General features: G+C 43.5%; 2 protein-coding genes across 2 annotated transcripts; both read right to left on the reverse strand.

The window, feature by feature from the left end:
• Nucleotides 1–2,665: 2,665 nt before the first annotated feature.
• On the reverse strand, nucleotides 2,666–39,302 carry LOC310773489 (glutaminase kidney isoform, mitochondrial-like; the record flags this gene model as incomplete). Its single annotated transcript, XM_083633375.1, has 18 exons — nucleotides 2,666–2,813; nucleotides 2,969–3,032; nucleotides 3,216–3,292; nucleotides 6,521–6,582; nucleotides 7,114–7,206; nucleotides 8,589–8,720; nucleotides 10,273–10,449; nucleotides 13,601–13,651; nucleotides 13,981–14,047; nucleotides 16,201–16,259; nucleotides 18,443–18,475; nucleotides 22,533–22,591; nucleotides 26,333–26,496; nucleotides 27,387–27,466; nucleotides 27,597–27,726; nucleotides 32,424–32,542; nucleotides 32,801–32,897; nucleotides 39,037–39,302. The coding sequence occupies 18 exons, from the start codon at nucleotides 39,300–39,302 to the stop codon at nucleotides 2,666–2,668; spliced, it is 1,878 nt and encodes a 625-aa protein (XP_083489501.1).
• Nucleotides 39,303–54,441: 15,139 nt separating this feature from the next.
• Nucleotides 54,442–81,148, reverse strand: ftcd (formimidoyltransferase cyclodeaminase; the record flags this gene model as incomplete). The annotated part of the gene is made up of 14 exons (XM_083633431.1): nucleotides 54,442–54,544; nucleotides 55,066–55,161; nucleotides 56,905–57,043; nucleotides 58,934–58,977; nucleotides 59,430–59,591; nucleotides 61,559–61,685; nucleotides 63,381–63,442; nucleotides 64,389–64,520; nucleotides 64,932–65,069; nucleotides 66,471–66,650; nucleotides 70,055–70,143; nucleotides 73,063–73,191; nucleotides 77,301–77,484; nucleotides 81,095–81,148. 14 exons carry the CDS (start codon nucleotides 81,146–81,148, stop codon nucleotides 54,461–54,463), a joined length of 1,620 nt encoding a protein of 539 aa, XP_083489557.1. The 3' UTR covers nucleotides 54,442–54,460.
• Between the last annotated feature and the right edge of the window lie 63,031 nt (nucleotides 81,149–144,179).

Here is a 144,179-nt window from a genome sequence, read left to right on the forward strand (position 1 = left end):
AGTCATGTACTGCTCAATATTTCAACAACATTTGGATTGTGGATTGTAAGTAAATGTTGATTGCCTGGCCCAGGTGTTTTAAACTGGCAGCACAAACGCTGCAGAGAAACTGATTCACAACAACATCCAGACTTCAACACGCTAAAAACACACAATCCAACAAAACAACAACCTGGTTTTCAAGTATGAACGATATCTGCACAGAACAGTTAAAAAACAATCAGCTTGTGCATCAACCGTCTAGGCATCAACGGTTTGGATTTTAGTGTCAAGCTTTCAAATATCTCCTTTCACCTTAACGAGTGGAAACAGAATGTGTTTCAATGAGAACAATCTGAGAAATGTTCAAAGTCCAAACCATCAGAAAACACAAAGTTCATAACACATCTCTGCTGTGGGGTAAACACATTATTTCCTAAAAGTCAAAAAGGGTGAACCTGCGTTGCCCGACTCGTCCTGGTGGATCAGGGTTCTCATTCATCAAACTGTGTAGGAGCCCTACTAAGGTTTAAAGGGACAGCTCACGCTAAAATCCAAAATACATATTTTTCCTCTCACCTGCAGTGCTATTTATCCATCTCTATATGGTTTCGTGTTAGTTGCCTGAGTTTTGGAGATACAGGTATCGGCGGCAGAGTTTCTCCTTCTCTCCAATACAACGGAACTGGATGGCACTCGGCGTGTGGTGCTCGAAGTGCCAAAGAAATACATTTGTTAAACTCAACAGCAATGTCTCTTTCCAGAAATCATGACCCCGATACTCAAGATAATCCACAGACCTTGTTATGAGCAGTTTCATGGAGGAAATATTTTATCTTGACCGAACTGCACGCGCTAGCTGCTAGCTAGTTCCTACATGAGACTGCATAGGAGCAGCAGCAGCTAGTGGGAGTAGTTTGGTCAAAAGAAAATAGTGCCTACATTAAACTGCTCACAACAAAGTCTGGAAAGAGACAATGCTGTTGAGTTTTTCAAATGTATTTTTTTGGTGCTTCGAGCACTACAAGCCGAGTGCCATCCAGTTCCATTGTATTGGAGAGAAGGCAGCCAACTCTACGGTGATATCTTCAAAACTCAGGCAACTAACACAAAATAATATAGATGGATAAATAGCACTGCAGGTGAGAGGCAAAATATGTATTTTGGATTTTAGGGTGAGCTGTCCCTTTAACTAAAAAACAACTAACTTATCCAGTGACGTGTGCTGGTGCAATGTCCCTGCTCAATTGATAATCAGGCATCATGTGGTAATTGGCATTGACCATTTATGGTTGGATTGGGACGGAACCACATGTGGAATGTCCCAGTTGGACTGTGATTGATAATTGGGTAATTGACTGAAGCAGGTGTGGGCACTTGTCTCCCAAAATGTGCTTAAGCAAGGGTCAGAATTGACTTAAATTATTGGCCTAAGGTGTTTACTTTATAACCGTTGTCTAATTATTATTTTTTACATCACTACTTTAGTGTGGAATAGCTTTGCAAGACAGTAGATTCTTAAACCCAGATTGGATCAAGTAGAGAGTTACTAGTTAGTCAGTTTTAGTAGGGATTCTAGGCATATATTGATAAATGAGACCCCAGGGTCGGACAATGGTTGATTTCATTGTGTATGGCACCACCCAGGTTGCCATTTGTTATGCTAATAGGCTAGGTTAATTGTTATGCTCTCTCCCGGATTGTGACCCAGGTCCTACCTGAAGTGTCATGACCAGGGATTAACCCTGTGTTGACTGATTTGGTGGATTAACCTCATGTTGACTGACTTGCTGTGAATTGACAAAAGGGTTGAACATGGGTCAAGCAACCCTCATCCAATCCTGGTCACTGGTGTGAAAGTGGTCAATTGTCAGGAGAGCGCACACAATCTGACCTTTGGTTGACATGTTCACATTAGTTCTTTCAAAATAAAATATTAGTAAAAATAAAAATTAGATTCAACAGTAGAACACAAATTGCCATTTTGGGAGAGAAAGACGGTGCAAAAATTGTCTAAATATTACACAGCAAAAGAACAAAATTTGTAGGAAGCGTTCTTAAACAAGGTAAACAAAAACAAAAACATTTCATCTGGCATTTAAAATTTAAATACCAGCTTCTTCCTGTAGAGTTCAGTAGCATGTTTAAATTTAAAATAAATTAGTTAAAGTATATCTATTAGTTTAAGTATAGCTTGTACGAGTGTGCGATCATATCAATGGTTTCCTTCAGTGACACTACAGCTTAACTAAAATTCTACACCTGTACGTATTTACACAGTCCTACTCTTATCCTTTAATATCCTCTCACGAATATACACACTACATTAATCAGTTTATCTTAAATAGATCAATAAATATCAAGGTTTACACACACATACAGTATACACACACTGCAATGTTGGCGCCTGGCTGTCACTTCCCGCCAATGTAAAGCAGATGACAAAATACAGTGGGGGCAATAAAAATAAAAATATTTTTTTTCCCCTTCAAAATAGATAAAATAATATACAAAAACCAACAACACCTATAAAGACGTGGTAATGTTTTAAGGGGAGTGTTAAGGGATTTCTTTCACTGTATACATGGGTTTCAAACATGACGGTGATGATGAGGGTGTGTGGTGTTTGTTGTTTTACCAGGTTGTTTTAAGGAGTTTCTGTCACTGTATACCACGAAGGCTTCTTTCAGAGCAGGCCATCCAGGTTCTTCTCTGCGGTCTCCTTGTTGGAGCTGCTCTCCTGAGGGCTGTACTGGTTGTGGTAGTCTTGGAGGATGGTCAGAACGTCATGGTGGCCAAAGTGGATGGCCTCGTCCTTCGGCGTGTTGCCCCATCTGGAGGGAACAGAGAGTTCCCACAGTCAGACACTTTAGACGGGTTTCACAGTCATGGCAGAAAATCTCCCAGTTAAGTAGAAACACAAAGAGTGTGGCTGGACAAAGCCTGTCTGAAGATAGATGGAGGAAGATCATTGACTGGTGGACATTACCTGTCTTTGGGAACCGGGTTGACTTTACAGGCCTCCAGCAGGAAGCGCACCACCTCAGCATGTCCTGAAACACACAGACAGACAAGCGGCACTGGTTAAGGTCATAATACTGTTCATCTGAAAATGATACGCTGGTGGTGAAAAGCGATACATGACAGCACCTTCAAACATAGATCTTGTTTTTGTATCCTATCTGCTGCGATAGCAGAAAGTGAAGGACAGATCTAATCTTCTCTAAGTGCTTTACCTTCAGCAGCCGCCACATGCAGAGCCGTCCGTGAGTCGTAGTCCCTCTGCTCCATGTCCATAGAGGACAACGCAAACCTGGACCAAAAAAACCCACAAGCAGCAATTCAACATTTCCATTTTAGGCATATTGTTGACACTTATAGAGCAACCTACAATGAGGGCATCAGTAGAATAAGCACTGTACACAGGCGCATGCGCTGTGTAGCCTGTGTACAGCGCCTCATGGCAAACGAGGAAGTCACTTCAGTTACTCTTGGTTAGTTTGGTTAATCTTTGTTAGATCTCGGTGTGCGGATTTACTTCGAAATGACCGTTTCCACTAACTTTAGATTTCATGGCGTGGTGAGTACACGAGTCACAACATGTACATGTGAGTGTTTTTGGCGCTGTTGGAATGTGTATTTTGGGCGACTGAACGGGAGTATGCAGCTGCACCATTCACTACTATTGCAGCGCTAGCTAAGTAGCAGCGAGGGCTGTACCGCTGTTTGTAGGGAATGCACAGTGATGATAAAGGCATCCACATTATCCATTTACTGTCGGCAATATGGCAAATAGGCGAATCTCCCAAAATGTTGGCATAAATAAACATCAAATTCAAGGACTTTCCAGGGCCAATATTTGTGTCTGGTGAGGCCGGCGAACAGACCAGAGTACTTAAGAAACAACGACACGTGATTCTATGTTTCCTTTAGGGGGGTTTCGATTCGATTCTTGTACAGTAATGCATTTTTGTTCTTTTACATGAACCTTACCTTTTTATCTTTGTAATCTTTTTATTTCTCCATGCTCTTTACTTTGATCTATTTAAGGCAGTGAGTCAACCCGAGGCTCTAGAACCACATGCGGCTCCTTTATGGGTAGTTGTGGCTCTTTTAAGTCCTACTTGAAAGATACTAGACAAATAAACTCGCCTTGCCCAATTAGAGCTGGGTATTGGTTCAAATTTCAAGAATCGATTCGATTCCGATTCACAAGGTTGCGAATCGATTAATTTCGATTCAAAACAAACTGAGGTCTGAATCCTTCGTGATTCTATGTTTCCTTTAGGGGGGTTTCGATTTGATTCTTGTACAGTAATGCATTTTTGTTCTTTTACATGAACCTTACCTTTTTATCTTTGTAATCTTTTTATTTCTCCATGCTCTTTACTTTGATCTATTTAAGGCAGTGAGTCAACCCGAGGCTCTAGAACCACATGCGGCTCCTTTATGGGTAGTTGTGGCTCTTTTAAGTCCTACTTGAAAGATACTAGACGAATAAACTCGCCTTGCCCAATTAGAGCTGGGTATTGGTTCAAATTTCAAGAATCGATTCGATTCCGATTCACAAGGTTGCGAATCGATTAATTTCGATTCGATTCCGATTCGATCAATTTCAATATTGATTTGGTTAGTGATACCAAAACGTGTTTTTTGAGCTGTACCCTGAATTACATGACTGTCCAGTTATGTAACACAGGGGTTCCCAACCAGCCAAGTAGATACATGGGGAAAAAAAGTTGCAGACCTGTTGTCAATTTTAATGGTTTTAGTTACACATATATTTACCAAGCTGAAAATGAATTGAACACAGAAAACAAGACTCCTATCTGATCACAGCCTAAAACAGCAGGATAACTGAAAGATCGTCGTGGTTTTACGTTCAGAATAGAGATCCAAAGTGAAAAAAATATGAATGGTGGTTCATTTTGAAAAGTCAACAGAGTTAGGTTGGGTGGGCGCTAAAGTCGTTACTGATTTCGACAGCAGTTTGGGGCTAGAAGCATCCCAGATCCAGAGAGATCTGCAGCATGCAATAACGTAGTGTATCAGACCCAGAGAGAGATCTGCAGCATGCAGTAACATAGTGTATCAGACCCAGAGAGAGATCTGCAGCGTGCAGTAACGTAGTGTATCAGACCCAGAGAGAGATCTGCAGCATGCAGTAACGTAGTGTATCAGACCCATAGAGAGCTCTGCAGCATGCAGTAACGTAGTGTATCAGACCCATAGAGAGCTCTGCAGCATGCAGTAACGTAGTGTATCAGATCCAGAGAGAGATCTGCAGCATGCAGTAACATAGTGTATCAGACAGAGAGATCTGCAGCATGCAGTAACGTAGTGTATCAGACAGAGAGATCTGCAGCATGCAGTAACGTAGTGTATCAGACCCATAGAGAGCTCTGCAGCATGCAGTAACATAGTGTATCAGACAGAGAGATCTGCAGCATGCAGTAACGTAGTGTATCAGACAGAGAGATCTGCAGCATGCAGTAACATAGTGTATCAGACAGAGAGATCTGCAGCATGCAGTAACGTAGTGTATCAGACCCATAGAGAGATCTGCAGCATGCAGTAACGCAGTGTATCAGGCCCATAGAGAGCTCTGCAGCATGCAGTAACGTAGTGTATCAGACCAAGAGAGATCTGCAGCATGCAGTAACGTAGTGTATCAGACCCAGAGAGAGCTCTGCAGCATGCAGTAACATAGTGTATCAGACCCATAGAGAGATCTGCAGCATGCAGTAACGTAGTGTATCAGACCCAGAGAGAGATCTGCAGCATGCAGTAAAATAGAGTATCAGACCCATAGAGAGATCTGCAGCATGCAGTAACATAGTGTATCAGACAGAGAGATCTGCAGCATGCAGTAACATAGTGTATCAGATCCAGAGAGAGATCTGCAGCATGCAGTAACATAGTGTATCAGACCCAGAGAGAGATCTGCAGCATGCAGTAACATAGTGTATCAGACCCCGAGAGAGATCTGCAGCATGCAGTAACGTAGTGTATCAGACCCAGAGAGAGATCTGCAGCATGCAGTAACATAAGTGTATCAGACCCAGAGAGATCTGCAGCATGCAGTAACGTAGTGTATCAGACCAAGAGAGATCTGCAGTGTGCAGTAACATAGTGTATCAGACCAAGAGAGATCTGCAGCATGCAGTAACGTAGTGTATCAGCGTAAGAACTCTCATGGGTCTGGTGTTGAGAGTACACACAACCAGTTGCAAAAGTGACATCTCTTCCACCAGGCCATGTTGATGTTCGTGTGATGTATATTGTGTGAGACGAGAGATGTAGTTGATTGAGCGGTTTCATACAAACTAAACGTTAAGTTTCAGTTTTACGACAAACTGCAGCTTTCTTGACATGCAAAGTTATCTTTTAAATTGGCTAAATTGACATGTGGACTTCATGGCACAAGTCAAACGGGATCAAAAAAGCGTATCATCTCTCGCCGTCCATCACCACCATTCATATTTTTTTCACGGCAGGTCCGTAGCTGAAGCAGGAAGTAGGGAGGGAGATGCTGCTCTACCTCCTCAGGGCCGACACGTCTCCAGTGTATGCAGCAAACAGCAGGTTGATCACAGACTTCACCTACAACACAACATAGAAACAAAGACAAGGGAGTCCACAGGAGTCAGTCTTTGTAGTTCAGAAGTTTATGACCACTAATGCCAACAGCCTAACATATATCCATAAATTAACATTTAGAATTTCCCCAAATGCAATCAGCAACAGTAATAGTCAAGTGCAATTCGTAGCAGTTTAGCTTGCAAAAACAAAATAGGAAAATGAAAACAAGGTGCCAAAAGATGCTCATTACACACAAGTAGGGCAACACAACCAAATGGCAGTTCTCCTACAATTGTCAAGAATGAAGGCTGAATTTTTCAATTAAAAAAATGCCATAGTTGTTTGTCAGACCTCAGTTTGTTTTGAAGATTTTGTCTGGTGTTCAATATGATTTACACAGTTAGACATCTTGCCCTAGCGAACTAGGTCATATAATAATGGTGAGCTTAAACCTGTCATTTTCCACCAGATGCTGCTGTGGATTAAGATCCTGACACCCACACTTTTTAAAATTAATTTTCAAAAAGTCTTGGGGTTTTCCTCTGAACTCACCCTCTGGTCTCCTCCCTCCCTGCGGGGGTCCAGCTTCTTGGCGAAGTGTCTCAGGTTGTCGTAGTTGTGGAAGTTACACAGAGAAACCAGGTCCTGAGGTGAAGAGGAGACAATACATCAAATCAAACTTTGTAAGCTATGTTGAAAATTAAGAGGATTTCTGCTTCCTGTTCATCAACCATTTCGTACTTTAAATATTTGAAACCATCACATTAGAAATGTCACAGGGCTAATTTATTGTGTTATCGTCCTGCATTTCGGAAATTGGCATATGTGGTCGCAGCTATTGCGAATTTGCGCTTGTGTCAGGGCAGCCAAATGCTCACAGCTAGTTAATGCTAATAAACGTTTACATGTAACTGGTCCACATTGCCTTAACAAATAAATAGATACATATTAAATTCAAAGATCTTATGCAAAACGTTGCAGGTGTTGTACATTAACATCATTTTACAGCCCTCTTCGTTTTCCCCATTAGTCCAATGGAACCAAAAATGTTTGGGCAGAAAATTTCCATCACATCATTGGTCTACTGGGGTTCAACAATTAAACAAAATCCTTCTTACTACAAACCTACGCCTTGAAGCTACCAGAGCCTTTTATCAGGGTTTGTGTTGTGTATTTTTATAATTTTATTTTTTACGCAACAAAATGCATTGAACAAAACAAACCTTCTCAGAAACCCTCAGCTCTACAGACAGGACACCTCCACAGTATAAGGCAGTTAGTTGTGTGTTAAAGGAGAATTCTGTTTTTTACCACCTGGACCTTATTACAACGGCCCGTGCAACAGCTTGGAACAGAAGTCATAGGGGCACCTGCTAAGCGTGTATTACTGTACATCCTGTAGCTCATATCCTTATTATATCATAGAGACAATGAGAAAATGAATGCTGTGGATTTACTGTACCTTGCTGCAGCCAGTGTGTTCACCCTGTCTGTCTGCTGTCCGTCACATTGGTAGAGATAGAAGCTTCCGTTGCCCCCACTCCTCAGTTTGTCATCCATTATTTTACCGTTAGTCTGACTCAAATAAATACGGGCGGCCATCAAATTCAAATGCATCGTCCATATTCTCCAAATCAGATAAGTATCCACGGTGTTCACTCCACGCCAAACATGGCGGCTTGAGCGACTGCAGCTGAACTCTCAACTCTCAGCTGATGTGAGACCATCGCGTTTAGACAGTCCCAGATGTGGAAACTACAGGACAGCAGGCTGAGAGAGGTAAATAGAGCGGCTGACATCTACGTATGCCAGTATCCTATAATAAGGATATGAGCCGCTGCGTGGCAGAAAATAAGCTATTTACAGGATGTAATGCACGCTTAGCAGGTACTCCTATGTATGGCCTCTGTTCCAGGCCATTGCGCGGGCCGTTATAGCTTTATACTGAATCGTTTTCAGACATTTCTGTTCAGGCTGACTTGTAAAACATAAATCCAGCTAGAAATAAATCCAGTTAGTAGTGGTACCGTGCAGAACTGGATGCCTCTCACGCTGTTGCCCAGTTTGTCGAGAGGCGGGGACCAGCACATGATGCCCATGACGTTGGGGACGACCAGCAGGATCCCTCCGGCCACACCAGACTTAGCCGGCAGCCCCACCTGAAACAGCCAGGAGATAACTGACCTCTGCATCAATGCTGCCTGCTATCTCAAAAAATGTACAGGCTTATTTTGGCACTGCATTGTGTGACATTATAAAGCAAGTTTAGGAAGGGTTTCATTAATGTAACTTAAACGGATAGTTTGGATTATCGAAGTGGGTTATGAGGTACTTAGCAATAGTCAGTGTATTATCTGAAGTAGAATGCGCTCGGGGACCAATACCATTAATGATGGTTCTATTTCATTTAGGTGTTCCAGCGCCGGGGCTCTCACTAATGTTATTGGTTACACCTGCTTTACTTCCTGCTTTGCTTTGCTTCTGTGCCCGGCTGGCGGCTGTGCTCTGCTTCTCAGTAGTTCATACAACCTCATGTCAAATAATACAAACTATCCCTTTAAGAGCCCCAATGTTTCCTCAAACTCTGGAGGACTGAATAATACAAACTATCCCTTTAAGAGTTACAATGTTTCCTGAAACTCTGGAGGACTGAATAATACAAACTATCCCTTTAAGAGTTACAATGTTTCCTCAAACTCTGGAGGACTGAATAATACAAACTATCCCTTTAAGAGTTACAATGTTTCCTGAAACTCTGGAGGACTGAATAATACAAACTATCCCTTTAAGAGTTACAATGTTTCCTCAAACTCTGGAGGACTGAATAATACAAACTATCCCTTTAAGAGTTACAATGTTTCCTCAAACTCTGGAGGACTGAATAATACAAACTATCCCTTTAAGAGTTACAATGTTTCCTGAAACTATGGAGGACTGAATAATACAAACTATCCCTTTAAGAGTTACAATGTTTCCTCAAACTCTGGAGGACTGAATAATACAAACTATCCCTTTAAGAGTTACAATGTTTCCTCAAACTCTGGAGGACTGAATAATACAAACTATCCCTTTAAGAGTTACAATGTTTCCTGAAACTCTGGAGGACTGAATAATACAAACTATCCCTTTAAGAGTTACAATGTTTCCTCAAACTCTGGAGGACTGAATAATACAAACTATCCCTTTAAGAGTTACAATGTTTCCTGAAACTATGGAGGACTGAATAATACAAACTATCCCTTTAAGAGTTACAATGTTTCCTGAAACTATGGAGGACTGAATAATACAAACTATCCCTTTAAGAGTCCCAATGTTTCCTCAAACTAGGGAGGAATGAATCCTTCATTGCAAAAAAACAAACAAAAACAAAAAACAACATAACAGAATTATGAGTTATAACATCTGATAACAGCAATATGGGCACTTTACACTTTATCACACTGAGGGCCCTGTCTTACGCCCGGTGCAAGGGCAAGTGCAAGCGTTGTCATTGCTAGTTTCTAGCATTCAAAATCTAAATTCTTTCTCTTTTAATGATCACTGGGTCACTCACTGAAACACATCCTTTGATGTACTGACCCAGTGGTAATAAAAAGGGGGGGGGGAATTAGATTTTGAGTGCTAGAAACTAGCAATGGCAATGGTTGCCCTTGCACCAGGCGTAAGGTAGGGCCCAGAATGTTTTGAAAGAGATGTGAGGGAGAGACTGACGTGGAAGGCGAACTGTCCGGAGAAGTCGTACATGCCGCAAGAGTGCATCAAGCTCAGGGTGTTTCTCACAGACTCGGGGCTCAGGACGCGCTCTCCTGTGATTGGACAGAAGCCGCCGTTTGCCAGGGTGGCGGCCATGACGCTGGCGCTCTCACAGGTCACCTCGATGGAGCACAGCTGACAGACAGAAATGTGACGTGAAAGAAAAAACTTGTTCGAAGCTGTCAAAGACGCCATGGTTGTAGTTTTCTGTAGATTTTGGTCAGCTTTTACACTCTTCTTCACACACACAAACTGAGTGATGAAATATCTGACTTCATGTTTTGAAGTAGGGATGCACATCATATCTGTATCGGCTGATGTACATTTTTTTGATATATCGTATGGGTCCGATAAGCAAAATAACATCAATGTTAATATCGGTTATTGGTATCGGCCAAGATTTTCATATTGAGAGGAAACAATGCGGCCAATCTATGATTTATGGGCTTTTCCAAATGTTTTGGAAATAAAGAAAAACATTACTTTTTCAAATTCACTGTTAACATGTGTTTTTCACTATGTACAAAACGTGATTATCATAGAAACTTGGGCTTATGTCCCCTTTAACTCATTCTCCGCCACAGTTTTTCAGAAAAAGTCACTAGCCACCGCCAGGGTTTTTGATCATTTTCATAAATTTTCCAAGAGCCACAGAATATTTTCTTCTATGATTACGTAAAGACCGGATATCCCAAAAGAAAGAAGAGAGCCTCAACTTTCATATGGAAACTAGAACGACCGCAACGCGGACTTATGCCTCCGCCATTAGTTCATTCTTGAGTCCAAGTGGATGTTGGAGCCAAATAGGAAGAAATTGCATCAAGGCGTTTCTGTGCAGAATTGGATATTTGAGCCAAATGTGAAGAAATTTAGTCAATGTGTAACTGAGATATGGCGTTACCGAGCTTGAAAATGGCGTTTGTTAGGTCACTGTGACCTTGACCTTTGACCTTTGATAACCAAAATGGAATCAGTTCATCCTTGAGCCTAAGTGAATGTTTAAGGCGAATCTGATGAAATTCCGTCCAGGCGTTCCTCAGATATCGCGTTAACAAGCTTGAAAATGGCGTTCGAGAGGTCACAGTGACCTTGACCTTTGACCACCAAAATCAAATCAGATCATCCTTGAGCCTAAGTGAATGTTTAAGGCGAATCTGATGAAATTCCATCCAGGCGTTCCTCAGATATCGCGTTAACAAGCTTGAAAATGGCGTTCGAGAGGTCACAGTGACCTTGACCTTTGACCACCAAAATCAAATCAGATCATCCTTGAGCCTAAGTGAATGCTTAAGGCGAATCTGATGAAATTCCGTCCAGGCGTTCCTCAGATATCGCGTTAACAAGCTTGAAAATGGCGTTTGAGAGGTCACAGTGACCTTGACCTTTGACCACCAAAATCTAATCAGATCATCCTTGAGCCTAAGTGAATGTTTAAGGCGAATCTGATGAAATTCCGTCGAGGCGTTCCTCAGATATCGCGTTAACAAGCTTGAAAATGGCGTTGGAGAGGTCACAGTGACCTTGACCTTTGACCTTTGACCACCAAAATCTAATCAGATCATCCTTGAGCCTAAGTGAATGTTTAAGGCGAATCTGATGAAATTCCGTCCAGGCGTTCCTCAGATATCGCGTTAACAAGCTTGAAAATGGCGTTCGAGAGGTCACAGTGACCTTGACCTTTGGCCACCAAAATCTAATCAGATCATCCTTGAGCCTAAGTGAATGTTTAAGGCGAATCTGATGAAATTCCGTCCAGGCGTTCCTCAGATATCGCGTTAACAAGCTTGAAAATGGCGTTCGAGAGGTCACAGTGACCTTGACCTTTGACTACCAAAATCTAATCAGATCATCCTTGAGCCTAAGTGAATGTTTAAGGCGAATCTGATGAAATTCCGTCCAGGCGTTCCTCAGATATCGCGTTAACAAGCTTGAAAATGGCGTTCGAGAGGTCACAGTGACCTTGACCTTTGACCTTTGACCACCAAAATCTAATCAGATCATCCTTGAGCCTAAGTGAATGTTTAAGGCGAATCTGATGAAATTCCGTCCAGGCGTTCCTCAGATATCGCGTTAACAAGCTTGAAAATGGCGTTCGAGAGGTCATAGTGACCTTGACCTTTGACCTTTGACCACCAAAATCTAATCAGATCATCCTTGAGCCTAAGTGAATGTTTAAGGCGAATCTGATGAAATTCCGTCAAGGCGTTCCTCAGATATGGCGTTAACAAACATCTGTACGGACGGACGTACGGACGGACATCCGTACGGACGGCCGTACGGACGGACAACCCGGATCCATAATGCCTTCGGCCTGGCTTCGCCCGGCGGAGGCATAAAAAAGTTAGATTCTACCTTCATCCGTTCTTTAGTTATCGACACCTGAATGTAGGTCGTTTTCACCAAAAACAGCAGTCTCTGACCAGAAAGCGGAGGAAATGGCATTTTTGTAAATGAAGTCATCTTCACGGCTCCTGACCCGAATAAATGCCTTTGATGGCGGATACTGGCAGTGTTACACTCAACTATGAACCCCATAATGATTTTGTTTCCCCTTCCGGTCAAACTCACCCGTGGGCACAGCTTTTACCGCAACACCGGTGTGAGAAAGATTCCGCTATTGAGAGGGAAGCCCGGGTCGCGCATTTGTCTAGCGAGGGGGATGACTGGTTGTCTGTGTTGGCTACTGTATGTCAGGAGCAATCTACTGGCTGAAATTTACGCGGCGCCAAGAGTTTAGGAACTGGATTACTATTTCCTGAGGACAAGTGACTTGTGGATGTGTTGCGTACAGGTTGCATGGTGTGTGGTGAAAACAAAATCCTTCACGTTTGAGTGACAGGCTGCCCCCCCCCCCCCCGCTGTAATGGAGTCCAATCCCGTATCGATAAAAGCTGGTGGACCAGCGTTTGAGCCGTGCCATGGAGCTGTGCTATGGACCTTTTCTGATGGGAGATTGTTGCTTTTTTCTGCTTCCTGGTTTTGTTAGACGATTGTGGTCCTTCCTGTACACCTTTAGATGTGCTGTACTATTTCACAAGGTGAGTAAGAGAGCCATCTATCACATGACGGTGAAAACACTTATTGCCGTCCAGAGACGTCAATGGCGGGGAAGCGTTTTTTTTTTAATAACGTTTAGAGACGCCAGTGGCGGGGAATGAGTTAATACTTGTCAAGTTACATGAACTGTCTTTTGTGTCATAATTCCATAAAAAGCAACTTTCCCACTGCTGGATAAAACATTGTGTTAATTGCAGGAGTTCAGCAGCGTTTTCCAAGCTCCATTTACCTGGAAGTAGAAGTCGAGGATGGAGGTCATGTCCGTCCCCTCTGGAAAACACTAGAAGGACAACAACACGTTAACATGTCAACAACACTGCTCATGTCTCATGTCAAGATTGCGCAATGGCCGAGCTGCGTATGTGGGCTGCAGGGCGGGTGAGCCCGCGCAGCTGAGCCTAGAAATCGAGCGCGCGCAAGGTGCCTAGCATTGTAAATTACCTCCGATTTTCCAGTTTATTCCAGTTAATTCCCGTGGGAAAGTTTAAAACCTTGAACATTGGGAACACACAAAAACCTGATAATCTAAGACCAGCCTTAGACTGGTCTTAAACCAGCTTGGCTTGTGATTGGTCAGTTTGAACATGAATGAACCAAATACTAGCTTACCTTCTTCTCCTTCAGGTAGTAGCCGATGGCAAAGTTTCTGTCTCCAGACTCACGTTCTGACTGGAATCTGGGCAGATGAGGTTGGAGGGGTATGTTACATAGAACCCAAACACAGACTCACGTTCTGACTGGAATCTGGGCAGACGAGGATGGAGGGGTATGTTACATAGAACCCAAACACAGACTCACGTTCTGACTGGAATCTGGGCAGACGAGGATGGAGGGGTATGTTACATAGAACCCAAACACAGTTCCAGATCTGACCGGTGACATGGACTTCAACTCGCTGAGGTTTTTTCATTTATTTTATAAGAATGGACAATCCCCCTTCCTTCCTCAATATATTTTTTGTTATACATTTATGTAAATATTTATAGTATTTAAATTCAATAAAACATGCAAGTGTGTTTGACTTCAACTTGAACTAATATTTTTATTTATATTATTTTACAATGTAGTAGACAATGACTCATAGAGAAAAAAAAACATCACATGGATGCAACTGGGATGTACTGTATCATCAGTGATGTACCCTGATGATAATACACCCTCGCCCAGGTGACCCAGCCGGGGTTGATCAAGCCCCGACTTACGTCCCAGTAGCTACCCACGGTCAGCCCTCTTAGGGAAAGACAGGGCCACTCAATCCACTGCTCCGGAACTACTCTGCCGGGACCGGGAGGCTCTGGCACGTGGAGGGACTGGGCTCTGTGGGTTGCCCCCTGTTCAGGCTCCTCCTACGTCTCACCAGGTCCAGGACCTGTGCGCTGCACCAGACTCCCCCGCTCCCAACATTTCATTCCGGTATGATGTTTCTTGGGCCGTGGTGGTACTGCAGGCTCCACTTGCGGCTTGAATGGCCCTCCTAAAAGGCCTCTCGTGGATTTGTTGGGCTTCTTCCTCACGGAAGACACAGGCTGGGGTGCTAACCCATACTGCTCCCGGGTGCCGTCTACATCAAGTATTTTATAAGATATTTTATTATAAATGTTATAATGCATTATTATCATAATTAAACAAAGCATGCCTGTGTATCCTCAATTTCAACTTGTCTTTCTTGCTGTTTATAAGAGCAGACAATGTATCTTTGTAAATGATTTTATTATAATATACAGCATACTGTATTTTATTAGAAATATCCAACATCATATATTTGTAGTGAGTAGATAATCCACCTTCCTCAAGGATCTTGTTATCTATTTATTACAAATATTATTTATTAATCATTATTATTTATCAATAAAACATGCATGTGTGACCTCGAAACCACTTCTCCTCCAAGATGGCAGCATGACGGCAATGATGATCGCTCTCTTCAACTATATTATTTAACTGAGACAATGTGATGTCTGAATGCAATTAACTATACTGTATATATTATAACAACATCTATTGATCTGAAGTTATTAAACTGACGATATACTGCTTTTACAGCCATTAGATTTGTATTAGTGTGTGTTGGGTCTGTATCATACCAGTATCATCAGTGAAGTGTTACTGTACTCGCTCAGTTCTATAATAATGTACTGTAATGTAGTGTAGTGTTAATTTTGTCATCTATGTTTTTATTTAGTCTTAGTCCTGTGTCAAATGGCCTTGTTAGTTTTCATCATGTTTAGTCGACCTCATCCTGTTTTTACTTAGTCAAATGTTTTACTCAACTAAAAGTCTGAGTATTTTAGTCTTATCTTAGTCAAAGAAACCCCTAACTATTGTTTCTTTAGAATTTCCAAACTGACTGGAGTGATCTATTAATCTGTTATTATGAAATCTATTAAGGTTTGAATGTGCAATACAGACACAGATTTCGTCTCTTCTGATTGGATCTCTTCCAAATTTGTCCCTCCCTCATTTTAGTCTAGTTTTTATTTGTTGACGAAAATGTCAATAGTCGTCATAATTTTTGTCATCACAACTTTGTTTTTATTTAGTTAACGTCTAGTTTTCACCAGTGAAAATAGGTAGTCGACAAAACATTTCTGTCGTAGTTTTCATCAACTAAATTAACACTGACAGGGCAGTTTCGCAGACAAGGCTTAGATTAAGCCAGGAGTAGGCCTTTGTTTAATCCAGAACAGGCTAAATCTACGACTATTTTAAGATAAGGCTGTGCAAGTGACTTAGAGTTAAGCCAGCTCAAACAGCATTTTAGTCTGGGACTAGCCTTAAGCCTGGTCTGCGAAACCGCCCAAGTATAATGAGTAGTGTGGTTGTACTCACGTAGCATTGCTGAAGCCAACATACTCGTTTCCTGCCAGTTTGTTCATAAAGTTCATGACCTGCCAAGAAGTCAAATCAATCATCACAAAATTACATCACAAGTTGCGACCACGTACACCAATATTTCCCAACACCTTCAGACACATAGGCCCTATCGTCGTACGGCGCTATCGTTTGCGCAGCCGTCTGCGCACCTCTTATGCTATCTTCCCTGCGTCTTAAGCTATCGTCTGCCTCCACCATCCAGTTTTGCACTGGAATCTTATCACAGACACAGGTGTAAGGCGTGACCCAGGCGTGTCCGTGTGGCTCTTAGCCTATCATCTGCCTCCCGCAAGTGTCGTTTTGCGCTCTGGCGAAGATACCATCGCCATGTTCCGAGCGTAAACAGAGGTTTGGACGTTGCCCGTGCCAAAATAGGTGATCCAGCGCAATGTGTTAGAAAAAAGGGCCTTGGGTGCTCTCAATTTTAACGCCACCTAATAGCAGGTCTTAAAAAACACTATGCCAGGCGTACGCCTGAGCACAAACAGTATTCTGCGCGCAGTGCAGGAAATCCTCACTTGGATACATTACGCACGGCATGGATGTCACTCTCTCTCCAACACCTCGCGCGCACGCACTCTTCTCTCCTCAGAATGCCATGTTGATTTTCAACTATAGCCTACATTGCAGAAAAAACACACATTGATTTAAAAATGAGAATTCGTTTGTCATGGTTTTATTAGGCTACATAATTCCCAACCATACAGGTTTGTGGTGTGAGGTAACAGTAGATTGCTTTTGAGAAAGTTGTGCCAGCTAGTAGGTTATACAGTAACCTCTTTCCCTGCAATTGCACCATGCAACAATAGCTTAACCCGAGTGGACAATTCTGATATAGGCTATTGAAATAGGCTAGAATTAAAATCTCACATCCCTACCCTATTAAAGAAACAAATATTTTTAAATGTGTATGTTATAGCCTATATGAACGAAACGACTAATTACAGTAAGTGCACGCTTTGGGACATGGGCATATTCACTGCGTAACTGCGCGGTAGCCCTTTGGTGTGTTTCAAATAGATCGTTACATCAGCATCAATTTTCGTTAGTTTCTATGGTTTATCTGAATCTCTCGTTCTCTCCCCTCTCTTGCTCCCCTCTCTCTCTCTCTGTCCCTCTGCTTGCCCACGGCACTCAGCAAGAAAGAAGCTGCTGTCACAGACATAACTGTGGCTTTTAAGGGGAGTGGACTGGACATGATCTCACACGTGTGAATAATGTTTTGGGCATAAACATGCCTATATGGAGGTTTGCACGAGACACACACTTGACCTCCATGCCAAAATGTCAGCCTCCTAGGGTGAAAACTGTGGCCGCCAAAGGGTGTGTTTTTGTGGACCAACCAACCGACCTATAGAGCTGCTGGCACTGCTAAGAAAATCACACCTCCTCTTACAAAATGATTGATAGCACAAAATTATAAATACCAAATTATGGCACTCCCCCCCCCCCCCCAATTTTTTTATCCCATTTTTATCCCCCGTTAGTGCTAATTTTAATTTATTTATCCTGGTTGCTGCTCCACCCTCTGCCGATCTGGGGAGAGCCAAAACTGGCTCCATGCTTCCTCCGAGACATGGGCAGTAGCCAGCCTCTTCTTTTCACCTGACAGGGGAAGCTTCACCGGTAGGACATAGCACGTGGGAGGATCACGCTATTCCAATGAGTTCCCCTAACCAGGTGCCTAATTCCAGGTGCCCCTAACGACCAGAGGAGGCACCACATCAGCAACCAGGATATTGCATGTTTTGGTGTGGGGTTCCTATATGAAGGAAACCCCCAGGGGGCACGGGGAGAACATGCAAACTCCACACAGAAAGGCCCTTTTGACGACCCCACCCGGGCGGGGGGCACTCGAGGACATGCGGACGGGCACGCATTCCTTCAGCGCTCACAGCGTCCCAGGTGGGAATCGAACCCAGGACCTTCTAGCTGTGAGGTGACAGCGCTTACCACTGCGCCACCGTGCCCCCCTTTTTTTATTATGGCACTTTTTAAAGGTCAGTATTGTAGTATTGTTGACAGAATGGTAACACTTTCACTGAATCCTAATATTTTGAGAGAAACTATGATGATAGTAGTTTTTGTTTAGAAAATGGACTTGTTGATTTGATTGTTGATGTGATATCCAGCAACAATACAAGTTTGTAAAACATTGTTAGTGTGATCAAGGTCTTTGCTGTGCAACAATACTCACATAGTCAAACTTTTCAGCATTGCTTGCCCCTTGCTGAAACACAAAACAGAAATGACCGGTATGAAAAACGCAAGTCAGAAATCCCCTCATTAACTCAAATAGATAGTGTAATACTACCACTATCACTAAAGGTTACCCATGTAATGACATTAGCACTATATTATTGTTTTAAGCTAGGCAAACATTGCAAAGCATCTACATTAATGCTACCTAACGTGTTTAAAGTTAAATGAACAAGATTGACAAACAGCTATTATTGCTACAATAATAGTACTATTATAACTATCAGTTATGTGTCCAGTGAAATGGCCAGTGCAGTCATGACATCAAATGAATTAGAATTAGAGGTGGGAGACTAGTTGGAGATAGAAGAGGGAAAATGAAAGAGTTAATCCACTCTGGGTTTTCTTGCTTTGAAAAGAAAATTTGGCAACACTTTATGTGGATAGTCTGCCTACAGACAGTCTACAGAGTATTTGTAACATGGATAGTCTGCCTACAGACAGTCTACAGACAATTTGTAACATGGATAGTCTGCCTACACAGTCTACAGACTATTTGTAACATGGATAGTCTCCCTACAGACAGTCTACAGACTATTTGTAACATGGAGAGTCTGCCTACAGACAGTCTACAGAGTATTTGTCAAATGGATAGTCTGCCTACAGACAGTCTACAGAGTATTTGTCAAATGGATAGTCTGCCTACAGACAGTCTACAGAGTATTTGTCAAATTGATAGTCTGCCTACAGACAGTCTACAGAGTATTTGTAACATGGATAGTCTGCCTTTGTTACAGATTGTTAGTTGACATTCAACAGTTCTGTTCAACACTGTTTGCAACTGTTTGGCTAATTGCCTAATGGCTTTGTTTATAGATGTTGTTTTAACACTTTATTAGTTGAGATTCAGCAAACAGATTTGGTTTGCTTCCTGTTCCAAACACCTGCACCTAGTGTCATATGTACGTATGTTCATGAATTGTGACATAGACTCTATGGATAATCTAGAACATCTGTTAAACAGTTGGCTCAAAGTTCAAAGTATGACTAACAAATAGTTATTGAATGAAGTACTTTATTTGTATCGGTATCCCGTTAAGGTTACTGGTATTGGTACTGGTATCGTCATTTAAAAAAAATGCTACCCAGCCTTAATCACAGTACACTGACACATTGTACTCGGATGATACTCCTACTCGTATAAAGTACATTATCTGTACCGGTCTACCGGATACTCGTTTGATCACAGTATTCGGCTCTCAACCCTATAAAATAGTAAAGGTGGCTGGTGAATTTGAGATTTACTAGCTACCGTAATTATTTCCTTTTCTTCTCGGAAACATACTTTGGGTTATTCTCCTGTCTTTTTCTACATCAGGGTGGTTGTTGAGTAGAGGATGTTAGGCTAGAAGAAGCATGTTGAGGATGCTGCATGTTGTTGGTGGGTTAGGTTCGGGTAGTCAACACTACAAGTCTTATGCAGAGAACATACATCTGGTCCTCTTGCTTTAAGTCCTCAGCAGTGCACCTATGAAATGCACCAGAGGCAAATTACTCCATGTCCTCAAACAGCTCATTCTGTGTTCACACTGCTAACAATCACACCCTCCAGTTAGTTCTCCATAGACCTTTCATAAAATCCTTGTAGAAAGAGTTTTACTTGGGGGAGGGGGGGGGAGTGATATTATAGGTAGAGGGATAACAGTGAAACTATAATTAAAACAATCGTTCTTCTACATTATCTAATTGTGTTAATGTCTTGTAAATAATGCTGAAGTTGCTGAAGAATTCCTCAATTTCACCCCCTAGAACCCCCTCAAGGACCCTTGGTGGCCCCCGAACCCCATGTTGACAACCACTGCCCTATACAGTACATGTCAAGGTTTTGGATGAGGGAGGTAGATAGGAGAAGAGTTTTGTTGTTGGATATGATTTGGTCCAACACTGGTTATACTGACTATACTGTAGGTGGGGAGAATGAAACCTCTGATAGGAGCAGGCATTCTCATGTTATTTCACTAAATAAATATAATAGTGAAATTAATTACTATTCATTTTACTGAGTGTCTTTGTGATTCCCTCAAGGACTCCTGGCAATCCTCACTCACCACTTAAGCCAGGGGTGCCCAATACGTCGATCGCGATCGACCGGTCGATCGCGAAGGTAGTGTGGTCGATCGCATGGCATTGAGGGTAAGAAAACATTTTTTTTTTTTTTTTTACTGTTTTTCCACTGTTTCCACTGTTTTTCCACTGTTCCACTGTTTTCCACTGTATACTCGGTGTATATATATATAAATAAATATGTTTGGTAGATCACTTTGACTTGGTCATTTTAAAAGTAGCTCCCAAGCTGAAAAAGTGTGGGCACCCCTGACTTAAGCAATGACTGAAGTTCATTGATTGCCTGAATTGTGTAAATACAATTCCAGTGTTTGATCAGTAGATGGCGGTCTTGTGTTGTCTAACAGAGACTAAAGCAGACCCCTGGTGGTTTGAAGGTCAGGAGAAGGCATTTAAACAGGGTTACAAACAGCTTTGTTCTTTCAGGTAAATGAGCCATGATTGAAGCTGGTCGTTATCTGTGGCTGTGCTGGTCAGACTGAGTGATGCTGCTTCCAAACCAGCTAAATCCCCTTTCAGCAGGATTATCTATAATCTTAATATTCCATATACAGTAATCTGTGGAAACAAGTTATCTAGTCCACATGATGAGCGTGGAATGAGATGGACTTGAAATGACTGGAGCTGATCTCATTGAACATTTTTAAAGCAATGGTTAAAGGTAGAGAGGTTGGTGAAAATTGTAATTGTTTTTCCTCTTAGTTTAATTTGATTTAATTTAATCATTGAATGTTTCAATGCATGTCTGTCAAATGTGTTTTATGTAGTGAAAGTGTTTTATACAGTATGTGTTCTGTACTGTATGTACAACAGGTCTCTCTTGAAAAAGAGATTCCGATAAATGAATGAATATATGAATATATGAATGAATGAATGAATAAATGAATAAATAAATGAATAAATAAATAAATAAATAAATAAATAAATAAATAAATAAATACATGTAAGTGGTTGACAAAATAATAAAACCCTTTACAGTCTGAATTCTCTAGATTTTAGAGATATGAAATTATTAAATTCAGATAGGCTACATTTTGGGAATGAACTGTTCATAACTCTACTCTCACTAAAACAGGTAAAAATCTGCCATATGGGCCTTAGCTTCATTCATTCTCTGCTTTTAGTGTTTCACATGTCCAAAAGAATTCACTCAGTCATTGACTGTTTACATGCACACAATATTCCGGTTTTTGCCCAAATTCGGAAAATGACAATATTCCGACTAAATTAATAATCCACTAATATTCCCGTTTACATGCAGCCGTAGCTCGCCCTCCCCGACACGTGAGGGAGGGGGGGAGAGAGAGAGAGATGCAGGTAGGCAGAGTTTTTCTGTTGAGAATAAACAGAGCAGCGCTATTGTTACCAGCATCACTTGGTCCATTTCAGGAGCTTGCTGCTGGAAAGTTTGGGGTTGCGATATTTGCACATCCAAGTCTTTCATAAAAAGTACACTAGAAGCCTACGTTATTACCTCGCAGTCTCGCAAGCATTTTGGACTTCCGTGGGCACCACTCTTTAAATATCTCTCTCTTTAAATCGATGTTTCTCATCTCCTCCCAATCAGAAATTTTTGCTTTTCTTTTCGCATGCCAGAGAGATGATGGATTATGTTTACTGTATATCGCCTCTTCTAGTGCTTTCTAGCACTAGAAGAGGCTGACCGCAAACACGCAACATGTGTCGCAAACTGCAGTAAAACCCCTGATTGAGACGCATATTCCGAATGCGCTGTATACATGATCAAAGAATCCTCCTAAAACCCGAATAATAGTGGAATAACCCACATGTCTTAATCGGAAAATGCTAAATTCGAGAAAAGGCCAAATTCGGAAAATGCAACTGGAATATGCTGTTTACATGACCCTTATCAAATTCAGAATATTGTCATTTTCCGAATAATAGTGGAATATTGTGTGCATGTAAACGTCGTCACTGATGATCAGGTATAATGTGTAGCTTACCTTAATGAGGGAGGTACAGACGATAGCGCCGGCGTTAACCATGGGGTTGTGTGGTTTGTCTGTGGGGAGAATTAATTGGAAACACTGAAGTTATATTTCTACATTCATATGAATGGCCTGCTTTTTGGGGCCGTTGTGCAGAATGCACGGCAGGGCCCTTAGGACAAACCCACCGCTCTAACCACGCTGTAATGTAATCACTATGGGAGAGTTCTGCATTCTGGGCTCATTTCAATCTAGTATTAAACATACTTTTGGGTCATGTTGGAATAAAAACATTGCTTGTATCGATAAATATCCACCATTACTACTATAAAATGAAAAAATAATTTTGAAAAAGCCCGAAATAATACGATAAATGGAGCTCTGTTTAGAGGGGGGATTCCAGCGTCTCAGGCTCCCTAGAGAAAAACGGCACACCAAAAAATCAGCACTCCTCGGCTTTGAGAGTAAATTCCCAACTGGATTTTCTGATTTGACCATTGGTCTGTCACTTAAATTGTAGCCAACCCCTATGACACGTAATGGTGAATGTACATTTTTGATTGGTTTGAGTTATATTGACGAAAATCGCGTAATTTCCCTTCAGTCGCTTGGCTGCTCGATTTAACTTTGAGGTAACATTGACATACCACACACGAAATTGTTCGCAAACTTGTCCTCTAAAACACTGTCGAGTCAATTTTCGTTTTTCGTTTGGGGGTTTTTTGTTATTGGTGTCAGAAAGTGCAGTGCGCCATGTAAAAATCCCCCCTGCTTTTTCTTCATTAAATGAGGAAGCGCGAGACCGGAGCAGAGCAGACCCAGACCATTTTAGCACGGATTCAGGCAATGTAATGTCTTTCCGCTTTCCAGTCCGGTAGGTGGCGGTAATGCACCTCTGGCTAATATTGTGGCTAGCTCGTTCAGAGAGTTCCACAAGAGCCGTCGTCGGACATTTCACCGTCTGGTGCCTCTCTCGATCCGACTAGGAATTTATTGATTCGATTTTTCAGGAGTTGACATGTATCGTCTTTTTTGTCCTAATGTAAAGCAGCTGTGAATGTGACAGCATTCGGTTGCGGCTGCTCCTGTCCTATTCCAACAACTCAACTTGTTGAGAAGAAGAATGCAAAGAGTCGCATTTGGAAATATCAGTCCCCAAAGTCCCATCTGCAAAAAGTGTGAAAGGGAGTTCCAAACCAAACTGGGTAGCACATCCAATCTCGCCAAGCAGCTGAAAGACAGGCACCCAGACCTGTTCAAATAATTCAAGGTGGGTTACTTCTTTCAAACGGTGTAAAATAACACGTTTAACAACATATCAAACAGACCTTATCCTGTCACATTCGTTTTTGAGATAGCTGGCAATGCATTGTGTAACCAAAAAACGTTTGCGCTAACGTTAACGTAACGTGTTTTGTAATGGAATCATTATGGGACCCGGCTAATACCTGGTACAGCGTTAGCTAGCATAGTGTAACACGTGTGCATGCAATGTTTGTAATGGAAACATTATGGGACACGGCTAATAGCCGGACTTAGCCATAGTTCAACATGGCATCAAAATAAATACAAGCTTCTTTCGGGTGAAACATGTCCGTGAATTAAAACTAGCTACATAAAATTGCTTGCACTCTACATGTGTGTATGTGCAGTTGTCTTTATCATCTCTTTATTTTAGTAAATCTCACTGACGTTACTTTCCATTTAACAGTATGCGAGAGATGAAGATGAAGAGGAAGGCACAAGTCGCGGAGCCCAAAAGACCACCCAGCAGACAATTCCTGATGTTTTTGAAAAGCAGAGGAAATATGACTCGCATGAAGCAAGAAAGTGTGATAGGGCATTGGCAGAATTCCTATGCATCGATCAAATACCAATATACACCGTTGAAAAAAAAGGATTCCAGCAATTCTGTGAAATAAATTAAATTATAATATTTAATATAATAATAAAATTAAATACTTGACGGCTACATGCCACTGGTGTTGCACTGTCTGTACTCACTGCCATACAGAGTTGAATGTAAGAAGAAGTAAGCAGAAGCACATTGTTTTGTTTTAAAGTTGAAGGCTACATGCCATTTGTTCATTGAAAATAGTTGCATACTTTAATAAAGGAGAATATGTTCAAGAAATATCAGTCTGTTTTTTTTACCGTGGTACCGAAATTGGTACAACGGCCCTATGCCAGGTTTCGACCTGGCCTTGTTGTTATATGTCTTGCTTGATGCCTATATCGTGATATGAGACTAGATATGGTCTTAAATTTGGGATATTGTAATATCTGAACTCACCAGACTGTTCTAGCTATTCTATTATTTGCCTTTACCCACTTAGTCATTATATCCACATTACTGAGGATTATTTATCAAAAATCTCATTGTGTAAATATTTTGTGAAAGCGCCAATAGTCATCCCTACAATGTTGTCGCAATATAGAATATCGAGGTATGGATATTGTGTAAAAAATATTGTGATATTTGATTTTGTCTATATCGCCCAGCCTTACATGTCACATGTGGCTTTGACTTACAATTGAACATTTAGCCCACTTGTAGAAATCATCATATATCAGCGTTCAGCCTAAAAATACAGAGATATGATTTGCAATATCCACATGGCTCAGCCCTACAGTAGCAGATATGACAGCCGGGGAAGAGTTAGCCCACAAGCACAGCTGACTGAGTCACCATGTAAACACATGAAGGTATGGATGGAGGTCACTCAGGTCACCCTGTAAGATCTATTTTTAGCATCTGCTCCCTGAGGACTGATTACACACAGAGAGCAGCTCTGAGGGAGGGAGAGAATCCACTGTATCACCAGGCTGAAGTCAAGTCTGTCTTAAAGGGATAGTTGTGATTTTTTTATGTGCGGTTGTATGGGTACTACTCGCATGCAGTCAGTGTACTACACTACATGCAGTAGAATGCAGCCGGCGCCGTCCCAGTTTGGAGAAATGGAGACAGGCCTCATCAGGCAAGTAGAGCTGTCTGCCAAGTGTGAATGGGGTCACGAGCAAAATATAATAACAATAATAATAATAATAATAAAATAAAAACAACAGAAAAAGAAAAAAAAGTGTTCCATACTGCTCACCTGGCATAATCCAAGTATCCACAAGCCCTGAGATGCCAAGCTTAAACTGGGATCGCGCCGGCTGTATTCTACTGCATGTAGTACACTGACTGTATGCAAGTACCTCATACAACCCCACATCAACCCACAACAATTCACCAGTATTTCATAAATATTTTACAGTATATTGTTTAATGTCTTTATTGTTTAATGTATTTTGTTTGTTTGTTTTTCTTATTGCTCTTACTATTACCCCAGTTGTTTTATTGCAGTATTATCCCTTTTATCGCCCTATGATTTTACCTCTTTTATTTTTCTATGATTTTATTATTTCTTTTATGTTATGTAAGGTGCTATATAAATAAAAAAAATAATATATATATTATAATATTATTATAAAAAAATCCAAACTATCCCTTTAACTCTCGACCTTCCTTAGCACATCTCCTCTCCTCTCGTGTGGTCTCCTATCTCCCAGCAGACACAAACACAGGTTGGAGCCTCACTATCTCCCAGCAGACACAAACACAGGTTGGAGCCTCACTATCTCCCAGCAGACACAAACACAGGTTGGAGCCTCACTATCTCCCAGCAGACACAAACACAGGTTGGAGCCTCACTATCTCCCAGCAGACACAAACACAGGTTGGAGCCTCACCTCCTATCTCCCAGCAGACACAAACACAGGTTGGAGCCTCACTATCTCCCAGCAGACACAAACACAGGTTGGAGCCTCACCGTCCTCATTGAGGAAGAGCTTGTTGAAGCGCAGGCCACTGGGCTCCTTGGCGATGAAGCGGTGCACATACTCCGTGCCGTGGTCGTGCACGGCGATGGCGTATTTCAACGGCTTCACACACGACTGCAGGCAGAACGGAACCTTGGTGTCACCGACATTGTGTCTGACAGAGAGAGAGAGTGAGACATACAGAGAGAGAGACACACTCACACAAGTTTGTATTACTCAAATTATGAGGACCTTCTTTCTCTCCCTAACCCTTTAACTTGAAGGGACAGTTCACCCCAAAATCAAAAATGACTACCGTAGTTTTGTTGTTGTGAGCAGTTTTATCTAGGAACTATTTTCCGTCGATCAAAAGCAGCAGCTGCTTCTAGCTAGCAGCAACTAGGGGGTGTAGTTCGGTCGAAAGAAAATAGTTCCTAGATGAAACTGCTCACAACCACAAAACTAGTTATTGCCAGCTTAAGAGCTGGCTGCCCTGTTCCCCCTCTGATGCCTGCTTATCAATACAAAGTACAGCTGATCTCTGTCAGACAGACCTAATGAAAGAAAAAAAATCTATCTGTAATTTCTGTTTTTCATTTGCTCTTACTTGATCATAATGTTTCCATGGTCATTTCTGTTTGGAGGGAGTTTTATGACCCGAGGGCATTTGAAACTTGTTGAAACCTCCATCAAAAATACATGGAGAATAACAATGAGAGAATTATTTTCTTCTTTCCATACACGTTTTTTTCTTTGGCCTGACAGCAGTGCTTTTCTGTTCTATATATGCAGATATTTGTGTGTGATATTGCCTCCCTGCTATTATTATTTTCCTGTTATTAGTATACTGGACTACATTGTTTCTTCTGCCCTTCCCCTGCAGTTCCCAACAACAGGCAGTGTTCCTCTTGCCAGGCCACAAATAATTAATCAGCCATTTAACTCTCTGTTCTCCTGTGTCTCTGTACAATACCAACAAAACAGTCATGTTCCTTCCGTGTGTGTAAACGGAGCTGGCCTTGAGCTCAGCAATGCTCGCTAGGTAAATGTAGGCTGGTTTGGTACCTCTGTCCGTCCACGGTGCACAGGGACACAGCCCACAGGTCTGGGCTGAAGCGGGCCAGCTGGGGGATGTAGTCCGCCACCTGCAGCACAGCACAGCACAGCACAGCTTGCTTACATGGCACACGTTACAACATGGGATCAGAGCAAATTGAGGCTGCAAGGTTACAAACAGAAAAGTGGCTGGGTGTAAAGTGGGCGAGTAATGCTCACCTGGCCTCCTGACATCATCTTGGCGTTCTTGTAGAGCTCGTCAATGTGGGCGCGGAACGGCTTGAAGTCTGGGATGACAAACTTCTTCCTGAAGGCCTGAGTCAGCAGAACAATGTTGCTCTGGACACATCTGGACACAGAGAGAGCGAGAGAGAGACGCTACAGTCCAGTCAGCACGGAACCAGGACTGATACTTCCTGGTGGGGCTGCATGATTATGGTCAAAATGATGATGACAATTATTTTGATCAATACTGAGATCACAATTATTTAACACGATTACTCTTTGACTTTGGGAACATCATGCATTTACTCAACTAAAATAAAAATAAAAATGGAAAATAAATAATGCTGGATTTGTTTAAACGTAGGGGTTAGTTTCGTATAAAAACGACATAGCTCGTGGGAAGCTCGTGGCATGTCGCCGGTCTTCAGCTTTGCCGGTAGAGAAAGTGACGTCACTTAGGTGACAGTGTATGTAGTCTTTCTGATTTATAACTTCTAGTGCAACAGTTTGGCAACAAACTGTGACTTTCTTGACATGCAAAGTTACGTTTTAAATTGACAAAATTAGCGTTGGCACCCCGTGGCACAATTCAAACGGGATCAAAAACGTAACCTTATTCTCCGTCCACCGCCATTCATATTTTTCGCAGCGCTGGTACAGGGAGAAAGCAGGAAGTGACGTTTCACTTTGGCTCTCTATTGAAAACCACAGTCATGTTAAAGATGTGCAAGGAGATCAATTTTATTTCACCAGAGCAGAAGGCAGCAACACAAAGGACTGATGGAAAATAACAGAAGAGAAGGTAAGCCCCACTAAACTGGTAATCCAGCATTGACAGAAAGTATCATTCCAGCCACAGTAGACACGATTCTGCCTGACCAATCAGTCGTCTGCAGTGTTTTCACATCACCGTATGGCAGTGGTTCTCAAATGGGGGTCCGGGGACCCCCAGGGGTCCGTGGCACTTTGCCAGGGGGTCCGCAAAAAGTTTTCAGGAAAATAAAAATACAAACTTTTTTTGTGTGTGCAAAAGCTTCATAGTTCAACGAAAACATTGTATGCTTTAAATCTAAAATGTTTCATGTCTTACATTCTAATCTAACAACCCTATCAATTTAAAAGTCAAGCATGTTACCATGGAAACAATTAAGCTTAGCCCAAAATCACAAATCAGAATGAGGGGGTCCCCGGTATATTTTCTATCTTGTAAGGGGTCCTGGGCTGAAAAACATTTGAGAAGCTCTGCCGTATGGTACCGGGTCCACAGCGCTGGAACCTCAACAAAGCAGGGAGCAAAACTAGCACGACTCAACCCCGACTCAACCCGGGCTATCCAGGTTTTTGACCGGTGGAATGAGACAAAAAGCGAGTCGAGCTGGGCGGGGCCGCGCTGATACCAGCGGTGGAAATGGGCCATAAGCTGCAGTGATAGTTTCAGCTTCCGTTCTATTTTTCAAGCATGCAGAGCGCTGCACCCGAGCTGCCGGCGCTGAGGGAAAGAGTGCTTCTGGTGTGACCGGTTTAGCGTGGCACTCGGCTTCTGTTAAGCGCTGCTTCAGTGCTGCTTCTGAATAGCGCCTGGTGTGAACCGAGGCTAAGAGGAGCCAGACTCTCTGCTGCGCGAGTACAGCGCGAAACAGAGTCTGGCAAGCGAGCGTAATCATTTCCATCCCCAGTTGACAGCTGCCCTCCTCCCTGAGCCACAAAGCAGAGAAAACACAACACCTGAGCAGAGTGAGGTAGAAGCTATGTGTCCGTTTCTCACAAGGGAAGCAACACAACTCCTGGTCCAGGCACTGGTCATCTCTCGCCTGGACTACTGCAATGTTGTTCTGGCTGGGCTTCCTGCTGCAGCCATCCGACCGCTTCAGCTCATTCAGAACGCTGCAGCCCGTTTGGTGTTCAACCAACCAAAATTCTCTCATGTCACTCCCCTCTTCCGTGACCTTCACTGGCTTCCCATCTCGGCTCGCATCAAATTCAAGACACTGGTACTGGCCTACAGGGCAGTCCACATGTCAGCCCCTTCGTATCTGCAATCTATGGTCAAGTTCCAAACTTCTCATCGCTCCCTCCGCTCCTCCACCCGTCAAGTCAAGTCAAGTCAAGTTTATTTATATAGCCCTAATTCACAAGCATGTCTCAGAGGGCTTCACAGAAAGTATGTCTAGCTGATTCTAGCTAACACACAGTAACAAGAATATACAGAATAAAGATAACATTTGAACATTTGAAGAAAGCAGGAGAGTGGAGGAGGGAGGGAGAGGGAGGAGGGAGGAGAGGTGGGGAGAAAATAGGAAATGTGGAGGAGGAGAGAACAGAGGAGGAGAGATGAGGGTGCAGGGGAGGGAGAGCCAGGGTAGGGGTAGGGTCTAGGGTTGGGGGAGGGGAGGGAGTAGGATACGGGCCCGGATTAGGGCGAGGGTGGGGAGAAATGGGAAATGTGGAGGAGGAGAGAACAGAGAAGGAGAGGGTGCAGGGGAGGGAGAGCAGGGGGAATGTGAGAGGGAGGAGAGGGCAGAGAGGAGGAGAGAACAGAGAAGGAGAGGTGGAAGGGTACAGGGGAGGTAGAGTAGAGGTAGGGTCTAGGGTGGAGGGAGGGAGTAGGATACGGGCCCGGATTAGGGCGAGGGTGGGGAGAAAATGGGAAATGTGGAGGAGGAGAGAACAGAGAAGGAGAGGTGGGAGGGTGCAGGGGAAGGAGAGCAGGGGGAATGTGAGAGAGGGGGGAGGACAGAGAGTAGAGGTAGGGTCTAGGGTGGAGGGAGGGAGTAGGATACGGGCCCGGATTAGGGCGAGGGTGGGGAGAAAATGGGAAATGTGGAGGAGGAGAGAACAGAGAAGGAGAGGTGGGAGGGTGCAGGGGAAGGAGAGCAGGGGGAATGTGAGAGAGGGGGGAGGACAGAGAGGCAGAGAAGGAGAGGTGGGAGGGTGCAGGGGAAGGAGAGCAGGGGGAATGTGAGAGAAGGGAGAGCAGGAAGTGGCAGGGATTCAGGAAAATAGGGGAGAAGAGGAGAAGGAGCAGAGGGGGGGAGAATGAGGAGAGAGCAGGAGAAGGGAGGGGGGGGCGGTGGGATGTGGGGGAGGAAAGAGCATGGAAAGAGAGGAGAACAAGAAGGGGGAAGAAGGGAAGAAGCGGGGGAAGGGGGAAAGAGAGGGGGGGGGGAGAAGATCAGACAACTGACTACTCTAAGCATTAACCAGAGCTAACTGGGACATAGTATCTACCTAATCTACAGCCTAATCTGGCCTATCCTACCCTGCTCTAGTCTGATTTTAGCCTGAACACTAACAGTGTCCAGATCGCCTCGCTCCTCCACCGCTACGTGGGCGCAAAAGTCGCCCGTCCCGATCGCGACTCTTCTCGTCCCTGGCCCCTCAATGGTGGAATGAGCTCCCCCGTTCGGTCAGAACGGCCGAATCACTGCCAAACTTTCAGCGGAGACTAAAAGCTCACCTTTTCAGGCTACACCTAGGCCCTTCTTGAACTAACATCTAAAAAAGAAAAAAACTACTAATGCTACATGTTACTTATTCCTTCTCAAACTAATTCCTACATGGTGCTAGTCTATCAAAATATCTTAGCTGTCATTGATTGTGTTGCATAGTGGTTTTCTGTACTGTTGACAAATTGTGATATTGTAAGTTGCTTTGGACAAAAGCGTCTGCTAAATGACGTAATGTAAATTAATGTAATGTAATGTGACAGCATGCCCTCCTCCCTGAGCCACAAAGCAGAGAAAACAACACCTGAGCAGAGTGAGGTAGAAGCTATGTGACAGCTGCCCTCCTCCCTGAGCCACAAAGCAGAGAAAACACAACACCTGAGCAGAGTGAGGTAGAAGCTATGTGACAGCTGCCCTCCTCCCTGAGCCACAAAGCAGAGAAAACACAACACCTGAGCAGAGTGAGGTAGAAGCTGTGTGACAGCTGCCCTCCTCCCTGAGCCACAAAGCAGAGAAAACACAACACCTGAGCAGAGTGAGGTAGACGCTATGTGACAGCTGCCCTCCTCCCTGAGCCACAAAGCAGAGAAAACACAACACCTGAGCAGAGTGAGGTAGAAGCTATGTGACAGCTGCCCTCCTCCCTGAGCCACAAAGTAGAGAAACAGAACACCTGAGCAGAGTGAGGTAGAAGCTATGTGACAGCATGCCCTCCTCCCTGAGCCACAAAGCAGAGAAAACACAACACCTGAGCAGAGTGAGGTAGAAGCTATGTGACAGCTGCCCTCCTCCCTGAGCCACAAAGCAGAGAAAGCAGAACACCTGAGCAGAGTGAGGTAGAAGCTGTGTATACTGATGGCAGCTGAAGAGATTTTACCCATGCATCAAACCCTCTGTAATCCCTGCAGCCTGGCTCCCTGTGGAGACGACACCTGCTCACCTGCCTCCTCTCCCAGGCCCTCCTCTCCCAGGCCCAGCTCCACAAATCAGCCAGAGGGAGGGAGAGCGCTGGATCAGGGCCAGCAGCTGCAGCTCTGATGGTGTCTGCCTATTACAAGCGATATTTTTGTGGAAAGTCGCCTCCGCTCTGTTACGCTGCGTGCCTTTTCGTGTCTGCTTTATTTAAATTGTGAGCTTCGCGGAGCGAAACCGAGCGCTGCTGGTGTGAATGGCCAGGCTCCTGCTCCAGCTGAATTTACGTGCGGCCACGCTTATGGATCCAGTGTGTTTGCGCCGTTTCATGGAAATTTTTTCTTTTTATGTGTGATTTGGTTTACGGTATTTTGTTGGATGTTGTTTGTGTGGATGCAGCTTTCATGCTGCAGAGATGCTTGGAGTCAATGGGAGGCAGGTTAAATAAAGGTTGAATGCCTACTTCTTGAAGAGGTCTCTGTCCAGAGCTCCGTCTGAAGTGGTCTTCAACGTCACCTTCAGCATCTCCATACATTCCTTCAGCCGGGGGTCTCCAGTGAGAAGCCCTGTGGCTTTAAGGGCCTGAGGAGAGAGGAGATGAGGGGGGGAGAGGAGAGGAGGAGAGGAGAGGAGGAGGGGGAGGAGGAGATGAGAGGAGGGGGGGAGAGGAGAGGAGAGGAGGAGAGGAGGAGGGGGAGGAGGAGAGGGGGGCGGGTTGTAAAGATAACAGAGCCTTTTTCCCCGCTAGACCAGAGTGAGAGTAACACCAGGCAAAACTGCGCGGGTACAGCGCGAGAGTCTGGCAAGCGAGACTAGTTAGAAAGTGAGAGATTCACTCACTGTGGTGAACTTGTGAGCTGGGATCTTCTCCTGGCCTTCTGCGATGGTGTAGAAGAGCAGGTCCTCCAGACTGGGCAGGACGCCTGCCTTCCTTTTCCTGCAGCACACACACACACACACACACACACACACACACACAACACAAAGACAGCAACATGAGAGGAGTCAATTAAGCCCGTGGCACCCCAATCAAACATTCTACAACAAACACACATGTTTGTTTGGTGTGTCATGGCTGTCTGTCCTTATTTGGTCATTTGTTCAACCCTTGTTTGTCTGTGTTTAGCACCATGGCACCCCAATCAAACATGATTGGATAATGTTTGATTGGTGTGCCATGGGCTTGCAAAAATATCAGGCAGGATCTCGATCCACGATCTGCACGATTCTTTTTCATGTTGGTTAAAGACTATTTTGCAAGTTACTGAACAGTAACTAGGGCTGAATGATATTGGCCAAAAATCATATCTCGGTATTTTTCAGCTGAATGACGATACATATCTCTGTATTTTCTACAAAGTGGGCTACATGTTCAGTTGTAAGTCAAAGCCACGTGTGAGATGTCACCAGCACTTTTATTAAAACAAACGTGTGATCAAAATAAAATGCAAAGACAACCATGCTTTGCTTTCCTGTGACTATTGGTGCTTTCACAAAATATAATTTGACGCAATGAGATTTTGTGATAAATAATCCGCAGTAATGTGGATATAAAATACTAAGTGGGCAAAGGCAACTAATAGAACCGCTAGAACAGTCTGGTAAGTTCAGAAAATGACATCACTTTACTGTAATGCAGCCTTTAAAGGATATGTCATATCACAGTATTACCATATCCAAAAGCTAAGGCGATATCTAGTCTCATATCACGAACAATACCAATATATGGCTATATAAGCCCGGGCCTAGAGTCACTCATAACACAGATCTGATCTGAGGCCAGCTGTAATGGGGACATGGGGAGACTGCAGCGGAAGCATTTTGACTGCAAGGAGAAGCGGTGAGTAGTATGTTAGTATTTGTTACAGTGTACTGAAAACACGACCTACTGTTCACTGGCCTTATTAAAGCATGTTAACAGGTGGAATATATTTTAAAGTACAAAATAATACCGTTATTAATGTGGAGAAACACTATAAATAACTACAGTATACTACTGGAGTGAAACATAGCAGAACACTTGTCTGCACCATGCTCTCATTGGTTTGCAGTACTTATACCAAGGTATTGATCACAATATTGTTCACAATATTGGCAATAAGTACTAAGAAAGTATTATTGTGTACTTTTCCGCAGGTTAATACACTGGAATAAGGCCACTGACTGTAGACTAGATGCATTTTTTGTTGGAATACCAGTCAGGATTGTGTTTCTCAAGGGGATTATGGTGTATATAAGCAGAGGATGCACTTTAGCTTTACACAGGGAATTGAACCCCTAACCCTGGCAGTGTTAGTGCCTTGCTCTACCTTTTGAGTTACACAGGGACTTGATAGTGCCTAGCTAGCCCCTAAGAAGAATTCAGCCTTGTGATTTACTTTCCCAGGTTTGCATTGTTGAAATCAAGGGACACTGGGTCAAGACAGCAGCAGCACATTTAGATACTGTAAAAACATATACTGGTATATACAATTCATAATGAATAAATAAATAAATAAATACCGGTAATACAGATTGAGAAAAGTGTTTGTTTTTGTGTGTGAGGTGGCACTGTCGGTGCAACCTCACACACAGTCAAAGACGCATCAAAGACGGTGAGTTTCAGCCTGACTGGTATTCTCTGCTAACCTGACGCTGCCAGATCGATGAGTTTGCTTCAAATATCTGTTTCACAAACAACATCCATCTGGATTCGGCCAAGCTACATTGCTGAAGAGGGCGGTCACTTTTTTCAAGCTACTAGGCAGGTGATTGGATGGACCGTCTGTCTGTCACCGTCTGGGCTTGCCAGCGCCAACCAATCAGATCGACTTCCCTTCATGACGTAGCAGCGCCTGATCAGCTAGGACTACAATTGCTAATAGTTAGCATGGAGGTCGCAGATTTTTTGCTGTTTTTGTAAGGTGAATATTGGGTGCAACCATTGACTATTCAATTTGCCAAAAGAAAGAAGAATTACTGCAGATGTCTGACTGAGGATGAAGTGCAGGTAGGCCATTTTGCACGTTAAATGTAACTGATTGGATTAACTGATGTTACGCTAACGATAGCAACATTTGGAGGTTGGGGTGCTACGTCTGATGATTGATGATTAATGTTAACGTTAACAGCGATTCATTCATAACACATATCGTTGTTCGTTTCTTCAGGGAACTGATGACACGATATGACACCGAGTGGCACGCACCCTGGACGGCTAACGTCATGGAGACGCAACGCTCTCTAGCCTTTATGATCATGGCAACAACCAAATGCTTTGATACAATATAATGATTTAACGCTACTATTTAACTGGTGAATTTTAGCATATGTGTCAGTGGAATGGTAGATATTTACGCATGACTGGAGAATGTTATTTGCTTACTTTTGTAATAATAAACTAAACGGAGAAATGACGGCCGTGTGTGGTGTTGTTGTTACATAATCTGCTGGTCTTGAGGCACGATTGGGTCAAATGATAAGACGATGTAAATGCATAAAGATGTTGTCAGATGAATCTGCGAAAGGGAGCTGCCTGGAGCCCAGAGGACGTCAACAGAGAAGAGGAAAAACACCCTGGTTATACCATGCAGCATGTATTTGGATATATAATCTCTAACTTTAAGAATGGTTCCTTGTTGATATACCGTATTCCTAGTATTGGCTCCCATGACGTTTGTTTACCCCCTATCTAAAGTACAAGTGCAAAATCTTAAGCTACCGGTATGTTCTATCGATAAACCAATTTCTCGAATAACAGCTCCAAAATATCAGACATATAGGACTACTATATGCTAGAGCTATATTCACACTTCACAGTATAATTTATGCAAGCGGGGGAAAATATCAGATAAACTGATTGTTGTATTGTATCCTGAGATCTTTAATCTCGCCTGTATAACATAATATGTCACTCGGACACCAACGTGAGTTAACGTGGTTTATTAAACAGCAGCCAACATTCCAATCATAGCAGAATACACTTCAGCTAGCAGTAAAGGGACAATACATCACACTGATCTTTGCAGTTCTGTGTTGATTAGCTAATAATTCAGTGGCATTTTGATTAACGTTATGATTTATTTCGATTTGGAACAAAAATTATGGTTTAACAGATTGCATGTTTACTGGGCTGTGGTGAGAGTGAGAAGGGCTTTGTGTTTGTGTGACTTGCGTGAATGGCTAGCCGTTAGCCATTACAGCCTTACAGCTAATAAGTTATCCCAGCCTAGCGGTCTGAAGGCTATCTCCCCAAATTCTACAACAATGTCTTGTTTACTAACGTTCATAGTTGATAACATTACAGCAATACAGTTACGGTTTCGTACTCACTGTAAGATCAAGTGTTTAACGTTTATGTTAGCTTATTGTTTTGAATAGAATGTTTGACTAGCACACTGGAGCTAGCCTCGGTAGCCGCCGCCATGTTGAATAGTGAAAGAACTACAAACGCAGAGGCGCCTCTCGGTGGCGTCACACCCGGTCTCGCCACAGCCCGCCCCTAGCTCACGCTGATTGGTGCGCCTGTGTGGCGGCCGGTTTGAATGCATCTCTGAGGCCAGGGCCAGACTGAGGTGGATTGTGAATTTGTGGAACAATGCCGCCCCCGTCTGGTGGAGTCAGGCTAATTCTCTGCAGCAGCATGTCCAAATCCTGTAAAGTTAGTAGTGTGTTAGGAGGAAGACAGGCTGGTTAACATCACAGAAGCCTGGCCTGGCCTGGATTTAAGGGGAGATCCACTGCATTTTTCCTAGTTGGAAGTCAGGATTTCCGACTCTCTTACGTCACTGCCTTAACAGCCTTAACGGTGGGTTAAAAATAATTGTCATGAGATGTGGATTAGCCTCACTGTGTCCTCATAAAACCTATGGCTTTCTCACTGTGTGGTGCTTCTCTGACCTCATTAACACAGAGCCGATGCCTGCTAGTGAGGAAGTGTGTGTGTGTGTCTCTGTGTGTGTGTGTGTGTGTGTGTGTGTGTGTGTGTGTGTGTGTGTGTGTGTGTGGTGATGGAGGGATGGGAAGTGGAGAGGCGGGACTGAAGCTGGCAGGAAGTGAGGTCATTTCAAGGGTTTGAAGAGCGGCTGACAGCTCCACTACTACCACGACCACAAGACGGAATTAAAAAGGTATCAAATAAATTAAATATTATACTTACAAATGCAAAGCAAGCAGATCAACAACAGGGAGAGAGTGTGCAAAGGGAATAATACTGAATTAGTAACAGTTCACACTCGACAACATTAAACAGAGACTATGTTTACATGGACGTCACTGCAATATTCTGATATTAACCTGATTAAGACAATACTCTGAATAAGAGAGTGTCATGTAAACTGCATTTTCTGCTGACCTTAACCCAAATAAGGTCATAGTTGGAATAAGCAATAGTTGAATTAAGATGTGGATTGTGGAGTATTTCCATCGTGGTCGCATTATCGAAGTGCATTGTAGACACCTTCATTGCACTATGACGGCCTATCGTAGTTTTCACAGCATTCTGTACGGCAGTCAAACTGCTTGACGATGCATGCTCTAGCTCCCAGTGGGTTTTGCACAATAGGCTTGTGACAATTTTCTTCTTATAAGTTCTTTGGGGCAGAATCAGATGATGTGAAAATATACAAACATAAATTATATTAGAACATTTTCAGAGAACACCAATGGTTACAGGTAGGAAATCTGACTGGAGGGTGCTTTAAACAGGCTTGGAGGATGCTCTCCTTGAGACAATAATGACTTAGTCATTATTATAGGCTATAGTCATTAAATGACTATAGCCATTAAATGACTATAGCCACCACAGGGACAATCTGACCTATTTCATAAGTTGCAACAGCATAATTTTATCAGCCTGTCATATCGGCAGAAATGTCATATCGGGCCAATACCGATATGACATTTTAAAGCCTTTATCGGCCGATACCGATGACGTGCTGCTACCACCATGCATCCCCACAGGCAAGCTCATCTTCTGCCTCACCAGGTTGAACATGTGCTGGGAGTAATTGGCCGACTGATGATGCGAGGCCCAGGCTGCTGGTCACCATCATCAGGCAGGTGGAAAAGTCCAAGCGTCCATGATGGGACAGTCAGCCCACAGTATTCAAACACGTTTAATAAAGGCTATGTTGTACGTCGTTTTGTAAGGAAACACACATTCAATATCTCTGCTTACGAGAGAGAGTGAGTGAGAGAGAGAGAGAGTGAGAGAGAGAGTGTGAGTGAGAGAGAGAGAGAGAGAGAGAGAGTGAGAGTGAGAGAGGCAGTGTGTGTGTGAGAGAGAGGGGGGGTGGAGTGAGAGATAGATAGATAGAAAGAGACAGCTATTTGGTAGTATACAGTATGTAGCATTACTTGACCCCTTGCTAGCCGGGGTATGCAGTGCACTGCCGCTGTGTGTGGGCGCATTGTCACTGGTGGTGAATCGTGGCTTTAATGGCTATCTTTCTCTTCCACTGCGTCTAGCTAGCTACAGACAGGTTAAAATGGCATAACGTACACACAGCTATTTAGCTAGCTGATGTTAGTCAGATTAGCTATATCAACCCATAAACCTAGGAGCTAGTTATAGCGGCTAGCCCTGAGAAGGTTCTCTCGTATGGAGCACAACACACAAAACCCCATTCTGAAAGTCCATCAGTTAAACTTGGCCTTGCTTATCGGTACAATAGCCTACTTGGTAGAACATGGTTTGAGACCTTTTGTGAATCGTTAGGAGCCACTCTAAATTTCGGCACACATCCTGATCCAACAATAAGACTTTTAGTATTGGTTCGCCTCATGACGTTAATGTTACTCCTCCAAGCACACTGTGGTGGCCTCTGTTAGCTGAGCTCTAGTCTAGCCTCGATCGAGGCTAGCTGAGCTCTAACGTTACAAGTCGAGATTTGTATTGATTTATGTAGGCTATTGATTGTATTGATCTTGTGAATCAGCTATGCCGACTTCACCAAAAGACATGGAAGATTCGTAAAAGATGTTAAGCCATGCTCTGCTCTGCATGTGCAAGGTTTTTAGTTTAGAGTTTGGCTTTTAAATGGAGTTTGGCGTACAGTCATCACCATGCTAGTGAACGGCAAGCAGCTGTGACTCACTTCTCTGTAGCGGAGTCCTTGCTGTTAGCTTCATCGTGGCCGTCATGTTTGGAGCAGAAGCCTCTGGTGCCTTGCTCTCTGCCGTGGTGCTGCTCTCTCCATGCGGCAGGTGCCTTGCCTCTGGCCGGGGAGCTCACATCCAGACACACAGTGCTGAAGGCGGCTGGAGGAGGGCACGCTTTGTTACAGATGATACCCGACAAAGGACTCTTCAGCTGGGATTGAAACAACTCCTTGAGCGCTACCGAAGACCGAAAATGTAACATTTCAATCCAATAAAACTGCTGGAGAAATCCTGCTAAACTAAACAGCCCTGCTCCCGCTGAGTATAGTCTCTGTGGGCTTTCTCGGTCGAGTAACGGTTTTCCAGTGTTGCCAGATGTAGTGAGAGAAACAAGCAACCAGGTCTATGGTAACAAGCCCAAATGAAGCATTATTATTATTATTATTAAATTATCATTATTATTATTGTGCTAGGGGCAGAAATAAATAATAGCTATTATTATATCGTTACTAGAATTCAGTAATACTAATAATAATCACCAAACCAAACCAAACAACAGCAAGCCAAGCACAACAAAACCAGCCACTGTATTTTTTAGGAGAAGGGTCTAGCTGCAGACACAGGACAAACCTCCACCCTCCGTAACTGACAGGAAGTCACGTGACCTCAGCAGCGGAAGTTTGCGTTACCTCCAATCAGAGCCTCCAGTTCTCCAATGCCAAGCGCCAAAACTCCAGTAGGTGGCGGTAATGCACTTTTTTTTTTTTTTTTTTTTTTTAATTCAAACAGACAAGTGTACATTAGAACAGACATGTGCTCATGTAACCGATGTGTTAATTAGTTTATATTTCACCAATAATCCTTTTTCATTTTTGTCACTGTTTTGTTGTTTTTCATATGTACACCGTTTCTATACTATTTATTTTGGGGACTTTTAGTTTGTGAACTGTGATTTTGTTATGTGACCCTTGACACTTTGGCGATGTCACTTCCTGTTTTGTTCCGGTCGGCTTTTCCTCAGACGGCTATAAGCCTTGCTGAGGACGGAGAGGTAAGGTTTTCCAAATGCTCCCGCGATTAGCATGCTAAAATGCAGTAGGAACATAAGACAGGGACACAAGCTTTCTTGTACAAGTCGTTAATGCTGTTGTTTATTATCACAGTTTATTTCACTGTGTGGACGTATGTTTTATTGTGTACAGCTCTGAAGTAATGTGCTAGCAGCTAGTTAACGATCTTAGCTAGGTTTGACTCAAAGCACATATGGTTTCTCATGCGGTTCGCTGCTGTCCCCTTTCTCCTTAAAGGTGTCTGAATGAGAGCCAGGTCGAGTTGCTGTACTCATAGTAATCTGTTTGCACACAGGTATGTGAGCTCCCCATGTCATTTTGTGTTGTTCATTTCGATTTTATTTTCATTTACTTGGTGTATATTTGTTTATTTACGTTCCTGTTCACAGTTTAAGCTACTTATAAAATATAAAATATTGCCGCTGGTGGGTGGGGGGAAAACATTCTATTGTAAATTGTAACTATACGATCATTGCCTAACCCTTGAAGACTAGCTTTAGTGATCTGCAGAGCAAAGCGATTTACCCAGTTAACCGTCTGGCCATTTGACGTTGACCATCAGTTTTTATGTTGGTCATAGGTAATTTTCTACTTAAGCTTGATGTCTTGGTCTGCAGTAGTTGTCCAGTTGCCAGAGGATAGGGTGACCAAAAATATCTTTAATTGGGACAGAGCACACAGTTATCCCTGGTCAAGAAAGGTGTCTGCAATATTTTCATTTTGTGATTTACATGTGATTTTATGAATAGGCTACTCTACAGTGTAATGTAAGTACAGTCAAACAACTGTTTCAGATCCAAAAGGAACAATGGATGGAGGAGATTTGGAAGAAACCAAAGCTCAGAAATGATGTCCAAATTGACTGAGTGACTGTAAAATCTGTATATAATCAGAATCAGAATGACTTTAATGATCCCCGAGGGGAAATTGGGACAAGTTACAGTAGCTCGCTCACAGAACACACATAGCATAAAATAAACAGTAGTAAATGCAATGCAAATGCAATATTAAGCAATAAGCAGAAAAACACAACATAGCATAGAATAACTAGTAAATGCGCTAGAAGCAAAAAATAAGTAGAATGTCTAAGTAGCAAAATAGAAAATACGTCGAGTAAGTATACATTCCGTGTCAATTATCATTATTGCACCCTGGACTATATTAAGTCGGCTTGCCCTATACGTTACACGTGGCTCAGCCAGGCACAGTTAACCTATCGGCTGGCTCAGTCTCAGGGAGACTGAGCGTCTCCGAGGTGCTCTTTTAAGAGAGGCATTAAATAGACCAATGGTCACAGGCAGGAATGATTTCCTGTGCCTCTCCGTATTGCATCTAGGTGGAATCAGTCTCTCACTGAACGTACTCCTGTGTTTGACTAGCACGTCGTGGAGTGGGTGCGAGTCATTGTTCATGATGGAGCGTAGCCTGGACAACGTTCTCTTAATAACAATGTAGCATGGCAATAATGAAAATAAGTAGGTTAATGAGTGTGTGTGTGTGTGTGTGTGTGTGTGTGTGTGTGTGTGTGAGAGAGAAATAGAAATGCATCGTGGATCCTCTGGCCGGGCCCACGGAGCTGATGGAGCATCAGCATCAGCGGCATCTGAACAGTCCCGTGGATCCTCTGGCTGGGCCCACGGGGCTGGTGATGCGGTTCGGGAGAGAGATGAGCCGCAGACAGCAGCGCTTGATCGTCAGCTACGGGGAGTGACCCCGATGCATCCATCCATAATAAAGGAAGGAAATGGAATCGGTTTACAGATCACCAAATACACACCTTTACAGTTTGGTTGTCCTCTGTGCCCAAAGTTCCGAACCACACGTAAACAAACAATAGCCTACAGCGTCACCTGGATAACCACACAGAAATATTTGTGTGTAGTGGTGGTGTTTCTTTTAACCCCCCCCCCCCCCCCCGCCCCCATTGACTAACTGCCATGTATTCTTTATTGATGTTCTGAAATGTGAACTTTTTTAAACACTTAACTGTCGTTTTTGTCGGTGTCATTCAACCCAAAAATTCTGACAAGAGGATGCAATAGGTGTCATTGTGTGATTGTGTGTGTGTGTGTCTATATATAGCCTAGATATAGATATATATAGATACCAGTATTTAAATTGATTAAGGTGCTATGGGTAACATGTATGTAAAGGTGTGTGAGTAAATTTTCCTATTATATAGCCTATGTGTTATTGTGATTTAGTCATTTTCATTGGATACTATAATTTTTTATTGAGTAATTAAAAAAAAATTAAGGGTCCAATATGAATGTTCTGTTTACACGTTTTGGACAGGGCGATGTGTAGTTGTGTATGTCTCCATGGCGACCAATCATTCTGACTGTCACTTCTAGTTATATATCTTTACTTTAGAAATGCTATCCATAGCACATTTACTTGCTAACTTCTTAGTTTTATATATGTATAAAGCCTTTTAAATCCGTGTTACTTCAAAACAAGAAGAACTGCCGATGTCATGTAGGCTACTTCATTGGCAAAGTTGCATTTATATGTTCGTTGTCTGTTTAACTTCAATATGTCAATAAACATTAAAAAAAATATGAACTTCCGCTGCCGAGGTGAGGTATGTCAATAAAGATTAAAAAAAACATGAACTTCCCCTGCGGAGGTCACGTGACTTTAAAAAAGATGAACTTCTGCTGCCGAGGTGTGTCAATAAAGATAAAAAAAAAAAAACATGAACTTCCGCTGCTGAGGTCACGTGACTTCCTGTCAGTTACGGAGGGTGGAGGTTTCTCCTGTGTCTGCATCCAGGTACTCTTGTTTTTTAGGGACACCGAGGGAGAAGAAGAAAACGCAACCCGGACTATATTTGTAGTGACTTAAATTTGACTGAAAGACAAGTCCAAATTTGCTTGTAATAAGCGGACTTGGCAACTGTGCGGTTTTTCGGTGACTACCCCACAGATATGTTTCTCATTGGGATACAAACATTGACATAAACGACCTTTCACACCTTACGCGTACTGATTGGTTTATGACACCGCAGATCCGCAACTGATTGGCTGCGATAGCTATCAGTCATAATGAATACCACACGCACTATTTTCACCGGGCGTGTGTTGTTTTTGAGCCCATAGGCAGCGGAACGCATCTGAACTTGGGGGGCCGGGGGGCGTGCCCCCCCCCCCCTCCTTCCCACACACACGTCTGTGAACCACCATCATTGATTATTATTATCATATAAAGATTTTGGTCGTTTGAAGCCAGATTCATATAGGAATATCTTAACTTTTAAATTAACATTAGGATTAGACGGTTGTGATGTCAGTATTCAGTCTTAACAATCATATATTTGCTCCTCTTCTCACTCACTCCTATGTCACCACCTGCTCTCCCTGCAGGGTTTGAGATTAAACTTTTTTTTTTATCACCAGCCAATATGGCTGCTAGATTCTAAAGTTACGAGCCAATTAATTTCAACTAGCCAAAATGTTTTTCTTGAAATAAACCAGAATATGAGTGCCACTGGGTTAATACAAGCATACGTATCAGTACAAATAAGTTATAGCATAATGAATCTATAAATTACAGCAGGGCTATTCAACTAAATTGTTCAGGGGGCCACATTGTCAGAAACCTAAGGGACTAATTTTATCAATTAGTTTCAAATAGCTCCAGTATTGCCCCTTCATGACAATTACTTAAAATATAACCTATATTAGGTTGGCACCATGCACAAATCACAACACTCAAACCCCTAGGAATATATTACCATAGAAGATAAAGAAAACACCATCACGAATGAATCCTGCGCTAAGTAAAAGCTCTCTTTTTACAGTCTACTTCTAGTAGCCTACAAGTAGCAATGGCATTACCAATAATACCAGCCATGCTGTAGCCGGTAGAATCCACCAGAGGGCGGCCTCACTCCATTAAAACCTCCTTACCCATCCATGAGCTGTGTGGAGTTTGCATGTTCCCCCCATGCTCCGCTGGGGTTTCATCCATACAACATTGGTATGGACCCCCACTAAAAACATGCAGAAGATCATCACAACAATGAACTGAAGTTGGTCCCCAGGCGCTGTAATTAAAGAAAGCTGCCCACTGCTCCTGGCTGCCCCCCGGAGGAAGGACATGCCTGGATGGGATAAATGCAGAGACTGAATTTCATGGCACCACTCAACGTGTGCGTGCGTGCGTGTGCTGCCGCCGACATGTGTGTGCATGCGGTTTGTTTGTGACAATAAAGACAGGCTTGTCCGTCCCTGTGTTTGTTTCTGTTCACACACAAATTTGTTTAATTTTACCCTCACAGTCAGACAGAACCTACAATGCCTGGAGTGTGAAGGGGCTGGTTTCCATCAGAGACCTGTACATTGATGGTCAATTTGCATCCTTTGATCTGAAGAGGAAAATTGAGTTGCCCCAAACACACTTTTACAGATACCTACAAATGTAGTCTTGTTTGCCAGCCTCCCCTCACTTCCATGAGAGGAGTCTGGCAGCGCTGGTCACCATTCTGGAATTGCGATAGGCGGCGCTTAACGGCAGTGCCCTTGGAAAATAGTTTACAACAATCCAACTGCGCCATTTTCAGCATGTAGCAACGAGGTAGCGAGTAGGTTTCTGCCGTTAGCTTGCTAGCTAGTTAGCATTGTTGTTTTCACTGCAGCGGCAGGCGACTATTTACAGCGACACACAGGGAGGAGGGAGCGGAATCCGCTCTGATTGACCAACACGTTCTCACTCCGACCACGTAGCATATTGACGCTTTGTCCCGTCCCTTATGCGCCACTTGTTACTAACATGGTACCCTTGAGCGACCCATGAAACGACTTGGGCTTTCCGACTAAACTCAATGCAAACCCATAGAAGTCAACTTTGACGCTTATGGCAACTGCTCCCCCATCAGCCTAACTGCTCGCCCATTAGTCAACTGCTCCCCATTAGCGTCTGGGGGGAGGTTAGGTTTAGGCGTGGGAGGTGGGAGAGGTTAGGTTTAGGGTCTGGGGGAGGTTAGGTTTAGGCATGGGGTGGGAGAGGTTAGGGTTAGGGTTAGGGTCTGGGAGAGGTTAGGTTTAGGCATGGGGTGGGAGAGGTTAGGTTTAGGGTTAGGGTCTGGGAGAGGTTAGCTCCTCCAGACCCTAATGGCTGAGCAGTTGACTAATGGTGGAGCAGTTAGGCTAATAGGGGAGCAGTTGCCATAAGCGTCAAAGATGACTTCCATGGGTTTGCATTGAGTTTAGTCGGAAAGCCCAAGTCGTTTCATGTGTCGCTCAAGGGTACCATGTTAGTAACAAGCGACGCACAAGGGACAGGACAAAGCGTCAATATGCGACGCGCTCAGAGTGAGAACGGGTTGGATTGACATGGTGAGAGCCAATGACAGAGTTTGTAAGCGGGGAGCGGAAATGCCGGCAGTGACTGAAATGGTCGCCTCCAATGGGAGAGCAGCTGTAGAGCAGGGGAGGGCTTATGCCAGCAGCATGTTTCCATGCAGCCAGACTTCTCTCACAGATGTGAGTGGAGGCTGGCAAGCGAGACTACTACAAATTAGATATTATGTTTGATCCAAGATTCATAACTTTGAAGTTCTCCCAAATTAACATGCTTTTTTAAGTCCACCATATAACTTCACATTGGGGGCTGAGCCCAACCAAAGCTCTGATCATAAAACCGCCCCTGCAGGCATCTTATTTCTAGATTTGTGCGTCTGTTTGACGGCTGCATCAGGGACCCCACTGGGAGGATTAGAGAGGCGTGGCAGGAGGAACTTGGTGTTGATTTATCTGAAATTATATGGGACAGGAGTCTGTCTCTGGTCCAATTCTGCTCAATTAATATCAGACACCAGCTGATTCAATTTAAAGTCGCTCATCATCTTAATTATTCCAAACATAGATTGCACAAGATCTTGAGACCTTCTGTCTCACCACTATGCGATAGGTGTCGGGTGTCAGAGGGCACACTGTCCCATGCTTTTTGGTTTTGCCCTTCACTATCTGGATTCTGGGCCAAAATATTTGTTTGGTACTCTAAGGCCTACAAAATTACCCTTCAGCCGGAGGCGGAACTCGCATCTTCGGCTGCTCGGAATCCTCTCTGCTCCTCCCTGGCTGTGCAACAGTCTCCGACACAGGGGACGACTGTCACCAAGAGACTCATTCTGAAGGAATGGAAGTCCCCTTCTCCACCTTCTTTTCAGCTGTGGTTTTTACGGACATGCCCGCAGTTATTACGGATGGAGAGGCTCAGGTTCCTGAGGACCAACTCACTTAAGACTATCTGGGACCCGTTCCTGGCTTACCTTGACGAGGTTAGGGGCGACGGGTGACTCGCCCGGTCGGTTTCTCATAGAGCCCTAGCTTTGGATCCCATGCACAACATATTTTACAAGCACATAAGCACCTCACGGTTGGTAGCACCGCGTAATATAATATATATGTATGCCTTTTCTTACTTTCTTTTTCCTGTGTGAGTTTGTTCAATTTTGTTCTTTGTGTTCTGAAAAGACTGAAAAATAAAATATTGGGGGGTGGGGGACTAAACAGTATCAGTCAATGAGGGGAAACACCTTGAATAGTTCTGTATTTACACCCCTGGTCGAAAGTATATCAATCATAACCCAGCAACACCCTTTCTGAATAATTTACTTTACCTTCTATTGTTAATTTCAACATGTATATCGCCAATAATTGATATTTGAATCTAAACTAGTATTTTAATAAACCCTATAAAAGAAATAACTAAACAAAATAACATGTAAAAAAAAATGTAACTGAAGTATCTGCATGTTCACAAAAACAGTTCAGTGGTCTTTCCTCTTCTGCTGTCAAAACAGACAGATCAAAGGCTGTGGACTAACATTGACATAACCCTGGGCTGACCCTGGCTTCTATGTTGTCATGTCGACACAAACCCAGAGAGCTGCACTGTAAACAAGCTGATCCTGTCGGACAGGTGTCGGACACATGACATTTTCTCACTGACAGGAAACTCACAGGAATCCAGCAACTCCCACTTCAGTGACATATTATTGAGTCAGCTTGAACTGCACTATAATCAACAAAATAGTTTACTTCTGACATGTTGTATACATTCTATTTTGGGGGAAAATTTGTCTGAATTGGATCTAATGTATCATTAGACATGTTTTTGTCGTTTTCTTTAGTGAAGTTTAGTAGTTTTAAAAATGTAAATAAAAAAATGGCCACGAATCTCAACATTAGATATTATAATTATTAATAATAATAATAATAAAAGCAATAATAAAAATAACAATAATAATAATACATCCTTGTGGTTGTCCTTGTGGACAACATTGATAAATTACCACTATGAATTTCATTTGATCCCTTTCTCATACAGTAAATTCTAAGCAACAAATCAATACCACTCACCTCTTCTGTAACATGTAAACCCAACATTTTGACAAACAAACTGGAGATTAAACCCGTTGCACGTTGGCGGCTCCAAATGGCAGTGAGAGACAACTAATTGAAAACTTGGAAGTTCATTACCTCAAAATCCTGTGAGGGGGCGCGAGTAAACAGGTCGGTGATGCTCTATCTGTACCAAAGGGAAGAGAGTGGATACAGATTTTTCTTTCGAAAGACGATCAGGATTTCACTCTTACATTTGGATTTGTATATTGTGTGCTGCTTGCTGCATTGTCATTGTCTTTGTATGAGAATGAAGAAAGACCAATGCCTATCAACTACATGGCAATACATTCATTGAATCTTGTAACTTCCATAAGCAGTGTAAAAGTTCTTTTAAATAAGTAATAGAGGAAATCCCAGTGAAACCTATCCTGGAACAACAAACAATAAGACGGACTTAAAGAATCCCACATGGGATAAAATGATGAGTACTTCTAGCAGCAGATACAAATTTTATGAGCAGTGATCAAGTGTCAGGTGTTGCTCTGGCTCCTCTATTTAAAATCATCCAAGATCTGTCTTTTTATTTAGTGTCAAAACAAGGTCAAGACAGCAGAGCAACCCGTTTGTTAGCAGACAAACTGTGGGCTTGGGAAAACATTAACACAGCCTAAAGGTCAAAAGTTCACATTAGAAGGCTGGATTTTCACATAAAAATCTTGCCAAGCAGCTAAAATATTCATTCTGCAGTTTGGTTCAGGTTGGCTTCAGGTTTTGCTCATGGTTCAATAAAAAAACTTGTGAGTTGGGAATTGAAACCATGTCATTGGCCATCCGCCGCTCTGACCTCCACAAACTGTCCACCATCACTTCATGTTTCTATTCCTGTCTTCTACTGGAGAAACCTATTTCTAACTCTTTTCCTTAATTGCATTTTAAAACATTGCCCTCATTTCACCAAATCGTGTGACGCCAGACTGCTGACAAGAGCTCCAGCCCTCGATTTGACCTCAACTCATATGACATAATCACACTCGGAGTCAATAAAAGGAAAGTCTCTGTAACGGAACTCCACCTCCCAACACAGCTGCAGAGCTTGAGCCACGATATCCTCCGACATCTTGTGAGCAAACTCCAGCAGCGGTCCACTAGTCACTCGCAGAGGGACGTCCAGACAATTATCGACCGCTAACACCTCCTCTGGATTCACAAAACGTCTGGTCTCCTTCAGGTCCTCAGCCTCTCCTGCTGTGATGAAGGCCTCTGTCTCTGCTTCTCCTCGTTTCTCCATGATAGTCTTCATCGCTTTGTCTGATCGGGTCCGAGAACAACATCTCGACTCGCTGTTTCCCATTTCAAACACGGCACAACTGTTGGTCGCAACTTTTCATGAAGCCATCGGTTTCCATGACTGTGGAAAGACAAAGAAACATGAGAGATGTTTTAACTAGAACAAGGCTGCAAGTACTAAGTAATTTTAACATTTGTGATGGGCATCATGTTTGACATCTTAATGAAGAAATGTCATAAACTGGAAAAAGTAATCAATAGATTAATTGCAGCTCGCTGAGCTGGCCCTGCAGCTTGCATTCGCAGCTCGGCCGCTGTGCGGCCTTGCCCACAGCTCTGCGGCTGTGTGGCCTTGCCTGCCCTATTGGCACACGTACAATGTCTCCCTCTCTCTCCCTCTCCTCCTCTCCCTCAGTCTCTCTTGTGAGCCTCCTCAGTCCCTCTCGTGAGCCTCAGACTGATGACATCATTACTGATGTCACACACACAAGAGACAGACACACACACTGATGACATCAGTGATGACCATCAGATGTCATCACACACACACACTGATGACATCATCACTGATGTCATCAGTGTGTGTGTCTGTCTCGTGTGTGTGTGCATGTGTGTGCCTGTCTGTCTCTTGTGTGTATGTGTGTCTGTGTGCATGTGTGTGTGCATCACTGATTATGTCACAATGCCTCTGACATCACTGATGATGTCACCATTTATGACATCACTGATGACATCATCACTGGGACTTTGTGTGTATGTGAGAGTGAATTTATTACATCACTGATGATGTCATCAGTGGGACAGACAGAGAAACAGAGCCCCAGCTCCCTTTCATTATATTATTATTAGCTACATGTAGGCTAGCTATATTATACATACAGTATTTATATACCTACTGTATAATACACCACTGACAAAACTAATGCTTTTATTATACCGTACAAATATCACCTAATTCACACATTTGTCCATCTAATTCATAGATTCATGCTGCCTCTGTTGCGCAACATTCTCTCTTTCTTTATACATGTTTCTGTTTACTCTGTACCTTTCTTTCATGTTCTTGATATCTTCTGTTTACAATCTGTTTAATTGTTTAAATAGTCCACAAGTAAGCTTTTCATTACAGTGGGTAGAGACTTTGCATATGACAAATAAACTTGAGCAGACGTTAGTCTGCTGTTAAAGTAAAGCACAGTACAGCTGTCAAATCTGAGTGACATATACAGTATATTTAAACATCTTTAACTTATTCCAAAACACATTCATTTTGGTGAAGAATACCTGATACTTATATACTGTATATACTTATACTGTAGGCCTATTTAAACTGTCAAACCAAAATAACTTTCCCCAAACATCCAACATGTCAGGGTTTTTAACAGGATCTTATGGCACTACAAAGGCAAAAATCAAATAGCATGACCTAAAAAATCTGAAAGTATACAGGAACATGTTACCTTCTCGTCTGTGTGCCAGCTCTTGCCTTGTCTCTGCAGGACTCAGATGGTTTATTTGATTTTCCAAACTGTCCAGAGCTGCTGGAAGTCAGCCAGTTGAACCAGTTCATTCTGCTGCTGGTTTAGTGGGAGGAGCACAAACTGAGCACATTACAGAGCAAATGTAAACATGAGGCAGACCATCTTAGCTTCAAATACAAGGTCAATTTAGATTATTATGCTATTAGTGAGTATTAGTACGCTATGGGTATTTTAGTTAAATGCAAGATTATTCCATTTTAAATAAGACTCAATACAAGATTAGTTTAGATTTAAGTTTACATGAGGTTAAGGTTAAGTAGAAAAGTAGCTCACTCATGTTATTCATACTTTCAAGCAAAAATATTCAGATATTGCGCATGTTTCAAAATATTCTAGTCAAACAGAACAGATTATGTTTTGGTGTGAACCCTTGCAAACCATTTATTGGGTTATTATTCAGCCACGGTTTGGGAAAGCCTCCCTTTATAGGTGATATAATCAAAACTAATTCCAGACAGTTTTATTACTGCAGATGCCAGTGTGTCTGCTGCATCATGCATAAAATAAATAAATGTCTACAAAAGTTTAAAATATACATATATTTTTCTCTGACTTTTATGAATAGCCACATAAAATAAAGTTGATTTAACGTTTGCACATCAAAGAAGCGAGCCATAATTTAGTTTTATTTACCCAATGCAATGAGCATCTTTTCTTGCACACTTTAATGTGTGTGTGTGTGTGTGTGTATATATATATACACATACACACACACACACACACACATACACACACACACACATATATATATATTGTAACGAAGTGGGTATTCGTCCAAGGAACTGGAGACTTGAAGTTGGTACAGGCTTTTTATTCTTGTCTTCACAATACACGCTCCTAGCAGCTAGCTTCGCTGCTAGCTCTGCAACCACCCGGTCAGCTCCCTCGCATAGCCTGACTGGCCTCCGCCCCGGCCGCTGGTCACATATATCCCCTTCCCCCTAGGAACACACCCCCACATATCAGTTCCTAGCCAAGCACGGAAACACCCCAATACACGTAATTACCCGTTACGTTACACTTCCCCCACACAACTTTAATGTCGCTTCCACGCGACATGCACAACCCACACACATCCCCCTGTACAGGGGCGGACTGGGATCATAATTCAGGCCGGGCATTAGATACCAAGCAGGCCAGGCCAATACGGGCCGACGCGCGTGCCGGCGTCCGAAGGGCGGCGGCGAAAAATTTGGGTCGTTCGAAGCTCAATTTGGGCTGTTTGAAGCCCGATTTGGGCCGTTTGAAGCCCAATTTGGGCCGTTTGAAGCCAGATTTGGGTCGTTTAAAGCCAGATTTGGGCTGTTTGAAGCCCGATTTGGGCCGTTTGAAGCCCAATTTCTGTATGCAATTTTTTTTTTACCTTTTATCTTACTTTTTATTTATTTTTATTTTTACTTATTTTTTATGTATTTCTAAAACCAACTGTTTACACATGCACCCTATGCACTTTACATGTGTATAAACAATGTTGCGTCCTGCACCCTTGCGGCTCAGATCCATGTACGCTGAGGGACACGAGGAACCAAATGCACTATCTCGGTCTGATCACACTGAGCTCCCTTCCTATTTCCCTTCTTGTGTATGTATGTATTTTGTATTTTGTGACCGAAATGAAATACAATATGTTTACTTGCAACGGTGATGAACTGTAGAAACTGAATTGCCCCCCGGGGATAAATAAAGTTTTCTCAACTCAACTCAACTCAACTCAACTCAACTCAACTCAATTTGGGCCGTTTGAAGCCCAATTTGGGCCAAGTCCAATTTTACAATGAGATGCACCCACTTTAAACCTGAATAAAGTAATACAACCACTAGTAAACCAGTAGGCGGCGCCTGGCCTGCTGTTCAGTGAGTGGCCTGGCCTGGCCTGCAAAAAAAAAAAAAAAAAAAAAAAAAAAATTTTTTTTTTTTGGCAGGCCAGGCCAGGCCAGGCCACCGGGCATTTGCCCGACGTGCCCGATTATGCAGTCCGCCACTGCCCCTGTACCAAAACACACCCAACACAATATTTTTCCCATCACCACATCAAAATCTAATCCCCACAAACCCCACAACATTTCAATTCCCCACAATTAGTCCCTTCTTTTTTCCCAACACCCCCGTCATAATGTCCAGTTTGCATCAGGTACTCCGTAATGTCTAGTTTTCCATTAGGTACCCCCATAATGTCTAGTTTCCCATTAGGCACTCCATAATGTCTAGTTTTTCATTATTTCCTTTCTTTTTCACATATTTCAATTCAACCCACATTTACCTTAGCTTTCTTTTAAACACAAGCCCCCCTTTTGTTTGTTCCAGTAGCCAAATGCACGAACGAGCACCGGATCGACATCCTCGTCCTCCGGTCTCCACTCGCGCCCGTCGACTCTCCAGCTGACCCTGGCGTCGTCCTCCCGGCCTCGCACTCGCTCGTTTTTCCGTCCCCCTCCTCCAGGGTTGAGGACAGCAGAGCGAACACCACCGGCGTCGATCTTCCCCTCGGCTCTCCGCTCGTTTTTCCGTCCCCCTCCTCCAGGGTTGAGGACAGCAGAGCGAACACCACCGGCGTCGATCTTCCCCTCGGCTCTCCGCAGTGCAACGTTAGGGGGTGTATAGCGGTTAGGCTGGGCCGGTTCCCCCGGCGGTAACCCCTCTCGCTCACTCGGAGACACGAGCGTCGCTCTCCCGACTGTAACAACGCTGCAGACGATGTCCCTCTCTTCCCTCTGGCTGTTCACGCTCTTCCCAGCCTGCGTCTCACCTCCGGCCTCCACACTCTCAGTGCAGTCCCTGGCCAAGTGCTCCGGTGACTGGCAAGTCCAGCAGAGTCTCACCTGTCTGCCGCCTGCACGTCTCTCTTCTCCCGCTGCCCCCCGATCTCCGACAGCCTCTGGACACTCTCTGGCTAGATGTCCGATCGCGCTACATGCCCAGCAGGCTCCCTGCTGTCCATGTCGTTGTCCCGCATACCCGGTCCGTCTCCCGGAACCGCATCGGCACCACCTCGCCACGTGGCCCGGCTCTCTGCAGGTCCAACACAGTCTCTTCCGTGGCTCTTCCGGCCGCTCTCCCCGCTGCATTACCTCCGCGCTAATCAAGTCCACCCGCTGCATGACTTCTCGCAGCGCCCGCATCACCTCTACTGCCCAGGCAGGAGTCTCTTCTACCAGCCGTCCGACCTCTCTCAACACACGGGCCTCCATGCCCGCCAGCATCGAGCTGATCCCCGCCGTCAGCTCTCCTTTCCTCCCGTTCACCGATGGCCATTCTCCGGAGATACTTGATTCTCCGCGCACCATCGCACGTGGTTGCAGCTAGCAGTTAGCACCCCTGGTAGCTAACTTACTAGCGCTAGTTTCTAGAGCCAAAAAGCCGCACCACCCGTCTCTTTTGCCGTTCCTTCTCACCCTCTCCCCTCTCGGCCGAATCAGAGGCGTTACCGCTTTACTGTCTGACACCAATGTAACGAAGTGGGTATTCGTCCAAGGAACTGGAGACTTGAAGTTGGTACAGGCTTTTTATTCTTGTCTTCACAATACACGCTCCTAGCAGCTAGCTTCGCTGCTAGCTCTGCAACCACCGGTCAGCTCCCTCGCATAGCCTGACTGGCCTCCGCCCCGGCCGCTGGTCACATATATCCCCTTCCCCCTAGGAACACACCCCCACATATCAGTTCCTAGCCAAGCACGGAAACACCCCAATACACGTAATTACCCGATACGTTACAATATACACACACATACACACACACACACACACACACATACACACACACATATATATATATAACCAAACATTACCATCCAGATCAATTTGTTGATTTCTTATTCTTTATTTTTGCAAGCAGAATATGGCTACAGGTTTGTACAGTACATTTGCAGTACAAGTTACGCTTATCTTGGTACAATGTAAATCGCTAAGACACATTTAACTGCTGGTAAATGTTGTTATGGAAAAATGTCTCACAATGGTGAGACATTTTCCAGAACAACATTTAGCTGTTTATATTTTTGAACATTTTCTCCAAGAAATCAGATTGTTATGTTTTGACAGCATTTCAAACAACAAGCAGCTATAGCGGGCTGAAACAGATTGGCAGCCTGGATTCAGTGTGCAGATGTATTTCCTGTGTGTTAAACTGAGTAAGCTCCAGGTCCAATCAGTGTGTGGTTCCAGAACAGAGTTTCAGCTCCTCTCGTCAGCAGCCTCCAGCACAGCAGCAGCGCTCTCCTTCGCCTCCTGGAGCAGTGCCGAGGCCTTTCTCTGGGTCTACAACAGACCCCCCCCCCACACACACACACACACACACACACACACACACACACACACACACAACACACACACACACACACACACACACACACACACACACACAATACACAAGACACACAATAGTTCATGATTTAAAGCTGCTGCAAACCATATTCTTTTGTTCAAATAAGTGTTAAATAGCTTTATATTCAGACTGCAATCAGGGATATTAGTGTTTAGTGAGTAACAGCTCATTAACGATAATTTGGAAGGTGATGAGGAGCTAAAGGAATTATTGTTGTTTTAAATATTTAAATATAAACCTGCTGACGCTGAATTATGTCCTGCCAGGCAGAATAATGTGATAAGACAGAGGAGCGATTTGGTCCATGATAAGATTAAGATTGAAAACGATAAAAATATATTTTTGATAGGAAATTGTTTGTTCCTCATCTCATCCCATCTCAACTCTCATCTCATAGAATCCCAGACCATCTTCTCAAACTCAGCCCACTGCTCACCAGGATGCCAACACTTACAGCAGTTTTGAAGGCGTCGTCTGTGATGTCTTTGAGGTTGATGACAATGTTGTAGTACGCTCCAAAAACCGCCGTCTCCAAGGCTTTGGCTGCTACCTGAAAACCACCACACATTTTGTCATGCTAGGCTTTCCAACTCCTTCGAGTCTCCTTCTACCCATAATCCTTTGTGTTTTGGGGTGGTTTGGTCTAGGTGGAGTGGCAGTTCCCTTCCTAAGCCCATGGCACACCAAACGAACATTCTCAAACAAACACAAACAAACATGAACAAACACGAACAAAGACAAATGTTCGTTTGGTGTGCCATAGCTGTCTGTCCTTGTCTGTTCGTGTTCGGCGATGTTCTGTCATGTTTGCCAGGATTCGACTTGTTCAATCCGGCGTTGTTCGCTGTTCGCTGTTGTCTGGTAACTTCCCATGTTTTCAGTCGCGTATCCATGGAAACGGAGCTCACGCATGCGCGCCTAATGCATGCGGTTGTCTGGTCAGTTTGGTCAGAGGCAGAGCCTCCTCTAAATTAACGTTACACGCGACGCAGCAAACATACGTTTCTCTGCCAACCATGTGCCATCACACTGGGCATCAACAACACTAGCGGGAGACTTCTCCCATGCACTCCCGCAAATAAGTAATGTTATGCGCAGCAAGGTTACATAATGAGGGAGAGAGAGAACATCCATGACGGCTAACAGCGAGCTATGCTAATAACTAGCTAGCCGTTCAGAAACACATGTAAACAGCCGTGTGATCACTGAGAACGTCAGTAAAATAAGGAGAGAGCTGCAGGTGCTTATGCAGAACTAGTGCACGATTAAGTGCACAGTGGGTAATGACCCGCTGTGGTGAAGAATATAGCGAGATTAACCAGGTTGATAGCAGAGAAAACACTGTTGCAGCGGCCATCAGCAGGACCTCCAGGCTTTAACTAGCGTTGCCTGTCACATGACGCCTTCAAGGTCCCTCGATAAAGTCTGCAGAAAGATGCAGTTACCTCACCTCTCTCTCAAGAAGCGTCACGTGAGTGTGGCGTTTATGGCCATCTGTCGCTACAAAATAAATAAACTGGGTGTATCATTGTATTACTCGACAGATGTATAACTAACTTTGTCAGTCTGAGCCATCTTCTATGTGCTGTAACACAGTGCAGTTTCTATTTTTCTGGTGTTTCTTTTTTACATGTTTGGGACTGTTGTGCTGAATATGTTTGGTCGGTGTGCCATGCTTTCAAACAATCTCCAACATCTGCCAACATTCACAGACAATTGTCTGTTGGTGTTTGTTGGTGTTTGTTTGAGAATGTTTGATTGGTGTGCCATGGCCTTTAGAGGACTGAGACTCTCGGTGTCATTATTTAGTGTCAGCAGAGTTCAAATGGCATGTTTCTCCTCTGGATAAACCAACGGAACTAAAGCAGAGTTATTGTTGTTGTTTCTCTGCCGATCTGGGGAGAGTTGTAGACTAGCACATGCTTCCTCCAAGACATGTGCAGTCGCCAGTTGCTTCTTTTCACCTGACAGCGAGGAGTTTCACCGGCAGGATGTAGCGTGTGGGAGGATCACACTATCCCCCCCCCCCCCCCCCCCGGTTCTCCTCCCCCCGAACAGACGACTAGAGGAGGCACTAGTGCAGCGACCAGGACACATACCTTTAATCCGGCTTCCCACCCACAGACACGGCCAATTGTGCCTGTATGGACGCCCGACCAAGCAGGAGGCAACACAAGGGCTCGAACTTTGCAGCCCTCGTGTTGGTTAGGCAGGGAACCCCAAAACACTGCAGAGTTTGAACAAACCTCTTCAATAATGTCTGGTGTGAACTGAAGCAGTGATTCTGCCGTACCTGGGCGTCAGACTTGCAGGCGATGTTTCCATAGAGCAGCATTTCTCTGAGGGACGGCCAGAGGACGTTGACCTTCTCAGCCAGAGCCAAGGGGACCCCCACCGCCTTCTTCAGCCCCTCCTGCATGGCAGCCTCCCGCCTCAGAGACACCAACCAAACATTACCATCACACGTTCTCTCAGAGACACCAACCAAACATTACCATCACACGTTCACTCAGAGACACCAACCAAACATTACCATCACACGTTCACTCAGAGAAACCAACCAAACATTACCATCACACGTTCACTCAGAGACACCAACCAAACATTACCATCACACGTTCACTCAAGAGACACCAACCAAACATTACCATCACACGTTCACTCAGACACCAACCAAACATTACCATCACACGTTCACTCAGAGACCAACCAAACATTACCATCACACGTTCACTCAGACACCAACCAAACATTACCATCACACGTTCACTCAGAGACACCAACCAAACATTACCATCACACGTTCACTCAGAGACATCAACCAAACATTACCATCACACGTTCACTCAGAGACACCAACCAAACATTACCATCACACGTTCACTCAGAGACATCAACCAAACATTACCATCACACGTTCACTCAGAGACATCAACCAAACATTACCATCACACGTTCACTCAGACACCAACCAAACATTACCATCACATGTTCACTCAGAGACACCAACCAAACATTACCATCACACGTTCACTCAGAGACACCAACCAAACATTACCATCACACGTTCACTCAGACACCAACCAAACATTACCATCACACGTTCACTCAGAGACACCAACCAAACATTACCATCACACGTTCACTCAGACAGCAACCAAACATTACCATCACACGTTCACTCAGAGACACCAACCAAACATTACCATCACACGTTCACTCCAGAGACACCAACCAAACATTACCATCACACGTTCACTCAGAGACACCAACCAAACATTACCATCACACGTTCACTCAGAGACACCAACCAAACATTACCATCACACGTTCACTCAGAGACACCAACCAAACATTACCATCACACGTTCACTCAGAGACACCAACCAAACATTACCATCACCATTCACTCAGAGACACCAACCAAACATTACCATCACACGTTCACTCAGAGACACCAACCAAACATTACCATCACACGTTCACTCAGAGACACCAACCAAACATTACCATCACACGTTCACTCAGACACCAACCAAACATTACCATCACACGTTCACTCAGACACCAACCAAACATTACCATCACACGTTCACTCAGACACCAACCAAACATTACCATCACACGTTCACTCAGAGACACCAACCAAACATTACCATCACACGTTCACTCAGAGACACCAACCAAACATTACCATCACACGTTCTCTCAGAGACACCAACCAAACATTACCATCACACGTTCTCTCAGAGACACCAACCAAACATTACCATCACAGGTTCACTCAGAGACACCAACCACACATTACCATCACACGTTCACTCAGACACCAACCAAACATTACCATCACACGTTCACTCAGAGACACCAACCTGCTTAGCTTCTAACTTTTTGCAGTGTAAGTCATGAATAGCTCAATATTTACATTTACATGACCATATTTGCCTTATGTTAAAGTGTACAATATTTATCATCTAACTAAAATATGTTGTCCGCAAATTCATTTTATGGACATGGACTGTATATAGTTTACACAACTTTTCTAGCCCCAATTCACCTTTGATTCTATTTGTAAACCTATTTTTCCTTTGACATTAGATGTTTGTTTAAGGCCATTGTGTTTTGTATTGTATTGTATTGTGTACATAGTGTAAATCCCTTGTGTCTGTCTACATTGATTGTGTGTCAATGTCTGTTTGCTTTGCTGCAGTCATGTTCTGCATTATCTACTCACCAAGGCTAATTCCTACATGTACTGTAAAAGTACATGTAGAAATAAACTTGTTTATCATAATAAGTGGTTTCCAGTATTAAAAGATTACCTTTTAATTTCCTCTGTCGAGTTCTTTGGCATTTTCAACGCTGCCTATAACAGAGGAGAGATACACATTACAGAGGTTCTAACCTACTGTAACACAGTGGTTGTCAAACTTGTTCACATCAAGGACCCCTAAACTGACACAAATAGACCCATTTCACAGCAACCATTTTGAGGTGGAAAATCAAGAAGTAAAGCAGGTGTAACTATATCATTAATGATGGTTCCATTCCATTTATGTGTTCTAGTGCCAGGGCCCTCATTAATGTTATTGGTTACACTGGTTTACTTCCTGCTTCCTGCACCTCAAAACAATTACTGTGAAAAGGGCCTATAGACCACGGACCCCTATTTGATAAGATTTTGCTGATAATAATCTGATAATATTGTTGCTTTTAGATGTTTTAATACAGAAAATGTATGAAACCCATGACCAAAACAGTCCTACATTCTGTCATTTTGTTACTTATGGATGGATGCCATGACAGCTTGCTCCTCACCATGTAGCTGTTGAAGGCGGTGGAGTCTGCATCCACCATGGCCAGCAGCTGGTTCATGGCCTGGTGGAACGGAAGAATCAGCCTCCTCATCATGCTGTCCAGCTTCTCAAATTGCTTCTTCCCATACGTCATCTGGCCCACCATGGCACCCAGAGCTGCCCCCTGGAGGGCACGTGAACACACACAGAGACAGACACAGACACAGACACAGACACACACACACACACACATAGTGATGGCCAAACTAGGCTTCCTGAAGCTTTTGAGGCTTTACATCCAAATCTGTCAGAAATGGGTTCATGACTCAAAACCTTGAGTAACAGCGCGTGTATGACATCTGCTGGACAAATAAATGTAGTACAGAGCCAAAGTCATGCCCACTTCCGGTTTAGGCATACACACATTAATTTTTCCATCAACATTTTGTAAAATTCGTATAAAAATAGTTTTACTTGGTCAAACATTGGGGTTGTCCTACAACCCAGGGTTTACGAGTGAGAACGAGGAATCTCACACTATGCTAAGTTGCTCCATGCAACGCCCGACTGGACAATGTCTATTTTCTCCAGAAATTGACCCCTATAAAGCCATCCATTACGCCTGAAGGCGGTAAATTAGCTCAGGCTAGCGTAACTCAACAGCTAATAGCTAGCCACAGACTGGCTAGCTAAGAGACTACCAAGCTAGCTGTAACAGCACGAGAGAAAACTCTTAGCTTTGGCAGTGGGTCCTGCCATTCCTGGTGAAGAGGGCTGGTTCGACAAGTCGTACAGTCCTCGTCCGCCGCTCCCGTTTGGGTTGATGGAACAGGTGTCACTGCTGGCTAAAGGCTAACCGAAAGCTATAGGGTCAGAGAAAACAGAACGTGTCTGCACAGGCTGCTGGACAAAGAAAAAGTGATGGTATGGCAAGATGGCGCGGGCGTGACGTGTTCGTCACAGGGCGGAGCGGGTGGCCACGCCCATGCCATTGCCAATGACGCCTTCAGGCGTAATGGATGGTTTTATAGGGGTCAATTTTTGGAGAAAATAGACATTGTCCAGTCGGGCGTTGCATGGAGCAACTTGGCATAGTGTGAGATTCCGAAGTTCGAAACGAAGAAAAACCAACTGCCATAGAACATTTCACTCGGACCAAAATGCATGTAAAAAAAATTATTGTGGATTTCCCCCCTCCCCCCAATGTTTTTGTTTTGGTCCAAGTTAAATGCTATAGTCTCTCCTGATGGAGAAAGTTTGAGAAAATTGGAGGCTGAAAAGTTGACAGAAGGATTGACAGAAGTCGGAGAGAAAGCCTGCCATTGCAGAAAATTGAATAACGTCACAGTAGCTATCAATATATTATGCCAAAATATTATTATTACCCATTACAACAATTACAAAAAAAACTGCCTTCATCAATTAAGAAGTCAGAGTCCTCTTCTCCAACTTCTGAGTCCAAATACATGAATCCTCAACTCCAAGTCCCGAGTCATCAGTGTTCAAGTCCAAGTCAAGTCATGCGTCTTGAAAATGTGTCCAGGACTTGGACTCGAGTCCAACATGACTAGAACATTGGTTGGAGGAAACTTAGAAAGGTTGGTGGAGAGAATTTAGAGGGACATTTCAGAGGAGTTGGTCACAAGGTGGAGAGAGCTTGGAAAGAGCTGGGGCAGAGATTGGAGAGATGTGGAAAGTGAGGTTGGTCAGAAGTTGGAAGGAGAGACGATCAGAAATGGGAGACATTTTGGAGATAGCTTGAAGATATGTTGGACCAAAATTAGTCAGAAGTTGGAGAGACTTTCGTCAGAAGTTGAAGAGATGTTGGTCCGAAGTTGAAAAGAGAGTCCGAAGTTGAGGAGACGTTGGTCAGAAGTTGAAGAGACGTTGGTTAGAAGTTGAAGAGACGTTGGTCAGAAATTGAAGAGACGTTGGTCAGAAGTTGAAGAGACGTTGGTTAGAAGTTGAAGAGATGTTGGTCAGAAGTTGAAGAGAAGTTGGTCAGAAGTTGGAGAGACGTGAAGAGACGTTGGTCAGAAGTTGGAGAAACGTTCTTCAGAATTTGGAGAGACGTTGGTCAGAAGGTGAAGAGTCGTTGGTCAGAAGTTGAAGAGATGGTCAGAAGTTAGTGAGAGAAGGTTTGAGTCATACCAGAGCAGCCACAGCAGCAGAGACAGAGCCTCCGCCCGGGGCTGCTGTCCTGGCTCCAACACTACGGACAAACTGCTGCAGGGACAGAGAAACCAGACACTTGTCCTCCTGAGACTTCACCATGTACCTGCACAGGAACAACAACACAACTGCTTATAAGAACTCCTTTTAAAATCACATTGTACTTAACTCATTCTCCGCCACAATTTTTCAGAAAGTCACTAGCCACCGCCAGGGTTTTCGCTCATTTTCATTAATTTTCCAAGACCCACAGAATATTTTCTTCTATGACTACGTAAAGACTGAATATCCCAAAAGAAAGAAGAGAGCCTCGACTTTATTATGAAAAAAATGTTTGATTCTCCCTTCATCCGTTTTAGTTATCGACACCTGAATGTAGGTCGTTTTCACAAAAAACAGCCGTCTCTGACCAGAAAGCGGAGGAAATGGCATTTTTGTAAATTAAGTAATCTTCAACGCTTGAATCCATGGTTCCACCTCTCTACAGTAGCATCCCCTTCTTTTTTATTTTTTATCAAGCAGTAAGTTAGCTCACAAACCAGGCAGTAGTTGTAACACAAACACACACGTTTCACTTTCCAAACGGATTTGGTGTGGGACACGGAAGTCTCCGCAGACACTGGGATACTGTAAAGTCTCGGCTGCCCCCGGGTACAGACGGCATGGATGTGCAAGTAAGTCAATTAAGTTCAAGTTATCTGGGTCTTCTAAATTAAATTCGGGTAAATTCGGCGTGCAAATGGTTCACTAAGCAGCGCTATTTTTTCGTATTAATATGTTTAACGACCTTAAACTCCCACATTTTTAAACTGAATTTGGCCCGTAGATCCACGGCTGACAGCGAGCTAATTTTCAAAGCTCGAGTGATGAGAAGAAATAAGGAATCGATTGGGTCCAAGCATGTCAACCTAGCATGTCGGGAAGGGGGGGTAAATTACGCTCCAATGTTGATGAATTTGGCGTAACTTTCCCCTTCATGCAATGGAATGTAACTAAACGAGTATGTTGGTAAGTTGAGTTGACGACAGTAGCTGATAGTCACTGTTCCTGTCTTTACGACAGCTACTGTCAGCAGTACAGTAGTGGAGTGGTTTTGATTGATTTATTCATCAAACCCTTTACTGACAAACTAACTGTAAATAGCTTACTTTATTTTGAGGTGCATTGCATTGCTCAACCAGAAATTATTCCCACCTCATGTTTCTCCTGGGCCTAAAATGCACCAGATGACAGCTGTTTCATCCATCTTATTTTTCCTCAATCTGCATTGAAAATGTGCAGAAATTCACCAGATTTTCGCAACAGTTGTAGCCTAAGCCAGTGGTTTTCAAAGTGGGGTCCCCAGCAAAAAGAAGGGGATAATCTATTTTCACTATAATTCCATCCATAAGTAACACAATCTAAGCTAGTGTAGAAGTGAGTGACTAAGCTAATAATAACCATAACAGCACAAATAATTGACACAAATCTCTAAATAAATATACAGTATTTACTCTAATGAGAAAAGGAAAATCACAACAGTCTAATCCTAATGCTAAATTAAAATTAGATATTCCTCTAAATCTGTCTTCAAGAGCTGCCACTGATATATATATATATATATATAAAATGTTTAGTGCCTATTTTCTTTTTATTTGCTTCCTCTGCTTGACTTCCATGACATTGTCCACAAGTTGCTGCTGTGGCACCTGAATTCTCGCAAGGGGGCGTCAATAAAGTCCTGTCTTATCTTATTCCAGTGTGTATCAAAATAACCCACAGTCAATGTGAAACAGAAACCATTCTATTATGTAACTCTCACTCTATGATCCTCTCCTTTGGGTCGAATGGCCCCAGAGAGTCAAGGCCAAGCTTACTGATCACCTAGAGAGAGAGAGAGAGAGAGAGAGAGAGAGAGAGAGAGAGAGAGAGAGAGAGAGAGAGAGAGAGAGAGACAGACAGACAGACAGACAGACAGAGAGAGAGACTCAATGAACTCTAACAGAAACAACAGGAGATCAGAGCACAGTGTACCTACAAAGATAAATTGTGTGCAATAATTCAATCTCAACAACAGATCCTCAACCTTACCACTATACTCTATCTGCTTTTACAATCTGGCTTGACAGTCTGATATCATTAATTGATCTTAATAGTGCAAATTAGTGTTATCTATCATCATATCATGAGCAGCATTGGGCAGTAAAGTAAAGTAACGTGTTACTGTAATTTTATTATTTTCCGCACTAACTACTAATGTAAGGGGTTACAATTTGGAAAGTAATATAGTAATGTCACGAGTAACCAAGTTGATACCAAGTACTAAAGTAATTCTACAGTATTATATAAGTGACTTATTGGATTCCCTGTGACTTGCCCAACACTGATCACAAGTAGTTTGTTTCATTTTGATTTCAGTAGATGTAATTGCCATACACTGCAAAAAATATCCATGTCATAAAATCTAGTATTGAGGCTTAAAACCGTACTTTTCTTAAAACAAGTGACAAACTCCAGTGCGGTGATATGAAGTAATTTGTTCCCAGTGCAAATAAACTTGTTTAAAGATGTTTCTTGGATCAAGTCTGATTATCCTGTTACTCGTCATCTGCCTTATTGTGCTTTCTTGCAACATGTTGACATTTGTCCCTTGAACAAAGCAACCTCTAATGGCAGAATTCTTCATTTGTTGACAAGTCTTTAAGACTCAGTGCTAGAATAAATGACTTGACATGTACCTTTTACCACCATCCCTGTCCACCATCCCTGTCCTTAACCTTTTGAAACAGCCTCCAGTGATGTAACAGAGGCTGGTTCTAGCTGTCCTCACCAGTCTGACTTTGTGCTCCTCTTCCATGATGAAGAGTCCATCTCTCTTGATGTAGAAGTCAGAAGAGTCTAGCACAGCCTTGAGCGGGATCAGACCCACGATCTGAGAACCCACCACAGGCAGCTTCATATCCTGTGGAAATCATATTCATAACAATGATGATAATGATCTGAGAGCCAACCACAGGCAGCTTTAGATCCTGTGCAAATGATCAACACAATGTACATTATTTATATCTGTAAAGAAATTGTCTTTTATTTCGCCCCCCTTTAATTGTTAAACCTAGAAATTTTAAATGTAAAGATGCACTTACAGTTGTGAATGTTCTAATGCTAACTAGCTAGCTAACGTGACCAAGAATCAACATAACATTAACGAGTCCCTCCAGGAAATTGTGATTTTGCGATCGCAATAATTAATGCAAATTCAACACCTGGAGGTCTTAATTCCACCCTCTGCATCTTTTCGACTTCAAATTGAATAATCTACGTCCACTCACTGGTCTTATAGAGTCTACATATTACCAGTGAGTAGACCCCGCACCTCTGCATCACGGCAGATCTCCTCGTAGACGGTGTGGAGGGGAGTGAGCTCGTAGTCCAGGATGTTGGTGGAGACCTGGGCCAGGTTGGCCTCCTCCAGGTACCAGCCCATGCCCTGTACCTTCTTCAGCAGCCCAGGCTGGGAGAGAGAGATGCACAACATCAGGGTCAAATCTGTTATGGGTGGTAGCATAGCACCACCCAGCGGATGTTAGGAGTAAACAACATTACGTGAGTCAAGTCACTCCCAGCATGCTTTGCACTGTTGTATTCTTCCGGCTGTCACAACTGACAACTAAAGCTGCACGTTCAACTACAGATGTCTGGTCTCATCTTTATAGCACTACACCACGAACCCAAACAAAATCCACCGTCTCTTCTCAACTCACTCAGCAGTCCTGTGTCATCACAGCAAGAACATTACCACCACTGCTAGTGAAATTCAAATAACATGAGAACTTGGTTGGCCAAATTGGTTGTATGTAGATTTTAGGGCTGAGTATTGGCAAGGATCTCACGATACGATACGTATCACGATACTTGGGTCACGATACGATTGTATCACGATACATTGCGATGCGATACATATTGCGATATATTGCGATATTCTACAGAATTTACTCAAAATTAAATAATAGAGCTAAAGATACAACACACTGTGTACCACCCAGGTAGTGTAATAATATGTACATCACTTTATATTGATAAGTTAGTGGACAAATTTAGTCAAAACTACTGAGTGTTGAGTGTTACTGAACGCATCGATATGGGAAATATCGATACAGTATCGATTAGGGGTGGGAATCAACAGATGCAGAGGCCTGGCATGGCATGGCCTGCAAAAAAAAACATTTTTTTTTTTTTTTTTTTTTTATCGCGATACTTGGCGTCCAAGTATCGATACAGTATCGGGAAATAAAATATTGCGATATATTGCCGTATAGATTATATTGCCCAGCCGTAGTAGATTTAGGGGAAAAGAAACATTTGCAAGTCTGGAATATCAATCTGAGGTCATGAAAAGGTTGGGAATTGCACAATGACCTTAAAGGTCTAAAAAAGTACACAGAAGACATTATTTTGTTGCCTGGTAAACCATGCTGATCACGTGACCTCACATTCTGTTTCTTACCTGGTCTTTCCCTCGGCCCTGCTCCCTGATGTCCAGGGTGGTGATCCTTACCTGGACTTTCCCTCGGCCCTGCTCCCTGATGTCCAGGGTGGTGATTCTTACCTGGTCTTACCCTCGGCCCTGCTCCCTGATGTCCAGGGTGGTGATTCTTACCTGGTCTTACCCTCGGCCCTGCTCCCTGATGTCCAGGGTGGTGATCCTTACCTGGTCTTACCCTCGGCCCTGCTCCCTGATGTCCAGGGTGGTGATTCTTACCTGGTCTTACCCTCGGCCCTGCTCCCTGATGTCCAGGGTGGTGATTCTTACCTGGTCTTACCCTCGGCCCTGCTCCCTGATGTCCAGGGTGGTGATCCTTACCTGGACTTTCCCTCGGCCCTGCTCCCTGATGTCCAGGGTGGTGATCCTTACCTGGTCTTTCCCTCGGCCCTGCTCCCTGATGTCCAGGGCGATGCGGTGAGCCTGCTCCTTGGTGCTGATGAGGTTCACGTTGTAGGCGATGAGGAACTTGCGTGCTCCCGTCACCGTGGCGCCCCACGAGGGGACGAACACGGCGGGGCCGTAGTCTGGAGCCCACTCCTCACGCTTTAACTGGAAGAGAGGAACAGGAGTCGGTCCTGTTATAAACTCTTTGTCCAGATAGAGGGGTAAGTTCAGTAAAAAAACAAATCAAGTTCTAGACCAAGTAAATAAATTATTTAACCCTCTGGCATCTAAGCAACCCCCCCATTTTGGGGGAGCTCCACCTGGTTTCCTTGTGTAATAATAACCTCAACCCTGCAATGCACAATCAGGTGATATACTTTTCCCCCAGCACAGCCTGGACTATCGTATGCTGCAGTGATGTTGCATGACTTTATAAATTGTTAAAATCCATAAAGACAAAAGAAAAAAACAAAGCAGAAATTGAATCTCTCAGAAATGTATTCATTCACGCAGAGAACAATAATAATAATACAGGTTTTTGGCCATAGAAAATTGCTCTCCCAAGTCTGAACATTGGAAAAAATAAACCTCATAACTTGCATACATCAAAAACTATTTACATTTTTCAAAAATAAGTCCTTGATTTGACTCCTGATGTTTTCACCCAATAAGTTATAGTCTCGAAAAGGACACTGTTCAAGGAGGCTGGATTACAAAGCTTCTGAAAGGGCTGTCATCGCACTGGAGCCCTCCTACTAACCCTGCAGCCCTCCTACTAACCCTGCAGCCCTCCTACTAACCCTGCAGCCTTCCTACTAACCCTGCAGCCCTCCTACTAACCCTGCAGCCCTCCTACTAACCCTGCAGCCCTCCTACTAACCATACAGCCTTCCTACTAACCCTACAGCCTTCCTACTAACCCTGCAGCCTTCCTACTAACCCTGCAGTCCTCCTACTAACCCTGCAGCCCTCCTACTAACCCTGCAGCCTTCCTACTAACCCTGCAGCCTTCCTACTAACCCTGCAGCCTTCCTACTAACCCTGCAGCCCTCCTACTAACCCTGCAGCCTTCCTACTAACCCTGCAGCCCTCCTACTAACCCTGCAGCCTTCCTACTAACCCTGCAGCCTTCCTACTAACCCTGCAGCCTTCCTACTAACCCTGCAGCCCTCCTACTAACCCTGCAGCAGCCCTCCTACTAACCCTGCAGCAGCCCTCCTACTAACCCTGGAGCCCTCCTACTAACCCTGCAGCCCTCCTACTAACCCTGCAGCCCTCCTACTAACCCTGCAGCAGCCCTCCTACTAACCCTGGAGCCCTCCTACTAACCCTGCAGCAGCCCTCCTACTAACCCTGCAGCAGCCCTCCTACTAACCCTGGAGCCCTCCTACTAACCCTGCAGCCCTCCTACTAACCCTGCAGCAGCCCTCCTACTAACCCTGGAGCCCTCCTACTAACCCTGCAGCAGCCCTCCTACTAACCCTGCAGCAGCCCTCCTACTAACCCTGCAGCCCTCCTACTAACCCTGCAGCCCTCCTACTAACCCTGCAGCAGCCCTCCTACTAACTCTGCAGCCCTCCTACTAACCCTGCAGCCCTCCTACTAACCCTGCAGCCCTCCTACTAACACTGGAGCCCTCCTACTAACCCTGCAGCCCTCCTACTAACCCTGCAGCAGCCCTCCTACTAACCCTGGAGCCCTCCTACTAACCCTGCAGCAGCCCTCCTACTAACCCTGCAGCAGCCCTCCTACTAACCCTGGAGCCCTCCTACTAACCCTGCAGCCCTCCTACTAACCCTGCAGCAGCCCTCCTACTAACCCTGGAGCCCTCCTACTAACCTTGCAGCCCTCCTACTAACCCTGCAGCAGCCCTCCTACTAACCCTGCAGCAGCCCTCCTACTAACCCTGGAGCCCTCCTACTAACCCTGCAGCAGCCCTCCTACTAACCCTGCAGCAGCCCTCCTACTAACCCTGCAGCCCTCCTACTAACCCTGCAGCAGCCCTCCTACTAACCCTGCAGCCCTCCTACTAACCCTGCAGCAGCCCTCCTACTAACCCTGCAGCCCTCCTACTAACTCTGCAGCCTTCCTACTAACCCTGCAGCCCTCCTACTAACACTGGAGCCCTCCTACTAACCCTACAGCCCTCCTACTAACACTGGAGCCCTCCTACTAACCCTGCAGCCCTCCTACTAACCCTGCAGCTAGAGCTGCACAATATATCGTTTCAGCATCGGCATCGCAATGTGCGCATGCGCAAAAGTCACATCGCAGGACATGCAATGTCAAAGAATAAGGCAAATTAACTCAAACACATCAGGCTATAATTTTTTGCTGGTTAATACTCAGCACAATAGCATCCTGCCAATCACTCTGGCTGCAGCTAAAAACACTTGCTACTACGTCACCACGCAGGTTACCCACTACCTTCTTAAAGGGACAAGGCTTGATGAGCTAATCAAGTCATTTGGTGAAAATTCCTGTATTTTTTCATATCGCAATATATATCGCAGAAACCAAATATTGCAATGTCTGTTTTTTCCAATATCGTGCAGCCCTACCTGCAGCCCTTAGCTTTCAGAGGCGAAAAACAATTGCAAGTGGATCGACCATAGGATTCCAGAGATATTCAAATCAATGGACCCCAGGAAGACTAGCTGTCGTCTAGGCGGCAGCTAATGGGGATCCTTTTAAATAAACAAATGTAACATTCAGAGTATCTTTTTTGCTATCACATAATGATATCACTGACTCCAGAGGGTTTTAAGCAATAAGCCCCAAGATGCCGTGGTTTATAGTGATTTTATGACACCTCATAGCTGTTGTAAGATCACTGTAAATCACGCCTTCTTGGGGCTTATTGCTTTCATAAAAAAATTACGACGTATCCACCTTATTTTTGAATGCCCCGCTGTAAAATAATTGTGGGTGCAAGGTCCGGTATAGAACGTGACTGATTGTTGCAGGTGGCGCATTTCCTCGTTAAAACTCCTGATGCTGGAAAAAAAGTTGCTTGTCACAATAAATAACACTCGTTTGACGACTTATTTGAGGGAATGTAATAATTGTATCTATCACATCCGCTATTTCTGTTGCTCCCGTTTGTAACTCGGGATATTTATCGACGAGATTTTTGCCAAGCTGGACGTGATTTGCTTCGCCTGCAGCTGTTGTTTACAGACAGGCTACAGTATGTTGTGTCCGTGTCAGAAACGTAACGGGGGGAGGGGGCTGGGAGGATTACACCGGAAAAGAAGCACCCATATTTCACATAAGACATCATGGCAGCTAGAAACAAGGTGGATAGCCTAGCTGGTAAGGTTTGAGCAACAGAAGAAAATGCAATATTGATAACAAATAATCTGCCAAGCAATGTAGTTCTTCAGCCGCTACTTTAGCAGAATGTTTGCCAGGCAACACACAGACACAGTAACACAGAGACGCTGTTTGGCGCAGTAATACTGTGATGCAGTCATAGGTGTGTGTTTATAGAGAGCCTTTTGTCAAAAATCCTAGCAGACGCTGTCTAAGAAATAGACATATATGTCTTGGAAGATCCACTGTCTTACTTTCTCAGGTAAGGCCTCGTACTCTCCGGCCCGGACAGAAGGAAGGCTCCTCCTGGTCTCTCTCCGTGCTGCTTCTCCATACAGATACACTGTGGATCAAATGCTTTGGTTTGATCAGAGCATTGTTTTTCCAGCACTATTATTATGTTCATAAGTAGGGAAGAGCATTAGAGCCACCTGAAACTTTTTTGAAGTCTGAGTAAAGTCAGAACACAGATTTCTGATTACCGTACATTCTCAGAAGTCTGACTTTAAATTCAGAAGCCAAATACATTTTTCACGTGGCCCGAATCCTCTTCCATTCATAAAGACTCCACACAAAAGCAAGAAACATTTCCTTAAACCTTACTGCATTTCAAAACCACCTAACCCAATGCTGCCAGCTGGTTTGTTTTCACATGACCATCTGGGAACGAGTCGCTCGGGAACCTGTTTAAAGAAATACCTGGCAGGTGATTGGATGAACCATCTGTCCATAACGTCTATCACAGGCTCGCTCTTGTCACACCTAAAGCCGACACAGCTATACCTCCTACGACGCTGATTGGTGTGAACCACTGGTGGTTCAGATTTAAACCAATAGGAGCGTGGCAAGATGCATTTGTCATGTGTTCATGGTCTCATGATCTCGTGTGAATCCAGCTGCCTCGCAATTAAGGTGAATCACCATCAATGCTTTAAAATCACAGGTTCACATAGAGGCCATTTACACATGGCATTAACATTCGTTTTCTGCCATCAGATTGCAATCAGATTGTGCTTGACCACTTGAAAGTACAGGTGTAAACGCCCCCAAGACGGATTGCAATCTGATCGGCCAAACCACCTCCGGAAGTGGTCAGGGATGCATTGTGTACACATTGAACACAAGTGTAAATGCAATGTGTCCTCTCAATCTGGATACAGCAACTGTATCCGGATTGAGAGGACATCCATTTTGGGTGGATCAAAATTGTCATCAGATTGCAATCTGATCACCCAAAACGCATGTTAACACCAGGTGTAAATTAAATCAGGCTAATGTGGTCAAGCACAATCTGATTGCAGAAAACGCATGTTAATGCCAGGTGTAAATGGCCTCATATTCACATTTCACATGTGAGCTGCATCGGTCTTTTCTCTGTTTTATAACGTACATTCTGTCAAACATTTTATTTATTTAAACTTATTTACTGACTTACTTATTTCAAGGTATTTTAAGGACTTTGCCACATAACAAGCTTACTTTGCAGGTATTCCAGTATTTAAATTTGGGAAAGTTAACACAGTTTAAGGACCTTGTGCGATCCATGCTTGCTGGTTTAGAATGGTTAAAAATAACTGTAGTTTGACATTTAAATTTTAACAGGCATGTGCAGAATGTCTGTGAGTCTCTGGTCTTACCAGGCACATGCAACATGTCTGTGAGTCTCTGGTCTTACCAGGCACGTGCAGCATGTCTGTGAATCTCTGGTCTTACCAGGCACGTGCAACATGTCTGTGAATCTCTGGTCTTACCAGGCACGTGCAACATGTCTGTGAATCTCTGGTCTTACCAGGCACGTGCAACATGTCTGAGTTTCTGGTCTTACCAGGCACATGCAAAATGTCTGTGAGTCTCTGGTCTTACCAGGCACATGCAACATGTCTGTGAGTCTCTGGTCTTACCAGGCACATGCAGCATGTCTGTGAGTCTCTGGTCTTACCAGGCACGTGCAGCATGTCTGAGAGTTTCTGGTCTTACCAGGCATGTGCAACATGTCTGTGAGTCTCTGGTCTTACCAGGCACATGCAACATGTCTGTGAGTCTCTGGTCTTACCAGGCATGTGCAACATGTCTGTGAGTCTCTGGTCTTACCAGGCACATGCAACATGTCTGTGAGTCTCTGGTCTTACCAGGCACGTGCAGCATGTCTGAGAGTTTCTGGTCTTACCAGGCACGTGCAGCATGTCTGAGAGTTTCTGGTCTTACCAGGCATGTGCAACATGTCTGTAAGTTTCTGGTCTTACCAGGCATGTGCAACATGTCTGTAAGTTTCTGGTCTTACCAGGCACGTGCAGCATGTCTGTGAGTCTCTGGTCTTACCAGGCACGTGCAACATGTCTGAGTTTCTGGTCTTACCAGGCACATGCAGCATGTCTGTGAGTCTATGGTCTTACCAGGCACGTGCAACATGTCTGTGAGTCTCTGGTCTTACCAGGCACGTGCAGAATGTCTGTGAGTCTCTGGTCTTACCAGGCACGTGCAACATGTCTGAGTCTCTGGTCTTACCAGGCACGTGCAGCATGTCTGAGAGTTTCTGGTCTTACCAGGCACGTGCAGCATGTCTGAGAGTTTCTGGTCTTACCAGGCATGTGCAACATGTCTGTAAGTTTCTGGTCTTACCAGGCACGTGCAACATGTCTGTGAGTTTCTGGTCTTACCAGGCATGTGCAACATGTCTGTAAGTTTCTGGTCTTACCAGGCACGTGCAGCATGTCTGTGAGTCTCTGGTCTTACCAGGCACGTGCAACATGTCTGAGTTTCTGGTCTTACCAGGCACATGCAGCATGTCTGTGAGTCTATGGTCTTACCAGGCACGTGCAACATGTCTGTGAGTCTCTGGTCTTATTAGGCACATGCAGCATGTCTGTGAGTCTCTGGTCTTACCAGGCACATGCAACATGTCTGTGAGTTTCTGGTCTTACCAGGCACATGCAGCACGTCTGTGAGTCTCTGGTCTTGCAGGCACGTGCAGCATGTCTGTGAGTCTCTGGTCTTACCAGGCACATGCAGCATGTCTGTGAGTCTCTGGTCTTACCAGGCACGTGCAACATGTCTGTGAGTCTCTGGTCTTACCAGGCACGTGCAACATGTCTGTGAGTCTATGGTCTTACCAGGCACATGCAACATGTCTGTGAGTCTATGGTCTTACCAGGCACATGCAACATGTCTGTGAGTCTATGGTCTTACCAGGCACGTGCAACATGTCTGTGAGTCTATGGTCTTACCAGGCACATGCAACATGTCTGTGAGTCTCTCGTCTTACCAGGCACGTGCAGCATGTCTGTGAGTTTCTGGGCAAATATGTTGGCACAGCTGACACAGTCGTCCATGGTGGCATTCTGCACGGGGATGAAGGGACAGACATCTAGTGCTCCAGTCCGCGGGTGCTCCCCTGCTCCAACACACACACACACACACACACACACGCACTTCAGCTAAAAAACAGGGTGTAAATTACATCTTTTCAAGTCAACTTGTGGAGACGCCAGAAGAGCAGTATGGGGACTTTTTGTTTTGTAAATTGAACTGTTGATTTCAGATCTCATAACTTTTTGTTGTGCTTGTTGTGTTTTTATGTCCCATGTTCTGTATTTTATATTAGCTTTTAAACCACTGTGAATCACTCTGTGCGTCCATGCTGAGAAGGGTGCTATATAAATAAAGTTTTACTTACTTACTTAGTTTTTTTCTGGGTTTTTTAATGTTTAAAAGTTGGTCACCATTCACTTCACTTGTTTAAAAAACAACTCAAAAGAAAACTCAAAGAATGTTTTGTGGACTAAAAAAAGAGTCGTCACCTGACCTTCCACCAGCATGGGGGTGAATTATGAACCCATAAGTTTCTTGGAATCCATAAAGCAAACAAGTTGAAAATAAATGTGGTTTCCGAAATGTTTATTTTGGTGGAATTGCCCTGCAAACATTGGCCAGAGCTTATTGGTGTGTGTGTGTGTGTGTGTGTGTGTGTGTGTGTGTGTGTGTGTGTGTGTGTGTGTGTGTGTGTGTGTGTGTGTGTGAGAGAGAGAGAGAGAGAGAGAGAGAAAGAGAAAGAGCGAGAGAGAGATAGAGAGAGAGAGAGAGAGAGAGAGGGAGGGAGGGAGAGAGAGAGAGAAATAATTAGTTATACTCCTGGGTAATGAATGACATCTCTAAATGAACCTGTGTTCTTTTTTCTTCACATTTGCCTGTGTTGTTTTTGAGTCCTTAATGTTTCCATCGATGTTTTGTATCTGGGGCTGGATGACCTTTGACCTCAGGGCCTTTGACCTCCACTGTCCACAGCCTCAGAGGTTTGACTGGTCACATGACAGTTGGTCAGTAAGTCTACTATGAGCTTAACAAATATCTGACTGCTGTGAAGACAATGTGACAGGAGTCACATAGATTTTTGTACTTTTTTGATATGCTAATATAGTCTGCATGCATTTATGTGGGTATTTGTTCATTTGTATTAATATAATAATACATAGACATATCCCGGGCTATGTGAGAGCAAAAGAAAAAGGCCTCCTAACCCTCTACTGCTCAACGGCTCTTTATCCTTGACTTACATAGACCGTATAAAAACATGCCACCCGTTGGTCCCATTTTGAAGTCTCGAATTTGGCATTTTGACTGTCGCCATTAAAAAAAATATATTATTATTTTGTAGTCAGAAGAAGCTAGCGCAACACCAATAAGATTGAAGGATTTTCTCCTTATAGGTATATCTAATAAAAAATGTAGTTTGCTTTATGGTCCAATCTTTACGTATATGCTTCAAGTGTTTAGAGCAGCGGAAAGGTTTCTGAAGATCAAAAACAAGTGGTACAAATCATCTCCATTATGGAATAACAGTCATCTGCTAACTGGGGGGAAACCTTTCAGTAACAGATCATGGGAGGATAAAGGTATCATGTCTCTTCAAGATATCAATGGGGTAGACCGCATTCGGGACTTTCGAGACCTAGTCTCCAGCTACAGCATCGATAATCACTCTCTTTTCTTTTACTTCAGAATAAGATCAGCCTGTAGAGCCTATCGGGTTCCCTGGGGGTCAGAGTTGAAAGAACATCCTATTCTTGACTGGGTAAGAATCGCTCCAAAAAGTATAGTGTCATATATATATGATAATTTTAACTCTCATAAGTATACACCTACTTGTGGTATGCAGGCATGGGATAGAGAACTAGGACAAGAGTTAAACTGGGATGCAATTTGGGATAATGTTACTGGTGCTTCGAAGAATCCAAACCATCAATATATACATTTGAAATTTTGTCATAGAGCGTATCTAACACCGAGAATTAGGCATAGGATGGGATTGGTAACTGACCCATTTTGTACGTTCTGCCACCCGGGGACCATTGGCTCTTTTATGCATGTTGTATGGGAGTGTCCAGGGGTCTTGGAGTTTTGGGGGAAGGTTATTAATACGCTGTCAGACCTGCTGGAGGTGCAACTCCTGGTGGACCCGGCAGTCCATCTGTTGAATGATGACTCGCATATCGTCTTCACCGGAAAATCACGTAATATCTGGCTAGCAGGTCTAACGGCCGCCAAGAAGATTGTTGCTCAACGCTGGAATCCTCCACATGATATATCACACACTCATTGGCTTCGGAGCTTTCTGGACATTTCATACCTGGAACTATCTTCAGCAAGAATTAACAAGGCAAAACCAAACACGATTGTAGTATGGACAGATTTAATTTCGAAGTTAAAAGATCTTCTGATTAGGTGATTATTTTTATTGGACGTATGCCTGTTTTTGTTTTTGTTTTTGTTTTAATTAATATGGTCAGTTGCAATAGTCGGATTGGTGGTAAGGGGTGGGGGGAGGGATAAGTGGGTTTATAAATATTCATAATTGTATGGTAGTCATATATATTGTATATATTGTATGAATGTATGCTTTGCCTACAAAATAAAAAATGAATGATAAAAAAAAAGAAGAAGCTAGCGCGAGACCAGGGCTTTCCTACAGAGCCCCCTGCTATTGGTCCATAGTCTGGATAGAAAACCGCTCCGAGACTTCCGGCTATGGGCGGAATGTAGGAACCAAAGTGCTCTACTCCAGGAAAATATTCCGCTCAATTCTTGCGTTCCGTTCAGACGTAATGCTATGGAACCAGCAAGTTTCTTCAAGTACTTCTTTGAATACTTCGTTTGGTATGTCCATGCTTCTCATTTTCTCTCAAACTCGTAGCGACTGGCGAGGTTAGGCTGCCTACTGCTGCATTTCTATGGGGGAACAAAAACACTTGCGGACCAGAACACAGGACCGGAACACGGGGCGGGACATCCTGCCTGTAGTAATGCGTAGGTTATGCGAGGTTAATTGGTCCATGATCGGCGAGCTGCGTGATGACTGGACAGGCGACCTGTCAATCACGCCTCAAAGCATAGTCTGCTTTATCATCTATTTGACTCTAAATGGGACCATCATTTACTAAATGAACATCATGTTGTATTGAAGAAGACTTGAAACTCATGACTGAGACCATAAACTCACTAGGAAAGTGTTTACTGAGGTCGTAAATCAAGTGAGATGTAGGCTCATTTTCGCATTGACTTCTATACAATAGACCCTTCTCACGGGGGCCATTTTGTGCCGAAAAGGCAGGTTAAACACAGGTGCAAGCAAAACACTAATGAGGGTTTCCAACTTCCATGATTGGAATTTGGAAACCCTCATTAGTGTTCTGCTTGCACCTGTGTTTGCCCTGCCTTTTCGGCACAAAATGGCCCCCGTGAGAAGGGTCTATCGGGCTTCTTTTGCAGGCAGTGGAGTTGCCCCCTGCTGGCCATTAGAAAGAATGCAGGTTTAAGGCACTTCCACATCGCTGGAGGTTGCGCCTTTGTGACTGAATTTACAATGAGACACAGTAGAAAGGCTTCACCTATATTTCTTTAGCCTGATATCAGACTGATGAATTGTCAACTTGTTACACACCGTTTCCATCTTCTAGTCTGAGTTTGCCCCCTGTTTAAGTGATTTCAATGAGGGGAATCCCCCAGGGGAATTCCATTTTCCCTAGCCAATCATAAGAGACCTACAAATCTGCTTAAATCTAATGTTAGTTAAGCCAGTTGGGAGAACACACAAAAGAAAAAAGAAATCTGCCCTTTGAATAATGCCTTCAAAGCAGTGTGCCGTTCGGATTTCAAAGTAATTGGTACTTTTAATCTATGGCGTCCATCATTGTTGTTATTACTCCTCAGTGCACTTGACAACCGCTGGACAATGGCATTGATTCCGCCTGTAGCGCTGTTTATTGACACTGATTGGCTGATCATCAGTCCCCCTCGGCGCTGATTGGATAATCATTGCATATCACGATGCAGACCACTGACCAGAAGCAGCCAAAACTCAACTCTGTGGAGTGGGCAGATTCAAAGATCTGTACCCAGCCAACTATTTATTTCTTTGTACTTTCCTTCATACAGGTTGCCTGCAGCAGCAGAGCTCCACTGACCTGAGTGTTTGGTCACCTGGGCTGCAGAGCTCCAGTCACTGACCTGAGTGTTTGGTCATGTCGATGAGGCTGAAGGCCTGGCGTGCGGCGCTCAGAGCTCCCTCCACCACAGCTTCAGGAGAACCTACAAAGGTGTAGACCGTCCGGTTAGTGGAGGAACCAGGGTCCACGTCCAGCAGGCTGCAGCCCTCCGTGCCAGAGATGGAGTCTGCTATGGCATCGATCACCTGGACACAAGAGCCATGTTTCAAACAGTCACCTCAGAGGACTTCACAGAGAACGAGCCCACCACAAGACAACATGTTGACAACACGTTTCACTTCCTATACATTCTTCACAACAAAAGTGTCCTATTAGTTTGTCAGCTGAAAGCTTTTAATATGAAGGAGCTGCAGCAGGAGTTACATCCTCCCCAAAGTTTTTTTTTTACCTTTACTTACCGTATACAGGGGAGTGTCAACTGCTCTCTTTTTTAGGAGCACCCTGTTCACAGTCAAATTAGAGGCTGACAAGTCCGGGTAAAAAAAATATCAATGGGAGCGGGCAGGAGCGGGAATCATGACAAGACTAGACCAGCTTTTATATAAATATGGCCAAATGGTGTGAATTAAAACAGCAGCAGAACACAAAGTAATATAAAAAGGATGGGGAGAACCTCAAATCAAAATGATTGCGTTGCCTAAAAAATAAAAATAATAAAAATGGGAGCGAGATGGGATAGGAGTCATTCTGGGATTGCGACGGGACGGGAATATTTGTGTGGAGTGGGATGGGACAGGAGTGAAAAAACACTCCCGTGTCCCCCTCTAATTCACACACACATTTAAACCTGGAAGCTACCCACTGGATCAGCACAACCACAGTCTGATCTGCTGGCCACTGAGCAGCTCCACTGGAGCGGTTGGGGTTAAAGCAGCTATGAGCAAGATTTTCGATTGTTATTAAACAGTATAATTACAATATTGATGCATCACATCTTACCTATAATAGTAGCTGAGACCAAAGCCGTGTGAATCGGAGATTGCTCTCTTGATGATTATAGAGTCTGTGTCTGTCTACTAACCTCGCGTCACCAGGCTCTCTCTCTCTCTATCTGTCTACCAGCTGCCGATAAACCCGGAAGTGAAACAAAACGGTTTACAGCAGCTGCCTGCCTTCCGCCGTTTCGCTCTGCCTAGCAACAGACCATAAACAAGGAGAACGCCATGCAGGGGCTTGCTACTCTCGCGAACATCTCTCATTATATTCTAACAGTTTTTTTGGAAGTAATTTTGTTATTTTGTGGTTATGGCCGAAGTGGCTGCCGCAAACCGTTTCATTTCACTTCCTGATCTGACCCGGACACAGACAGAGACAACACTGGCCGATTCACTCGGGGTTCAAGCGAGACTACTCTGCGTTGGTCTCGTCTACTATTAGAGGTAAGATGTGATGCATCGATATTAAATTTAGACTGTTTAATAACAATCGAAAATCTTGCTCGTAGCTGCTTTAAGGGCCTTCCTCAAGGGCACCTCAGTGGTGGTAATGAGGGAGTCACTGCACATTGTGGTGCAGAGTGGGAATGATGGAGGTGCCATTCTCTCTATTAGAAGTCAGTGTATCATCAAAATGATTTAAAAAAAATTATATTAAGGTAAAAAAAAATATATATTGGGTCTTTAAAGGTCCTATCCGTAAGTTTTAACTATTACTGACACCGGTGGCCGTTAGCGTAACTGCAGGCAGTGTGTGAACGAGCTGGCGCTGCGGGCACCATACTCGCATGCGCACAGAGAGCCTGGTGACGTGAGGTTAGGCAACAGCAGACTGTTGGTTGCTTTGTAACGTTAACTCATAAAAGTCACTTGAAAACGGCAACCTGGACAATCTATCGGTCAGATCAGCCTCAAGATGCCCAGGAAGGATTCTGGATGAATTATCGGATGTTATTGTGGCATGTTTGGTCATGTTTTGGCTTGCATTGGCTGCGAGGAAATGGATAAGGATATTCACGTAGCGTGAGCCAGGAACTACCCTGCTTTCCCTGTATTATATGGTACCGTCTAATGCCTGGTGTTGACCAAACTGAACAGTCAAACAATGTTCCATAAGCATAAGAGTAAGGTTAGGCATATTTACGACTGTTGCATTCATTATCAACACAAGATGGTAACGATATTAGTGGGGCTGGGTGGTAATTTTTATAAATGTAAATCTGTAGGCCTAAATCTATTAGTTAGCCGCATATAGCATCAAGCTAACGTTATAATATTAGGTAGTCTCACCACCGCAGCTAACTGCAGTCAGTCAAACGATGTTCCATGACCATAAGCATAACGGTAGTAACGATAGGTATATCTGCGACTGTTGCATTACTTCACACAAGGCGTAATGTTATTAGCGGAGTTTCTGACCAGGTGGTAAATCCATTAGTAAGCAGCTAACGTTATCGGCCAAAATGACATTACAGCCTCCATTAACTGAAAACACAGCCCCGACTCTAGTTTCCCCCCCGATGTCGGTCACATTGCTGCTGTCTGGCCAGACGGGCTTCACTAGATAAATGTATTTATTTTTCTGTGTGGACTTTTACTGGAGTCTGTGTTGTTGTTTGTTTTTGCTGGCATTACAGTAGCTAGCAACGAACATAACGTTAGCCACTGCCTGTTAGCCTTCTTCTTTGTTGGTATATTTCCGGCCGGAGCCAGGAGGACAACGGGCAGGCTCGTGAACGTGCAGAACGTCACATCCGCCAAATTTGCCAGGAAAATTTGACCAGCGACCAGCAGAAAATCCTGCACGCAGAACGCAGAGAGACGCGGCTGGGCAAATTTTTTAAGTTACAGAACGGCGCATTCACTCATTGGTAATAGAAAACACTTTGTGAACGTTTATTTTCCGGCCAAACTTACAGATAGTACCTTTAACACTGATACATAGGTGACGTTTTGGGAGGAGTGCTCATGTTCATCACTTGTTGGTCTGATAAATGTCACCTATGTATGGCTGTTAAATTTAAACCTTGGGTGTTTTTTGTTTAATTAGATTGTTTGCCGTTATGCAACCCTGGACCTCTGGTTGAAGGACGGACTCTCGTTAGACCCCTGTTAAATGTAGTTAATTTATTAATCTGGTAATCCTCTGCACCTTTATTTGATAGGCATTCTGTCATTTGAAAGCCAAAATAATAAGCCTATTAACCAAAAATGTCAGTGACTGTCTTATATTATGGAGCTCACTGTATATAGATTTGTATTATTTTTATTTTTATAATTTTTTTATCAGATTGTCGCGTTGAGATAAAGACTGTTTCAGGAGAGATATGGCCAAAAGAGCAGCACCACAAACTGAAAAGTTGCAAACTAACATAGCACTGGAAATAAGAAAAAAGAAAAAAGTAAAGAAAAAAAAAGACAAACACAATCACATTTTTAAGGTAGGCTAAGTGCAACATCAAAATTCACTCTTCAAGCATGAAGAGATCTTGACGGGACAGAGAAGGCTAGCTCAGGGGTTGGCAATTTCTTTTTTTCTGGGGGGCCACATGAGAAACCCAGATTGTTGCTGTGGGCCTTTTTTCCCCTTCTCATGCCGTAATCTCAAATTTTATCACTAGATGAAATTATAGAAAACATAATACTATACAATTATTTTTCAGCATCTATTATATAAAAAATCACTCGAAACAGCCAGTTTAGGTCATCTGATTTTATTATTATTATTTTGCTTCAAAGTAAAGTGTTGTGGCATGTCTTAGACCTCCCGGGATAGGCAGAACCATCATGAGGGCCCAGGTCTGCTATAGATGTTGAGGAAGACACTGTACTACAGGTAACAAAGCGATCATTTCCTCACCTCCTTGTTACGCCCCTCAGAGAAGTTGGGCACACACTCCACCAGCTTGGCCATGGCTCCTGCACGTCCCACAGACTGCTGTCCCAAATGAAGTCAGACCCACTGAACGTAACCTACAGTCCTCTGCACACACACACACACACACACACACACACACACACACACACACACACACACACACACACACACGCACACACAGTGTGGGTCCCATCCCCCCCCCCCCCCCCCCCCCCCCCAAAAAAACACACAAATTTTTAAGTCAGAGTCCTGCTGAAACGAGGGCTCAATCATTAACTGGCTGTGGTCTGTAAGTAGGTCACTTGGCAATGATTATCCTGTTCTGCTCTATCACAACCAAGTCCACTAAGGTCGCTTTCACATATAAGCTGGTGGACTCGGTGCGATTCGGGGGGGGTGAAGTTGCAACATTGTTGCGATTTTCATTTGGTTTAATTTCGCTTTCACACATGCAATTTGTCAAGCGCAGCAAACTTTCTGAGCAATGTCACGTGGTCGAAACAGTCACTCGTCTATTGGACAGAATAGAGAAGGGAAATCTCTCCTCTCCAGCAGGCTTCTTGCCTGGCTGAGGGCTGACTGAACAACACAAGTGAATCCGCAAAACACAAACCATGGAGCGATATTGGGATTTCTGGTTTTACTTTGGTGTTACTACCAAATAATTATTTAACAAGAATGTACCAAATATGAGCAGCAAATGAGGCAGCAAGCTGTTGAACATTTCATTCTGCAGATGAGAGTAACCTACGTACCAAAGGAGATAGGCAAGCCGGCCAGCTGTTGAAAAATGTGATGTTGTTATGACGACATAGCCTATATTTACAGTCTATGGTCACGACACGGCGCGCAGGTACTGTACACGTGTGCACGCCGCAGTGTTTGTTTTGCTCATTTCTACCATCTTCTACTCATGATGCACAGTATGAGTGCATGAGATGCACTGGCGCTCTTGTGTTAAGTCTGTTTTGCTTTCACACAACAAACGAACCGCGCCACGGTTCACTTGGAAGCGAACCCGAGACCCGCATTTTCAAGCGGACCAGAGTTCGTTTGTTTGTTCTGCCACAGAGTTCGTTTGCGCTTTCACACCACCCCAAATGAAGCGCACTATCCGAGGAAACGAACTCTGGCGCGGTTAAAGCGGACTAAACAGCTTATATGTGAAAGCGAAATAAGTCCACTTTCACAAAACTTACAATGAATGAAAAAAGTTAAGCAAGCTGATCATTTCGGTCTCTCTCTCACACACATTTTGTTTGTTAGGATAATCGATTAATCTTCAAACAGAGAAATATTTTCTGCCTGCCATCCTGCACTGGGAGGTCATAGGTTAGGGTCTGGTATAAATATATAGGCTGCATTTATATAGAGCTTTTCTAGTCTACCGATCACTCAAAGTGCTTTATAACACATGCCCACATTCACCATGTATGACATGTATGTTAGGGTTAATACTCCTGTCAGTGCCCCTGACCAAGGTACTGGCAAAATAACTGGAGTTGGTCCCCGGGCGCTGCACAGTGGCTGCCCACTGCTCCTAGTTCTAGGAAGGTTCCTAGTAGAGGATGGGTCAAATACAGAGGAAGAATTTCCCCAAGGGGATAAATAAAGGATAACTTAACTAACTTAACTTAACCCAAACACATTCACACACCGATGGTGGCGAGCTGCCACCCAGGGTGCTGGCACAATCATCGGGAGGAATTTTGGGTTCAGTATCTTGCACAAGGACACTTCGACATGCGGACTAGGAGCCGGGGATCGAACCACCGACCTTCTGATTAGTGGACGACCCACTCTACCTCCTGAGCCACAGCTGGTAGGAATTCAGTGTTTTGTTGAAGCGCACTTCAGCAGCATGGGGGTTTTAACCCAGAACCAGAAGTAAGGGCATGTTAGAAATGAGTTGCTTAAAACACTTTGTACACAGTACTGAATTGTGGTAGCCTGACATTCAGACTGCATCGTCTACTCATCAACTAATTTCTGGTCTGAGATTGCAGTCACTTCAGACAGAGCATTTCTATGAGGGGGCGGGCTTTGGTCTTCCCTAACCAATCACTAGAGACCAAGGTGTCCACAGCAACCGGCCTGCACGGCAGGGCAGGCGCAGCAGCCTTGCTCTGCCTGCTGGAGCTGAATCTCTCTGGGCTCCCTGGTTAACACACCAGTCTCATGGAATAACGGATTCAGGACCGCAATAAAAGATGAGATGACTTGGAAGTGAGCGAGGATGTAGGACTGAAGTGGTAAATTCTGAAAATATGTGTCTCATTCCAGCATCGGTTGTACTGCGGTTGTAAAGCGCTAATGTTAGTGCTCGCTAATGCTAAAATTAGCCGAGCACAGCTGCCTTTCATGGCAAATGGTAAATGGCCTGCATTTATATAGCGCTTTTATCCAAAGCGCTTTACAGTCAGTAGGTACATTCACCCATTCATACACCGATGGCGGCAGGCTGCCACGCAGGGTGCTGGCACACCAACGGGAGCAATTTGGGGTTCAGTATCTTGCCCAAGGACACTTCGACATGCAGACTGGAGGAGCCGGGAATCGAACCACCGACCTCTTTTATCCAAAGCGATTAGTGGACGACCCGCTCTACCTCCTGAGCTACAGCCTCCCCATAATTCATAGACAATATGAACAACCGATACCGTTTAGTTGGAATAAGTAACGAAGGCACACATTTTCAGAACTTGTAACGTCAAACAATGACTTCTCCAAGTCATTGTTTGGTCCATATATGCTAGGAGACGTGTGTCATACAACTCCTCTGGCCCACCTACTACTAGTCATAAGCACAAGCTAACGTAGCTAGCTAATGCTAGCCAGCTTCTCCAGTGTAGCTATAGCTACTAAGCTACAGTAATTAATAAGACTTTAGTTAAAACGAAAAGTACAAAGTCGGCCGACTTTGGCTGCTTAACGTTAGTAGCTACCGTGCTGTAGGCTGTGTGTTAAACTGCTATCTGCTTCAGGCAATCTCTGTTTTGGCCACATCAGCTGTGTCTGTTTCTGACAAGACTGTTAGCCAATCAGCGCCCGTGATTGGATTTTCAACCAGAGAAAAAGCATTTGCACATGGCATGCCAGACCAAGAAGAGCGTGGCTTCAAAGGTCTGGAGCCAGGCTAGGATTGTGGAGTTAGACCGTTACAACTGTTTCTCACAATTTCTGTGATAATTTTTTTCTCCACAGGCCATAAGTGGCAGGTCGATGATGCAATCTAGTCCCTCAATATGGACCCTACCCTATATAAACTATAAAGGCTGAAGCAGGGCTGGACTGGGACTAAAAAAGCTACCTGCCATGTGTCAGACAGGCCCACAATTTCGAATCGGCCCAAATTTTTCGAGCTCGCGCTCGCATAGATACTCAAAACCCAAAAATATAGAGTAGATTACTTTGGACATAATATAGCCACACAAACATTTCCCATATCTGATGTATCTTTCCCCATAGTCTGTTACAACTTTACCCCGCTCGCCGGGCACTTCTGGCTCATACTGAGGGCATTAGCGCCCGGCGAATGTAACGCATTTCCCATTTTACACTGTGCCATTTTCACGTCTAGGTCTAAATGCTGGCTCCTACCTGAGTCTTCACGTGAAGTTAAGACGCTATCCGATGTAAAACATCCTCTTCTTTTAATGACACCTAGTTGTTGCATCCAAATTGTTGCATAAAATCCACTTTTCTGTCGCTCAAAAACCGAAAACTAACAGTTGCTATGGGCTGGCCCAATTGTACATGGACCAACGTTGATTGGTTAGAGGGCCACTCCAGAGACCAGAATCATTCATTATTGACGCCTGAATGGACTGCGGTCACGCCATCCGCACTTTGAGGAAGCGTAGTGGCGCTATCTGCACGTAAAATCCATTGAGCGTCTACTTCGCTCTGCACGGTAAAAAGAGTGGGTGAGCCCCTCATGGTGCCTTCAGGTACGCCTCGTACACCCATAAACAGATACTAATGGCCACAGAGCTTGTTGTAAACAGCACAGATAATGTTGATTGGGCCGCTACCGGCCCAATCAAATACATAATACATACTTTTTCACCAACCTGACCGGCCCAAAACGCAGCGGCCCGCCGGCCATCGCACCGGTAAGAATACATTACAGTCCAGCCGTGGGCTGAAGTGCCTCTCCCCCCGGAAATTCAAAAGATGCCTGTAGAAAACACATGGGCAAAATACGGCCCGCGGACCGTATGTGGCCCTCGGACGCCATCTGTGTGGCAATTGACCCAAAAAAAACAGTGCACCTGAACGCAACATGCAAGATACCCGCTGAATAAGTGTCCAAATGTTCATGTCATTCTGGCCAATACTCCACTTCTGTTATAGCATTTCAGTCTGGAATATTGAATATCTTTCAAATTAAAAGATATTCCATATTTCAAAGATTATTGAAAGTTCAATAATCTTTATGACTAAAAGGCTACATTGAAGTAGAAATTTAAATAATTAACTCATTGGTTTTGGATTTATTTAGCTTCAACAGTGCATTTTTGTTTGTGTGACCCTCAACACAGGCTTTGAGAATCCCGGGCCAGTTACTGATACTTATGCTTAAATTAACCCACTCATATTCTGGTTTATTTCAAGAAAAACATTTCAGCTGGTGGAAATTCTAATTGGGTGGTAACTTTAAAATCTAGCAGCCATATTGGCAGGTGGTCAAAAAAGTTAATTTCAAGCCCTGAGAGCAGGTGGTGACATAGGAGTGAGTGAGAAAAGGATAAAATATTGATGATTAAGACTGAATAATGACATTACAACTGTCAATTTAAAATGAGTTATTCCTCTAAACCTGGCATCAAATGCCCCAAATTTTTCGCGCTGGTGCCGTTCGGCCCTCAGCAAAACCTGGTAGCGAGGACATTTTTTGTGGCCCTCTCCATCATCAAAGTTGCCCATCCATGGGTTACGGCATGACAATATTTGTTCGGCCGCCGGCAAAAATGTGGGTTTCTCATGTGGCCCCCCATGAAAAATAGTTGCCCACCCCTGCTGTAGAATGTATTAACTTGAGCAAGGCTGGGGGGTGGGATCACTGGGGACTCTTCTGCAGAAACACCCCCTGAGTTTCAGAGCAGAGAATACTACTTATTTGTTCAGGATTGTGAAACCTAATTTTATAAACTTGTTCACATTTTCAATCATTCAAATTGTTAACACATTTTTCCGTGGTGTGAAAAACTCAAAACACATTTATTTTTGCTTTAATGGTATTTTAAACGAGGCATCTTTCAATAAGGGCTGCTTACATCATGTGAACCCAAACCAAACTCCAGCAGATTGTGAAAGGTTAATCAGGACGGCAGCAGGCAGAAGCAGGTCAGAGAGCTCAGCTTCAAAGGCTGTGAATCTCAGGTAGACATAATGAAAGGGAAAGTGCTGTTAAGGTCATAAATGATATTGTGGAAGCATTGATGCCAATATAATTGTACAGTACTGTTTTCTTTATTGATTTGTCCTTGCAGGGCATTTGATACCATTGACCTTTACCGTTGTGTACTTGTACTGTTGTACTTTTTTTTTTATAATTTTAATTTGACTTAAATCAATTTTGTTTTGAAGTAATGTACTTTGTCTTTGTTACATTTTAAATTGCTTCAATTACATAGTAAAATTAATCCAAAGTTTCCACAAGTGTCCTATGAACTATGCATCAGAAACTGTCCAATTTATCCTCGCTAACTGCAAGTGTTGCCAAGGACTGTAGCTATGGGCTGCTCAAAAAGTCGCTATAAAGTATAATGCTCATTTGCATATGACTACTAGCCTATAACCTACAGTCCCCCATCCCAACCGAGGAAGGGGGGATACGCTGTGTGTGGGAAGCGCTGTGATCATCAGACCTCTCCGGATAGCAAGTAGAGCAAACCGGCATCTTTTGTTTCTTATTGTTTACTTTGGTGTATGCCTCCCCTCATATGTTACAACCCGGCTAACAAATGAGGGTCATATAGTAAAAGTTAAAACAAATAAACTAAAACTAAGGGAAAATAGACAACTAGAAATAAACAACACAATTACATTAAACAGAAGAACAGAAGGTGCATCAGTGAGGAGGGAGAGAGACTGAATGGTCTGAAGGTCTGCTTAATGAGTGCACTGAGCCCAGGTGCACAGAATCAGCCTAATGAGACCAACACCAGACTCCTGCAAGACAGGGCCAGGAGGAGAGTGGGTGGGTCATGCTAAAATCTTATCAGATGGAGGACCCTGGGACAAAATCTTATCAAATGGGGGTCCGTGGTGTAATTTGTGTCAGTTTAGAGGTCCTTGACGTGAAAAGGCTTGAGAACCACTGATCTATGTGATCTATAAGCCAAGCGGTGGCGTTCTGAAATATCTGCAGATGTGAGAGAGATTTTGTGTGTGTTTTAAAGGGCATGGCTAAGGTTAGCTGTTCCTTTTTGCAGTGTGGATCTCTTCAATCAAACCTGTTTATGGATGTAGATCAAGGATTTATGGCACGTGTGTGGTCTGTATAATGTGTGTAATCTTTATGATCAGGTCAGCACTTGCCTCAGGTAAATATTAACAAGAATCAAACAACTGTTAATAAACAGGATCAGAATCACATGAGAACATTTCTGGTCTGCAGCCTCAAAGATGATGGACTTGTGGCTTTTGCTCACCTTCATTTTGGGTAAGAAGCATTTATTTTGATTTATTTTTTAATTACAAACACATAATTATAACGATGGTTTGTGACTGTTTGTGAGTTGTGGTATTGGTTAGTTTGTTTAGTTGCACAGTGATAAGGGAAGCAAACCAAAATGATAAAACATTGCTAAAAACATCGAAAACACAAAAACAAAGTAGCAAAAAGTAAAGAAAAAAAATTCCTATTTTTTTTTTACATGTTTCTCTTTCCCATCCTTGCTTTTCCTAATGATTAAAAAAGTTGGCTCGAAGTTACAGCTCTGAGAATTAAAAAATATGAGAACCAATCTGCATTGGAAGTGAACATTGACTGTGGAAGTGAACATTGACTGTGAATGGGAGACAGACTTTCATGGCTCAAAATATATATATCTTTATATGCAAAAACATTGTTAGGACAGCACAACAAAAACCAAACTGATATTTTGACATAGACAAATCATTACTAAAGCATTTGAATATTGAAATTCAAGATTAATTTTAATAGCCATATTGACTAATCAGATTACAAATGAGGAATTTGATTTAGTGCATACTTGCACTAAGTAATTACAATTCAGTGATGTTCCTCTTTTCTCCACCTAAGAGTTGCAAAAATGGAAGGGCTTATTTTGATCAAATTCTGTTAACACTTTACAATAAGGCCACATTCATTCGCATGTTATACTACCTTTACTTATTAACCCCCCCCCCCGCCCCCCCCCCCCAAAAAAAAACCTTATGTGATTTTGAAATATTGGCTCAAGAATGTAAAGGTACATTAGCATTTTATTTTTTCTTTCTCAAAACAGATCAATCAGTTTGGAATAAAAAATGTCAAATGTAGAAAATTTGGTAACCCTTCCTTTTACAGTCCGGTAATTACCAGGTATTTACCTGGTAAATACCAGGTAATTACCCGGTAAATACCAGGCATTTACCCAGTATTTACTAGATATTTTCCTGACAACTACCAGGTATTTACCCGGTAATTACCTGTTATTTACGCAGTAATTATAGATTATAGATTCAACCGCCACTATTACCTATCAATTTGTGTAAATGTGACCGTGTTAGGTTGATAATAACTCAGATATTTACCAGGTAATTACCAGGTAAATACCTGGTAGTTATTGGGTTAATATCTGGTAAATACCGGGTAAATACCTGGTTATTAGCGGCTAAATACCTGGCCATTGTCAAGTAAATACCTGGTAATTACCTGGTAAATATCTGAGTTATTATCACCCTAACACGGTCACATTTACACAAATTGATGGGTAGTGGAGGTTTATAATCTATAATCTATAATTACTGGGGAAAATACCAGGTAATTACCAGGTAAATACCTGGTATTTACTGGTAATTACCAGCTAACTACCCAGTAAATAACTGTAGTTACCAGGTAAATATTTGGTAATTAGCAGACTGTAAAAGGAAGGGTTACCCCCACCGAGGAGCGCCTCGGTCCTGAAGTCTTACCTTTGCACCTGAAAAAATGAGAACTTCATTATAAAGTAACTGTGAATTCATGATAATCAACTATTTTCTTAGTACTCCCACGTATTGGTCAAGCCTCCCCCAAGCCGGCTGTTGGGGGAACAAAAGTTCACCTGCAGCCAACTTTTTCAGAGAAAGGGCAGTGGTAGATTCCCTGCCCACCAATATGAGGTCGCCGGTTTGAGCCCCTGGGTTATCATGTATTGGAGGAAGCATGTGATAGACTACAACTCTCACCAGATCGGCAGAGGGGGTGGAGCAATGACCCGGAAAGCAGGGGGAATTGGCCAAGTACAAGTGGAGAGAAACTTGAGGGTAGAGGGGCGGTACTAATCAGATGAAGGAAATGAGGTGACCATGGCTCATCATCAACATCAGCTGACATCTCTGGTTTTAGTAATTAATGCAATTGCAGCAATACTTTTGTTGCTGTTGTTGCTGCTAGCAGTATGGATAGGAACCCCCTTCAGAAACGAATTATTGTCCCAATTGTCTTACAGCTGTTCCTTTGGCCATCTCTGGAACTGGAGCGGCAACCAATGCTACTGAGCCCCCCAGTACTACTAGTACTAATATTCCTACAAAACGATACAGAGAGATTGCTACTCTCCCCACCACCACTCCTCCTCCTACTACCACTCCTCCTCCTACTACTACTACTCCTCCTACCACCACCTATCTTACCAATGCAACAAGTACTCCCAACACCACTTCCGGCCCCCTGGTTTGTGTTAACGGCGGACAGTTGTTCACTGGTGTCTGCATCTGTCCAGATGAATGGAGGGGGGACACCTGCTCAATAGGTAGGTAGGGTAAAACCAGTGGGCTACCTGGGAGCTAAATCTGTGAAGCCAATGTGGAAGTAACCTACTGTACATTATTTTCGAATAATTTTGGAAAATGATAGTCCCATTTCTAGTAAAAACATAAATATATATATATATATATATATAAGCAATATAGCATGAGAGCCAGTGTGTTGTGGCAAATATATCCCGCTGATCAGCTGTTATCCCACGAGGCCGCAGCCCGCGTCTATTCTTGTACAAAACATAATTTTCTGCGAAGTATTAGTAAAGGCATAAGCGAAGATCGATTCACAAGGATCTGACAGCTGTCTCCGCCATTTGTTTTTTCTACATTGTCATTTGAGGTAACCAAAGCCTTTTAGTAAGAGAGTTGCCATGGCAACTCAATAACCCATGGCCATGGGTTATTGGAGTGGGTTACTGGATTTATACAATGGCTGTGAACCAATCAGATTGCTTGATTTGAGAGAGCCGTTTTATAAATATATATATATGGGGCGTGATTGACAGGTCGCCTGTCCAATGATTACGTAGGTCGCTGATGACGGACCAATAGCATACTTGTTGCTATTGTGGCCTAGCTATATGTCACTTCTGGCTCCACATAACCAAGATGGCGACGGTGAAAATGCCTACCTAGTGTAGATAGTGTATCACCTGCAGAGGAGGTAAAGCCAAGGTCTTGTTGCTTATGGATAGTGTATCACCTGCAGAGGAGGTAAAGCCAAGGTCTTGTTGCTTATGGATAGTGTATCACCTGTAGAGGAAGTAAAGCCAAGGTCTTGTTGCTTATGGATAGTGTATCACCTGCAGAGGAGGTAAAGCCAAGGTCTTGTTGCTTATGGATAGTGTATCACCTGTAGAGGAAGTAAAGCCAAGGTCTTGTTGCTTATGGATTGTCTATTACCTGCAGCGGAAGTAAAGCCAAGGACTTGTTGCTTATGGATAGTGTATCACCTGTAGAGGAAGTAAAGCCAAGGTCTTGTTGCTTATGGATTGTCTATTACCTGCAGCGGAAGTAAAGCCAAGGACTTGTTGCTTATGGATAGTGTATTACCTGCAGATGAAGTAAAGCCAAGGACTTGTTGCTTATGGATAGTGTATCACTTGTAGAGGAAGTAAAGCCAAGGACTTGTTGCTTATGGATAGTGTATTACCTGTAGAGGAGGTAAAGCCAAGGTCTTGTTGCTTATGGATAGTGTATCACATCTAGAGGAAGAAAAGCCAAGGTCTTGTTGCTTATGGATAGTGTATCACCTGCAGAGGAAATAAAGCCAAGGTCTTGTTGCTTATGGATAGTGTATCACCTGTAGAGGAAGTAAAGCCAAGGTCTTGTTGCTTATGGATAGTGTATTACCTGCAGAGGAAGTAAAGCCAAGGTCTTGTTGCTTATGGATAGTGTATCACCTGCAGAGGAGGTAAAGCCAAGGTCTTGTTGCTTATGGATAGTGTATCACCTGCAGATGAAGTAAAGCCAAGGTCTTGTTGCTTATGGATAGTGTATTACCTGCAGATGAAGTAAAGCCAAGGTCTTGTTGCTTATGGATAGTGTATCACCTGTAGAGGAAGTAAAGCCAAGGTCTTGTTGCTTACGGATTGTCTATTACCTGCAGCGGAAGTAAAGCCAAGGACTTGTTGCTTATGGATAGTGTATTACCTGCAGATGAAGTAAAGCCAAGGACTTGTTGCTTATGGATAGTGTATTACCTGTAGAGGAGGTAAAGCCAAGGTCTTGTTGCTTATGGATAGTGTATCACATCTAGAGGAAGAAAAGCCAAGGTCTTGTTGCTTATGGATAGTGTATCACCTGCAGAGGAAATAAAGCCAAGGTCTTGTTGCTTATGGATAGTGTATCACCTGTAGAGGAAGTAAAGCCAAGGTCTTGTTGCTTATGGATAGTGTATTACCTGCAGAGGAAGTAAAGCCAAGGTCTTGTTGCTTATGGATAGTGTATCACCTGCAGAGGAGGTAAAGCCAAGGTCTTGTTGCTTATGGATAGTGTATCACCTGCAGATGAAGTAAAGCCAAGGTCTTGTTGCTTATGGATAGTGTATTACCTGCAGATGAAGTAAAGCCAAGGTCTTGTTGCTTATGGATAGTGTATCACCTGTAGAGGAAGTAAAGCCAAGGTCTTGTTGCTTATGGATAGTGTATCACCTGTAGAGGAAGTAAAGCCAAGGTCTTGTTGCTTATGGATAGTGTATTACCTGCAGATGAAGTAAAGCCAAGGTCTTGTTGCTTATGGATAGTGTATTACCTGTAGAGGAAGTAAAGCCAAGGTCTTGTTGCTTATGGATAGTGTATTACCTGTAGAGGAAGTAAAGCCAAGGTCTTGTTGCTTATGGATAGTGTATTGCCTGCAGATGAAGTAAAGCCAAGGTCTTGTTGCTTATGGATAGTGTATTACCTGTAGAGGAAGTAAAGCCAAGGTCTTGTTGCTTATGGATAGTGTATTACCTGTAGAGGAAGTAAAGCCAAGGTCTTGTTGCTTATGGATAGTGTATTACCTGTAGAGGAAGTAAAGCCAAGGTCTTGTTGCTTATGGATAGTGTATTACCTGTAGAGGAAGTAAAGCCAAGGTCTTGTTGCTTATGGATAGTGTATTACCTGTAGAGGAAGTAAAGCCAAGGTCTTGTTGCTTATGGATAGTGTATCACCTGCAGAGGAGGTAAAGCCAAGGTCTTGTTGCTTATGGATAGTGTATCACCTGCAGATGAAGTAAAGCCAAGGTCTTGTTGCTTATGGATAGTGTATCACCTGCAGAGGACGTAAAGCCAAGGTCTTGTTGCTTATGGATAGTGTATTACCTGCAGAGGAAGTAAAGCCAAGGTCTTGTTGCTTATGGATAGTGTATTACCTGCAGATGAAGTAAAGCCAAGGTCTTGTTGCTTATGGATAGTGTATCACCTGTAGAGGAAGTAAAGCCAAGGTCTTGTTGCTTATGGATAGTGTATCACCTGTAGAGGAAGTAAAGCCAAGGTCTTGTTGCTTATGGATAGTGTATTACCTGCAGATGAAGTAAAGCCAAGGTCTTGTTGCTTATGGATAGTGTATTACCTGTAGAGGAAGTAAAGCCAAGGTCTTGTTGCTTATGGATAGTGTATTACCTGTAGAGGAAGTAAAGCCAAGGTCTTGTTGCTTATGGATAGTGTATTACCTGCAGATGAAGTAAAGCCAAGGTCTTGTTGCTTATGGATAGTGTATTACCTGTAGAGGAAGTAAAGCCAAGGTCTTGTTGCTTATGGATAGTGTATTACCTGTAGAGGAAGTAAAGCCAAGGTCTTGTTGCTTATGGATAGTGTATTACCTGCAGATGAAGTAAAGCCAAGGTCTTGTTGCTTATGGATAGTGTATTACCTGTAGAGGAAGTAAAGCCAAGGTCTTGTTGCTTATGGATAGTGTTTTACCTGTAGAGGAAGTAAAGCCAAGGTCTTGTTGCTTATGGATAGTGTATTACCTGCAGAGGATGTAAAGCCAAGGTCTTGTTGCTTATGGATAGTGTTTTACCTGTAGAGGAAGTAAAGCCAAGGTCTTGTTGCTTATGGATAGTGTATTACCTGTAGAGGAAGTAAAGCCAAGGTCTTGTTGCTTATGGATAGTGTATTACCTGCAGAGGATGTAAAGCCAAGGTCTTGTTGCTTATGGATAGTGTATTACCTGTAGAGGAAGTAAAGCCAAGGTCTTGTTGCTTATGGATAGTGTATTACCTGCAGATGAAGTAAAGCCAAGGTCTTGTTGCTTATGGATAGTGTATCACCTGTAGAGGAAGTAAAGCCAAGGTCTTGTTGCTTATGGATAGTGTATCACCTGCAGAGGAAGTAAAGCCAAGGTCTTGTTGCTTATGGATAGTGTATCACCTGTAGAGGAAGTAAAGCCAAGGTCTTGTTGCTTATGGATAGTGTATCACCTGCAGAGCCGAGAGCATCAGGGAAGTAGAACAATGTACCTACTGCTGTAAATGCTGCAGTGGAAAAAAGTGCCATTCTAATTCCCAACTTGTCAAAAACTAACATTGTGTCAGCAACCCTTGTCGTTACTTCTCGAAAAGAAAGGCAACCCCCTGTCGTTAGAAGGCAACGATGTGGTCAAGGGTTGAAGCTAGTCACGTGACCTTGAATTCGGAGAAGTGAGGCGGTCCCTCACATGAAATGAAGGCTTGTGGACAAGCTGACGTGGCCCATGAAGCGTTTAACTGGCAGGCAGACCCCGGGGTTAGAATGGCCGCCTTTCAGAACCCCACGGGCTCCCCGAAGGGGAGGATTAGGATATACCTTTCTGCAGGACATCCATCTCAAACCAGCCACGTCCATCGCTAACCTGGGGGACCATTGCCTAACCCCAACCCCACTAACCTGCAGGTCAAAAAAATTATGAGAAAGGGGCAGGAAAAAGTGATGCAAAGGGTTCCTGACCGAACATTAGTTTTTGACGATTTCTCCTAAAAACTCCCCTTTCTTCTTAGATAATTCCTGCCTAGCAAAAGAAATTGATGGATTCAACTTCCCACGCACCCCTATCGGCTGGTTTGCATATTCTGAGGAAGTTTGTCCCGAAGGAACAAAGAGTGGTAAGTTTGCCATCTAACTACCAACATATCATTTATTCTGCCTACCTGCCTACTGTATCTTGATCTGTCCATCCATTATGTTTTTGTATTTATTTTTCAATTCTTCACTCGACTTGATGAATTATTGATGAGGTATTTATTTGTGTCGTCCACCTTCACTGTCTAGCTGACACACCACAGGCCTCGACGAGATGTTCAGACGAGGAAGGATCTGCAAGTTTTGACACGCCACACGTTTTACAGTGTGACCTGACGCTCAGTGACCTACTAAAACAAAATGTGAGAACACAGGCTCTTCCCCTTAAAACCTCAAAAAGCCTCTTGTTTAACCTGTACTGTCGCATTGGAGCATTTATTATCGGCATGAAATTGCTAAATATCTGCACATCATTAGCTGCTTTTCATTTTTTTTTTTATGGCAAACACTAACAGGTCTTCAGCAACAAGACAGGTCACTTTCTCTTGATAGGAAAAACTCCCTAGCTCTTAATGCAAGCTCTTAATGCACAATCACTATTGCTTTTTCCACCTACACATAACTCGCAGGAACAAATCAATCCAGGTGAGTTCTCTCTGGGTTGTTGAAAGGCATTCTAGGAAATAGGAAATCACTAACCTAAGTATAGGGGGTACAGATGTTACTCTTTTAATTTCGCAGTACTGCTGCTAACACCATGGCTTTTGTTAAGCAGGGTGCTTTTGTTAAGAACAAAGAAACCATTTAAATAATAGCCCCACTTTCAATGCTGCAGCAGCACTGCGAAACTAAATGAGTAAGATCTGTAGACGAGGCAGGTTGCAGGAAATTAAAATACTCCAGAAGAGTAAATTACGACACTTCACAAAATAACTCCTGGAATGTTTCTATTATTTTCTTTTCACACGTTGATATCCCGTTTCATGATTTCTGCATATCAAATTTTCCAATCAGTTACCTCTTGCTGCTTATTTTGGGCCTGCAACGGGCCAAGTTTCCCTAAGGCTGAACGACTAGATGAAACAAATATATTTACTGTCTCAGCTTCGCGACCAAGCCGATACGCTGGCAGCCAATGCTCAAATCCTGACCTCCAGACCTGATAAACTGACAGCTAAAGACGTCATGGCTGCATCTGCGATCACCAACACACTCCTCCTGTCTCCTACTGCCACTGAGGTATGAAACACTTCTTGCACCACTGCAACAAAGATGAGACGCCTGAACATTATTTTGCATCTGGCTTTGTTTCTATTACTGCACCATTTAAATGATCTGCTTGCAAATGAAATGGAAAAAAAAGTTACAAAAATGAGGTACCTAGCATCTGACAGAAAGAGCGATGCTCTCACAAAATGATTGATAGCATACAATTTCATGATTTTTTAAGGGATAATGTCCCTAAATGCAACACAGTCTTATAAAATATTGTGAAACGCTAATTCTGAAAAGACATTACACACATGAAGATTACATTCCATCATGAGAGGATATGTGATAATAGCAGATATTACCACCTATTTGTTTGGGGGGGAACACTGGGGACACTTCAGCAGATATGCCCACACCGTTGCAGAGCAGAGCATACTGCTTAGTTGTTCATGATTTTGAAACAAAATTGTATATACTTGGCGACATTCTTAATCATTCCAATTTGGGGTTAACACATTTTTCTGTGGTGTGACAAACTCAAAACACATTTATCTTTGCTTTACAGGGACTTTAAGCATCATCAAATTTGAACAATTTGAAAATGAAAATGAAAACCATTTCCATGCAATTTCAATGTCAAACTCTGTGTTTCTAGTTGTGTCTCCGCCCCTAATCCTTTCCTGCTGGGGAAATGGCTTTCTCTGACTTTCCCTGCAGACATCATGCTCATTTCACAACAACACCCAACTCATCAACAACACCTTTACAGCCTGAACTGATATTTCACAAATGTTGTTCAATGAAGATCATGTGATGTTTTATTTTTTATTTTTCTAATGGATAACTATAATACTTTCTAATTGAAGTGGTCTATCCTGTGCTAATGGTTGTTTTACAGAGGGTTAGGGTATCGGGAATAGCTACAGCCAGCCAGATGCTGAATGCCAGCACAGTCAACACAGTGGAAAATAACACTACTCTGAGGTAACACAGCACGGTCAACACAGAGGAAAATAACACTACTCTGAGGTACACAGCACGGTCAACACAGAGGAAAATAACACTACTCTGAGGTACACAGCACAGTCAACACAGAGGAAAATAACACTACTCTGAGGTACACAGCACGGTCAACACAGGGGGAAATAACACTACTCTGAGGTACACAGCACGGTCAACACAGAGGAAAATAACACTACTCTGAGGTACACAGCCCGGTCAACACATAGGAAAATAACACTACTCTGAGGTACACAGCACAGTCAACACAGAGGAAAATAACACTACTCTGAGGTACACAGCACAGTCAACACAGAGGAACATAACACTACTCTGAGGCACACAGCACAGTCAACACAGAGGAACATAACACTACTCTGAGGCACACAGCACAGTCAACACAGAGGAAAATAACTACTCTGAGGCACACAGCACAGTCAACACAGAGGAAAATAACACTACTCTGAGGTACACAGCACGGTCAACACAGAGGAACATAACACTACTCTGAGGTACACAGCACGGTCAACACAGAGGAACATAACACTACTCTGAGGCACACAGCACAGTCAACACAGAGGAACATAACTACTCTGAGGTACACAGCACGGTCAACACAGAGGAACATAACACTACTCTGAGGTACACAGCACGGTCAACACAGAGGAACATACCACTACTCTGAGGCACACAGCACGGTCAACACAGAGGAAAATAACACTACTCTGAGGTACACAGCATGGTCAACACAGAGGAACATAACACTACTCTGAGGTACACAGCACGGTCAACACAGAGGAAAATAACACTACTCTGAGGTACACAGCACGGTCAACACAGAGGAAAATAACACTACTCTGAGGTACACAGCACGGTCAACACAGAGGAACATAACACTACTCTGAGGCACACAGCACAGTCAACACAGAGGAAAATAACACTACTCTGAGGTACACAGCACGGTCAACACAGAGGAAAATAACACTACTCTGAGGTACACAGCACGGTCAACACAGAGGAAAATAACACTACTCTGAGGTACACAGCACGGTCAACACAGAGGAACATAACACTACTCTGAGGCACACAGCACAGTCAACACAGAGGAAAATAACACTACTCTGAGGTACACAGCACGGTCAACACAGAGGAAAATAACACTACTCTGAGGTACACAGCACGGTCAACACAGAGGAAAATAACACTACTCTGAGGTACACAGCACGGTCAACACAGAGGAAAATAACACTACTCTGAGGTACACAGCACGGTCAACACAGAGGAAAATAACACTACTCTGAGGTACACAGCACGGTCAACACAGAGGAACATAACACTACTCTGAGTCTGAGGTACACAGCACGGTCAACACAGAGGAACATAACACTACTCTGAGGCACACAGCACTGCAAAAATATCCATCTGACCAACTCATTAGCAGCCGCAACAGTGTGTGGCTGCTAATTGATAACATTGTTAAAAACAGTAGAGAGAGAAAATACAGACTAGGGGAGGTAATGGGGTCCCAGGGCAGATTCAAACCCGACATCACGGTTACCTGGTGCACACCTTAGACCACTCAGCCAGCAGGCCACCTAACTGAATGCATTTAATATTGAATTAATCTGCTAATGGGATGAGGAAGTTTCCAATTCAGTCGCATTTGTTTCAACAACATTCTTCGATCCCCAAAGGCGGGTGGGTTTCTTAGCAGCTCCAAAAGTGAGGGGTTTCCAGACAGTAATTTTTTTTATATTGTTATGCTACTTTCTTGTGCAAGCACACGAAGCAAGCTAGAAATAAGCACGCTAGAAATTAGTGTGCACAATATTTCTAGTTGAATCAAATAAACACAGCCCGTAAGTATTTGTAAATACGAAATGTTTCACAAATTGCACAAATTAGCAGCGACTATTGGGTTTGGTTTGCATAGTGCCTGAATGTCGGTAGGCCTACTCCAGAGGCTAGGGCAGTGGTTCTCAACCTTTTTTAGCTTCAGTACCCCCTTTACCCAACTAGGTGCAAATGCGTGCTTGATCATGTGAGGGGCCTCATAGTTCTAATTCATGTTTTAATCTTATTATCATGGAAAATATATATTAAAAAACACTAATATTTGATTTATTCTTATATTTTTCGCTTTCTCTCAATTACCTCCTGTAGTACCTCTAGGTACCCCCATTTCAGAAAAGTGGGGCTTAAATTCCAGGGCCGTGCAGACCACCTTAGGCAGTAAAGTAATTGTGGTGAAGACCACACCATGATTATATGTGTCTTTTTTGTGTGTGTGTGTGTGTGTGTGTGTGTGTGCGTGCGTGCGTGCGTGCATGCGTGCGCACATACTGTATGTGTGTGCACATGTGCGTGTGTCCACTCTTTTCTCCCAGCCTCACAGTGACCCTGGAGCAGCTGTTTGTGAACCAGAATGTGGATCAGAACAGGTCTCAGTCTCAGGTGGTCCAGCCCAACCTGGTCCTCCAGGCAGCCCAGATCCCTGCTGACAACACAAAGGGAGTCCAGTTCACCTCACTCAAAGGTCAGCTACGGCTCCTTAGACACTTTTATCTTGACAACATAAACATTCTAAATGGACCCTAGCTTACTTCCTGTTGCAGTGTTTGCTAATACAATAGCTGACAGGAAATAAGCTATGTATAAGCTATATGTTTCAAATGAAGCAATAAGCCCCAAGAGGCCATGAGGTTTACAGAGATTTTACAACGGCTGGTGGAATCTTCCAAAGCACTTCTGAAATGAGAAGATATTAGGAGAATACCCGTCCCTGTGTGACTGGCCATTCAGGCCTCGCTCACAGAGTTGGCATGCAGCCTCTCCTCTCTCTCCCCAGAGGGTTTTCATATAGTCCACTTCCCTGATTACAACTCTGCTCATCTGTGGGCTCCTCCACTCTGGAGCTCTCCATGGTGCTGAACCTGTGTAGCGTTATTTTGGCCACTATTTTAGCCATTTTTGCTCATTTAGTAGGCCCTAATGACCTAATTCAAAAATCCGGCTCCATTAGGTCACCCACAGGGGTACTCTTTACATTTCCTGAAAGATTCAGCGCGATCACACATAGAATGGCATAGCTGTGGCCGAAAGGCTCACGTGCACACGACACACACACACACACACACACACACACACACACACAGGGCTCGACGTTAACTTTTAAAAGTGGTTGCCGGAGGGGCAACCTGGCAAGAGCTTTTGGTTGCCCGAATAAAAATATGGTTGCCCAATTTTAGTCGCTTTATATTTTGAGTAATTAAGATACTATGCAGTCATAAGCCGGCTTAATAATGACGATGTGACAGAAAAGTAAGTATAATAATCTATAGTATAGTATAATAGGCCTATTCAGTGTGCGCACCGGGTGTAGTAGTAGTAATAATGATAATAATAATAATAATAAATTTGTGTCATTTCGTTTTCTAAACAAATCTTATTTTTTGTTTTTATAATGCATTTGCACTGAAAGGATTTAACTAATATTTGTGAACTTTCATTTTCATATATTTTTCAACAGTTATTGTTCATATTGTGCTTAATTTATTAATTAAAAGCGTTATTGATAATTAAGTAGCCTACCCTCCTCCAGGCCCGGCTCCAGACCCAAGTTACAGAGGGGGCCTGCCCCTAGCTTGGGGGGGCCAAGCTACCCAAGGGGGGTCCGGGGGGATTCTCCCCCGGAAGAAGATTTTGTACATTTTAAAGTAAAATTCGTCAACCTGGTGCATTTGAGAGCAAAATGAAGAGGCTAAATCTGTGAAGAACTACACACATCTCTAATGTGTTGTGACTTTACAAATAATTAGGCCTAAACAATTAACTCATTCACCGCCAATGACGTCTTTGACGTGTTATCAGCAATGGCCTTCCCCGCCAAGGACGTGTTTGACGTGTTTTTGTTTTTATTGGTGCAGCGCCTGCAGCAAACACTTGCCCAGCCTGTCACACAGACACAGGTCCCTGCCTTCAAAGGGTAGCCGACAGCACGCGATCAAACACATACCGCAGCTGTTGTTTTGAAATTGATGCAAGAGGAAATGCAGAGAACGGGTAACGCTTCCTTGTGCAGACAGGAGAAACATTGAAACGCCGAGCTGGAGTCGCCTTCCTCTGTGCCAGCCAGGAGAAAACGGGAGAAAGTAATCAAGAGATGTGTTTGATCATCGGAGGAATGAGGAAATGATCGATCAGTTTGCGAGGGCGGTGAGGACGTGTTGAATAGCCGAGGGGAAAACGGGAACGATCATAGATATGACAGGGAGACATGGACGAGGACGGTGTACCAGAACAAATCAAAATAAACACAGGAACAGCTAGGCAGCAGCGGGCAGAAGGCACTCACAGCAGCCCGCTGTCCTTCTCAAGAGCTCTTGGGCTGCTCGCCCTCCAGTGTTGCTCCTGGCCAATCCCAGCGCCACAGGGCGTGGTTATTGCTTATCCTATGTTGGGTTAGAAATCTAAAAGGGGGATCGTGTGTGTGTGTGTGTGTGTGTGTGTGTGTGTGTGTGTCTGTCTGTCTGTCTGTCTGTCTGTCTGTCTGTCTGTCTGTCTGTCTGTCGGTGTGTCTGTCTGTCTGTCTGTCTGTCTGTCTGCACACTCACACCGAGTAAACTGTATTGTTGAATGTAAAAAAAAAGCACTTCATGTGTGTATATATATATATATATATATATATATTTTTGTCATTTGTGTCCTAACGAATAATATTTACATGTCTGATGTCAATACAGTTCAAAATAAAAGAATTGAGAGTGAGTTATGCCTGAGATTGTGCCCTTTTACAAAAATGCTTTTTTCTCCCTTTTCTCTTCCCAGACAGGCTTTTTTGGTGAACATGGGGTGTATAAAAAGGGTTATAAGTAGAGTACAGAACATGCTAAAAGCTAACTTTCTTTTTGGGGGTGAAAGTAGAGACTTAGATCTTCATTTCGAGGTATTGGACATCACTGTAGTCCTAGTACAGAATTTACTGTGGGTCTTGAAAGATGACCAAACATTATGGAAATACTTGGCCTGTGCCAAAAATGCCAGTCAGATATTGGCAGTGAATGAGTTAATATTAAGTGTATTTACACATTGTGCACAAATTGCATTCATTGTGACAAATTTACAATAGTTAATATCCAGCCAGAATCATTGCAAATGGATGTTCAAAGTAACAGTTAGCAATAGCATTGAGTTAATCAATGCCTAATGACAGCCAGATTCCATGTTAAACTTTAAAACAGAAAAACGTTTTTAGCAACAAAAAAAAAAAAAAATTGAATGGGGGGGCCAGTTTGTTAAATGGGGGGGCCCGGCCCGGTCAGGCCCTGCCCGGTCAGGCCCGCCCCTAACGCCGGGCCTGCCCTCCTCATGTTCATTCAGGGATACTTTGATGACAGTGGTTTGGGGCCCCCACTCTGATGTTGCATAGGGCCCCAAAAGGCCCAGAAGCGGCCCTGCAATCCCTCTCTCTCTCACCCCGTATGAGAGGCTGACAGGCCAGGGATGCAAATCATTTCTCAGCACATATACGCGGTGGTAAAACGTTTTTGAAGGATGTCCTGGTCGAGGTGTATGTTGTAGGCTTGTTGTAGGCTACATGCTTTGCAGTATAGCGTTATGCTGGAATTATGCTTGAAGTTTGGGCTGTCGCACGGAAATGAGAGACACTGAATCTTGACGAGGAAACGTGTGGAGCGTTTATACACTGTGTGTGGGTTTCTGCTCGCGGAAGTGAGCTGGAGTCTTGAAAACTCCACTTTGTCCGCCCAGCCGCGTCCACGTAGTTACACAATTCGGGGTGTGCACAGCCAGGCGAAAACCGTCTGCACAGCAGCCTTGTGGAGGGGCGCGTCTGCTGATTTAACTAACTTTTCCGTGTGGACACTCGCCGATGCGGGAAGCATATGAGACCTAAGCGCTTGTTGTAGGCTACATGCTTTGCAGTATAGCATTCGTTTTCCGTCCCGTTCAAAGACGCACGGGTATTTCACCTCAATGACAATTTCCTCGTCCTTTGTTTCTGTGCGGGGCTGCGGGCGGACGAGGTTCTTCTTGCGTCTTGCAGCTGCTGTGATTGTGTGCGAGCAGCCCCACCTGTCCCAGTCAGTACTCGTTAAACATACCGCACGTGCAGCATGCATCACGTAGGTTCCGACTGGTAATTAGTAACATCGTTTCGATTGTAACAGCAATAAAATGTCACATATATGTCACTCACAACAAGTATTAAAACATTTATTTGGTGTATATTTTGCTGTTTGCTGCTGTACATATTTTGTTGCATGTTAAATCGTGGTTGCCCCTGGGGCAACCAAAGACCAAAAAATGGTTGCCCCATGTTTTTTTTGGTTGCCCGGGGCAACCGGGCAGCCGTTAATGTCGAGCCCTGACACACACACACACACACACACACACACACACACACACACACACACACACACACACACACACACACACACACACACTAATTGCAACAGTTCATCACAAAATTGAAAACTGAGCTTTGCGAACAACCGAAAATGCCAAATCCTGCCAAATTCAATCCCTTGGCTCTACTGGGCAGCTCCTGGTTGTGAATGTATGAAACTGAATTAATATGAACCAGGCCACTGCTAGAAAAGAGCCTACATGTTTGATACATTTTGCCTGGATAAACAAAGGTTATGATAACAATGCTAACTGTTTTGATTCCCACTGTTTAGGACTTAGTAGCAATTTTGTGGGGAGCCGTATTCAGCTGAACACCAATGCTTCAGACACTATGGTGGAAAATGTCGTAGCTGACGCCGTGATATACATACGCTTCCCCACTGGTGAGAATTTGTTCCCTTTTTCCAGTAGAAATGTCACAACTTTATCATTAACAAACACTGCACAAATTACCCTCCACATTGAAAAAACAAACAGACAAAATGTGTGTGTGTATGTGTGTGTGTGTGTGTGTGTGTGTGTGTGTGTGTGTGTGTGTGTAAATAAATAAATACACACAAGTATACAGTATTGCTAGTTAGATAAGATTTCACTTCCCTGCCTGGGGACAGTAAAACTAATGCTACTATACTACAACCCTATTACTACTATTATTGTTGCTATTATTGCCAATGCAACTACAGCTACATCTTCTACTATAGTATCTGCTGCTAATAATCTTCTCTCTTACTTTCTCTCTGTCTGATCTCTTGCATCTGAAGAAGCTGAGCCTAGGCAGAGAAATCCATCAAACGTGTCGGTGGGTTTTGTTCTCTACCAGAACGATGGTTTCTTCAGGTCCACACGCTACAGGAGGCAGCAGCCCACCTCCATCAGGGTCATGTCGGCCAGTGTCAAAGGTCATGGCCGCGCTGTGGTGCCGCAACATGTGGAGATGCTGTTCAGACCCACAGTAAGACAACTGATGTCATTGCTTTTCCACAGTTATTATCAATATTTTACAACAGTAATGTAAAGGGACATTGCATGACATAACCTTTATCAACTTTTATGGCCTTGACCTGGTGCGATTAGGACTTGGCTTTAGTGCTATTCACGAACAAATGAACAAACGAACGAACAAACGAATGAACGATTGTATTATTTACAACAATTTAACAAGATGAAAGATCACCTCGCGCACGAGCAGATCATTCTCAGCTGCGAATCTTTCCTGGTGCAAACTTTCACCCTTTGCCATTTGGATAGCACTTTGCCAAGGTGCAGGTGCATTTGGCTTTTAAAGGGGATGTGAGAGGACACTGGTTGGTTGAATCTTACGCCCAGACCACACTGTGAATAATTCAAGTACTTAACCCAGCCCATAGCATAGCACCGTGCGCTTGGCACCAAGGGGAGAATTTTCGGCGTTGAAATGGGAAAACCTAATTTTTTAACACACTGCTATCAAATTTTGGAATAATTTACCTGCTTCAGTGCAAGGCATAAACACTATGAATGTCTCTAAACGTGTTGTCAAGACTCATCTGAAAAACGAGATGATAACTAGAGAGTAATTGCAACACCTTATCTGAGATCCCATTTGTATATAACAGCTGTATATTTTATGTGTCATTGATAGATAATTCTTTTTTTCTGTTTTTCTTTTATAAAGTACATTGGGCAATACTAAAGTTTTGATATTTGAAGGACCCCAGTGGAAATAAGCAGGCTTCTAGTTTGCAACTTTAAGCTGCTTTACTGGGCTATCCTTGGATCATTTTCCTCTTCGATTTACATAATGTGCACTTTTTTTTTAACTATTAATGTAAATTTGTAATGCTTTTATGTATTTTTGATCCAAAATAAACCAAACCAAACGGACTTGGCCACGCCTCCATTCACTCGATTTTTCAACTTTGGCGCTTTCAAACTCACACGAGCTCTTTTTCGCCTTGGTGTGAACGTACAGTACAGTTACCTAGAGTTGATGCTAGTTCTCCCAGATTTTTTTTTAAAAGATTTCTGTTTCACATTTTTAAAGATTTGTTTCCACATTTGTAAAAAAAAAAAAAAAAGAAAGAAAAAAACTATTTTCTTCTCACATGTTGACAATTTTTTCCACATTTACATTTCTGAAATTGTTTTCATACTAGATGCTTGTTCATAGGTTTGTTTTCCTTCTTTTACATTCCAAAACATTGCAGATGCAAAGTGCTGTACTAATGTAATAATTGTTGTTGATAGATCATTGGCAACAAAAAGCTGTATGACTACGCCTGCGTGTTCTGGGACTATAACCTGGGTGAGTGGAGCACTGACGGCTGCACCAAGGGCAACGCATCGGATGGAGTTCTGCGATGTTTCTGTACCCACACCACTAACTTCGCTGCACTCATGGTAATGTGCTTTGGCTCTATTGTTGCAATTTCATTTTTCAAACATCAACTAGGCTGCACTCATGGTAAATGGATGGATATGGTCACAGTTTTATTCCAAATTCCACAAAACCAAGCTTCAGAGATACGGTAACCATACTTTCAGCTATGGTGGCTATCTGTGCTCATGCTAAAAGTGCTCACTGCCCACTTCTTCTATTTATTCCAAACAAACTGGAAATGTATCTCTTCCTGTGGAAATGTATCACTTGCATCACTCCCTGTGCTCCAGAAAGAGCTACCACAGAATGGCTGTTTTAGAACACAATGAAAAAGCTTTCATGGACCGGACACACTAGGTTGGATTACTGTAGAGAGGAACAGCAGAACACATTTATAAAACAGGCACATCAAATCAAGCAATCGGATTTGTTCATAGCTGTGGTATAGCCTATTGAGTGTATACCATGACATCATTACTTTGCACAATTCAGTATCACTCCACGTCTGAGAAGGGCTTTCAAGCACCAGTTCGTAGTTACCAACTAGTAGTTTGTTACTCTGAAAACGCAACTGAATGACTGAAACACTACTGTAGATTGTTAACATGTACAAGTCACATTTCTTTCAATGATACAATTTATTTGAAATCCGTTGCTCGGTTTATGAGATAATTGTGTTTTACAACTACCAAATTTACTAGGTAAACCGGAGATAGCATGTGTTGCTAGCTGTTGTAACTTGCGTTGCACAGTAACTGCCTCACAGTTAGCCAGGAGGGCCTATTTTATTTTGAACATTAGTATTTATTAATAAGTATTAATAAAAACGATAGCTCACTTCAGGCCAGTGGTATATTATATATCACAGCTAAGTGGGTTGTCGCCCGATGCAGAACCACGGCCATTAGTTGTGATATGATGAGCATATACCATGGCCTGCCATGAGCTATTGCTTACATTTAATGTATATGCTATTATTAATATACACTTTAATTTTTCTAATTTAAACTATGGTTCAGAAGCAAACTATGTTTCTGCTTTGTGATTATTAGAATGTGTTACATAGGCTAATTCCATTTCAAAATGAGATTTGCAACATTTCAAAAATGTGTTGTCTTCTGTGATGACTTTACATCATCATAGCATTTAGTTATGGTATCTTTAAGTGAAGTCGTTTTTTGTCTTGGCCAATTGCCAATAACTAGTATTTCAACATAGGCCAGAGTCTTATTAAAACTCGCATCATAAGTTTCATGCCATATTGTGAATGTTTGGTTAGGATTGGTCAACATGGACAAAAAAAAAATCTCTTGGAATATATACACACACACACACACACACACACACACACACAATATATTGCATTCAAAAGTAATATATTGGGAGGTACGGTGGTGCAGTGGTAAGCACTATCGCCTCACAGCTCGAAGGTCGTGGGTTCGATTCCCACCTGGGCCGATGTGAACACTGAAGGAATGCGTGCCCGTCCGCATGTCCTCGAGTGCCCACCACCCGGGTGGGGGTCGGCAAAATTGCCTTTCTGTGTGGAGTTTGCATGTTCTCCCCGTGCCTCCCGGGGGTCTCCTTCATATAGGAACCCCCTTCACAAAAACATGCAACATCCTGGTTGCTTATATGGTTCCTCCTCTGATCGTTAAGGGCGCCTGTTCAGAGGGAGGGGAACTGGTTGGAATAGCGTGAACCTCCCACGTGCTATGTCCTACCGGTGAAGCTTCCTCGGGCAGGTGAAAAGAAGCGGCTGACTTGACTGCCCATGTCTCGGAGGATGCATGGAATCAGTCTCGGCTCTCCCCAGATCGGCAGAGGATGGAGTAGCAACCAGGATTGAGTAATTCAAATGAGCACTAAACGGGGGAAAAAAACATAAAAAAAAAAAAAAAAAAAAAAAAAGTAATAAATTCAGTGTTTAGAGAAATCACTGTTTGATTCTGCCCTCTGTTTTTGTTTCTCCAACAGTCACTGAGCGAGGATTATAAATATGCTGAAGCCCTGAGCTATATCTCCATAATTGGACTATCTTTCTCTATCGTTGGATTGATAATAACAATCATTCACCGCATTACGGAAAGGTAAGACAGGACAGGAGAGACCTTAATTTCCTCCACATGCAGAAATTTATCTTAGTGTTAGATTGTATCACTGGTGTTGCTCAGAAACCCTGGATCTAGTTTCAATGGTGCAGGGGGGGAATTGAAAAGTTCAATTCAACACTCAACAAAAATGCAGTTAATGTTATTCCATGAGAGTAGCAATATATTTCACAGGCCATGGCAACATTATGCAAGGGAAAAGTCAAAGGAAGGTTCAGATTGTTGCATTGTGAATCTTAATAAGAATGTGGAAGTGTCTGTGTGTGATACTGTAGTAAGAATGCAAAGTGTGTGTGTGTGTGCACGCGCGCGCGTGTGTGTGTGTGTGTGTGTGTGTGTGTGTGTGTGTGTGTGTGTGAGTGAGCAGAATGTGTTTGGCCACAGTCATTTTACGTGCGATCGTGCTGAATCTTTCGGGAAGTGTAAAGAGCACAGATTTTTGAATTTGGTAATTACGGCTGACTAAATGGGCAAAAATGGTTAATCAGTGGCCAGAATGACTCAAGACAAGTTCAGCACCATGGAGAGCTCGAGAATGGAGGAGCTCACATGTGAACTGGAATCAGTCAGGGAAATGGAATATGAAAACCCTCTAGGAAGAGAGAGGAGAGGCTCCATGCCAACTCTGTGAGCAATGGCTGTGTAACGGCGTTGTGTTGGTGGTAAGTGCAGCAACCCATGTTAAGGGCTTACCCAGGGGTGGATTCAAACTGCCGACCTTCGGCTTGCTGGACGGACACACTAACCAGTGCACCAAGGCGGAGCTGATGACCGTGCCTTTTATACTGCGGGAGTGAGTTTAACAAACCTACTCGCTACCACTCGGGACTCACGAGGACTCGCATTCATTCGGTTAGAGCTGCACAGATTAAATGGCGATGCTGCGGGATTCCACTACTATGATAAATATCGCTATGTTTTCGAGGATATGGACGATGCATTTGAATTCGATGGCCACCCGTATTTATTTGAGCTGGAATAACATCATGTGGATTACAAACAGAGGAATGGAAGCTTTTGTGACGGACAGCAGACAGACGGGCTAAACAAATAGGCTGGCTGCAACAAGGTAAATACGGCGGCCATTTTCTTACTGTCGCTATGATATAATAACAATGTGAGTTGCTGCTGCATGTTATAAGCTATTACGTCACACATGCCCGCATTTCCTCTGTTTCAGTGCATCGATTTAAAAACTTTTCAGGGTGAGTTATAAATCATAATTAAAGCTGGAAATAAGGTAAAAAAGGTAAAAAAATATATAAAATAAAATCTTTAAGGGCCCTCACTGCTTCAGGGTATGAGCTGTTGCGCAAGTGAGTGGTTCTGCTCTTGATGCTGCATACTGCTGGGAGTGGGAGGGGGACAAAAAGTGCATTGGCTGGGTGGGAGGGGTCCCTGATGATCTTCAGCCCCAGCTTTAGTATGCGGGCACTACAGATGTCACAGATGCTTGGCAAATCTTTACCAATGAGAGTGTGAGCACACTTTCTATCATAGCTCGGTTAAGTCACACATCACTTTGAGACTTTAAACTTCTTGAAGGTGCTTTCTCACTGGCGCCCCGGTACCGTTCCCGAGCACACTTGTCCCCAAAATTGACCCCAGTTTTGGAACATTTGACGAGTGTGAACGTTGCGTTCCGTTCCGTTCCATTCTGCGCAACAGGGAACCGTGACAGGATCCACTTGAATAGGTGGTCTGGGGAGCGCTTTGGCGTGCCCGGGCACGGAACACTTGCGAGTGTGAAAGCCAACCATTCCGAACCACATAGACAACAAACGGGCGACGATCAACTCCAGTCATAGTTGATGATGCAAGTGCACTCTGTTCCGTGTCCGAGCGCGGAAGAAATGTTAAATGTGAAAGCTGACCAGCAGGGGAGAGGGGAGGCGGGGCAATCGTTCCCGAGTGCGGAACAGAACGGAACGAAAGCAATCGTTCCCAGTGAGAAAGCAGCCTGAGTTGCCTCAGAAAAAAAACGTTGGTGGGCTTTCTTTACGATGAGGCTTACATGGCTGCACGATTCTGGGGGAAAATGAGAATCACAATTTTCTTTCTCTGAATTAAGATCACGACTCTTACGATTTTTGTCTGCGTTTATTGCACTCGTTTATCTGACGTGAAAAACCAAACAAAAACATATTTTAATTAATTATTGGCATCATCATCTACTGTTATTATTCTATTTGATTATTGAAACATATTTATGTAGATTATTCATATTATTGTTACTGCTGTTTTTATTATTCTGTTGTTGTTGTTATTATTATTACATTATTATTATTATTATTATCATCATCATACTAATTTAGCTAAATGGCATAGTTAAGGAGGAGGTACCTGGGCTAAAGCCTCACCTGTGTGATCCTCGTCGTGCAGCCCTAGCTTACTGTACATTGACATTCCATTTAAGAGATGAAGAAATGGTCCTCAGGAATTTGAAGCTCTCTACTATCTCAACAGCCTGATCATTTATGAATAAGGGCTGGAGCTCAACTTTGTTCTTGTGGAAGAATGAAGTATTATGGTGCAGAAACGCCAAAATGTCATGTCCCTGTATGAGTACGCAGGGTCGCATGAGGGATAGAGATAGGCTAGGGCTTAACCCTAGAACACTAACGTCGGGTGATTTTCACCCGGACAATTGAATTCACGTGATTTTCATTGTCTTGCTGCTGTCTGAGGTGGGCGGGTCCTTAGGTACCTTCAGGATGCTCACTGACGTCATTGAATGTAGGTTTGTTTCCCTGCTCCCATTCATGGTTTTTTCTACCGGCTACGTGTTCAGGTGATTTTCACCCGACGTTAGTGATAGAGGGTAAAATATCTTCGGCTTAGGGTTAATGGTATTGTGGTGACTTTTTTTTTTTTTCACCACACAAGTCCCATGAATGGGTGGACCGAAGGAGAACTTGGGAGCTCCTGTGTTTTTTGGAGGGGGGTTTATAACGATTACCTCATTTTTCCCGAATTTTACATATTTTTTATAGTGTCCCCCATAATAAACTTTTTTGTGTTTTTTGTGATATTTCACATTTAAAAACAAAAGAAGAGTACCTCAATTTGCCATGTATTGTTGTACTTTAAGATATTTTGATGAGAAGTATGTTTTATGGGGTATATTGCATCGGGTGAAATACACCCGACGTTAGTGATGGTGTGACTTTAAATCACGTTGGTGTTCTAGGGTTAAAGGGAGTGAAAACGTAAAAACTTACCAATACACACTGGAATTATCCTTCATGGTTTTCTTTTCAACTTCTTTAGCTTTCGAAAAGATGCTCGGGACAGCCGGAACTCCACGATCGTGATGGTGAGCATCTGCATGAGTCTGCTGGCCTTCAGCATCACCTTCCTCTCCGGAGGCAACAACCCGGAAGCCCCCGCCGACCAAACCAACAACACCCTGCCTGATTCAGACGAACACATTCCGGCAGATTCCGGCCCGTGCACGGCAGTGGCGGCTCTTCTCCATTTCTTCGTGCTGGCAGCCTTTGTGTGGAACGCTCTGTACGCCACGCAGCTGGTGCTTCTGTTCCAGAAGAGTCGTCTGATTCTTCGGCCCTGCTGCACCTTCCTCAGCATTGCTATTGGATGGGGTATGAGATTCAACACATTCCCACATTTGAAAAGAGCAACGGGGCAGTGTAGTGTCGAGGAAAAAGCACTCTCCTGAGTCCTACCACCACGGACAGGAACGTGCACAGATAGACCCCACGTGGTGCCAAAGCACCTGCCCTTTTGCCCTCTGAATGATAAGTGCCCTTTTTGCAAGACACATCCGCGGCCAACATTACTGTGTTTCAGAGGCTCTAGCGGACTCATTTTTAAAGTTACAGTGAAGATACTGATATATCCTCCGAAACATTATGTACATCAGCAAATGAGAAGATCGTGGATTTCTATATCGTTTTCAGAAATGCCTGTTGTGCTGGTCAGGCATGTGTTATGTCTGTGTGAAACTGGCTGTATTTTTTCTTCCGGCCGGCGAATTAATCAAACGAATAAACCAATAACGTTATCCTTATGCAGTAAATAAAATAGCAGGGAAGGCTCTCCGACTCAGAGAAGGGGTCCCGATCGTAACTGAGCACACAGAGATCTTTGTCGTCTGTTCAAATCAAACTTCAAATATGGTTCAACACCGTAACTGTCCTTTATGAGATGATAGGTTCTTAGTTTTAGTCTACGCCATAAGTCGACAGACCATTTATCTTTATACAGAATAAACATATTACTCATAGACTCTCGGGTGTCACAAAGTAACCTGTTATGAAAGATAAATGATAAATCGTTCAAAACAAGAAGGGATTTCACTTCATTTGCCCAGGGGTGTCCATGGGCGATGTCCCAATTAAAATATATTTTTAGTGAGATCATTCTCTGAACATTCTCACCAATCTATTCCAGAGTCGCAGTATTTTACCTTTGTCTCTGATGCTTGGGGGTTCCCAACCTACAGCATATCACTGCTAATGGCCAGGACTGGAGTGAGTTTATGAAGAAAATATGTTACATACAGTATTGAAACAAGAACCTTATTTAGGACAATTTCCCTTTTGTAATACGTCTCGAGCAACTGTCTTGACCCATGTATACAAAGTTTACTTTATTGAAACTCGCCCAATGATCTGAATTGTAAGGCCTTTAGACACCAAGAGCCACGTGAACATACAGCACAGAATTGCAAGGGGAACTTTTACCCACCTGTCAATCACAGCAACAACACATGTACATGTCAGAAGTGAATTTCTGAAAAATCTACCTTGATCGCAAAAAATATGTGCCCCAATTTTGCTCAGTGGAATTTTGCTGTTGGTATGCTCGGTTGTATTGCCTGGATATAGGTTTGAATAATAATGTGTGTAATGACCTTTATACGACTGCCCAGGCCCGGCTCCAGACCCAAGTTACAGAGGGGGCCTGCCCCTAGCTTGGGGGAGCCAAGCTACCCAAGGGGGGTCCGGGGGGATTCTCCCCCGGAAGAAGATTTTGTACATTTTAAAGTAAAATTCGTCAACCTGGTGCATTTGAGAGCAAAATGAAGAGGCTAAATCTGTGAAGAACTACACACATCTCTAATGTGTTGTGACTTTACAAATAATTAGGCCTAAACAATTAATATTAAGTGTATTTACACATTGTGCACAAATTGCATTCATTGTGACAAATTTACAATAGTTAATATCCAGCCAGAATCATTGCAAATGGATGTTCAAAGTAACAGTTAGCAATAGCATTCAGTTAATCAATGCCTAATGACAGCCAGATTCCATGTTAAACTTTAAAACAGAAAAACAGAAAAACGTTTTTAGCAACAAAAAAAAAAAAAAAAAAAAAAAAATTGAATGGGGGGGCCAGTTTGTTGAATGGGGGGGCCCGGCCCGGTCAGGCCCGCCCCTAACGCCGGGCCTGCGACTGCCTAACTGGAAATTTGCTTTTTTGGTTGAATGATTAGGGACCAGAGTAGTTCTACTGTACTGTATAAACTGCGATAATTTATAGGCCATTTATTTTAAAAGTGTCCGGTGCTATTGGAGCTTCTGTTTTGATGATGACACTTGTGTAACGCATGATCCAACATTTTGATTATTTTATTTCACTGAAGCCCAACTGTTATTTTGGCTTCCTGTGTTATTTCAGGAGTACCAGCCGTCATCGTGGCGATCACATTAGGAATTGCCTACAGGGTCGACTCACCTTTGGACTACAGACGGGAGGAATTGTGGGTCAATTTAAATTATGTATTTTTCTCTGTAATCATTCCTATTCTGTTCTAACATACTGTATACCTTTGAACACATCAATACTGATTCAAACAGGGGCGGGGCCATAAAGGAGGCAGTAGTGCGAGTTTTACATGTGGTTCCTTTTCATTTGACGTCACTTTGAAATTCCTAAGGAAAAATCCATGCTAAAAACAGGCCTAAAACAGCTATTTTTGACATACCTTGCATTTCTGTGTCAGTAGTTGGGTAGTTTAGTAGTTGGGTGTATTTTTCTTCTCGGTGGATAACTGGCCAATCGTAGAGGATGTGACAGCATGTCCAGATAACTGGCCAATCGTAGATGATGTGACAGCATGTCCAGATATTTCCAGCAGCTACAATGGAGCTTGTTGCTGCTTAGTTGCTGCAAAAAAGTAAAATGCAACACTTACACACATCCAGTGTTGGGCAGTAAAGTAATGCATTACTGTAAATGTATTACTTTTCGAGTAACTAGTAATGCAAGGGATTACAATTTCCCAAAAAGTAATTTTATTAGTTACTAATCCAAGTAACTAAGCATTACTTTCTCCAGCACTGGCACAGCAGGTCTGGCTAAGCGAGACTATACTGTGTTGCCAGAATGCAATAGAGCTCAACCGTCACGTCACGTCTCCTGCCCCGGAAGAGAATTCCCAATTCATTTTCTCCCATAGACATTTCAAGAGAAAAAAATAAGGCTGGAACCAAACCAACCAGTGACCTACTGAATTGTGACTTACCTTAAAAACATTTCACTTGGAGCAAAAACAAAAAATAAAAATGGTGGGAGAAAATGAATGCGGAATTCTCTTCCCGGGGTTGTTGACTCCTCCTGGAAGGTTAATTATTGTTCCAATAAAGTGGATTCAGTTCTAAAAGGAGCTGGCTAAAGAGGCTGTAGGCTACGTAATCATTTCGCGGTGGGGGAGGGGGGGTTGGGAAGGTGTAAGCGAAAGTAACTAGTAACATAACTAATTACTTTAAGTTGCCCAACAAAAAATCTAGTCTAAAAAAAATCTAGTCTAAATCTAGTTTACTTCTCAGCTATTGTTAACATTCCTCCATCTTTTTAAGTGCGGCAGCTTCTATAAGTGACGTGTGTTTGTCCGTTCTAGCCTACTCGGTGGCTAGCTCAGTGGCTTATTGAGCCCGTAGTTGCTTATGTACATAGCATAGTGTACTAAACCTACACCGCTTACACCTGGGTGCGATGTTTTTTGTATTTCTCCGTCTTACTAATTTCACTGCTTTCCATTTTTTTACCCTAAGTTGCTGGCTTGCAGCTATGAACACGGAGGACGGAGAAGAAAAGTTTGACTTCGGGAAACCGATGTTTTGGGGGTTCCTCGTTCCAGTTGGTCTGGTCCTCATCTACAATACTGTAATGTTGTTTCTCTATGTGCTGAAGCCATGCCGGACAGAGCATCAACAACAGAGGTAAACAGGCGGTGGTCCCTACCCGGGTGTAGTGTAAAGATAAGAGGTACAGTAAAAGCACTCTCCTACCACCGCGGAGACCCGGGTTCAATTCCCGGGCGGCAGCGGTCTTCGTCAGAGGTTCCTACTGACACAATTGGCCGTGTCTGCGGGTAGGAAGCCGGTGGAGTATGTGTTCTGGTCACTGCACTAGTAGTGCCTCCTCTGGTCAGTATATACTCGATCCCTAGGCTCACCCGCTGCGCGGCCTCGCACAATTGCTCAACTTCGCATCACTGATGGCATTAGTCACTGATGACTTTTGACCCAGATTATTTATATAAATAATGAATAAAAGTGGACCTAATAAGAGCCTTGTGGCACCCCCTTGTGGACAGATACAATATCAGAGCATAGACCATGATCATATCTAATGCACTGAGACCTATTACTAAGGTAGTTTGTAAACCAAGCGACTGGATGCTCCGAGAGTCCCGAGTTAAGAAGTCTAACTTTTAAAATATCATGGTCAACTGTGTCGAAGGCTTTAGACAGATCAATAAAAAGTGAAGGACAATGTTGCTTCTTGTCAAGTGCAACAGAAATGTCATTAACCACCTTGCAGCTGTGATGGTACTATGTTTTTTCTAAAGCCTGATTGATAAGAGTATAAAATTTAATTCGTGTATAAAAACTCCTTTAATTGATCACTCACAAGAGCTTCAAGAATTTTAGTCAGTACAGATAAGTTAGAAATTGGCCTATAGTTATTTAAAATAGCTGGGTCACCTACTTTCAATAGAGGCAGACCAAAAGGGAATATCCAGATTTTCCACCGTAAGGTTAAAAATATAAGCAAAAGGCTCTGCTACAAAATTGGCTGACAGTTTCAAAAAGGATCAATAAGTCAACAAATAATCAATCCTGAGTTGGTTTGCACCCAAGTCCGAATGATGTCTTCACTGTCACTTCATCTGTCAAAATGATCTTAAATTAGACTGTTTTATTTAATACATAATTGCGTTGCTAGGGAACAGTTTGAAACGTAACATATTTCCTGTCAGCTATTGTATTAGCATCATAGACTGTATACACTGCAACAGGAAGTAAGCTATGGGCAATTTAGAAAGTTTATGTTGTCAAATTGAAACCATAGTCTATATGCCAAAAGGTCAGTACCAAACAATGTACTGTAGGTGTGAAAGCCACGTTAGGATTTTTTAGTCCAACGTTACTGTCAGTGTCAGCACCGCCAGGAATTAATGATAAGAGATCCCATACAGTATCAACCATCTCATATATTTATGTTGTAGTTTTTTACTACAGATAGTAACATCCAAATCACCAACTCTTTTTGTTGTGCAGAGTGAGGCGGACATCTTTGAAGAGGAAGTTCCTCGTTAGTTTTTCAGTGGCTGTTTTACTGGGCCTTTCCTGGATACTGGGCTTCCTGGTTCTCAGCACCAGCCACGAGGGAGGAGTGGCCAATCTCATCCTCAGCATTGCCTTCTGCCTCTGTAACACCACACAGGTAGGTTACAAGAATACAAACACTTTTTCCCACAGCACTGGGCCAGCAGGCCCCACCGGGGTCATAAGATGGGAAGTCAGGACACTCACTCACTCACTCAGTCACTCACTCATTGTTGTTTAGTTAGTTTAGTGGGAAAAGGGGCCGTAGCTAGGGATATGAAGGTGGTAGAGTGTCGGGATTCGAGGGCTGCATCGATGGATGTATGAAAGAAACTGGATAGGGTATAGAAAATGGCCGCCCATCCATTCAGGGGGCAAGGGAGCAGGGCCGTAACCAGGGTTCCGAAATAGGGGAGGTCCAGCAAGGCGAGGCGGACACCTGCTCAGCTCTCCTGTCAACATAATTGTAACTAACAAACACAAACTGTTTTAGCCAAATTCATATCAAAATGACACCTACAAACACAGGTACACAACCCAAGCCGTACACAACACACAAAGTCATCATCGATAATAAAAAAAACATACAGAGGGACATTTATTTATTCCTGATAGGAACGATTGAAAAATAAAATAAAATATATTATGTTGTTTTTAACTTTACACCACCTCTTTTTGTTACTTATTGGGTCATGAAACTGAAACCATGCATATAGCCACCTGCATACCTGACTTCGGGAGCTTGGCAATTGGCATCATGCATGATTAGCCAGTAGCATGCCAACGTGTCACACAGGTAACATTACTTAAGAGACAGACTAGACACTTACTTTCTTGGTTGTTGCTAAAAAATCTGTCAGTGTCACTCACTGTCTGTCGTTCACTTCGCTCACTGTCTCGCAGCTCGCTCACCTTCAATTATCTCGCCAGGCAGACAGACAGTCATCACTCACCACCATGCTGCTGCTCTCTCGGAATCAAGTTACCGCGGACGCGGCGTCAGATGACTTCCTGCCTGACCTGCCTTTCGTTTCAAAATAAAAGCGGACCCCCTGCAGATTGTTTTATTTAAAAAAAAAAAAAAAAAAAATTCTCTGAAATATCAGGGGAGGTCCGGACCTCCCCGTCCTCATAGCTAGTTACGGCCATCCAAGGGAGGAGGATAGAGCCACACCACTGCCTGGGCTTTTGCGCTTGTGGGTAGCCATCATGCACTGCCTTCCAGTTAGTTTTCAGATTTATTTTAAGATCTTATTGATTATTTTTAAAGCATTAAATGGCCTAGCTCAGAACTTGTATCTCCCTCTGCAGCATTAGAAAAAAGACACTTAACTGTAACACAGTATTAAGGTGATTGTGCCTTTGCTATCAAAGCACCAATCATTTCCCCCCTTTATGTACCTTTTTATTTTTATTTTAACTTGTGAAGCACTTTCTACTTGTAAGAAAGGTGCTACAAATGTGTATTATTATTATTATGCTAAACAGACAATATGGGCTCTATCTTGGTACAGGCGCTATCCGCTTTTTGCGCTTTGCTCACCTGTTTGCGCCTGCCATGTACTATCGTCTCTGCAGGACGATAGCAGGTCACCATGCGCAAGTGTCCAGGTGTTATGCCGAGTTTTGCACCCCCGCCGCCAAACGCATCCCCACCTCACGGGAGCATATTGTAATGATTTATACAGAAACGTAACTGTTTAAAAATGATACAATTGTTTGGGTAGATGTGACGTCCCCGTTTTTAAGTTAAAACAGCCCCAAAATATGGTGGGGATGGCGGGATGCAATACTCGCAGGGGAGCGTAACTCGTCACAACAACGGGTGCAAGCGCAGATTGGAGGCGTGCCAAATCATTTATGCACGGCGCAAACGGGATTTGGGCGGTGTTAACCACCAGAATTATTCACAGGTGTGGCCTGACAATGCCTGGGCGTTACATCAATCAAACCAATCAGATTCTTGTCTTGCAGTCCCTGTAATACAGTTTGCGTGAGGCATACAGTATATGATGTAATTCTCCCCATGCGTAATTTGGATAGTATTGACTGTATATATTATCCCTATCTCATAACGAGACCATCACATCATATACCTGTTAAAACCATCTGTGATTTGATGCAATTCGGGTTATTTTGTTGACTGGGGTGGGACAATAGAAACGTGTTTATAGTGGGGAAACGGGGGAGGATTTAGAGTGGACTCGGTGAAACAGTAGAGAGAGGTGCGTGCCGAGGACAGAGAGAGATGGAGAGAGGTTGTCGACAGATCGTCAAACGACCCTCCGGGTTATGGGATAGGTGAAGGTGTCCAAGTTTTCTCAATTCATTTGCCATTACCGGTAACTCCTTTGCGATGTGATAAAAGTTTCTCAGTGAATTATAGTTGATTGCCTCACTGAAGAATTTGCTGGTTACCCAATTTTAGCAGAAGAATTTGATGTCCTGGCGTGGCACGTCCGCGCGTGATGTTTCTGCGCTGCGCAGTGCGGAGATTATGGTGCGCTCAAGCGCAGCGGGTATGTTAGCGCGTAAGAGGTGCTTTTCAAAGCTCTTAGCACAAAGTAATTGCGCGCTGCTGACGATAGGAGAATGCCATCTGTCCCCACATTTTTGTGCAGAAATGCATGGTTTGGCATTTGGCATGCCAAATGCCAAACCATGCATGTCCAATACAATTATAACAGGCATGCGCTTGTGCACGCCCCCAATTTGCATTGCGTGCAGCGTTAACGCGTTGGAAGTAAAATTGGATGAAAATTTGTAAAATTAGCAAACAAATAAACAAAAAAGTACACTGACTTTTTGGCTAAGCTCTCAAATCATTATTTTATGATTTTATGTTGAGAATACTGGAAACGGTTTCATCAGTATTTTACTCTCAGCCACTCTGAGCTGACCAGTTCAACCACAACCTCCTGCTGGTGGCCACTTAGCAGCTCCACTGGAGAAGTTGGAGAAGATGTGCCTTGCTGAAAAGCACCTCGCTTATAATAATTGCTAAGGGACGGCATAATGTTTCTTTTTCACTTCCTGACTGAGCGCACAACCAACAAAAGAAGAAAATAAGTCTAACCAATGTCTTCCCGCTCACGCTGCAGGGGATTCAGATCTTCATCCTCTTCACAGCGACAACACCGACCTTCAAGAGAACCGTGTCCAACTCCATCAAGGCAATCTCCTCTGCCAGCATTCACAGCAAGAACTACACCCTGAAAGACACCAAGAAAGACACAGAGAACTATAAAGAGATGTCATGACACACCACTCCACATAAACCTGTGGAAGTCTGACCACTTTATATTTTGAATATGCTGCACTTCAAAGGAAATTCATTCATTCCATATGAGAGAATCATAAAAAAGAATCTGCATAGTTTGGGCGCTTAAAACATTGAAAACTCCATAATGGTCACTCCCCCTCTTAATGTTTTTTTTCTCATTTATTTTCTGTCCATAGCAAACACTGCAACAGGAAGTGAGCTGGGGTTCAATTTAGAATGTTTTTGTTGTCAAGTTAAAACCATAATACAAGAGTGTATGTGTGCAGTACAGATATAAAAACCAACCAGCTTTTCAAATGTCATTGTGTATACAATCCAATAAGCCACAAGATGGCACCTAAACCCTTCTCAGTGAATTTTCTTCAACAGAGTCTGTACCGTCCACTGGAAAGAAGAGAGCTAAGACCTGTAATGTCATCATACCCTCCATGTATATACAGTATGCCAGACGACATACAACGTCTAAAAACTCAACAACTCAGCTATACTCGTGTTTTACACTATTAAACAGAACAAGACCCAAACATTAAATATGTGAGTTGAAATTATCATTGTGAACAGAAGTAGCAAATTATCTAATTATAATAACATTTTTATTTTGTCAGCTGACATTTGTTTTCATGTGAAAAAATCTAATAAATGTTGGCCAGCCAGTATATTATCCACTCATTCTCTTTATTATTGGCCTGAAGGGGATCAGGCCAGCTGCACATTTTAACAAGTCACGCCGACAGGAAACAAAACAAAAACAAAAAACTTGAAAGTTGGACGATGGGCTGTCTGGGTAGTGCAGCGGTATTCCCTGCCTACCAACACACGGGTCGCAGGTTCGAGACCCCCTGTTACCTCCGGCTTGGTCGGATGTCACTACAGGCACAATTTGCCATGTCTGCTGGTGGGAAGCCGGATTAAGCGTATGAGTCATGGTCACTGCACTAGTGCCTCCTCTGGTCAGTTGTGGGGTGCCTATTCGGAGGGGAGGGGAACTGTGGGGAATAGCGTGATCCTCCCACACGCTACGTCCTGTCGGTGAAACACCTCGCTGTCAGGTGAAAAGAAGTTGCTGGCGACTGCATATGTATTAGAGGAAGCATGTGCTAGTCTACAACATTCAGCAGAGGGGGTGGGATCTGGTCATTTTGTGTCCGTTTGTGTCCACTGCTGGGATATGTATTAGTCCATAAATTGCAGTCCGGTTGATGGCCAACATAAAATAAAGCCATAAGACTACACGCTACAGAGGGTTAGGTCCAAAATGTACTTTTTGGCTCATCTGCCAGTGGCAGGTAATCTGAGAAAATTTACCGACCCAAAATATTTTTTACCAGCCATAAAACTGCATCATGCATTATTTGACAAAATAAATATAATTACCTCAAGTTTATAGTATAGTTTATCCACCAAACCACACATTTTCCTGCATTTGGCACTTGGTGGGTGTTAATTTTGGACCCTGATAGGGCCAATATTGGCTTTTTAGTAAAGTGTGTAAAATGTGTGTGTGTGTGTGTGTCGGGGGGGGGTTTTAGTGTTCCATGATGGTGATGTTTCAGAGGATTTTCCACCGAAGCCAAATAAATATTTCTATAGTTCTGCTGGTCTATTTTCATTCAAACATTAAACTAGATGTTCCTCTTAGTGTTACTATGTTAATTATGTTGGGTCTCATAGTTAGATTACTACTTTAATCTATATTGTAAAAAACAAAAAAACTTTATCACACTTTTATTTTGAAAGCAAAATCACTCAACCGGAAGTCAAATTGTAAAAAAATTGCTCAATTCACAGAAGCGTTCTTCAGGTTTCCCCATCACACAGGGAAGAAAAAACAAAAACAAGGAATGACAGCGTTTTCGTGTGAGGCGTGCGGAATGATGACCGACAGAGGTTTAAGTGAGCTGCGATACCTGAGGCATGTATTGAAGGAGGAATGACAGCGTTTTTGTGTGAGGACTGAAGGCGTTTCAGAGCACACCCGATGCAGTTTACTATGATACACAAGAGCTGACAACGCTTAGTCTGAGGAATGATAGCAATACTCTGAGGTAGGAGGATGCCCTAAAATGGTTGCCGTACCCTCAACAAGTTCGGTGACTTGCTCAATAGAGTACCGCAGGAATGAGTCCAGAAAACATGGATGCTAACACTTCCGGGTTCTTCACTGTTTCCACCTATGGGATTTTTGAATGGGTTTTTGGCGCGATACTTTAAATACGGTCTGTGGTTAACGCAAGCTTATTCAAACGCGAACCTGTGTTCAGCAGGATAATCTTCACACATGAGGACCACTTTTATGAGTTTTGAAGCTTTTACGTGCCGTTGACGAGATATCTCGTCTTAAAAAAAAAAACGGTTGACTGCCGTTGACGAGATATCTCGTCTTAAAAAAAATAAAAATAAATTGACGGTGGGACATCGATCAACCCCTTTTACATCTCATATTAACACGTTCACTGCCAACGACGTATTACTCCGGCAAAAAAAATCCAACGGTTGACTGCCAGTGACGTATTACTCCGTCAAAAAAATGAATTTTTTTTTTTTGACCGTGGGATGTGCATCTAACCCTTTTACATCTCTTATATAAGTATTGGACGTGTACAACGTGTACAACCCATTCCACCGACCCACTAAGTGGCGACAGTGCTTTCCTGACTAGAGGAAGGCAAGCAAAAAGCAGTGTGACGAAGCCATTCTCATGAAAATGGATTGGCGAAAACGCTTTCGTTTTCGCGCTGATTGCTGGCGATGCGGGATTGCAAATTTGCATAATATATTACGGGTGGAACACACTTTGAAACACGCAGCATAAATATGACCAGAATCGCAAAAGCTTCATCAAAGCTCTCAACCAAAACTCCAAGAAGCGAGCGAGTCCATCCAGACTTCCTCATAGAGCGGCCGCGCAGACAGGCAGCAGCAGCAGCAAAGCAGTGAGACTGGTGACAAGCTTGTGACACGGCCACTGCAGCCAAGAAGAACGCCCACGGAGGGAGGAGTTGGAAGCAGAGGGGGGTTTCCTGCTGTTATGGAGGAAATTACTGTTCAAAACTATTGTTTAGATGTCTGACGTCTTACTGATGCCAAAAATGAATGGTTAAAGTGACTGTTCTATCGAATTTCACAAAAAGCCGTTTATCTCTGAATAATTTTTCTGACGCTGAAACCATGCTGTATTCAACTGCTAATGCTTACATAACTACTAACTCTACAAACTAACTCTTTTAGACAGAGAAAGCACACATTCTATTATGGTAGTTCTTTTGAGATATTGTGTGTTCACAAAATCTTAGCAGAAAAGAATCCTCGGGTCTTGAAAGATGAGCCAGAATCCTCAAAAAAAACCTCTGGCAGAACCTACCTACAGTAAAAAAAAAACGTCTGGCAGTGAATGTGTTAAAATATGGGAGGTATTGAATGTGTATAATCTATTTTACCGACCCACTAAGTGGCGACAGTGCTCTCCAGACGAGAGAAAGCCAAGCAAAAACAGCCGCGTGAGGAAGCCATTCTCATGAAAATGGATTGGCGAAAACGCTTTCGCTTTCGCGCAGGGAGCTGGCGGTGGGGGATTGCAAATTTGCATAATAGATTACGGGTGGAACAAACTTTGAAACACGCAGCATAAATAAGACCAGAATCGCAAAAGCTTCATCAAAGCTCTCAACCGAAACCCCAAGAAACGAGCGAGCCCATCCAGACTTGCCCAAAGAGCGGCCGCCAGCAGACAGGCAGCAGCAGCAGCAGCAACTCGCTTGTGACACGCCCACTGCAGAGCCAGGGAGGCAGGAGGAGAACACACACGGAGGGAGGAGTTTGAAGGAGAGGGGGGTTTCCTGCTGTTATGGAGGAAATTACTGTTCAAAACTATTGTTTAGATGTCTGACGTCTTACTGATGCCAAAAATGAATGGTTAAAGTGACTGTTCTATCGAATTTCACAAAAAGGCATTTTTCTCAGCTTAAATTTTCAGACGCTGAAACCATGCTGTATTCAAGTGCTAATGCCTACATAACTACTAGCTCTACAAACTAACTCTTTTAGACAGAGAAAGCACACATTCTATTAGTTCTTTTGAGATATTTTGTGTTCACAAAATCTTAGCAGAAAATAATCCTCGGCTGTTGAAAGATGAGCCAGAATCCTCAAAAAAAAACCTTGGCAGAAGCTACCTACAGTAAAAAAAAAACGGCTGGCAGTGAATGTGTTAAAAGGGCGGCTAGCTAGCAAACGGCTAAATGAGACTAAACTGTTGACGGGGATATTATACGTCATCACGCCAAAGGGCGAACACAGAAATTCTCTTTCCCTCACCTGCCTCGCCGTTCAGTCACTTGCTCTTTCAAAATAGATTTATTAGTAGCCTAAAACACGCGCTATATCAGTGCACAGCAGCGCACACACTGACACACACAAACTCCTGTCCCCATACTGTCAAAACCTAACCTCGCATCACCAGGCTCTCTCAGAGGAGAGAGACCTCAATGCTCAGTCCCGCCCAGCTGCCCCATTAGCCAATAGCATTTTAGAGAAACGTGACGTACCTCTAGACTGACCAATCAGAAGCAGTTAAAGACGAGCAATACTAGCAAGTTAGTTTGTCACACCACATGTCGAGCTGTTTGACAGTGTTACCAAACTATAAAGTGACAGGTCAATATTCTTAATGTATGGCCATTATAACTCTGGGGATTTTACCCGGGGCTACAATTAATTGCGTCGGGAGATAATTTACAGGACCGTGTTGTGCAGATTTAAATTTGCAGGTTTTTGATTAATAATAGTTGCCAGTTGGTTTATAGTTATGTTTAATAAACGTATTTATTTTAAATAGACTGCATTTATATAGCGCTTTTATCCAAAGCGCTTTACAATCAGTAGGTACATTCACCCATTCATACACCGATGGCGGCAGGCTACCACGCAGGGTGCTGGCACACCATCAGGAGCAATTTGGGGTTCAGTGTCTTGCCGAAGGACACTTCGACATGCAGACTGGAGGAGGCGGGAATCGAACCACCGACCTATTTTATCCAAAGCGATTAGTGGACGACCCGCTCTACCTCCTGAGCTACAGCCGCCCCTTTTTATTTGTGTGTGTGTCTCTAAGTGATTGCTAACTAATTGGGTGCATGTTCCCCGTCCCACACATCGACATATACAATTATTTGTATATATCTCAATGGTCCCACACACGGCTCTCTGTCTCTGTCAGCAGTAACAACACTAAAAAGGTTGAATTTGGCTGTGGTGACGTGACGTGGAAGCCTATGCGACACTGTGTGTAGTTCTGGAATAGCTTAGCATGAGCTTTTTACTTCTAGGGCTTGCATTTACGCTTCAAAACTCATGAAAGTGGTCCTCATGTGTGAAGATTATCCTGCCGAACACAGGTTCGCGTTTTGAATAAGCTTGTGTTAACCACAGTCCTTATTTGAAGCATCACGCCAAAAACCCATTAAAAAATCCCATAGGCAGAAACAGTGAAGAACCCGGAAGTCCGGGACTTCCGCGTTCCGACTACAAAAATACGCCATCCCTGCGGTACTCTATTGTGCCCTTGAGCAAGTCACCGAACCCCCAATTGCTCAGTGAAGCAGTAGAGGTCTGTGGTTATATAGACTGTAGAGGACTGTGGTTATGGGCAGCTCAAAGGTGTGAACTGCATAGACTGTATTAATGTGAAGCACGGCGAGTCATGCAGACTCAGTCAACTTTACCCCCCCCAAAAAGAAAAAGAAACAAGATTTCCTTCAGAATGAGTCCAGTTGACTTCAGTTCTAAAACGCTTTCCAAGTTAGAAGATGAGAAACGGCTCCAAGATGTGTTGAGAGGAGAAAAGAGATTTCCATGGAAAAGGAGGCAGCTGCATCTGTGTCCATCTAACAGTTTGATCAGCGTAATGCCATAGCTGTGGCTAAGCTGGAATCCAGGCCTTGGCTGTTTATCTTATCTCCTTTCAGATATAGCCATCACACAAAACCATGTTTTTTACACATCGTGAGGAATGTGTTGAAATATCTCCTGGCAGTAATGCAGGATTCATGCAGGATGGAGGACTTCAGTACCATTCAATTTTCACCAGTTCATCATGAGAAGATTACAGCTAACGGTGAAAGCAGCTACGAGGAACTTTCATTTTGTGTTGATTGTAGCGGCACCTATGGACAAAAGCAGTATACTGTTCGCCTGGGACGGAAACTGCATCAGAGTCAGAGAGCCTCTCCCACTGTTTGATTTACTGCATAAGGTTAACATTATGTGATACGTGATGGACAATGTAAAAAAAAAAAATCCAGATTTTTTATCCCATTTTATCCCCCATTAGTGCTCACTTGATTTCTCAATCCTGGTTGCTACTCCATCCTCTGCCGATCTGGGGAGAGCCGAGACTGGCTCCATGCTTCCTCCGAGACCTGGGCCCCGTTCCAATACCCATACTTGTACTTCTTTCTTGTAGTATGTACTGCCGCTGCCCTCACAAAGTATGGATTGTAGTGTGCAGCATGCATGCAAAATGCATACTATTGGGACACACTACATCTGTCGTCACGTGAGCTTCCTGAACTCCGACCTCTTGCTCACTTCCGCCGATGTCCGCAGTGCCACATTTGATTTTTTTTTTTTTTTTCAATAAACAAAGTCTGGCAGTAACAAACAGTACATTATACAAAAAATTCAGACTAAACATTTACAAAATTGGAACAGACAATCAAATAAACAAAATAAAATAAATAAAGCAAAAACATTAAGTCAGAGATCTAAACAGGAATCAAGATATGCATGTTTTGGTACACACCATGCTTGTTTGGTTTTAACATATCTCAAGGCTTTCTTAAAGTTAATTATCTCATTCATGAACACGCAGCTCAGTCAGTGCAACGTAACTCCAGTAGGTGGCGGTAATGCACAAAAAGTTGTTTGCCAACCGCCATAAAACATTAGAAGAAGAAGAAGAAGAAGACATAACTTCCTGCTGCGCAAAGGATTGTGGGGAAGTTTGGCTGAAGCAGCATGCATCGATGCATACTCCGAAATAGGAGCTGATGTAGTACAACATCCTGGTACTCTTGGCATACTGCATCTGACACATGGCCGTAACTAGCTATGAGGACGGGGAGGTCCGGACCTCCCCTAATATTTCAGAGAAAAAAATAAAACAATCTGCATTGAAAAGCATGAAAAACACGGGATCGCTTTTATTTTGAAACGAAAGGCAGGTCAGGCAGGAAGTCATCTGACGCCGCGTCTGCGGTAACTTGATTCCGAGAGAGCAGCAGCATGGTGGTGAGTGATGACTGTCTGTCTGCCTGGCGAGATAATTGAAGGTGAGCGAGCTGCGAGACAGTGAGCGAGTGAACGACAGACAGTGAGTGACACTGACAGATTTTTTAGCAACAACCAAGGAAGTCATCTGACGCCGCGTCTGCGGTAACTTGATTCCGAGAGAGCAGCAGCATGGTGGTGAGTGATGACTGTCTGTCTGCCTGGCGAGATAATTGAAGGTGAGCGAGCTGCGAGACAGTGAGCGAGTGAACGACAGACAGTGAGTGACACTGACAGATTTTTTAGCAACAACCAAGAAAGTAAGTGTCTAGTCTGTCTCTTAAGTAATGTTACCTGTGTGACACGTTGGGATGCTACTGGCTAATCATGCATGATGCCAATTGCGAAGCTCCCGAAGTCAGGCAGGTGGCTATATGCATGGTTTCAGTTTCATGACCCAATAAGTAACAAAAAGAGGTGGTGTAAAGTTAAAAACAACATAATATATTTTATTTTATTTTTCAATCGTTCCTATCAGGAATAAATAAATGTCCCTCTGTATGTTTTTTTTTATTATTGATGATGACTTTGTGTGTTGTGTACGGCTTAGGTTGTGTACCTGTGTTTGTAGGTGTCATTTTGATATGAATTTGGCTAAAACAGTTTGTGTTTGTTAGTTACAATTATGTTGACAGGAGAGCTGAGCAGGTGGTGACATGAAAGAGAATATACTGAATAATGACATCACAACAGTATAATCCTAATGTTGATTTAAAATGATATATTACTCTAAATATGGCTAAAAAAGGGGAAAAAAAACCCTCAAAACACATCCGCCTCCCCTTGCTGGACCTCCCCTATTTCGGAACCCTGGTTACGGCCCTGATCTGACATACTATGTATTGGGACATACTAAATCTTTTTTTGCCTACTAAATAGTATGGAAGTATGGGTATTGGAACGGGGCCATGGGCAGTCAGCCAGCTGCTTCTTTTCACCTGACAGAGGAAGCTTCACCGGTAGGACATAGCACGTGGGAGGTTCACGCTATTCCAACCAGTTCCCCTCCCTCTGACCAGGCGCCCTTAACGACCAGAGGAGGGACCACATTAGCAACCAGGATATTGCATGTTTTTGTGAAGGGGGTTCCTATATGAAGGAAACCCCCGGGAGGCACGGGGAGAACATGCAAACTCCACACAGAAAGGCCCTTTTGACGACCCCACCCGGGCGGTGGGCACTCGAGGACATGCGGACAGGCACGCATTCCTTCAGCGTTCACATCGTCCCAGGTGGGAATCGAACCCACGACCTTCGAGCTGTGAGGCGATAGTGCTTACCACTGCGCTACCGTACCTCCCTCGTGATGGACAATATAAATCGCCGATCTCCTCGCTGATGGTCTCATTTTCTGATGTAGGTAAGATGTGAGGCATCAGTATTTTGAGACTTTCTTGGGGGTAGAGGGAAAGGCTTTGGTCGTGGTTAAATAAGACAAACTTATTCTTGGTGGTAGTTGGAGCTGAACCCAGTTTGTCAGAGTTGAAGGCAAATATTTATGTACCAATCCAACATCCACATCCTTACTTTCCACTTCTATTTATATACAGTACTGTCAGACTACTTCCTGATTGTAGTTGTGCCTCCCTCACGTCTGATGCAAAACATAAAATAAATAAAAAATAAAAGTATTGTGATTATGATGATTAATAATAATAATAACTCCAGATGGAAAGTAGCCTATGGCTAAATCTGTTACAAAGCATCTCTTCCCTATATGTCCCTGCCAAATAAACAAATAAATAAACTAATAAATTATGATGATAGATAATACTAACACTACTACTACTAATAATAATAATAATAAACTGGACACAAACGGTTGAAATGTTGCTTGGATACCGGCGTTGAAACAAGTACTCATTCCCATGCCCATTACATCCCTAGTGGCCGCAACCTTGCAGACTTTTTTTTGGGCGGGGGGGTTCCTTCCTATCTGGAGGAAGAAGACCCAGGGGAGCACGGGGAGAACATGCAAACTCCACACAGAAATGCTTTATAATGACAACCCCACCTGGGCCATAGGCACTGAGGACATGGAAATGGGGACACACCCACCCCAGGCGAGAATTGAACCCAGGACCTTCTTGCTGTGAGGCAACAGTGCTTCCACTGCGCCACCGTGCCCCCTCCTTGCAGACTTTGCATCAGTCCCATGAAGTCTGGGAAGATGTCCCTCACTAAAATGTATCAAGTCCATAAGGGCTCTTTTGACGGCCACAAATGACGCGCAATCTCGAACCTGGCGACGGACCTGCGTGAGGTCACTTTGCGTGGTCACTGTGTGAGTGACGCTCAGCTAAAAATGAATGGATTTAAGGGAAGACTTACTGAGATGGTACCATATGCTCTCTCAGCATCTAAAGTTCCTGCTTCACAGGGTATTTTCTCTCTACTGCCCCCCGCAGCAAGTATAAATGCCTTCGTCCTCTGTTGAAGTGTGCGCACCATACGCAAAAGAACCTGGGCGAAAGTATAACCAAGCCTTACGATTTTTCTTGGTTGACCAAGATTCAAGTAGTCAAGCAAGCAGTCAACCAAGTTTTTGGTTGAAAACAAGCCATTTTCATTCATAACTTGATTTACAGCTGTAATCAATCCAGTGCACAGTTAAACTCAGCAGTGACATACTGTAGGCCTACAGCAAACATCTGAACACCAAATGTCTACAATGAAACTGCAGTAATTGCGGTCACGTCTTTCAAACAGTCCAAAAGGTTTTCACATACCACCCTATAACTTCACGGCTGTTTGTGAACCGTCAATAAAACACATTATACCAAACATGTGGTTGTGTTATTAGTTCAGTGTTGGTTGGAGCCAAATGTGCATACACCACAAAAAAGAAATGTAGGGTTTGAAGAAGCTGTTTTTGTTCTATACTTTCTTAAAACAAAGTCCTCATTTCTGGACTCTCGTGGTTGGCAAGTATGGGTTAGGGCCCAGTCTGTGGCTCTGGGCATTTGGATTTAACAACTGAATCTGGACCAGCTGTTGAGCGTTATGTGGTCCCATCATACTATTCCTATTCCTAACAGGGTTTAGGACAGCACACACAAATGGCTCATTTCCACCACATATAACAGCACAGTACAGCTCTACTCGATCTGGTCTTACTTGTCTCTACTTGATATAGACTCTGTTTCCATAGCAAGTTTACTCGCCTCCGCCCACACCTGGTCGCCATAGCGACCGCATATCTGCCCTCCGCCCATAGCCCAAGTAGGCTATAACGTATAACGTTAAAATTAAATCCATACACAGAACTTTTAAACTGTTTATGAAATACTGGTGCCTCTAAATGACCTACAGTGTACGTGGGCAAATGTGACAATCGGCCAGGAGAATGGATATCACTTTGTTGTTACTCAAACTCACATGCATGCGCGGGGGACGGGAGTTGCGCTACAGGGAGAAAGGAAGCCTCTACCCCGGCGGCCTCTCACCAGGCAAGACCGCGGCTTCGCTAAACCCCCGCCTGCGGCCTAGCGGAGCCAACTACAAAGGGCTTCCCGAGCAGCGGACTTTTTCTCTCTCAAAACAATTGAAAACCAAAAAGCTGAACAAGGAGATCGATTTTCTTTCACGAGAGCCGAAGGTAGCAACACAAAAGACTGATGGAAATAACATTAACAGAACAGAAGAGAAGGTAAGCCCCACTAAACTGGTATCCAGCATTGACAGTAGATAGTCAATACGATTCTGCCTGACCAATCAGTCGTCTGCAGTGTTTTCACGTCACCGTATGGTACCGGGTTCACAGCGCTGGAACCTCAACAAAGCAGGGACCAAAACTAGCACGACTCAACCCCGACTCAACCCGGGCTGTCCACGTTTTTGATCGGTGGAATGAGACAAAAAAGCGAGACGAGCTGGGCGGGGCCGCGCTGGTATCAGCGGTGGAAATGGGCCAAAACTCTGTGCTGCGGCCCACTGGTGGGCCGTGGAGGTACTGCAGGTGGGCCACGAGTGGTCTGCCAACACTCAATCAAATGGCTGTAGCAGGGTCATTTTTAAAGCTACAGTGGAGATCCTGTTATCAGAAGGAACTAGAAGGCCTAAGGCATCCATTGCTATAACCATAAGCATAATATGCTAGCTTGTCGGGAAGGGGGCTAAATAACGCTCCAAAAATAGGTTAAATTTTGGTGAGGGAAAACTGTTTCAAAGGGGTCCCCTGACCTCTCAGCTCAATTTATCTGAATGACAATTGGTTCAATGGGTACCACCAGTCTCCCCTTTACAGATAAGGTAGCATTTTTCACTGCCTAGCATTAATAGCTTGTGGATTGATTTCTTCTGTTGTTGCTCATCACATTTTGTCTCAACAAATGTGTTATGCATACAAATACTTCTGAAGGGGGGAGAAAATGTTGGCAATCTGATTTTGGGTATTTTGCAGAAATGTTTTTGTATGTGGATGGATTATTAATTTCCCTTATGCCCAAGTTCACATGCTCTGTTAATGAAATAAAAAAGATATAATATAGAAAACATATAGGAAAATACAGTACATCTTCATCTTAGTCTCGTGTGTTGATCAGAGTTGTGATTAAAGGGTTGGGTGGGCCCTGGAAGATTTTCAGATTTCAAAGTGGGCCGTGTCATTCTTAAAGCAGGACTAAACCCCAAAACACTTTTTTCAACAAGGATTCTGGTCAAAATTTCCACATTTGAGACCAAATTTATAATATTCTACAAAATGTATCATTTTCTGCTGCATAAGTGCCCTCTATGGCTTCAAACCTGCTTTTTTGGGGGGGCCTCAAATGAATGGACGATTTGGTACATAGTTACGTCACGGTGGTATTTGCGTGTGGTGTATCAGTTGTATATTATCAGCTTTATTTAATGCAGTGAGCCGTTCGGGTGATGGGATAACGTAGTGCATTATGGGTAATCGGGTACTGTGGCTAAGCTAGCGGCTAACGTTAGTTACTTTACATGGCAGTTACTTTACATACTTTAAATGGCACCACTGTATAATTCTACACAAGTACAAGCTGCTCAGTTTTGACAGCTTCATTAAGTTTTCGTTTGTCAAATTGATTTTTAAATGTGTGAATAATCTCGTCCCAGCCGTACTTTCACCATATGTCACAAAAATAAACAGCAACAGAATTGCCACAAGGGGATCAGCGAATGGCAATTGTAGAGTGGCCCAACGCAAAACTACCTTCGGTCAGTCATCCTTTTCAGTAAAAGGGATACACATATGGAATTCCCTACCAACAGAAATAAAAATGCAAACTAATCTGAAAAGCTTTAATGAAAAGGTGAAACACTGGCTGAAGCTAAATTAAACCTGCGACCATTGATCACTGATGTAGTTGCGTAATTTTACTGTACATTTTGTATGATGTAGTAGCATAATTCTACTGTAAATTTTGTATGATCGTGTCACAATTTTTATGTTTGCACTTTGTTTAGATAACGGGCCCTATCGTTGCAATCGGCGTAGAAACTGCGTTTAAGGCCTAGCGCTAGGCCGCCTAGCGCAGTTAGTGGGTGTGGACCAGCGCACTCGCTATCTTGGTATCGGCGCTACACGCAGCCTCAACCATTATAACCACGCCTTTTAAGCGTAAAATTATGCATAGTTCGCTCATTGGAGAATTGCAGTAAAGAGTCACACGCTTGCCTTTTAAGCTCCAATTCCTGGACAAATCCGGTAAAACCAGACAAAGCCCAGCGCTCTGCCCCCCCCCCCCCCCCCCCTTCATCCAGTCTGTCTCCATATATAGGCTATTATTCCATATTATTATGCTTCTCAAACCAATCTAACTGCAGTTTAAATACTGCAAGCATGTAAATACCCTACACTATAGCAAGATCAAAGAATGTTCTAAATGCATCAGCTAGAAAAATATAGCCTATTAGATTGGTGAAAGTTTGTCCAGAAAGATATCATTTTCTCTCGCCTGCTGCAGGAAGGATGATGCACATAAATATACCCTACATTATGTAAAGTCATTGCATAAATGTGTTTTTATTGTAAAACTAAATGTGAAGTAGGGCCAAGTTATTGGAGCGGACATCACAGTATAGCACATGACAGTAGAACCGCGTTCCGCTGTCACTTATCTAAATCACGTTAAATCGACATGGGATATATATAGGCCCAGGAGGACATATATGTTTCACATAGGGTGGTGTTTTCATTTCGATGTTTTATTTGGTCCAATATTGAAATGTTCTACAATTGCAGGTTGTGTTACCATTACACATTATTTAGAACTACCTTTTATATCGATTTCGGCTCATTTGGTTGCTATTTAGTAGCTAAATGGAGCAGCACAATGCATGCTGGGACATGCCAGGCAGTGAACTTACAACTTTTTTTTCCTATGGGAAGCTGGGTGCTGCTATGTGTTGTGTCTGTCTGAGCGAGAGAGTCACAGAGAGAGAGTCGTATTGTGCCTGTCAGACTGATATGAGCAAGAGAGAGGGAGTGACACAGAGAAGGGTGACAGAGGAGAGCCAGAGGAACGCTCCACGCAACCAGCGCACTGAATAGGCCTGGTTTTCAAAAGCGCAAAGCGCTAAATTTACGCCAGGTGGGAAGATATCATTAGGCCGATATTTAACGCCGAAACGCCCATTCTCGCCCATTCAGCGTAAAGCGCATTTACCAGCCTAAAGCCCTGTTGATATCTTCCCGAGACAGGCGCAAGGCACATTTTTTAGCGCCGAAGGCCCGTTTTAGCGCCGAAGGCCTGTGGGAGAATAGGGGCCTATGTCTTTTATTAGAAAAGCCTACCCAGGGACAGGGATTGCAAATTAGCCTTGGCTAGATATCCTATATGCATCGCATATGTTTCATGTTACTGTAACTTGTTACAATGTTGTCTTGCATTGTCCCTGACAAATAAACGAATAAATAAATAAATAAATAAAACGCCACTGTATGACCAAATTGATATAACTTTTAACCATTTCGAGTAACACCATTTCCATACGGACCATCAGAGTTGCATAGTTGTTTATAACGTGGCTATATTTATAACTGACAGATATACTTGACTATACTGTTGATTTTCTCCTTGTATGACATATGGAGTCTAGGATCTTCACTCCTTTGACTGATTGTTATTATACACAGCTGCGTTGTTCAATCATGTGACCTCTGTTTCATCAGGTGATTACTGTATTTAAGATGGCGTCTCACCTTTGTTCAAACTGTCTGACGAAGAGCTGCTTTGGCTCGAAACGTTATCACTTGGTGCAATAAAGCATTCAAAAAAGGAGTCCTGCTAGTGTGCGAGCGTTTTTTGCATTTATTTCACTGTTACACTGTTTCCGTCTCAGCACCTACCCGAAGTCTCGGTCCATGGATGTGCATGTTTTCATCTATTTCTATATTATATTTATAACATTCTCTATGTCTGATACACTGAAAATACTGCCCGTTACTGTTTGTTTTATTTTGTATGTTACATACAGTACTTATTGGCCAAGTTATTAGTTAGTTTATGGGCTAGGAATTCTGCCAGGGTACAAGAGACTATAGGCAGCCATCTTGACTGCAGAATTTTCAAATCAAGTAGAATACCGTTTTGCCAGAAATCTGGGGGGTTTAGTCCCCCTTTAAGTTTGGGAACCCCTGATCTAACGCTTTGGCCCAGATGTGTGGAATTCAGCACATCCCACTCTGCTGTTTGAAATACCGTATGCAGCTCCATACTGACAACAATAGTACCGCAGGCATGCACTTCCTGGTCTGTGGTTAACAAAAGTTGATGAAACTGAGGCCTTTGCTTTCAGCAAGATAATCTTTACAAATGATGAAGCTTTATGATTTTCGCAGCGTTTTCTGTGAAAATCGGGATTTTTGGTGATCACATTTACACTTCTTTTTCTGAACTTAGAAGTGATCGTAACTTTGCTGAACGTGGTTTTTATATCTGCAGATAAAGTTCTAGCAGGACTGTAAGGTGCAAGGTTTAAGTGCACTCCATTTTGTTGCACAGATTTGCATAAACATAGATCTTAAAATGTGATCTTTTCTCCATGTCATGTCTAGAATTCCTTGAAACCAGTGAAATGTGCCAGTTATGTGAAGCAATATTGCCAAAAACTATCTTGATTTAACGAGGTGAAATCCCTTGCTAAGCCCGTCATTGTGACTCACTCAGGAAACATGAGAGTCCCATGGAAAACCCCCCGTTACAAATCAGACAGGGGATCATCTAGCGACATAACAAACTTATGATTTGTTGAGCTCACAAAAACACTGTTTCTGAGGCAACGGCTCAGCGCTGAGTGTGAAGATTTTTGATTAACTTTATTTTCAGGAAACGCTTCAAAAGGCATAAAAGTGATTCACGTTCCTGCTGAACCCAAATATTACCACTCCCATAAACTTTTGTTAACTATAGACCTTATTTTATGCATTTAAGTGAAATCCCCATTCTAAAACCCCATTGACCTGTGGACCTGTCTGTGGTTCTGTCGACTGTCGGTGTGCTGTGGTTATGTCTGTGGACCTGTTGTGTGCTGTCGTTCTGTCTGTGTGCTGTGGTTGTCTGTGGACCTGCTGTGTGCTGTCGTTCTGTCTGTGAACCTGTCTGTGTGCTGTGGTTATGTCTGTGGACCTGCTGTGTGCTGTCGTTCTGTCTGTGTGCTGTGGTTGTCTGTGGACCTGCTGTGTGCTGTCGTTCTGTCTGTGAACCTGTCTGTGTGCTGTGGTTATGTCTGTGGACCTGCTGTGTGCTGTTGTTCTGTCTGTGAACCTGTCTGTGTGCTGTGGTTATGTCTGTGGACCTGCTGTGTGCTGTTGTTCTGTCTGTGAACCTGTCTGTGTGCTGTGGTTATGTCTGTGGACCTGCTGTGTGCTGTTGTTCTGTCTGTGTGCTGTCGTTCTGTCTGTGAACCTGTCTGTGTGCTGTGGTTATGTCTGTGGACCTGCTGTGTGCTGTTGTTCTGTCTGTGAACCTGTCTGTGTGCTGTGGTTATGTCTGTGGACCTGCTGTGTGCAGTGGTTCTGTCTGTGAACCTGTCTGTGTGCTGTGGTTCTGCTGTGGACCTGCCTGTGCGCTGTGGTTTTGTGGCTCAGAGGAGATCCTCAGGCTGAACGAACGGCTGATCATCACTTTCCCTCAGCTGGTCAGCGCTCCTCAGCGTGGGAGCTCATAGTGTGTGTGTGTGTGTGTGTGTGTGTGTGTGTGTGTGCGTGCGTGCGTCTGTGCACGTTTCATGTTGGAGTGTGTTAACCTTCCAGTGTGGGTTCCCCCTGAGTCCCAGCTTAGCTCTGCAGCTGTGTTTGTTGTGGATCCCTCAGCTCAGCCCAACCAACCAGCGGCAAACTAACTAACACAGGATCCATGCATTTAGACCAGTGGTCTTCAACAGGGGATCCGTAGCCCCCAGGGGGTCCGCAGAGGTACTGCCGGGGGTCCGCCAATTTTTCTCAGTAGTTTCTCAGTAGTAATTAAAATATATATATTTTGGACAAAAATGATTTGCAAACCGAATCTGATGGAGCAATATGCTAAAGACATTGTTCGCTCCTTCTAGTCTTTTTAATGTAATCTGTTTATAAAAAGAAGTGTCAAGCCTGGTGTGCACTGGATTATAAATGTTATAGGCCACGCTTACTGTAAAATGCAACACAATTTATTTATTTTAATCGTGGTGGGGGGTAGGGTTGGCACGATGGACGATGGCATCGACCATCGTGATTGGCCGACCCCCCATCGACCTCTGAGCCTTCTACATTGGATCATCATGATTAATTATCTGTTCGAAATAAATGTGTGCCGTTTTAATAATAAAAAATACCAAGTCCACCCACCGTGACGCGTGGGGGACGTGCCGGCGGCATTAAACGAGCGCACCCGGTTCAGACTCAGAGAAGCCTCCCCTCCCGCTCCTCCGCTCTAGTGCTTCTCTGCACAGGGTACGCTTGTTTAATGGCGCCGGGGCGTCCCCCGCGCGTGAGAAGTCAGTTATTTTGTTGTGATAACTTTTAAGACAAAGAAGAAACTTCACGTTCTTTCCTGTTTACAACCCAAAGTGAGTACAAGTCTTCAACTGTGAATTTAACTCGCCTGTTTCCAAAGTGAAAGTTGAAGTTGATACAGCACTAGCAATATTGAACGGCGCAAAACAAATAGGCTAACGTTAACGTTACAGATCCTGACCAACAACATGTGCGTGTGTGTTGAATTTAACTAGCTGGCAGAAAAGTGACAGAATTACTGGCGGATATAATGTTAGATTCGCGTGGACTTTTGAACCTAATAAGAGAGGGTTGAGGAGACTGGAGAGAGTTGAGAGAGCACAGCAGCTACTGCTAGCTGTTACACACTGCTGGAGTGGCCTGGCTCTGTGCAGTAGTAGCCTGCCTGTCGGTCTCATGAAGAGCTCAGCTCCTGCTGTTAACGTGCATTGCAGCGGCGGATGGCATAAATGACGATGCCATCGTTCAAAACGACGTTTCACTGTAAAACAATCACGATGGATATTTTGGTGATATCGCACAACCCTAGTGGGGGGTCCCTGTACTGTTCCTCTATCAACCAATTGGGCTGAAAAAGGTTGAAGACCCCTGAGTCGTAGACCATGAGCCAACACAGTCTCAAGCAATGCAGTGAAACTAGAAACATAGCGTGCTTCACATGCTCATTGAGCCACCTTATTATAGTAGTGAGATGAAAGGCAGGTTAGATGTTGTGGACACTATGTGCAGAGTATGTTCCTCCATAATGAGGGCCCTATAGCGTCTGGTCTTGAACACATGGTGCAGTGTGTTCAGGGCATGAACACATGGTGCAGTGTGTTCAGGGCATGTCCAAGTCCACTTTAGCTAGTCACACGATGCACAATCTGGGCACAAAGTCATGTGCAAGGTGTGAAGGGGTTGTATGAAGTATTGGGCTGGGTGATACGGACAGAATCAAATATGATATTTAGACGGGGTGTCACAGGCTGCACACCTCAGGAAACATGGAGCCTGAATCACCCAGCCCCAAACGCCTCGGCTAAGATTACAACAAGAGCTAAAGCAAGAATGGTCAGGAAACTAGACTATTGCTCTCTCTCTCCCTTTACATCTTGCTACCTACATCTCTCTTTACTCCTTCCCATCTCTCCATTCTTTCCTTTCTCGCTTTCTCCTTCTGTCCTTACTCAATTTCATTGAGCTTTAGTGGCATGAGAATGATAGGAAACAGTTGTAATGGATATCATTTCATTTGATTAGGATTTTGTTTCCCCCCCTTTTTTTTTTTACTTCAATCTACTAATTGATTAATCTATTAATCATTGTGTGTATAAAATGTCAAATCCAAGCCCAAACTGATTCTTAAAATTGCTTACTTACTGTAGTCTGACAAGCAAAAAAGAAAGAAACCTGAACAAAGTGATATGGGGAAAAGCAAGCATGTCTAACTAAAACTATTAGTCATTAATCAATAGTTAATAAGTGAATAATCGATTTAAGATTAAATAGATCAATGACTAATTCCAGCACTGACAGTAATATTTATGTTGCCAACGCTTACATACATACAGTTCCCCTCTCTCTGTTTCTTCTTGACTCTCCTCATCTCTCTCTCCATCTGCTCACACAGCTCGATCGACCCAAAACGTTATCGATACAAAGTGTTCTGGGGAAAGCGACACGTGGCGTCCATGTGATGTCACGTGGGATTGTGGGTAGGAGGCATGTGTGGTGAGGTGGGGTGGGTGGGGGTTGGGGGGGGGGCGGTTGCAACACCATTCACCTTGATTACCGGAGTCTGTTCAGTGTTAGGGCTGTGTCAGCGCCGCTGCCTTCAGGGCACAGAGGAAAGCCCGGAGATATGAGCTTCTCACTGAAAACCCTGTTCAGCTTTCAGACAAAAATACAAAGGATATTAAAACTCATTGGAACTAAAAAAAAGAGGCATGAAGAAACATTTTAGTAAACTGAAATAGAAATAAAAATAAACTTGGGCATCCAGGTACCTCGAGAATAGATTGTTTGACAGGGCAATTTGACACTTTTCATGTCGTCGCTACTGGCATATTCAGCTGTGCTGCTCATCCCACAAATCCAGGATCCTTACAAATGAGACAGCACTGTGAAGGGAAACGAACAGGCTTTCATATAAGATAAGATACAATACTGAGAATAACAGTTTGTTTGGGACCTCCTGGAAACCCCTCAAGGACCCTTGGTTGTCCCCAGACCCCACGTTGAGAACCACCGGCCTACAGAGCATGTTGACAGACCCAGTTTCAGCTCTTACACAAAATAGGTTATGTGCAAACCCCCATAAACCACTGCTGCATGTGACGGCTAGCCAGCCCTGTTTTCTTATGTCAGCTGTTATTTAAAGTGTTTGTGGGGTTTTATTTAAAGCCTTTGCTGCAGATGACATCAGCAGTGCTTTTTATGAAATAGAGAATTCAAGACTGTGAAGGCCTGTCATTACTCACTGCTCTGCTGCAGCTTGAAAAGCTCTTTTGCTGGAAGTTAGAGGCCCACAGATTTTCAACTGAACGATGCAGCTCTTTAGCATTTAGGATTGATTTAACTATTAAGTGTAAACAGGGAAGACTATCGATCCTACACACACACACACACACACACACACGCACATATGCATTACTTCAGGGTAGGGCTGCTCGATAAATCGATTTTGAATCGTAATCGAATTAATTAGTTAGGACGATGTTAAAAAAATGAAAATCGTAAAATCGATTGTACGCGTGCTGCTTACTCGTCCATTCTCCCCGCTGTAAAGTCTCTCTGGAGGCTGTGACTACTGCTGGCTAGTACTAAAGAGAGCAGCAATGAACTTATTTATATTTCAACGACTCCAAAAAGCACAGTGTGAGCACTGAGCAGCGTGTTGCACTGCGGGCTGTGCAAGATAACGATTACCACAACACACACACACACACGTGCGCGCACACGAACACAGACATTATCACGGGACGCTGAAATGCTGCCTTTATAGTTCACATAAGAACAAAACAACACATGAGGCCACCGAGTAGCTTCTGCTTCTTGGCTGTAACGTTACCAGTACTGACCGTGTCTGTCTGAATTTCCTCCTAACTGCTGCTATCGCAGTTCCCCGCATACCTGTTGTGACTTTGTGTTATTCTAGTGTCAAGTGACTGCAGGTTAGCAAGCAACAGCCAGGAAGTTAGGCATAGCAAGTTAGGCTAAAACAGGAAGTTGGGTTGTTCTGCCTTCAGAGTAAAAGTGTAAATTGTCACTTATGAAAACAATTGAAAAAAAATAGCTCTGCAAGGCAAAACATGGTTAGAGAAGTATAATAGTATAAAAAATCGAGTTTTGAGAGCTATTTCGGGCTTTCTAGAGTGTCCGCTTTTTCCCCACCGTGCCGTCGCTTCACATGGGTTTTCATGTAAAAAAGGGCAGACAGTGTGTACATCACACTCTCAAGTTCCCAAACATCCAGTAGGCCTAATGATGCATGAATTGTGTTCTGGGCTGATGTTATAAGGTTCCACGTAGGTATGCCAACAGAGACATATGAAAATTACTGGCTATAATAAATCACAATTAATATATAGATGTTTTTTATCGAGTCAAACAAGTAGGTTAAGGGATCAGTATAACAATTATAATTAACAGTAGCCACAGGAACTACAACAACATTGTCAAACATATGTCCCAACTAAAAAAACTCTCGTAACGGACAAGCCCGTCTTTTATTGTCACACGAACACCACAATACATGCATGCGGCCACAACACACTCATGCTGACGGTGGCCGGTGAAAAGTGTCCTCTGCATTTAACCCATCCAGGCATGTCCTTTCCTCCGGGGGGCAGGCCAGGAGCAGTGGTCGCTTTCTCGTACAGCGCTCGGGGACCAATTTCGGATGTTGTCGTCACTGGTCAGATGACGATGACGATCTGATCTTCTGCATGTTTTTGGTGGGGGGGGTTATATACGGAGGAACCCCCTGGGGGAGCACGGGGAGAACATGCAAACTCCACACAGAGAGAAAGGCCCTTACGACGAGATACCCCACCTGGGTAGTGGGCACTGAAGATATGGGGGGGAACACAACCACAGCGCCCACAGTGTCCCAGGCGAGAATCGAACTCAGGACCTTCTGACTGTGAGGCGACAGCTCTACCACTGAGCCACCATGCCCCCTAAGGAGGTTCTCTTCCACCAGTCACACAGCTCAGCTCCACCCAAACTCTCACCCCTCCTGTCCCACTGAGCTGATGGTCTGGTAGCCTACTGTTATGAAAACACACCAATTAATACTGTCAGACAACACCTAGCATGCCTAGGCTAACCACCTAACGCTAGTGTTACAGTTCAGCATCAAGTGAAGAGGAAACATCCCACTGCACATGGTTACATCTAAAACATCCCTCAGAATTACAGAACTATCATGGAGTCAGGTAACAGATGAAATCAACATCTTGTTATCAACTAACTCAGAGACTAGCAGCAGCTGACGCATCTAATGCTAACCAGAAAGTTAGTAACCAACTAGTTACTGCGCTAGCAACAGTTGTTTGTTAATGTTATCACGTTGCGTTACAGATAGGTGCCTATAGCTCATTCAATAACGTTAGCGTTGACGCTAGTGAAACTTACTCCACTAGACTTTTTCTCTCCATCAAATAACGTTATTCTGCTGACATGCATCTTATGGTGGAAATGACAATTAGTGACATGTGGTTGTGGAAAAAGCGTCAACCCCCCGCGCTGGAAAATACACCGAAAATAATAACGTTAACGTTACTGCAGCAAACATTTGAGCGTGTGTGTGTTAGCAAGTTTTACCTGTCCAATAAAAGACAACTCCGCATCGCGCATGTTTTCAAAGTTCCTCCACCTTTGCAGTAATAAATGAACTCCAATTCTCACAATAACAAACTTCTTCAGTCCAATGCTGTCATTAGGGATAATTTAACGTTAGGAACTACTAGCGCGTTAACATTGTCTGAGAAGCAGATCTGCAACAGTTTTGTTTAGCGTTACATGGAGTGGCTTTGCAGGGTCGCGTTCAGCGGGCCGAAAACATAGCACAATGTAGCAAAACATTTATCAGCGAACATAGTGGTGCAGTGAAACAGGCAAGGAAACATGACGTTCAACCTGGAAACCGTAGCAATACATTTTGTGGCTTGAACACAGCCCAGGAGAATCATTTGGACGTCCGGTCGGAATTTTTCAAAATAAAAGCTTTCATTCAAACTCAATACAATACACATTGAAAATATACAAAGGGGCTTTAATTTTGGTATTTTTCACATTTCATATCTGGCTCCAATAGACGGAAATCCGTCGTAGCGACGGAGAACTTTAATCCCTGTATTCACCCTAGTTTCTCTAAACAGGTTGCCGCCTCATCTCCTAGCCTCAATGGAAGTAAGCCTAAAGTTTATTAACCAGACTTAAGTCAGGCCCTATGTTCAGAAGCTCTTAAATCAGAATAAGAAGAAAGAAATAAGACTGTTAGTAAGAAAATATTGAGTTATTGCACTTAAGAGCCTTCTTTAAAAAAAACTAAAATATCCTCTTATGTATTTTCCTAAGATCTATCACATTGAGGAATGCAGCCCCTGGTTCCTCCCTAATGTTCTACTAAAACTACTTACAAAGTGATTTGATATGAGGCAGTAGATCAACCCATAAATAAGCCTGTTGTCCATAAATAATTCTGTTGTCTCGCTCTCTGCTGTGTGTGTGTGTGTGTGTGTGTGTGTGTGTGTGTGTGTGTGTGTGTGTGTGTGTGTGCGTGCGTGCGTGCGTGCGTTGTCTCACTCCCTGCTGTGATGGCCGGGAGGATTATTCTGGATGTACAGCCCTCCTAAACCACTGCGAGGGATTTCCATGTTAGGCTGTTCAGACACTCAGAGCAGCATGCTAGGCTGTTCAGAGCAGCATGTTAGGCTGTTCAGACTCTCAGAGCAACGTGTTAGGCTGTTCAGAGCAGCATGTTAGGCTGTTCAGACTCTCAGAGCAACGTGTTAGGCTGTTCAGAGCAGTATGTTAGGCTGTTCAGACACTCAGAGCAACGTGTTAGGCTGTTCAGAGCAGCATGTTAGGCTGTTCAGACTCTCAGAGCAACCTGTTAGGCTGTTCAGAGCATCATGTTAGGCTGTTCAGACTCTCAGAGCAACCTGTTAGGCTGTTCAGAGCAGCATGTTAGGCTGTTCAGACTCTCAGAGCAACGTGTTATGCTGTTCAGAGCAGCATGTTAGGCTGTTCAGACTCTCAGAGCAACCTGTTAGGCTGTTCAGAGCAGCATGTTAGGCTGTTCAGAGCAGCATGTTAGGCTGTTCAGACTCTCAGGGCAACGTGTTAGGCTGTTCAGAGCAGCATGTTAGGCTGTTCAGAGCAGCATGTTAGGCTGTTCAGACTCTCAGAGCAACGTGTTAGGCTGTTCAGAGCAGCATGTTAGGCTGTTCAGACTCTCAGAGCAACGTGTTATGCTGTTCAGAGCAGCATGTTAGGCTGTTCAGAGCAGCATGTTAGGCTGTTCAGACTCTCAGAGCAACCTGTTAGGCTGTTCAGAGCAGCATGTTAGGCTGTTCAGACTCTCAGAGCAACGTCTTAGGCTGTTCAGAACAGCATGTTAGGCTGTTCAGAGCAGCATGTTAGGCTGTTCAGACCAACGTGTTAGGCTGTTCAGAGCAGAATGTTAGGCTGTTCAGACCAACGTGTTAGGCTGTTCAGAGCAGCATGTTAGGCTGTTCAGACTCTCAGAGCAACCTGTTAGGCTGTTCAGAGCAGCATGTTAGGCTGTTCAGACTCTCAGAGCAACGTCTTAGGCTGTTCAGAACAGCATGTTAGGCTGTTCAGAGCAGCATGTTAGGCTGTTCAGACCAACGTGTTAGGCTGTTCAGAGCAGAATGTTAGGCTGTTCAGACCAACGTGTTAGGCTGTTCAGAGCAGCATGTTAGGCTGTTCAGACCAACGTGTTAGGATGTTCAGAGCAGCATGTTAGGCTGTTCAGACTCTCAGAGCAACCTGTTAGGCTGTTCAGAGCAGCATGTTAGGCTGTTCAGAGCAGCATGTTAGGCTGTTCAGACCAACGTGTTAGGCTGTTCAGACGAACGTGTTAGGCTGTTCAGACCAACGTGTTAGGCTGTTCAGACCAACGTGTTAGGCTGTTCAGACCAACATGTTGGGCTGTTCAGAGCAGCGTGTTAGGCTGTTCAGACCAACGTGTTAGGCTGTTCAGACCAACATGTTAGGCTGTTCAGAGCAGCGTGTTAGGCTGTTCAGACCAACGTGTTAGGCTGTTCAGACCAACGTGTTAGGCTGTTCAGACCAACATGTTAGGCTGTTCAGAGCAGCGTGTTAGGCTGTTC

This window comes from Poromitra crassiceps (genome assembly GCF_964638095.1).
Source record: "Poromitra crassiceps genome assembly, chromosome: 3".
Classification (NCBI taxonomy): domain Eukaryota; kingdom Metazoa; phylum Chordata; class Actinopteri; order Beryciformes; family Melamphaidae; genus Poromitra; species Poromitra crassiceps.